The sequence below is a fragment of the Nerophis ophidion genome, linkage group LG06 (assembly GCF_033978795.1).
Source record: "Nerophis ophidion isolate RoL-2023_Sa linkage group LG06, RoL_Noph_v1.0, whole genome shotgun sequence".
Classification (NCBI taxonomy): domain Eukaryota; kingdom Metazoa; phylum Chordata; class Actinopteri; order Syngnathiformes; family Syngnathidae; genus Nerophis; species Nerophis ophidion.
In genome coordinates this window covers 56,453,154-56,597,332 of record NC_084616.1, presented here as the reverse complement: position 1 = coordinate 56,597,332, position 144,179 = coordinate 56,453,154, and the positions used below count along the sequence as shown (strand labels likewise).

Below are 144,179 nucleotides of genomic sequence, written 5' to 3'. Positions count from 1 at the left end.
CGGTGGCCGCGCCCAGGAATCATTTGGTGATTTAACCCCCTTTTCCAACCCTTGATGCTGAGTACCAAGGAGGGATGTAATGGGTCCCACTTTTATACTCTTTGGTATGACTCGGTATGGTCCGACCTGCCGATCTCAGGGCGGACACTCTAACCACAAGTCCACCGCCTGGCTTTGGTCCCGATTTTTGCGTGGAAAAAACATTGTCTAGAATCCGGCTGCCGCCTGGGGGGGCAACAGAAGCAGCGGTGAGAGTGGAAGAATCTGTAATGGGTCTTTCTGCCCCAGCCGGAAATAAGGCAGCCACATAGGTTCGTTGGGAGGCTAAAAAGAACTTAGTAGCTTCAGAAGCAAGTTCGCAGCAGTCCAAAATGGCCGTGTTGGCTAAAGCAGCCCGCACCTGAGAGGGCAGGAGTCTCAGGAAAAGCTGCAGGAAGAGGAATCCTGGTCTGTGCTCACTTAAGTGGTCTAGCAATTTGTCCATTAGTCCAGAGGGCTTGCAATCGCCAAGCCCCTGCAATGAAAAAAGGCAGCTCGCTCTTTCCGCGTCGGAAAGTTCGAATGTTTTTTAAGAAGTGAGCCTTCAACGTGAGACACTTGTTCCTCTCTGGTGGGTGCGTGAGGACGCTAACAACTCTGGTCGCCGTCGCGCTCCCGAGGGAGGAAACGACAGCAGCTTCAGAGAAACCGCATACGCCGTCCTGGTCGATAACATTCACTGAATCTGTACAATGAAGCGTGGGGTCACCAGTGTTGCGCTTGTAGCGGGAAAGCAACACAACTTGAAGTATCGTTGACACACAAAAACGTGTGCGTCGTTTATTCATCAAAGACGAGAGAGAATGACTACTAACGACTCAAAAATGGCGGTCACAACAAACCCCCACCTTTGGGAGAATCTCCTGACAGTCACTTAAAGGGGCCGCTCCGAAATAATCACTCTAAACTGAATATATCAGGGGTCGGCAACCTTTACCACTCAAAGACCCATTTTGACCTGTTTCACAAAATAAAGAAAACAATGGGAGCCACAAAACACTTTTGAAATTTAATATGAAATGATACTGCATTCAGAGTTTTTTTTCTGCTTTGTGTTATGTATAAAGCAGGGGTCACACCTTAATATGAAAATTAAACGCCTTAATATGAAAATTAAATGTGAGTTTTATATGAGTGACGCTTGACAGCAGCACACTTGCCAACACAGTTTTTCCGGGACACTTCCGAATTAGAGAGCAAATATTCTCTCAAGTATCTGCTGATTTTCACCCAATCAACAATAACAAGGGCATGTTATGATGACACTGTCCTTAGCGCCCTCTACAACCTTAACTAATGGCTTGCCAGCCCAGCCGCATGTTGAATGTGGTTTCTGTCCTCACATGGGAGTGACTGCAAGCCATACTTGTTCAACAGCCATACAGGTCACACTGAGGGTTATGATATAAACAACTTTAACACTGTTAATAATATGCGCCAAACTGTGAACCCACACCAAACAAGATTGAGAAACACATTTCGGGAGAACATCCGCACCATAACACAACATAAACATAACAGAACAAATACCCAGAATCCCTTTCAGGACACAATTTCCATGAGGAATTGTGTCCTTAAAGCAATAGCTACAAAATACAGTTTATATGTTGTAAGGGAGGTGATTATAATTGGTTAAGGGTGGGAGTGGGGGGCTCCTCACAATGTATGGAGACAGATAATTAGCTGCTAGCCGCTTGTTCATCCAGAGGGGATCGCCGTTTGTGATCAGCATTAAAAGACATTAATCGGCAACGTCCAAGAGGTGGTCGATCAATCAGCACATTCCAGATTTAAAAATCTTCCTACTGGTTAATCAACCTGGTGAGTTAACCTGACCTCAGCACGTTCAGTCAGCATCACACAAACCACAGCCAGCTTCCGCTGCAAGTAGCCACAAAACGCCCAAACATTTATCCATGACAATATGGAGAATCAATCAATCAATCAATATTTATTTATATAGCCCTAAATCACAAGTGCCTCAAAGGGCTGCACAAACCACAATGACATCATCGGTAGGGCACACATAAGGGCAGGGAAAAACTCACCCCAGTGAGACGTCGACAAGGATGACTATGATAAAACTTGGAGAGGACTACATATCCAACATGATATTGTGAAAGTCCAATCTATAGTGGATCTAACGTAACCATGAAAATACATTCCAAAGCAAGAGTCCTGTCCAAAGTGGAGCCAGCAGGAAACCATCCCAAGCGGAGGCGGATCAGCAGCGCAGAGATGTCCCCAACCGATACACAGGCAAGCGGTCCATCCTGGGTCCTGACTCTGGACGACCGGTCCATCCTGGGTCCCGACTTTGGACAGCCAGTACTTCATCTTTGGCCACTGGACCGGATCCTCTCCCCAAGGGAGGGAGGGCGACATAAGAGAAAAAGAAAAGAAACGGCAGATCAACTGGTCTAAAAAGGGGGTCTATTTAGCTGCCGTTGCTGCGTCTGACGTGTTTACTTTCATTCTGTCTAGTCCTGACTGGACAATCGAGAATTAACTTTGGTACACAGATATACATATCATTTGCTGTTAACTCTGAACTTTTCCGTTCTTTCACTCGAAGACATCCGTGTGTAACAAATTTCCCAGTTCCTATTGTCACACGATAGAGAAACAGCTCATTTAAGACAAATCTGCTCCCCAAGGTAAATCCATACATCAAACCATCCATTTTCTACCGCTTTGTCCCTTTCGGTTTCGTGGGGGGTGCTGGAGCCTAATTCAGCTGCGTTCGGGCGGAAGGCAGGGTACACCCTGGATAAGTCGCCACCTCATCGCAGGGCCAACACAAATAGACAGACTAAATTCACACTCACATTCACACACTAGGACCAATTTAGTGTTGCCAATCAACCTATCCAAGGGTGCATGTGTTTGGAGGTGGGAGGAAGCCTGAGTACCCGGAGGGAACCCACGCAGTCGCAGGTGTGATGTTCACCAGAACGTAAGGTATTTTATTTTGAAGCTAGACAGGACGTACGTGGTGTTGAGTTGTGACTCGACTAGTGATGTATGGCAGTTACGAGATGCCACTGATGCGTTGTTATTAAAGTTACGAGTTCAAGGAACAAACTCACATTATTTCAGCAGTCACCCTGATGCCAGAACATTACATTGACGACTAGGATGGGATCAGGCCTAAGTTTTGGCATTTCCTCTGCAGCAGAAGTGTTTCAAAATGCAATTCAAGAGTCCTTACAAGGACTACAAGGAGTCAAAAATCTCAGTGATGACATCATTGTGTTTGGCACAAACCAAACAGAACATTACAACGGGGAGAACATGCAAACTCCACACAGAAAGATCATGAGCCCGGGATTGAACTCAAAACCTTTGTATTGTGAGGAACAGGTAAATGCAGAAAAATATTATTACGTTATTTCATAAAACTACTTTAGCTGTTTGTAATACATACAATTGTAATATATTTCTAATGATATTTCTCATCTAAGAGTTAATTTTCTTTTTTAAAAGGTACATTAAATGTTAAGATTGCTTATTTTGGAGGGACAAGCATGAATTACATTTTTACCAATGGGCGTTACGTATATGTATTTCAGTTACAAGCTCGGTTTTATCACAAATTGAGTTTGTGAGTTGAAATACCACTATATATGTAAAACATTATGCGGGAAACTGATTTTATTACATACAATAATTCAGGTCTTTATCTGTGATTATGTATTTTGGTCAAGCTAGATTTTTTTTTTTAGTATAACCCCTCAGCAACGAAAAATGGATGTGATGGATGCATCTATTACTGAAAATATAAAATGTCCAAGATGCTACAAAAGGCTTGTCATTGTTTATGTGCGCAAAGCTTTCTTGAAAGGCTTTAAAAACGTATGAATATTAAAGCACTGTTTGTCATGCATGACTTTATTCAAACCTTCATCATTTGCATAAGACCGTCAACAACATGAAATGCAAGAAAATGTACAGTGGAGAAAAAAAAAAACCTTACTTGTGTGCTGGTAATATATTTCATTAATTTTATTTCGTATATATTTATTAATATGAAACGCAGGAGTAAAAGGAAGTAGAAATGACCTTGCCACGAGAAGTGGCCTTGCTGCTCAGAGAATCAATACCTGCTTGACTGCTTGAAGAAAAATCATTAATTCTGCTTGAAGCTATTTTTTTTTTTTTTTGGATTGAACATTCCGTAGATAGAAAGGGTGTAACAAACTAGGTAAGTCACAATTTAATACTATATGGTATGGAATAAGTAATAGGGCCAAAATACTCATGAAAACAAAATACAGTGCATGAGGAAAGTATTTACAGAGCTTCACTTTTTCCACATTTTGGTATGTTAGAGCAGTGGTTCTCAAATGGGGGTACACGTACCCCTGGGGGTAATTGAAGGTATGCCAAGGGGTACGTGAGATTTTTGAAAAATATTCTAAAAAATAGCAACAATTCAAAAATGCTTTATAAAAATATTTATTGAATAATACTTCAACAAAATATGAATGTAAGTTCATAAACTGTGAAAAGAAATGCAACATTGCAATATTCAGTGTTGACAGCTAGATTTTTTGTAGACATGTTCCATAAATATTGATTACGTTAGAATTAAGTTCATGACTCCAGATGGATCTCTATTACAATCCCCAAAGAGGGCACTTTAAGTTGATGATTATTTCTATGTGTAGAAATCTTTATTAGGGACCGATGTCCCCTTGGGACGGAGGACCCTATTGAATTTCTAAGGTTTTATTATTATTCTTTATTATTATTATTAAACCGCCGCCTCTTTGAGCTGTAAATTGACCCCCTTAACATGCTTCAAAACTCACCAAATTTAATAAACACATCAGGACTAGCCGAAATTGCGATAAAATAAAAATAATAAAAAAAATAAAACCTCAAAATTGCGCTCTAGCGCCGCCTAGGATGAAAACACAGACAAAACTGTCTCTAACTTTCAGTAGGAATGTTGTAGAAACATGAAACAAAAACCACTATGTAGGTTTCAGTTAGACCTATATTTCATCTACTGACCACTCCAACTAAAATCAACAGGAAGTTTGCCATTCCCACTTCAATACAAAAGCTGCATTCCTTTCACAATGCATTAGAGTCTCAAAATGGCGGCACCAAAGTGTCCTTATAAAATGCCCAAGCCACTTTATAACTGTTATTACTATGAGACTGATGTATAAGACATGTGTATACAACTTTTTCTCTGTGTAATAATCCATCCATCCATCTTCTACCGGGTCGCGGGGGCAGCAGCCAAAGCGGTGTCGTCCATCACTGCTTGCAGCTTTAATTTAAGGTTAAATCACTTGTTTATTTTTCAACAAGTTTTTAGTTATTTTCATATCTTTCTTTCCAAATAGTTCAAGAAAGACCACTACAAATGAGCAGTATATTTTACACAGTTATACAATTTAATAAATCAGAAACTGATGACATAGTGCTGTATTTTACTTCTTTACCTCTTTTCTTTTCAACCAAAAATGCTTTGCTCTGATTAGGGGGTACTTGAATTAAAAAAATGTTCACAGGGGGTACATCACTCAAAAAAGCTTGACAACCACTGTGTTAGAGCCTTACTCCAAAATGGAATACATTTATGTTTGTACTCACAGTTATACACACAGTACCCCATAATGACAAAGAGAAAATATATTTATTTAATTTTGTAAATGTATTATAACTGAAAAAAATCAGATCTACAAAACCCAAAACCAGTGAAGTTGGCATGTTGTGTAAATCATAAATAAAAACAGAATAGAATGATTTGCAAATCCTTTTTAACTTATGTTTAATTGAATAGACTCGAAAGACAAGATACTTAACGTTTGAACAGGTAAACTGTTATTTTTTGCAAACATTAGCTCATTTGGAATTTGATTCCTGCAACATGTTTCAAAAAATCTGGCACAAGTGGCAAAAAAGACTGAGAAAGTTGAGGAATGCTCATAATGCTTATTTGGGAAAAGGTGAACAGGCTAATTGGGAACAGGTGGGTGCCATGATTGGGTATAAAAGCAGCTTCCATGAAATTCTCAGTCATTGATAAACAAGGATGGGGCGAGGGTCACCACTTTGTGAACAAATGTGTGGGCAAATTGTCGAACAGTTTAAGAACAACATTTCTCAACCAGCTATTGCAAGGAATTTAGGGATTTCCCCATCCATGGTCGGTAATATCATCAAAAGGTTCAGATAATCTGGAGAAATCACTGCACGTAAGGCCGAAAACCAACATTGAATGCCCGTGACCTTCGATCCCTCAGGTGGTACTGCATCAAAAAGCGACATCAGTGTGTAAAGGATATCACCACATGGGCTCAAGAACACTTCAGAAAACCACTGTTAGTAACTATAGTTCGTTGCTACATCTGTAAGTTCAGCATAAACTGGTGATCACCTTGCCGCTATAAATAAGCCGTCTTAGTGCTTATAATAACAATTTAACTAATACTTAGTTAATATTTAAGTCATGAAATGTAAATAAAGTATTGCGGGTGCAAAATAGAGGACTTCCCAATGGCTCCGCTGTAAGCTGACTTTTATTTACGTTTATTTGAAAGTTAGAATGTATTTTTTTTTAATTCATCCGTCGTCATGCCTTTCATAATGACTGTGAACGCTAGGCAAAATTCCAAAAAAGTACAGTTTCTGTCAAAACAGTAATTTATCCTGTGCTAAGAAGTCTCCATTTGAGTATATACAGTATTATGGTGTTTATTCATCACACAGTCATGGACAGGTTTTTTTGACGTCAGAAAGAACTTATTTGTACAGAAAGACAATTCAAAGTGTATTGTTTAGGAAAATAATATTAAATTGTGTAAATATATGGAGGTGCCCAATGTAAAAGTGTAATCATACTTTTCAAACAGATATATTTCTCAGATAATTTAACTCACTTTTCTCAGATTTCATCAAATTTAGGTTTAAATTAAATGTTGACTCTATATAATTGATCTAAATGTTAAATCTACATCTAAATGTTGAATCTAATTGTTGTGTCTCAACCTACATCTTAAATATCAATCTGTTGTATCAAAATCTAAATGTTAAATCTAAACCTAAATGTTGAATATAAATGATAAATAAATGGGTTGTACTTGTATAGCGCTTTTCTACCTTCAAGGTACTCAAAGCGCTTTGACACTATTTCCACGTTTACCCATTCACACACACATTCAAACACTGATGGAGGGAGCTGCCATGCAAGGCGCTAACCAGCACCGATCAGGAGCAAGGGTGAAGTGTCTTGCTCAGGACACAACGGACGAGACGAGGTTGGTACTAGGTGGGAATTGAACCAGGGACCCTCGGGTTGCGCACGGCCACTCTTCCACTGCGCCACAAATCTAAATCTAAATGTTACATTTAAATCTAAATGTTGACTCTTGAATCTAAACCTACATTTTAAATATAAAAGTCAAATCTAAATGTTAAATTTCGACCTAAATATTAAATCTTAAATCTGAACCTAAATGGGAGGGTACGTTGCAGCACAAAGTCACCTGGTCAAACAACATGCAGGCAGACCTTCATCGCGTCCAGTTCCTCGTGGCAGCAGTCTATGATTCCCTCCCTAGAAAACCTCCACGTGTGGGGGAAGAGCGAGACACCCTCCTGCTCCCTTTGCTCCGGAAGAGGCTCCTTGGAGCCTCTCCTCAGCAGTTGCCCAAAGTCTCTGGCTGATGGTCGCTATTGCTGGCGCCATGACCAGGTACTCAAAGCAGTTGCTGAGAGCAAAGCCTCAGCCATCAGCATCAGAAAGCAACATCATGTTCCAAATAAGGCAATGTCGTTTATCAAAGCTCGACAATAACCTCGTGCACTTCCAATGACAACAGGTCTCCTTCACACAGCCCCTGATTGGCAGCTACACGTTGACCTGGGAAAACAACTGAGGTTCCCCCAGTACATTGTAACAACATCTTTACGGCCAGACATGATCATCATCTCAGAGGCTTCGAAACACCTCACCATGCTGGAACTAACAGTGCCTTGGGAGGAGCGGATTGAGGAAGCCAATGAAAGGAAACGTGCCAAGTACCAGTAACTGGTGGAGTAGTGCAGGGGTAGACGCTGCAGGACTTACTATGAGCTAATAGAAGTTGGCTGCCGTGGCTATGCGGTACGCTCACTCTGCAAAGTGCTTGGCCGATTGGGAGTCACAGAGGTGGCCAAAAGGAGGGCCGTTCAATCCGCAAGTGCAGCAGCAGAGAAAGCCATGAGGTGGTTGTGGCTGAAAAGGGCTGTTCCGTGGGTTACTACTGGGACACAAGCAAGGACTTGATCACCCCTGGGTCGCCTGGACGAGGGTGCCTGATGTTGCGAGACCCGAAACACCCGATGAATCCAGGATACATCACTGATGATCATACTTGCCGACCCTCCCGGATTTTCCGGTAGACTTGCAAAATTCAGCTCCTCTCCCGAAAACCTCCCGGGACAAATTTTCTCCCGAAAATCTCCGGAAATTCAGACGGAACTGGAGGCCACGCCCACTACAGCTCAATGAGAACCTGACTCAATGTTGTGACCCTCTTAAACAGGACAATATTGCCATCTACTGTACATAGAATAGAATGTCTGTTATGAAGCCCACAGTAAAGAGACGTGACTTCATCACTTCGCCTGCTTATTGACTCTAACCCAATATATTACACCGTCGACGAGCAAAATGAAGAAATACGCTTGCAAGTTCCAGAACGATTGGAAATAAGAATTTCAGTTTATCCAGGAGAGTTCAAAGGGGAAAGGGTATGTTGCCTGTAAATATTGTAGAACCGACTTCTCCATTGAACATTGTGAATGGATATACTCAGCCATGAACGGTCAGTCAGCAAAGCACAAAGCGTCCGCAGCGCAGCATCGTTCACAACCCAGTATTATGGCCCACCTCGCAAAATGGAGACCCGATGGTGTATCTTATGCTGAGACAAAGATGGCTATGCTGATAGCTGGAAGCTACATCCCGTTCTCATTTGCAGATGTCTACAACAAATCCGTGATGGATGTTCCCGGATTCGGAGATCGCTCGCCAATACGCCAACGGCAGAACAACGGTTACTCAAATAGTGAAAGGTAAGTGTTGTTGTTGGGTTTTTTTTGTAACCAGCAAGCACAGTACAGTTTGTAGAACAACTGTGTTTTTATTACTGTGTATTTGATGGGTGCCGTAGAATTCACTTAAAGGAGATTAAAGACAATGTGTCCCAGCTACAACTGGGTTATATTAACACAGATACGACTGTATATACGGCGGATACTGCCCTCCAAAATAGTTTCTCTCGTTTTGAAGAAATAACATTAGAGGAATTGTTACAACGTGTAAATGGAATAAAACAAACAACATGTTTACTTGACCCACTTCCTGGGAAACTTATCAAGGAGCTCTTTGTATTATTAGGTCCATCAGTGCTAATTATTATAAACTTATCACTTTCCTCTGGCACTGTTCCGCTAGCATTCAAAAAAGTGGTTATTCATCCTCTCCTTAAAAGACCTAACCTCGATCCTGACCTCATGGTAAACTACCGACTGGTGTCTCACCTTCCTTTTATTTCAAAAATCCTCGAAAAAAGTGTTGCAAAGCAGCTAAATGAACACTTAGCGTCTAACAATCTATGTGAAACATTTCAATACGGTTTCAGGGCAAATCACTCTACGGAGACTGCCCTCCCAAAAATGACTAATGATCTATTGCTAACGATGGATTCTGATGCGTCATTTATGTTGCTGCTCCCCGATCTTAGCGTTGCTTTCGATACCGTCGATCATAATATTTTATTAGAACGTATCAAAACACGAATTGGTATGTCAGACTTAGCCCTGTCTTGGTTTAACTCTTATCTTACTGATAGGATGCAGTGCGTCTCCCATAACAATGTGACCTTGGACTACGCTAAGGTAACGTGTGGAGTTCCCCAGGGTTCGGTCCTTGACCCTGCACTCTTCAGCATCTACATGCTGCCGCTAGGTGACATCATACGCAAATACGGTGTTAGCTTTCACTGTTATGCTGATGACACCCAACTCTACATGCCCCTAAAGCTGACCAACACGCCGGATTGTTATCAGGTGGAGGCGTGTCTTAATGAAATTAAACAATGGATGTCCGCTAACTTTTTGCAACTCAACGCCAAAAAAACGGAAATGCTGATTATCGGTCCTGCTAGACACCGACCTCTATTTAATAATACAACTGTAACATTTGACAACCAAATAAACAAACAAGGCGACTTGGTAAAGAATCGGGGTATTATCTTCGACCCAACTCTCTCCTTTGAGTCACACATTAAAAGTGTTACTAAAACGGCCTTCTTTCATCTCCGTAATATCGCAAAAATTCTGTCCACAAAAGACGCTGAGATCATTATCCATGCGTTTGTTACGTCTCGCCTTGATTACTGTAACGTATTATTTTCGGGTCTCCCCATGTCTAGCATTAAAAGATTACAGTTGGTACAAAATGCGGCTGCTAGACTTTTGACAAGAACAAGAAAGTTTGATCATATTACGCCTGTACTGGCTCACCTGCACTGGCTTCCTGTGCACTTAAGATGTGACTTTAAGGTTTTACTACTTACGTATAAAATACTACATGGTCTAGCTCCATCCTATCTTGCCAATTGTATTGTACCATATGTCCCGGCAAGAAATCTGCATTCAAAGGACTCCAGCTTATTAGTGATTCCCAAAGCCCAAAAAAAGTCTGCGGGCTATAGAACGTTTTGATTTCAAGCTCCAGTACTCTGGAATGCCCTCCCGGTAACAGTTTGAGATGCCACCTCAGTAGAAGCATTTAAGCCTCACCTTAAAACTCATTTGTATACTCTAGCCTTTAAATAGATTCCCTTTTTGGACCAGTTGATCTGCCGTTTTTTTTCTTTTTCTCCTATGTCCGACTCTCCCTAGTGCAGGGGGTCCGGTCCGATGGCCATGGATGTCTGGCTGTCCCGACTCTGGCTGCCCAGAGTCGGGACCCAGAATGGACCGCTTGCCTGTGTATCGGCTTAGGACATCTCTGCGCTGCTGATCCGCCTCTGCTTGGGATGGTTTCCTGTTGGCTCCGCTGTGGACGGGACTCTCGCTGCTGTGTTGGATCCACTTTGGACTGGACTCTAACGGCTGTGTTGGATCCACTATGGCTTTAACTTTCACAGTATCATGTTAGACCCGCTCGACATCCATTGCTTTCGTCCTCTCCAAGGTTCTCATAGTCATCATTGTCACCGACGTCCCACTGGGTGTGAGTTTTCCTTGCCCTTATGTGGGCCCACCGAGGATGTCGTAGTGGTTTGTGTTGTGGTTTGTGCAGCCCTTTGAGACATTATTGATTTAGGGCTATATAAGTAAACATTGATTGATTGATATATATATATATATATATATATATATATATATATATATACATATATATATATATATATATATATATATATATATATGAAATACTCGAGTTGGTGAATTATATGCCAGCCCTCTTCACCACGCCCCCCACCCAACCACGCCTCCGTCCCACCCCGACCACACCCCCCCCCCCACTCCTCCACCTCCCGAAATCTGAGGTCTCAAGGTTGGCAAGTATGCTGATGATGTGTCCCAGTGCATCCAGGAGATGTATCTTTCAAGTATTTCTTTACACGTCTTCCTTCATGTCAGTGCGTAAAACTGAACCCCACATCTGCGGTCCCTTCCAAGGTTTCTCGTTGTTCCCATTGGTTTGAGTTTTTTCTTACCATGATGTGAGATCTGAGCCGAGAATGTCGTTGTGGCTTGTACAGCCTTTGGAGACACCCGGGATTAAAGGCTACATAAGTAAACTTTGATTTATTGATTGATCGATTGATTGGGATTTAACATTTAGGTTTAGATTTAACATGTAGTGCTCACATATAGATTTAAAATGTAGATTTAAAGATTTAACATTCAGATGTACTAGTTAAAACCAACATTTAGTATAAACTTAAGTGTGATGAAAATGAGCTAAATGTGAGAAAGGGGAATTAAATCCGAGAAATATATCTGTGAGAAAATTGTGAGCAAGCTGGGTCCCTTCCCACAATGTACTTTGCCATTGTGTTTGCTTTAAGGACAATATGTGGAGGACGCAAATTCCAAGGTTGCCTTATAAAGATGCTTGACTGAATATTTCAAATAATCACTGGTTATATAAGAAGATTTAAGGAAGTGCATTTCTCATACTTTATGTAGGTAGCAGTAAACTATGTATTTACTTGCACACATAAATTCAACTTCTATTTTCCTGGAAGTGAAGGTCGACATGCATTCCCAGCACAGACACTGTGAAACGAAAAGTTTAAAAATTGGAAAAGATTATTTATGTGCAATGATATGAAGCTGTATTAATCTAAATCTCACACACAAAGACTGGTACTGCTTTATTCACATGCAAAAACATAGGCTCTGCAGCTTATAGTCACAGATAGGGGGCACTGACCCTGCCGACGACTCTGCATAGCAATCATGGATAAAACTGCTTCCTAATCAACATCACACATCTGCTACTCTATACTCTGTGGACTTAATACAGACGGAAGTGCACAATGGGGATTTGGAAGCTGGTTATCAAAAAAAGGATTCGTGACAAATGTTTTCAACCTTCAATTATTGGTGATCCCTGGTTGTGTATACAGCTTACCAGGGCTCATGTACTACTGATCATTTATGGTCTACAGTATATTTCTTATGTCTATCAACTTTTAATATGCAGTCATTATGGGATTTCACACACAGTACAGTGTAATTTAATGCATTCTAATTAGCAAACCAAAGGTTGTTAAACTGATCTACAAAAGCCAAAACCAGTGAAGTTGGCACGTTGTGTAAATCGTAAATAAAACAGAATACAATGATTTGCAAATCCTTTTCAACTCATATTAAATTGAATAGACTGCAAAGACAAGATACTTAACGTTGAACTGGTAAATTTTCGTATTTTTTGCTAATATTAGCTCATTTGGAATTTGATGCCTGCAACATGTTTCAAAAAAGCTGGCACAAGTGCCAAAAAACAATGAGAAAGTTGAGGAATGCTCATCAAACACTTATTTGAAACATCCCACAGATAAACCGACTAATTGGGAACAGGTGGGTGCCATGATTGGGTATAAATGCAGCTTCCATGAAATGCTCAGCCATTCACAAGCAAGGATGGGGTGAGGGTCAACACTTTGTGAACAAATTTGAGAGCAAATCGTCGAACAGTTTAAGAACAACATTTCTCAAAGAGATATTGCAAGGTATTTAGGGATTTCACCATCTACGGTCCGTGATATCATCAACAGGTTCAGAGAATCTGGAGAAATCACAGCACGCAAGTGATGATATTACGGACCTTTGATCCCGCAGGCATCAAAAACTGATATCAGTGTGTAGAGGATATTACCACATGGGCTCAGGAATACTTCAGAACACCACTGTCAGTAACTACAATTCGTTGCTACATCTCTAAGTGCAAGTTAAAACTCTGTTATGCAAAGCGAAAGCCATTTACAGTATCAACAACACCCTGAAACGCCACCGGCTTCGCTGGGCCCAAGATCATCCTAGATGGACTAATGCCAAGTGAAAAAGGGTTCTGTGGGATGCCTGTAGTCCAGACCTGTCTCCCATTGATAATGTTTGGCACACAATGAAGCGTAAAATACGACAACGGAGACCCCGGACTGTTGAACAACTTAAGCTGTACATCAAACAAGAATAGGAAATAATTCCACCTGAAAAACTAAAAAAAATGGTCTCTTCAGTTTCCAAACATTTACTGAGTGTTGTTAAAAGGAAAGGCCATGTAACACAATGGTAAAAATCCCGCTCTGCCAACATTTTTGCAATGTGTTGTTGACATTAAATTCTAAGTTAATGATTATTTGGGAAAAAAAATAAGTTTCTCAGTTCAAACAATAAATATCTTGTCTTTGCAGTGTATTCATTTGAACATAAGTTGGAAAGGATTTGCAAATCATTGTATTCTGTTTTTATTTACGATTTACACAACGTGCCACCTTCACTGGTTTTGGTTTCATTCCCTAAGAAGCGGACATGTTGCAAACATAATGATATTGCATACAATTTTCTTTAAACATTTTACCATTTCATTCTTCTTTTAAATGTCATATTTATTAATCCCATCTATTGAAGATTTTAAAGTATGCTGTGTAGGCCTATATTTGAATCAACACTTGACATTACCTCTTTCCATCCATCCATCTATCTTCTTCCGCTTATCCGAGGTCGGGTCGCGGGGGCAACAGCCTAAGCAGGGAAACCCAGACTTCCCTCTCCCAGGCCACTTCGTCTAGCTACTCCCGGGGGATCCCGAGGCGTTCCCAGGCCAGCCGGGAGACATAGTCTTCCCAACGTGTCCTGGGTCTTCCCCGTGGCCTCTTACCGGTTGGACGTGCCCTAAACACCTCCCTAGGGAGGCGTTCGGGTGGCATCCTGACCAGATAACCGAACCACCTCATCTGGCTCCTCTCGATGTGAAGGAGCAGCGGCTTTACTTTGAGTTCCTCCCGGATGGCAGAGCTTCTCACCCTATCTCTAAGGGGGACCCCCGCCACACGGCGGAGAAAACTAATTTCGGCCGGTTGTACCCGTGATCTTATCCTTTCGGTCATGACCCAAAGCTCATGACCATAGGTGAGGATGGGAACGTAGATCGACCGGTAAATTGAGAGTTTTGCCTTCCGGCTCAGCTCCTTCTTCACCACAACGGATCGGTACAAGGTCCGCATTACTGAAGACGCCACACCGATCCGCCTGTCGATCTCACGATCCACTCTTCCCCCACTCGTGAACAAGACTCCTAGGTACTTGAACTCCTCCACTTGGGGCAGGGTCTCCTCCCCTACCCGGAGATGGCATTCCACCCTTTTCCGGGTGAGAACCATGGACTCGGACTTGGAGGTGCTGATTCTCATTCCGGTCGCTTCACACTCGGCTGCGAACCGATCCAGTGAGAGCTGAAGATCCCGGTCAGATGAAGCCATTTGGACCACATCATCTGCAAAAAGCAGATATCTAATCCTGCGGTCACCAAACCGGAACCCCTCAACGCCTTGACTGCGCCTAGAAATTCTGTCCATAAAAGTTATGAACAGAATCGGTGACAAAGGACAGCCTTGGCGGAGTCCAACTCTCACTGGAAATGTGTTCGACTTACTTCCGGCAATGCGGACCAAGCTCTGGCACTGATCGTACAGGGAGCGGACCGCCACAATAAGACAGTCCGATACCCCATACTCTCTGAGCACTCCCCACAGGACTTCCCGAGGGACACGGTCGAATGCCTTCTCCAAGTCCACAAAGCACATGTAGACTGGTTGGGCAAACTCCCATGCACCCTCAAGAACCCTGCCGAGAGTATAGAGCTGGTCCACAGTTCCACGACCAGGACGAAAACCACACTGTTCCTCCTGAATCCGAGGTTCGACTATCCGGCGTAGCCTCCTCTCCAGTACACCTAAATAAACCTTACCGGGAAGGCTGAGGAGTGTGATCCCACGACAGTTGGAACACACCCTCCGGTCCCCCTTCTTAAAGAGAGGAACCACCACCCCGGTCTGCCAATCCAGAGGTACCGCCCCCGATGTCCACGCGATGCTGCAGAGTCTTGTCAACCAAGACAGCCCCACAGCATCCAGAGCCTTAAGGAACTCCGGGCGGACCTCATCCACCCCTGGGGCCTTGCCACCGAGGAGCTTTTTAACTACCTCAGCAACCTCAGCCCCAGAAATTGGAGAGTCCACCACAGATTCCCCAGGCACTGCTTCCTCATAGTAAGACGTGTTGGTGGGATTGAGGAGGTCTTCGAAGTATTCCTTCCACCTATCCACAACATCCGCAGTTGAGGTCAGCAGAACACCATCCGCACCATACACGGTGTTGATAGTGCACTGCTTCCCCTTCCTGAGGCGGCGGACAGTGGTCCAGAATCGCTTCGAAGCCGTCCATGTCCATGTCCATGTCCATGTCCTTCCATGTCCGAGTTTTTGCCTCCACGACCGCTGAAGCTGCACACCGCTTGGCCTGTCGGTACCTGTCCACTGCCTCCGTAGTCCTATGAGCCAAAAGGACCCGATAGGACTCCTTCTTCAGCTTGACGGCATCCCTCACAGCTGGTGTCCACCAAGTGGTTTTAGGATTTCCGCCCCGACAAGCACCAACAACCTTGTGGCCACAGCTCCGATCAGCCACCTCGACAATAGAGGTGCGGAACATGGTCCACTCGGACTCAATGTCTAGCACCTCCCTTGTGACATGTTCAAAGTTCTTCCGGAGGTGGGAATTGAAACTTTCTCTGACAAGAGACTCTGCCAGACGTTCCCAGCACAATGCGTTTGAACCTCCCAGGTCTGTCCGGCATCCTCCCCCACCATCGCAGCCAACTCACCACCAGGTGGTGATCAGTAGAAAGCTCCGCCCCTCTCTTTACCCAAGTGTCCAAAACATGAAACCGCAATTCCAATGACACAACTACAAAGTCGATCATGGAACTGCGGCCGAGGGTGTCCTGGTGCCAAGTGCACATATGGACACCCTTATGTTTGAACATGGCGTTTGTTATGGACAAACTGTGACGAGCACAAAAGTCCAATAACAGAACACCACTCGGGTTCAGATCTGGGCGGCCATTCTTCCCAATCACGCCTCTCCAGGTTTCACTGTCATTGCCAACGTGAGCGGTGAAGTCCCCCAGTAGGACAAGGGAATCACCTGGGGGAGCACTTTCCAGTACTCCCTCGAGTGTACCCAAAAAGGGTGGGTACTCTGAACTGCTGTTTGGTGCGTAACACAAACAACAGTCAGGACCCGTCCCCCCACCCGAAGGCGGAGGGAGGCTACCCTTTCGTCCACTGGGTTAAACTCCAACGTGCAGGCTTTGAGCCGGGGGGCAACAAGAATTGCCACCCCAGCCCGTCGCCTCTCACTGCCAGCAAAACAACAACAAAAATCTTCTAACAATATTCTGGGATCTTACTAATGTCACGTCCGGCTCACGTCCCCGACCATTAAATATGCATGGTGGTGGTGTTGCGTCAGTAATGATGTAATCTCACAAGAGAGTACGTGACGCGGGAAAAAACAGTCAAGGTGATAACAAAGCTGTCAAACAATTCTAGATCATTCAAATATCCGCCAAAATTAAATTAAGGCAAAAACAAGCAATTTTAAAATATAAAAATCTGGAGGCACTCGCAGACTTTAGTGAAAAGTGCTTCAATCGTCTTGTCATGGGAAAGCTCTTGAAGACGCCAACATCGAACAGGAGCCGCCCGGAAGACTCACCTGGCTATGTGTCACCGCTGGGTTCAAGCTTTGTGGATATCTTTGATTCCATCAACAAGTCCGTATGGCCACCTCGCACTTGTCGAGGTGCTCCCAAGCCTTCCGAGACACTTTGGACTTTGGACAACAGGTTGTTTCACTCGCCCAAGAGACCGCTGTTCTTCGTGAGTCCGTGAAATCGCTCATCGACGGAGTGGCACAACTCACCCTGTAAAACAAGACCATGAAAGAGACGATGCTGGACCTCCAGGCATACTTGCCAACCCTCCCGATTTTCTTGGGAGACTCCCGAATTTCAGTACCCCTCCCAAAAATCTCCCGGGGCAACCATTTTCCCGGATTTCTCCTGATTTCCACCCGGACAACTTTATTGCAGGCGTGCCTTCAAAGCACTGCCTTTAACATACTTGCCAACCTTGAGACTTCCGATTTCGGGAGGTGGGGGGTGGGGCGGAGGCGTGGTTGGGGGCATGGTCGGGGGCGTGGTTAAGAGGGGAGGAGTATATTTGCATCTACTATTCACCAACTCTAGTATTTCATATTTATTTCATATATATATATATATATATATATATATATATATATATGAAATACTTTCAGTGAATTCCAGCTATATCTATTTATTCTATTATATATATAAATAAAATAAATAGTTGAATTTCAGACGGCACCTATCAAATACACAGTAAAAAAACACAGTTGTTCTACTAACTGTACTGTGCTTGCTGGTTACAAAAAAAAAAAAACACTTATCTTTCACTATTTGAGTAACCTTTGTTCTGCCATTTGCGTACTGGCAAGACTCACTTACAGTCAGGTGCGCAACACCAAGTAAATCGTTCGCCAATCAAAAAGCAACCCCATGACGCTATAGCCAACATTCATCAGGAGATGGCAACAGACAACATAGAATCACTCTATTACAGACGGTGTCGCCATGGATGCAACTTCTTCTTTCTTCTGCTTCGTCTCCTTGTGTGTGTAGTTTTTTATTGAAATCCGTAGATGTTGTAACGTGATTGGGCAGGCAAGCTGTTTATATAGTGGGAAAGCGGACATGAAAACAGGCTGTCCCCACTCAGGTCCGCATGGAGGTGGAGAAGTGTGGCCTCCAGCTCCGCTGAATTTCGGGAGATTTTTGGGAGAAAATTTCTTCCGGGAGGTTTTCAGGAGAGGCGCTGATTTTCGGGAGTCTCCCGGAAAATCCGGGAGGGTTGGCAAGTATGGCCTTTAACCTCCTCTACAACCTGTCGTCACGTCTGCTTTTCCTCCATACAAACAGCGTTTCGCCCCAGTCACATAATATATGTGGCTTTAACAGACACACTCAAATTAACGCAAGGCACACTTAATGAACAGCCATACAGGTCACACTGAGGGTTGCCGTATAAACAACATTAACTGGTACATATGTGCCACACTGTGAACCCACACCAAACAAGAATGACAAACACATTTCGAGAGAACATCCGCACCGTAACACAACACAAACACAACAGAACAAATACCCAGAACTCCTTGCAGCACTGACTCTTTCGGGACGCTACAATATACACCCCCCCTGCTACCACCAAACCCTGCCGCCCCCATATCCCGAATTCGGAGGTCTCAAGGTTGGCAAGTCTGCCTAAAGGCAAGATGCATGAGGGACAATCTGGTATTCGCGGGCATACTGAAAAAGATGGAGGAAGATCCCAAGGAAATCGTGAAGTCCTTTATGGAACACTGGCTCAAGCTTCCAGCAGACACCATCAGGAGCCAAAAAGCCGGAGAACAGGAGGCCGATACCCACCGTCGCAAAATCGGAGCTTTTCAAGCAGAAGGAGCAGGTGAAGAGCCAAGGGATCCAACTTCCGAATTAACGACCATTTCCCCAAGGAGATCCTCGACAGGTGGCGCCATCTGGTCCCACTTCGTCAGAAGTTTATCGCCAAAGAGTGACATGCTGTCACTGTACCGCAATTCCCGAAGCCCCACCATGGTTCTATTATTAACATGTTGTATTGTTATTTTTTCATCATGCTTCATTCCTTTTTTATTTTTTATTTGTTTTCTCTCTCTCACAATGCGCCCGTGCGTCATGATAGCTCTCACGTGAACACCAACCGCTCTCTCGTTTTCATTAACTCTCGGTATGTTTATTGTTTTACTTTCTCGTTTTCCTTTGTATCTCACTTATTTCACTTCCTGTCGAATCCACCACTATGTCCTGTTTTCTTTTCTATTTATTTAATGTTGTCTGTTTTTCCCTTTTCATTTCGCCCCGTTATGTGGCCCCTTGTCGTCGTCAGCATTTAAATTACACAGACTCACAATTCTCTACTAATACATGCATAACAACCATACACATTTACTCACTCTGCACACATAATTTATACATGATAGGCTCACATTTACATACAGCTATGCATTACTAACACATAAAGTATAAACACACATCCACACACCTACAGTCTAGTTTAGTATGTCCACTATACAGTTTGTCACTTGGAATGTGCGTGGGGTCGGGTCCAGTGAAAAAAATATTACAATTCTTAATCATTTAAAGAACATGCAAGCAGTCATCGCTTTATTACAAGAGACTCACCTCTCCAAGTCCGATACATCAAAGGTACAACCACCACAATACCCACATACGTACTTAGCTAGAGACAACTCCAAACAGAGAGCCGTTCTCATTAGTTTAAAGGTAAACTTTACATTCAGTAACTCCATTACTGACATAGAAGGCAGATACATAATTCTTAATATTTCTGTTGGCGACCCTTCCTTTTTCCACACTATCTTCTCTTCACTCTCCACTCACTCAAACTTGTCCTTGATTCTAGGAGGTGACCTCAACTTGGTATTTATTCCAAATATAGATCAGTCCAGCATGACTGGGAGTCACCGTGAGTCTCAGTCAGTGGGAATACTTAAGCGACATATGAACGACTACGGTCTTTGTGATGCCTGGCGTTCTTATCACCTCACGCTTAAGAAATACACTTATTTCCCTCCAGTTCACCACTCATTCTCTCACATTGACTACTTTTTAACAAGTAGCTCAAATGTATCTAACATCTCAAACATTCATATCCACCATATCATCATCAGTGACTATGATCCTGTCTCACTCTCCCTCACTAACAAAACTATCACTGCACATACAAACAAATGGAGACGTAATACATCAATACCAGGGGACCCAGACTTTCTAAACTATTTTCAGAAAGAAAGGAAAGATTTTTTTATTTTTATTTTAACGACCAACCAGAATCTACAGGGTGCAAGAATGTGTGTCCGTAATAATGCATCCATCCATCCATTTTCTACCCCTTATTCCCTTTGGGGTCGCGGGGGGCGCTGGAGCCTATCTCAGCTACAATCGGGCGTAAGGCGGTGTACACCCTGGACAAGTCGCCACCTCATCGCAAGGTCAACACAGAGAGACAACATTCACACTCACAATCACAAACCAGGGACCATTTAGTGTTGCCAATCAACTTATCCCCAGGTGCATGTCTTTGGAAGTGGGAGGAAGCCGGAGTACCCGGAGGGAACCACGCATTCACGGGGAGAACATGCAAACTCCACACAGAAAGATCCCGAGCCCGGGATTGAACTCAGGACGACTCAGGACCTTCGTATTGTGACTTAACCCCTCTTTCACCGTGCTGCCCTCTGTAATAATGAAGTATTGTAAATGTGTGCATCAAGGTACCGATGTTAGTTATTGCTGTTTTTTTGTACAATTGCATGTTTTTTGAAAATGTACTCTTCTATAAATGATTAATGAACTTTTCTGTTGTTTTTTTTGTTATTTTTGCTGTGCTAAATAATCAAGGAGGATATGGACTTTGACAAGGAAATTTAAAGGATAAATCACCAAAAATAAATAACACAAAACACCAACTGCATAAACCAGTTTGGACGATCATTTAAAAACAACACATTTTTGCAACCTATATATTAGGGCTGGGCCATATATCGATAGACACGATATATCGCGGGTTTGTTTCTGTGTGATATAGAAAATGACTATATCGTGATATTCGAGTATACGTTCTCACACAGTTGCTTTTAGCTGCGGGCATTACACACAGGCTCTCCTCGCTCCTTCCTGTCTCTCCTTCTCACAGAGTGTAAGCACACCTTCTTACATATGTCACATACTGTCACATCATACGTCACATACGAATATGCCCTCGCCCAGTAGAGAGGTAGCAGACTGGGTAACGTTAGCTGTGATGCTAGCAGAGCCGTGTGAGTGGTAATAAGAGAGAAAGAAGGTGCGAATGAAGGAAGAAGTAATTTCCAAGGAAAACAGCAGGGGATCCATCGTCTGGCTGTGGTTTGGCTTCAAGTGGGAATATGTCAAACAGATAACCGTAATAAGTCAAGCATGCGGCACAAGCGTTGCTACAAAAAGTAGCGTTACTTCAAATATGTAGCATCACTTCAAAAGTCACTGGCTAGAGAATGAAGAGTGCTTATTTCGCATGTCAACATCTCTGTTCGGTGCCATACCAACAAAATGCCGAGGCAAACATTTTTACAACAATACTGTACGAAAAAAATAGAATTTAACAACGTCCGTAGTAACCTACCACATAGCGAAAGACGAACACTATTTGATTTCCTATTATGCAGCTCATTTTTATTGGACACTAAAAATGTCTATGACAATTTTGCACTTTCTGTTTTGGAAATGACATGAATGTGTGTGCCACTGCTTAATAACTGTTAAATAGATACACTTTTGGTCAATTGACTTAGTTGGGATCTCTTTCTCTGCATGAAAGTTTAAAAGTAGCATACAATAATGCAGTATGAACAAGAATGTTTTAATGTAGACACATAGAATCATCATAATGGTGTGATTATATGTATCAAGTGTTCTGAGATGCAACATTATTCGGTATTAAAGGGGAACATTATCACAATTTCAAAAGGGTTAAAAACAATAAAAAAATCACTTCCCAGTGGCTTGTTTTATTTTTAAAAGTTGTTTTCAAAATCCCGGAATATCCCTTAAAAAAAGCTTTAAAGTGCTTGATTTTCGCTATTTACGATGCGACTGTCCATTTCCCTGTGACGTCATACAGTGCTGCCAAAACAAACAAACAATGGCGGATACCGCAACAAGATATAGCAAAATTAGCTCGGATTCAGACTCGGATTTCAGCGGCTTAAGCGATTCAACAGATTACGCATGTATTGAAACAGATGGTTGGAGTATGGAGGCAGATAACGAAAACGAAATTGAAGAGGAGACTGAAGCTCTTGGGCGAATAGCTATTGACGCTATTCGGCCATAGCATGGGTGTACCTAATGAAGTGGCCCATAGCATGGCTGCCTTATTAGCATCGCCGGTAAAATGTGTGGACCAAACGATCAAGACTTTCGCATCTTGTGACACTGGAGCAACTTAAATCTGTCGATTGTGGGTATCTAGTTTCAAATGTACATACAGCTAGCCTAAATAGCATGTTAGCATCGATTAGCTGGCAGTCACGCCACGACCAAATATGTCTGATTAGCACATAAGTCAACAACATCAACAAAACTCACTTTTGTGATTTCGTTGACTTTATCGTTGCAAATGCATCTGCAGGTTATCCATACATCTATCTCTGTGCCATGTCTGTCGTAGCATCGCCGGTAAAATGTGCAGACACTGCGGCACAATCAATGGGGGTCTGGCGGAAGATTTATTTGCCAGTGGTGCAACTTTAATCCCTCCCTCTTAGTGTTGTTACACCATCCGACAACACACCGACGAGGCATGATGTCTCCAAGGTTCCAAAAAATAGTCGAAAAAACGGAAATTAACAGAGCTGAGACGCGGTGTTTGTAATGTGAAAATGAAAATGGCAACTGTATTACCTCGGTGACGTCACGTTCTGACGTCATCGCTACAAGACCGATAAACAGAAAGGCGTTTAATTTGCCAAAATTCACCCATTTAGAGTTCGGTAATCGGTTAAAAAAATACATGGTCTTTTTTCTGCAACATCAAGGTACATATTGCTGATAATGTTCCCCTTTAATAAGGGACCTTTATTTTGAAGGCGAGTTGCTCCTTCCTCTTGTTTCCAGTAGTCTGCGCGTGACAGTCTGACGCTCACTTGTTTACATATGAGACGTATTTACGTGTTTCAGCGCTCAAAGTTTGTTGTTTCTACCCGCGAAGTGCCTTGGAAACATTGTCTGTAAGTCTTGTGTCTGTTTTATGAGTAACATGAAGACGTTGTGTGTGTGTGTACAAGTAAAAATAGTACTGTGTGAAGATAGCTTGTTCTCATGTTTTAGCTTGTTGCTACTTAGCATGTAGCTGGTAGCTCACTCCTCTAAAGGAGGGTGCAATGTTTGTGTCTCTCCTCCTCAGTATATAATGTATATTATCCTGTGTTGTTTATAAGCATTCCATATGTAAATCTTATTCATGTGTGGCTTTGAGTGTTAGGACTATTTACATACGTTTATGAGCACTGTTTACATGCTATTGTATGGGCTGTGTGTGTATGTGTGAAAACATGTTATGCAACAATCATTTATGGACATGTTGTTACTTAGTAGTGTTTATTTGACATATATTTTGTGTCTCTTTATACAGTTTTACAAAAAACAAAAGAAAACGAAAACAAATCAATACAAGGAAAAGAGAAAACATAGAAAGAAATGACCAATTAGACAAGAAGAAAGGAAAAGTGCATTCTGTGTGAAATTCACTAAAGCTTCTTAAAGATTAACGGCCTGGTCTCTTTCTTCCATTTCCTTAGGATCTTCATGTTAACTATCTGTCAACTTGTTTACGCCACAGACACAGACACGTAGGACGGAATATGTTCATTCAAGGCCAAGGCAAAATATTGAGATATATATTGTGTAGTGCGATATGGCCTAAAAATATCCAGATAATAAAAAAAGGCTATATCGCCCAGCCCTACTATAAATTAATAAAATCATATGCTGAAACTGCAGTTGTGGGGATTCATTTCCTCTCCCTTCGTTGCAAATAATTATATGGGACGGCGTGGCGCAGTTGGGAGAATGGCCGTGTGCAACCTGAGGGTCCCTGGTTCAATTCTCACCTAGTACCAACCTTGTCACATCCGTTGTGTTCTGAGCAAGACACTTCACCCTTGCTCCTGATGGGTGCTGGTTAGCGCCTTGCATGGCAGCTCCCTCCATCAGTGTGTGAATGTGTGTGTGAATGGGTAAATGTGGAAGTAGTGTCAAAGCGCTTTGAGTACCTTGAAGGTAGAAAAGCGCTATACAAGTACAACCCATTTACCATATGATAATATTAATATGATGCTATGTCATTTGATACTCCACTCAATATATCCATCATTAAGTAACAATTAGGACTAAGAGCTTTAAAAGGCTTGTCAACACATGACAACCATCTCCCATGGCTGTCATCCGCAGGAAAATCAGACGGTCCAATAGTCCTTGTAAGGGCAAGGACAAGTGACGTAATCAGGAAGGTTGCCGAAAGCTAGAACGTGTCATGATCCGTCACCCAAGTCATGGCATAACTTGGGTTGGGTAGTTTTTCTGTTTTAGTCCGCTCCCTAGGTGCACCCTTTCCTTGTTTTCTGTTAGTTTCCATGGGCACTAATTCTCCTCACCTGTCTTAGTTTTGCAATTTAGTGTTCCCACCAGGTGTTTTGGTTAATCAAGCCCCTTTCTGGTTTCCTGTCACCCAGCAGTAGTTGCTGGGTCAATGTTTGCGATTGTTTTCTCCTCGCTTTTGAGATTCTTCTATACACTAGCATTCCTCGTTTTGCACCGTTGGTGACATTTTGGTTAGTTTTAGCGCCACGCTTGGTAGGTCGGTAGGTCTTTGTTGTCATTGCAACAAGATTGTTCATGTTGTTCAGTCAGTACAGATTGGTGTCGTATCGTACTCGGTTGTGCAATAAAAACTCTAAAGCAGGGGTCTCGGACACGTGTCCCGCGGGCAAATTGCGGCCCGCAGGACATTATTTTGTGGCCCCCACCTTCATATTATAGTTTAATGTTAGTACGGCCCGTGAGAGTTATAAGAATTGTGCTTGACAGCGTTGTGTTATTTGGGTTCAAAATGGCTCTTTCAACGTCCTGGGTTGCCTACCCCTGCATTAGTGGAACAGCGGCAAATGAGTGAAAGCGACAGAGACGTTGCCATGGTTTTCTTACGTGCCTGGCTGCAGTCACACGCAACACTTGTTTTTTTTTATTGTTTAATTTATATAGCCTCACACGATGAACACTACATATATTTCTATATGATGCCGGATAACACTCCGGAAGCAGTCTTTTTTTTGCGGTCGCTATGCCGGTATTTTCCCGGCTATTATCCGCCGACCCCCGTGTTGCTGTTGGGAGGAAAAGCGGAACGACACACATTGCGAAAATAACATTATTCACAGTGCGTCAGCTAAATACAAATATATTCCACAACCCCAAACATGTCTTTTTCAAAGCTTGTAGTGAAGTGAAAGGTTAGTAATGAGCAGAGACAATTACAAGAAAAGTGGGAGATGCAATATTTCTTTGTTGAGCACAGGGGCACCCCGACGTGTCTTATTTGCACAGAGAAAGTTGCGGTGCACAAGGGATACAATTTGGAACGTCATTATACAACTAGACATGCTGAGGAGTATGCAAAATTTTTTGAAAGAAATCTTTTCTTGCGGCCCAGCCGCGACAAGACTCTGTGTCCAGTGGCCCCTAGGTAAAGTGAGTTTGAGACACCTGCTCTAAAGCGACTCAGCTGCTGATGCAGAAAATATCTTACTTCTCGTTAATGCCGTAGCAGTGTCAGTGTCTCTGTGTTCGTACGTTAAAAAAACAGTTCCAGTTCCAGTTATGCATGTGTGTATGTGTGTGTATATATATATATATATATATATATATATATATATATATATATATATATATATGTCTTGATTGGATTATCCAGAGAATAGTGCTCGATACCGTGGTAGAGCGCAATATGTAGGTGTGGGAAAAAAATCACAAGACTACTTCATCTCTACAGATCTGTTTCATGAGGGGTTCCCTCAATCATCAGGAGATTTTAATGGAAGCATTCACATACAATGGTTTATATAGAGCACAGAGTGGGTGGGTACAGGCAGGCGTAGGGTGTGGTGATTGGCTCATGTGTTACCTAGGAGGTGTTTCCGTCTGTGGCGGCATGTTGAAATGATTTCACTGCGCTTGTTGAGGGATGATAGATCTGGATGGTATATAATAAACAGTTTCTCTTTTAAGCATAGGTTGCATCTTTTATTACCACTGTTGTAAGGTGTGCTGGATGCAAGAATTTGCCATGTTATTGAATATTCAACATTATTGTCTTTGAGGTTCCAAATGTGTTTGCTGAGTTCTGTAGAATTCTGCAAAGTCTGGTTTCTAAAGGAGGCGTTGTGATTATTCCATCTTGTTTTGAACGCTCCTTCGGTTAATCCTACGTATGTGTCGGATGTGTTAATGTCCTTGCGTGTTACCTTTGCTTGGTAAACGACTGATGTCTGTAAGCACCTTCCGTTGAGAGGGCAATCAGGTTTCTTGCGACAGTTACATTCATTATTGGTTTCAGAGTCGTTTGGTCTGGGGGTGGACTGCCCACCCTCTGTCTTCCTTTTGTTCTCTTTCTATCCCCTCCTGCTCCGGCCCGGCTGCACCAAATGATAATATAAATACATTTAATCAAGTCAAATTCAAATAAGGCAACAAGAGAAGTATCCTACACTTCTCTTTTGTAAAGTAAATCTGATAAGCCGATATTGGCATCTACATCAACTATATGATCTGCCTGAGAAGCTGGACAGGACAAAATAAATAAATAAATAAATAAAAAACAGTTCCTCAGTGGAATTGGGTTTCGGTTTATGGGAATTGATCAAGTCAACATTTAACATGACTCTTACGTTTATTGAAGACTCTTAAGGGCGATGTGGTGAGAGGTAGGATGGGAGGGACGCGCACAATAGAAGCCATCTATGTACTTTGTATATGTGTGTAGAATATATAGAAAGTACTTAGTCGAATAAAAATTTTATTACAAGTTTTCACAAGTTTATTCACAATACCATATAACATTTACAATAGTGGTGAATATCATCATTTAAAGATGTTGGGATCTGAAAGGGTCCCCCAAATAAGCTAGAAGAAGCTTTTGACAGGGGTCCAAAGGACAATGTATACATGGAAAGATCAAATATGGTAGCAAGCACAACAACAAAAAAACAAAAACAAAACAACACAACGCTATATAATAAACACAAGATAATAGTACTAAAACAAGCATACACATACTGTACATACATACATTCATTCAAGCATGCAAAACCCAACAGTAGTCTACCCCACATGAGGCATTAAAGATAGGTGGTTAATAGGTAGGTTTTCAGTTTCATTTTGAAGTTGGAGAATGGATACAGCATCTTGAGGCTCTCATTAAGCTGGTTCCAAATCTTTGGTCCCCTGCTTACGACACTGTGAGCGGTACAAGCCAGTAAACAATGTTTACCTGTTATCAGATCTAAGTTACGAGTGTTGTGGGCATGCTGGGGATGGTAGATAGGAACCAAGCTACAAAGCCTAAGATTCAGCCTGTAAATGACTAGATAGGTTAAACAAGCATTTTGATAAATATTGAACTCTGTCATTCTTAAGAGATGATATTTATGAAATAAATGACGAGTGGGTGCAATAAACTTGGAACATGACAGGGCCCATATGATTTTCTTTTGCATGGATTCTAATTTGTGAAGGTAAGTAGGGAAGGTGTTACACCAGATGATATTACAGTAGTTTAAATGTGGTTCAAATAGAGTTTTGTACAAGGTAAGTAGAGCATAAAGAGGAAGATAATGAAGTAGGTGAAAGAAAAGGCCAACATATTTGGATAATTTGTTTAACAGATGGCTAATGTGACATTTAAAATTGAGGTATTCGTCAATGTTGACCCCCAGGAATTTTGTGGAGTAGACTCTCTGTATTTCCTGCCCATTGATGTGGATATGGCAGTGCTCAGTATTTGTCCAGTTTTTATTAGAACGAAATAGAATAAAATGTGTTTTATTTACATTAAGTAAGAGCTTATTGCATTTGAACCAGGAATCCACTTTCATAAGCTCTGAATTGACAGTTTCTTGTAGATTGTGTAGGCTCCTGTGTGAGGTAAACAAATGTGTATCATCAGCAAAATTTATTTTATGAAAAGTTTCAGAGGAGTTTATGAAATCATTTATGTATAAGATAAAAAGGAGAGGCCCCAAGATGGATCCCTGGGGAACCCCATAATTTATGGTCATACGGGGTGAGTTGTGATCATTGACGAATACACATTGTTGCCTTCCGTAAAGGTAAGAACAGAACCAATCGAGAGGTACCCCTTTGACACCATAGTGATATAGCTTGTACAATAAGATCTGAAAGTCTATTGTGTCAAAGGCCTTTGATAGATCCAAAAAAATACCAATACTGCATTTTCCTTCTTCAATACAGTCATATTGGACTAAAGCCAAGACATTTTTGAAAATATTGAAATTACAAAAATGTACGCCTTAAACCAAATCATACTGAAACTAAAGCGCCACTTTATTAGATTGGCGACCCTATCAAATCCACATTTTTTTTTTTGTAGCTTTCAGGTCACGGAAAGAAAATCAGCGAGTGAATAATTTATGCAGTGTCCAAGAGACCCCTTCATACTTCAGAGTCTCTTATACCACAGCACCGTTCGCTGAGAAGGTTCCATATTAAAGTGCAGCTCCCTGCTGTGATGATAGAAGCGCCGTGGGATCATCTTCCTGGACAAGAATATTGCTCTGGACTATAGCGCAAAGTCAACCCATAATTTGCATGAAGCAGCCTCAGAAATGTTGCTCATTCTCTCAAATCATGTTTTCTCAGCTTGGGAAGACTGTGATACTGAGGATGTTTCAATTCAGAAGTGAAGACAAGAGAGCAGATCTTAGTGTTCGTATGTCCCGGAATAGCTCGTAAATGTCAATGCTGTTCGCCACCAATAATGTCAGGGTCCTATTATCTAATTACCCCCAAAACGTTAACCACTGGCCTGTAATCTGTGTTATTGATTGCCCTCTTTGCCACTAATGACTTCATGCCTCTTCCTGCTGTCGAGTGGTCAATTTACCCTCATCTCGTTTACTCAATATTCTACAGTTGGTGTCAGTTAAGACTTCCAAAGTTGGGTTAAAGACCTCAGAGGCAGAACCGTATTCTGCTTTTCTTTCTCATCACCCTTTGTTGAAACACTTGCGTTTTTTGTTAATTTACCAGCAAATTCCCACTGCAGTGCAAACAGAGCCAAATATTTACAGTCCCAATAATAGTAATGAAAAATATGAAAGAAAAAAACATCTGCAGGAGAAAAGTACCGTATTTTTCGGACTATAAGTCGCAGTTTTTTTCATAGTTTGACCGGGTGTGCGTCTTATACTTAGGAGCGACTTATGTGTGAAATTGTAACACATTACTGTAAAATATCAAATAACATTATTTAACTCATTCACGTAACAGACTATCGTATAAGATTTCATCAGATTTAGCAATTAGGAGTAACTGATTGTTTAGTAGACGTATAGCATGTTGTATATGTTATAGTTATTTGAATGACTCTCACCATAATATGTTACGTTAACATACCAGGCACCTTCGCAGTTGGTAATTTATTAACGTACACTTATTCAGTCTGTTATTCACTATTCTTTATTTACAAACCCTGTTTCCATATGAGTTGGGAAATTGTGTTAGATGTAAATCTAAACGGAATACAATGATTTGCAAATCCTTTTCAACCCATATTCAGTTGAATGCACTACAAAGACAAGATATTTGATGTTCAAACTTATAAACTTCATTTTTTTTTGCAAATAATAATTAACTTAGAATTTCATGGCTGCAACATGTGCCAAAGTAGTTGGGAAAGGGCATGTTCACCACTGTGTTACATCACCTTTTCTTTTAACAACATTCAATAAACGTTTTGGAACTGAGAAAACTAATTGTTGAAGCTTTGAAAGTGGAATTCTTTCCCATTCTTGTTTTATGTTTTATGTAGAGCTTCAGTCGTTCAACAGTCCGGGGTCTCCGCTGTCGTATTTTACGCTTCATAATGCCCTACACCAGGGGTCCCCATTACGTCGATCGCGATCGACTGGTCGATCTCGGAGGCTGTGTCAGTTGATCTCAAGCCAGGCATTAAAAAATAGACATAAAAATGAGCAATCATCAATCATACCAAGACTTCACTTTCGTCAGTTGTTTGACATTCTCGGCACCCGAGGATCTTGTGAGATGACGCTGGCTGCTGCGAGATCATATTTAAGAAAAAAATCACTAACAGGGCGGACGCAGAGAAACACATTTTATTTCTAGAGACTCCGTACCTACTGTCAAAACTCTAAAGACCGACTGCACAGTTCCTGTCTTCACCATAAAAGACCTGTTTCATCCTGCCTGTGCTAACAAAATAAGAGTCTCAGAAAGCTAGCGTGCACAAGCTAGCAAGCTACAGAGTTTGATGCCAATGTATTTCTCCCCCGCCCTCAGCGACCGCTTTCTCACTTGCTTGCCCACCCGCACAGTCACTGACGTCACTCACCTGCTGCCAGACATTAAAGGGCCACACACATATGCTACGCTCATAACAAAGTGTTTAAAAACGAGTATGCAAGTTGGACAAATGAGATGCCAAATCCAACCACTTTCATGTGGTATTGGACAGAAAGGAGGACTTTTTTTTTCCTCCATTTGAAAATGCGGACGTTATCAGCACCACTGTCTAATTCCAATCAATGCAAGTCATCAGAATCAAATACACCAACTTATATTCTTGTCTTCATGAAAGAAAGGAATCTATGTGTGTTAAACATGCTTGTATTATCATTAAACACCATTAACTTGTTAACAAGAATGTCTCTTTCATAAATAAATAAATATAAATTATAAATAGGAATGAGGTAGATATCCTCGACTTGGTCAATTGAATAGTAGCTCGCCTGCAGAAAAAGTGTGAGCGCCCCTGCCCTACACATTTTCAATGGGAGACATGTCTGGACTGCAGGCGGGCCAGGAAAATACCCGCACTCTTTTACTACAAAGCCACGCTGTTGTAACACGTGGCTTGGCATTGTTTTGCTGAAATAAGCAGGGGCGTGATACCGTTGCTTGGATGACAACATATGTTACTCCAAAACCTGAATGGACCATTCAGTCCTGTGCCTGTGCCTTCACAGATGTGTAAGTTACCCATGTCTTTGGCACTAATACACCCCCATACCATCACAGATGCTGCCTTTTGAACTTTGCCTATAACAATGTGGATGGTTATTTTCCTCTTTGTTCCGGAGGACACCACGTCCACAGTTTCCAAATATAATTTGAAATGTGGACTCGTCAGACCACAGAACACTTTTCCACTTTGCATCAGTCCATCTTAGATGAGCTTGGACCCAGTGAATCTGGCGGCGTTCCTGGGTGTTGTTGATAAATGGCTTTCGCTTTGCATGGTAGAGTTTTAACTTGCACTTACAGATGTAACGACCAACTGTAGTTACTGACAGTGGTTTTATGAAGTGTTCCTGAGCCCATGTGGTAATATCCTTTACACACTGTCAGTTTTTGATGCAGTTCCACCTGAGTGATCAAAGGTCCGTAATATCATAACTTACGTGCAGTGATTTCTCCAGATTCTCTGAACCTTTTGATGATTTTACGGTCCGCAGATGGTAAAATCCCTAAATTCCTTGCAATAGCTCGTTGGGAAATGTTGTTCTAAAACTGTTCGACAATTTGCTTACAAATTGGTGACCCTCGCCCCATCCTTGTTTGTGAACTACTTAACATTTCATGGAAGCTGCTTTTATACCCAATCATGGCACCCACCTGTTCCTAATTAGCCTGCACACCTGTGGGATATTCCATATAAGTGTTTGATGAGCATTCCTCAACTCTATCAGTATTTATTGCCACCTTTCCCAACTTCTTTGTCACGTGTTGCTGGCATCAAATTCTAAAGTTAATGATTATTTGCGAAAAAAAAATGTTTAGCAGTTTTAACATCAAATATGTTGTCTTTGTAGCATATTCAACTGAATATGAGTTGACAATGATTTGCAAATCATTGTATTCCGTTTATATTTACATCTAACGCAATTTACCAACTCATATGGAAATGGGGTTTGTATTTTAAATTGCCTTTTAAATGCCTATTCTTGGTGTTAGGTTTTATCAAATAAATGTCACCCAAATATGCGACTTATACTCCAGTGCGACTTATATATGTTTTTTTTCTTCTTCTTTATTATGCATTTTCGGCCGGTGCGACTTGTACTCCGGAACGACTTATACTCCGAAAAATATGGTCCAAGAGTTTTCGTACATCCTGTACAATAAACCGGCACCAAATTCTGGGCCCCCATAAACAAAAGGGGCCCCCCATACCACCCTAAACCCAACGTGAACACCCATAATATTTAACTTATATTAACAACTATGACATAGTTTTTTCTAACTTACACATTTAAATGACGGTAAAAAAAAAGTCTTCAAACTTTACAAAAGCCCAGGATCTCCCTGTGCTTGGGGCTCCGGTACAACATCACCACTTGCGCCTCCACTTCAACACCCCTGCCTTAAAATATCCTGTATTTTATGCATTTGAATTTGTAATAACAAATAAATTATCTCAAGTACAGCAGAGGTCAATGGTGACGCGTGTCTAGCGACAGGCTTTACAAAAGCACGAGTTGCTTGGAACTAGAGTCATTCAAATTCACATTTTTTTCCCATATGTGACATGCATCTGTTTTTTTTTTATGTTGGACCAGCTCGACATCCATTGCTTTCAGTCTCCCCTGAGGCGGGGGGCGTTGGCCACATATGCGGTCTTCTCCAAGGTTTCTCATAGTCACCGTCATCGACGTCCCACTGGGGTGAGTTTTTCCTTGCCCTTATGTGGGCTCTGTACCGAGGATGTCGTTGTGGTTTGTGCAGCCCTTGGGACACTTTTAATTTAGGGCTATATAAATAAACATTGCTTGACTGATTGATTGATATCAGTGTGAATAGTAGATTTCCAATTGTTTTCATACATTTTCCATGTATTTGGTGTGGCAGCAGTCTGAAAGCTCTGGTTGTGTTCAACTGAGCTGAACATCATTGAAAAGTGCCGCGTCCCAAATCTTTGCCTAAATAGACAGTCGCAAAAAGAAATGGCGGACAAGGGAGCAGAAAACAGTGCGAATCAAACTGCAAGAACTAAAATGATCCTGTTGTTAAATATCCTAGAAATTGCCACAAGTGTGCAAGCCCTGACAACTACACAAATCAAGGCCATGTTTACTTTCGCAAACACACTGCAGCACGTTTGAAGTCATAGTGTGTGCGCTCACCTAAGGGACCCATTCCGTGGCTTTGGAAAGTAAAGCAATGTGAAAAAAAAATGTGTTAATATATTTGTTTTTTAATTTCAAAAAAGCTTTGTGTGTTTTTTAAAAGATCTGTAAATGGACAACAAATAAAAATATTTTTAGATCATTCTTGTGCATTTGCACCGATGCTAATTATGTACATAGCCTCTGTTAAATAAACCAATAAATAAATATTAAATGACAACATTGTATAAATGTTAAATTAAAGACAATGTGTTCCAAATGAAATAAACCTGCTATATATCATGTTCCAATGTGGCCAAAGGCAGGCCTGTCAGATTCTAAACACCATATGTTGGCAGATATGGGAAAATGTGCAATGACAAAATGGAAAAAAAGAAGACATATAATCCACTCTGTCAGTCAGAGTCAGGATTGTAACAGGCAATACGTTGTGCTTTTTGAAAGAGAAGTACATCTATTTATAACGGCATGTGTGAAGACTAAAGCAACATGAATGGAGAATGGTATTTATAAAGGCACATAAAGTTGCCTTCATAAAAGGTTTAGACTGACCTGGATCTTATTTTTTTGTGATAGAGTGATTGGAGTACATACTTGTTGGTTACAAAAAAAAACATTCATGAAGTTTGGTTATTTTGTAAATTTATTATGGGTCGACTGAAAATGTGACCAAATCTACTGGGTCAAAAGTATACAAACAGCAATGTTAATATTTGCTTACATGTCCCTTTACAAGTTTTACTGCATGATGTCCCTTTAATGCTGGGATTAAATGCCTCACTTTTTCTCCTCCAGACGTATTGCTGGGTAGTGTGGCCAAAAAGCTCAATTTTTGTTTCATCTGACATCACGTGGACAAAGATGAGACCTCCTGGAGGAAAGTTCTGTGGTCAGATGAAACAAAAAGTGAGCTGTTCGGCCACAATAACGGGCAATATGTTTAGAGGAGAAAAGGTGAGGCCTTTAATCCCAGGAACACCATTGCTACCGTCAAGCTCGGTGGCGGTAGTATTATGTTCTGGGCCTGTTTTGCTGCCAATGGAACTGGTGCTTTACAGAGAGTAAATGGGACAATGAAAAATGAGGATTAACTCCAAATTCTTCAGGACAACCTAAAAATCATTGTAACGGACTTCCTACCGCCATCGTGTGGGTTGCATGGATCATCAACAGAGGACATCGCTTTGCACAGGTTTGACTCTTTATTTTTGCAAATAAAAGTTGCTCGCAGTCAGTCGGTCGCTCTTTCAGTGCCTCCTCCTCTGCTCGCGCCGGTCTCCTTTTCAGTCGCCCGTCTTCCTGTGCTCGTCTGGTCTTCCGTCTGGCTCTCCGTGGTTCTCGCTCGTCTGATCTTCCGTCTGGTTGTCTCCTCCTTCCCCCTTTTTATGCTGCAGCAGAAGATATAGCGATTGGGCGCAGGTGTGTTGTGTCCGCACCTGACGCTGATGGCTGTAATGTCGCTCCAGGCGTGCCCCGCCTCTCCGCCCTGCTGCATGCCCCGCCTCCTGGCCTCCATCTTGGTCAGGAAAATCATATTTCCTAGCCCGCTGTCGGCTCGTCGGCTCAGTCTCTTCACAATCATTAACCTGGAGGTTGGGTCTTGGGCGCAGTTGGGTGTTCCAACAGGACAATGACCCCAAACATACGCCAAAAGTGGTAAAGGAATGACTGAATCAGGCTAGAATTAAGGTTTTAGAATGGCCTTCCCAAAGTCCTGACTTAAACGTGTGGACAATACTGAAGAAACAAGTCCATGTCAGAAAACCAACAAATTTAGCTGAACTTATTATTGGAAACTCAAGACAGTCATGACATTTTGTTCTTTACAAGTGAATGTAAACTTTTGACCACGGCTGTATGTAATGTAGTACTGATGTACAGGATACGTGTGTAACAACTACTCTCTCGAATTATGAACTCAATGCTGTGTATAGTCTGCTATTCTTGTCTTGTGATGCAGCAGGGTCTTTTTGGGATCAAAAATCATTCCTCTGGCAAAACTGATCTGTTTTCACAAATTATACGACCAAGCTGGCACCATATAGGATTAGTCTGTTTTTGCAACAAAATACATTGTTTGGAGTTGTTTGTGTTTGTAGAAAAATCTGTACGAAATTATCAAAATTCCATTTTTGTAGTAAATTAGCATTTTTTAAATTGACAGTTTCTTTATGATTTGTAGAAACTATTCAAATGCATCCCACATCAACAGGATGGCTGTTTCATTAAAAGCTCGGCCAAAAATATTGATTTACTCCAAACTAGGAAAATGGATTGATCAGCTTTTGCATCTGAACTTGTCATATGTTTTGTTGTACGAACCTTTGTAATTTCAAACTGTGAGTGCACCAGAGGACTAGTGACAACTTGTGAGCGTGTCCGTGTCCGTTTTGTAATTTTGTAATATAAAGTTGATCCATGACACCCTTGTTTTGTTTGTTTGATATACAGTACTGTATAGTGGTTTATATTATATTTAAAATGTACAATTATGGACTTTTGTCGAGGCTAGAACCCATTATTCATGTTTAAATTGTTTCTTATGGAGAATCAAACTCTTTCTGTCTACGTAGCCTCATAAGAACCAATTCGTGAATCAAGGTTCCACTGTAATAAAACATACAATGCTGTGAATCCTTGTGTAATTGCCGTTGTAGATCTGTGACACAACAGATTTACAGATTTTTGGTCAAAAACTTTTGTTTTCACTCCAAAAATGTTTTTTTTTTTTTTTTTTTCAGATTTATAAGCTTCTTTTATATACTTTGTTACAACCTAGCAAACTTCTTGGGCGGTACCCGTGGGCTGAGGTCCTTGGCAAGCAACATCACTCGTTGTCCCGGCTGAAATGAAAGAACCGAGATGCGGCATCTGTTGGCGCTACTGCACATCCTTTCAGATGCTCTAACCCAGGGGTGCCCATTACGTCGATCGCGAGCTACCGGTCGACCGCGGGGGGTGTGTCAGTCGATCTCCAGCCAGGCTTTTAAAAAAGATAGACCTAAAAATTAGTGATCATCAATCTTCACCAAGACGTCACTTAAATGACATTCACGGTACCGGAGGGTCTTGTGAGATGACGCTGGCTGCTGCCAGTTCATTATTATGAAAAAATGACAGAGAGGAAGGCGAGAAACACTTTTTATTTCAACAGACTTTCGCGCCGTCCCTTCCGTCAAAACTCTAAAGGCTGACTGCACATTTCTTATCTTCACAATAAAAGCCCTGCTTCATGCTGCCTGCGCTAACTAAATACAGAGTCTCGGAAAACTGGCGTGCACAAGCGATCCCTCAGAAAGCTGGCGTGCACATCACTTGTGCACGCCAGCTTTCCGAGACTCTTATTTTGTTAGCGCAGGCAGCATGAAGCAGGGCTTTTATTGTGAAGATAGGAAATGTGTAGTCGGCCTTTAGAGTTTTGACGGAAGGGACGGCGCGAAAGTCTGTTGAAATAAAACGTGTTTCTCGTCTTCCTCTCTGTCATTTTTTCATAATAATGAACTGGCAGCAGCCAGCGTCATCTCACAAGACCCTCGGGTGCCGTGAATGTCAATCAAACAAGCTACGGAATTTGCCGCCAATGTTTTTCTTGTAAAGTGTATGGAAGCTGAATGAATTAGATGCCAAAACCCAACCACTTTCATGTGGTATTGTACAGAAAGGAAAAACTTTTTTTCTCCTCCATTTGAAAATGTGGGCGTTATCATCATTACTGTCTGATTCCAATCAATGCAAGTCATCAGAATCAGGTAATACACCAACTTATATTCTTCAATTCGTGAAAGAAAGACATCTATATGTGTTACACATGCTTGTATTATCATTAAACACATTTAACGTGTTTACAAAAATGTCTCTTTCATAAATAAATAAATATAAATGATATATATAAATGAGGTAGATCCCCTCGAGTTGGTCAATTGAAAAGTAGCTCGCCTGCAGAAAAAGTGTGGGCACCCCTGCTCTAACCAGTGCCACCCGGGCGGCTCTCCATACCCTCTGACACCTCTTGATGTGGGTTTTTGTGTTCCTGTTCCTGCTGGGGAACAATAGGGGGTTTATATTCTAACGAGCACTCGAAAGGAGACATACCTGTGGAGGAGCTCTTCATGGCATTGTACGAGTACTCCACCCACAGAATATACTTGCTCCAGGACGTGGGTTGTCGGTGTGCCACACACCAGAGCATGGTTTCCAAACTCTAGTGGACCCATTCGGCCTGCCCAATGCGTCAGTCCAGAGGAGCAAGGCAAAGAGGTAGTTTGTGGGCAAGGAAAGTGGTCGAGGGCTGCAGGGAAGCATCGACGTCCGTGTCCAAGCAGGGGTCGAGGATCGAGGGAGGCAGTCCAGAATCCAGAGGGAAGTCGAGATACACAACTCGATCACAGGGAACAGGAAGGACACTTTGGAGAACACAAAAGACATGAGACATGGGACAAAGAGGTAACAAGGAGAAAGCAAGTACGCGGGAGGGGAAGCCAGAGACGGGATGCTTACTGCAAAGAGAAACTAAGTTCCGGCGTAGGCTCCATGGGTCTGCTGGTCTTTATGCTGCTTGTTTTGAATAGTCTCAGCTGCGCTGATTGCTAATTGCCTGCAGCTTCGCCGTTGCGTGGGCGCAAAGTGCCCAGCACGAGCAGGGGCGTACCCTGGCGTTCTCCCAACAGAGGTGCTGGCAGCACAAGTTGCCGATAAAAGGCATTTTGTCTATCTTTTATAATCCTCACGTAAGACAACCCCACATTTTTTCTTTTTTGTAATGCATTCCAAATATTAAATACATGCGATCAAAGGTCCACTTACAATGGAAGCCGCTTTATTTTGTTTCAATCACTTCCCAACACCTCCATTAAGGTTTTACGTATATGATGTAAGTAGATATGTAATCTAATAATGGGCACATTTATAATAACATTTAATATTTACGCATTTTACTCATTTTAAACATTTGCGGCGCATTCATTAAAAAAATGCTTTTTACTGCTCACTGCAGACTTTATGGGAGGCAACAAACATAATAAAACATCAGTTAGTGTACAATGTCTGCTGTCATTAGGATGTTGACTGTTAAGATGTTGATACATTCCTGTTTGGATGAAAAAAGATTTGAAATCAACGTGAAGAAAAGGGGGGTGAAACCAGGCGTCTGTTAGTGTCATTTTTGCTATTGCTTGTCGAAATGCGTTCTCCCACTTCTGCCATCCATGAGAGAGACATTATTTTTGATCTCATTCCGAGGCTAGGGAAGCAGCTCACCAGCTCATAATGTCAACATAGCCATATAAGCTCGTTAGCTCTTTGTGATCAAGGCGCCGCTATAGTATTTTTGTATTAGAGCTTATAATAACAATATCAATAATACTGGGTTAAGATTCAAGTCATGAAATGTAAATGTCGTATTGTTGGTGCTTTTTGGATGGTTATTTAGATAGCTTTATGGGCGGAATAGAGCAGTGGTTCTCAAACTTTTTTCAGTGATGTAACCCCTGTGAACATGTTTTTAATTCAAGTACCCTCCAATCAGAGCAAAGCATTTTTGTTTGAAAAAAAGAGATAAAGATGTAAAATACAGCACTATGTCATCCGTTTCTGATTTATTAAAATGTATAACAGTGCAAAATATTGCTCATTTGTAGTGGTCTTTCTTGAACTATTTGGAAAAAAAAGATATAAGAATAACTAAAAACTTGTTGAGAAATAAACAAGTGATTCAATTATATATAAAGATTTCTATACATAGGAGTAATCATCAACTTAAAGTGCCCTCTTTGGGGATTGTAATAGAGATCCATCTGGATTCATGAACTTAATTCTAAAAATGTCTTCACAAAAAAAGGAATCTTTAACAACTAGTTTTATGAAACATGTCCACAAAAAAATCTAGCTGTCAACAATGCATATTGTATTGTTGCATTTATTTTTACAGTTTAAGAATTAACATTCATATTTTGTTGAAGTATTATTCAATAAATATATTTATAAAGGATTTTTTAATTGTTGCTATTTTTAGAATATTTAAAAAAAATCTGACCTACACCTTGGCATACCTTCAGTACCCCCAGGGGTACGCGTACCCCCATTTGAGGACCACTGGAATAGAGGACCTCCCATTGAGTACATTATACGCGGATTTTTATGTACATTTAGTTACGAGTTATACTGCATTTAAAAAAAATACATCTGTCTTCTTATCTCTCATAATGATTGTGAATGCTTGGCAAAATTCTAAAAAAAAAGTGCAGTTTCCCTTTATAGATATTTTAAAAAATAAATAAATAAATAAAACAGGTCAAAGAAGATTAAAAAGATTACAAATATTTTTTTTCTTCAGAAAAAAATGAAGGAGACGGAAGCAAGGTTGTAGCACTACAGTGACCATCTCTCACTTCATTTCTGGTTGTGTTTTCTTGTTTGACGTTTATTTCTTGTCAACGCTCTTATTTTTGTTGCACTTCCTGCGCATCTCCCTGAGCGCTCGTTTCCCTCACCTGTCCCCGATTGGTAGCCCGACACACCTGGATGCAGTTGCCAATCAGGCTGCTATTTATGCCTGCGTCGCCTGTTCTTCAGTGCTCCAGGGTTGATTATGTTTGAGAACCTTTGTATGCACGACTGCTTCTCCTCTGTTTGAGTACATTCAAATCCTCTTACCTGCGCAACGATCTCCTGTTTCCTGCCCTCTGGGGTCACAACTGCCACAGCCATGCGGGTTCCTGACAACTCCCCTGACAAGCTCAATCGATCATCTTTCCTTATGATTCAATAGTAGTGAAAAAATAATTTACCTTCCAGTTTTTTTTTTTACAACAGTCACTCTTTTGCCAATGTCTAAACATTGAAGACGTTCAATGTCAAGTTAGCTGCACTTAGGCGAGAGCTGTCTACTGGCGTTTTTTTTTATCAGTGGGTGACCTCAGCTAGTAGGCGATCGCCCACAAATAGCAGGAGTTTACTGTAAACTGAAGCAGCAAGGTGAAAGAAAACATTTTACCATGTTTGAAAAAAACAGTTGTGGAAACAACAAATAAGTAAACGTAATTCCTTGAATTGCCGCAGGGCAAATAGTTTGCGCCTGCCTTGAATTATTGCCGGGTCGAACTCGCTTCGCAAAAAAATTAGCGCATGCTTAGTATTACCGCCTGGTCAAACTCGTGACGTCACGAGTGACACTTCCCCTGTCATCATTTTCAAAATGGAGGAGGCTGATTTCAATACCGGTAATTTGAAATAGCATAAAGGGAAGAAGATTAAGAGATATTCAGTAGGATTTAAGGTCCAAACTTACATCACACTCAAATTTTTACTGCATGCCTTTGGTAAGTGCCGGAGTGAGAAGAGGTTTTAAAATAATTAGCGCATGCTTACTTTTACCGCATGCCTTTGGTAAGCGCAGGAGTGAGAAGCGGTTTTAAATTAATAAGCGCCCTGGCGGCAATTCAAGGAAATACGGTACTAGTGATGGGTCAAACGATATTGAAGAATGCATGTTCATGCTGAGTGTTCATTTTCTACTGCTTGTCCCTCTCGGGTAACGGGTGCGGCTGGAGCCTATCCCGGTTGCATTTGTGCAGAAGGCGGGGTACACCCTGGACAAATCACTACCTCATTGCAGGGCCAACACAGATAGACAGACAACATTCACACTCATATTAACACACTAGGGCCAATTTAGTGTTGCCAATCAATCTGCTTTAAGAAAAAAAAACACACGTGCAATACAGCTGCTGTATTATTTGACTGTGCAGTGGCAACCTTTTTTTATGAAGCTTTGCTTTCCACTCAAAGTGATTAATCGAATCGGAAGAGTAGCGTGTGGAACTTCACATTGTTTACTTGTTGGAAACAGAAAAAAGGAAATATTTCAAAGTTGTAGCGCCAAATGAGGTAAAAGTCCCTATTTTCCTGTTTACTAGTTGGCTCACTGAATAAAGTTTCTTAATTTCATATTCCTTTCTCCACAGATGTTTAATAAAAAATAAATAAAATCATATTTACTTAAATTTTCATTTGGATTTCAGGAATTAATTCAGGGAGCACAGTGGTCGAGGGGTTAGTGCGTCTGCCTCACAATACGAAGATCTTGAATAGTACTGGGTTCAATCCCGGGCTCTGGATCTTACAGTGTGGAGTTTGCATGTTCTCCCTGTGTCTGTGTGGGTTCCCTCTGGGTACTCCGGCTTCCTCCCACCTCCAAAGACATGCACCTGGGGATAGGTTGATTACCAACACTAAATTGGCCCTAGTGTGTGAATGCAAGTGTGAATGTTGTCTATCTGTGTTGGCGACTTGTCCAGGGTGTACACCGGCTTCCGCCCGATTGTAATTGAGAAAAGCACCAGCGCCCCCTGCGACCCCAAAGGGAATAAGCGGTAGAAAATGGATGGATGGGTGGCATACTTGCCATATTTGAGACCTCCGATTTCGGGAGGTGGGGTGTGGGGGGCGTATGTATACAAGTGTATACAAGTATGTATACACAAGTATGTATACACTATATGTATACACACATAGTCACTTGTATACCACGTATGTATACAAGTGACTACATATACATACGTATTGTATATGACTACATATACATACGAAGTGGCTACATATACATACGTATGTATACGTATGTATATGTAGTCACACATACACACAAGAGGGGTGGCGTATAATTCACCAACTCGAGTATTTCATATATATTTCATATATATGTATGAAATACTTGACTTTCAGTGAATTCTAGCTAGATTTATTTATTTTATTATATATATAAATAAAAGAAATAGATGAATTTCCGACGGCACCTATCAAATATACAGTAATAAAAACACAGTTGTTCTACTAACTGTACTGTGCTTGCTGGTTACTATAAAAACAACAACACTTACCTTTCACTATTTGAGTAACCTTTGTTCTGCCATTTGCATATTGGCGAGCGATCTCCGAATCTGGGAACATCCTTCACGGATTTGTTGTAGACATCTGCAAATGAGAACCGGATGTGGCTTCCAGCTATCAGCATAGCCATCTTTGTCTCAGCATAAGATACACCATCGGGTCTCCATTTTGCGAGGTGGGCCATAATACTGGGTTGTGAACGATGCTGCGCTGCGGACGCTTTGTGCTTTGCTGACCGTTAATGGCTAAATATCCGTTCGGCCGCCGCGTTCAATGGAGAAGTATGTTCTGCAAAATTTACAGGCAACATACCCCTTCCCCTTCGAACTCTCCTGGATGAACTGAAATTCTTGTTTCCAATCGTTCTGGAACTTGCAAGCGTATTTCTTCATTTTGCCCGTCGACGGTGTAATATATTGGGTTGGAGTCAATAACCAGGCGACGTGATGAAGTTACGTCTCTTTACTGTGGGCTTCAACACAAATGTAGAATATATTTACATTCTATTCTATGTACAGTAGATGGCAGTATTGTCCTGTTTAAGAGGGTCACAACATTGAGTCAGGTCTGACTGAATTTCGGGAGATTTTCAGGAGAAAGTTTGTCCCGGGAGGTTTTCGGGAGAGGCGCTGAATTTCGGGAGTCTCCCCGAAAATCCGGGAGGGTTGGCAAGTATGATGGATGGAACGAATTCAGTCACTTTTTGTGAACAATTAAGACTCAATATATTTTCACAGGAATAAGGATCATTTTCCATTTGGTCTCTGGGTTTTCTGAGAATGAGATATTTTTAAGTGTTCCTTCTTAATCCATAGTCATGTTTGAAGCAGCTAATATTTTCCCATGTGAACACTTTGGGTCTTTATCTTATTTCCGCTAGTAAACTCTTTGCTTCACCTTGAAGGCGCCGTACTGTCTGCTAGGAGTATAACATACTCACTTTCTGTGGAGAAGGCCTAATCTGTTTGGAACAACAGCTGTATTTCTTTCTGGGCGGGAGCGGCTGTTTTCGCTCTACATAAACTGACTCTTTCGGTTTGAATTTAGACCTCTTCTTGCTGATGCCATCGTCGCGCTGTAAGGGCTGGTCTCCTGAAGCTTTAGTAAAATTTGGCCAAGTACTATTCTGTCTCGGTGGTCCTTCTTATTCAGCATATATGTCATCCAAAATAACTTTGGATGGACCAGTGTGTTTACTCCCTGAGAGGAAGACTGGTCGCACGCAACAGTTTGTAACTCGATTGAATGCAATCAATATGCACCGGGTTTTTTTTTCAGGCTTTTGTAATTGCATTGAAATGTCATGGCTGCTGTATAACGTGCATGAGCATACCTATTGCATGTGGAGGTTTGTCTTATCTTAAATACGGAGTGATTTTCTTGTATGAGCATGTGACTTTTCCTTGGCCTTAATGTATGTAATGTTTCAAATCCTTTTTGAAAGTATACACCTCAGGAATAATACTACTGTTGCAGCAATATTTTGGGATCTTAATAAACATCCAATCAAACTAATATTCTTTTATACATTTATTTTTCAGGTCAAATTTAGTGACTTTTTTTAATCCAGCCGATGGTGCATGACCTATATGAAACACTGACAGAGCATCAGTACAGTGTCGATACAGGTAGTGAGTGTACTATGCACTCACTGAGGCGTCATTCACCCATTACTACTTGTTTGGTATACCTTGTTTTCGGAGGGCGATTTTTCTGTTTACAGAACACATCGCTGAGTTGCCTCTCCATGCTTGTCCTCTACAAGTCAAATTCATTGTATGTTCAACATATTTGGCCAATAAATCAGATTCTGGTTCTGCTAAGGAAGTATATCTTTCTGCAAACATGAAGGCTTCATAATCAACTGACATGCACATGCAAGTGGGGTGCCGCCATGTTGTCCGTATGACATCAGATACTCTCAATGGGCCGTCAAACAGATAGTCGGGCCGTTCCCTTTTTTAGAACCCTGATTCAATATTGTGTCAACTCACCACTTTTGTTTCCTTCACTTTGTGTGTGGAAGTGCATCCTAAAAAGTTCACTAGGTTCAGTAGGAATATGGGATTACTGCCCTAATTTGATTTGTTAAACAGATAAAACAGAAAGAGAGAAGAGAAAATGTTGTTAGCATTCTATTTAGTAAGCTAGACAGGGCATGAAGCAATATGCACCCTTAAATATTTTGTAGCATGAATCCCTGCAGTAATACTAGCAGCATTCGCTTCTTTATTTAGATTTATAATGCATATAAATGTATTTATTTAGGTCATTAAAAAGAATGAAGAGAATGTGAGTGATTTATTTATGTATTATACCCAAAAAATGAATTATTTCTCAAGATCTGAAATTGTATTTAATCTCACTTTTACGTAAACCAATTAACTATAAGGTCCACAATCGAATTTAGACATTTTTATGACTTTGTCCGGCTGAAATGAGACTTTTAATATATTTTTTCATATAATATCTTGATGCAAGAATGTAAGTGACTTAAAGAAGCATGAGAAATTGCTTCTAACTGCAAAATCGACATCAACTTAAAGGGGAACTGAGCTTTTTTTGGAATTTTCATTCACAATCATTATGAAAGTCATGATAATTAATGTTTTTTTTTTTTTTTTGCATTCTAATATTAAATAAATGTGATCAAAAGTCTGCCTACAATGGAGCCTATGAGAGCCGTTTAACTCTGCCGATAGAGCCACTAAAAAAACATCCCAACACCTCTATCAGGGTTTTACATATATGATGTAAGTATATATGTAACGTAGTAAAGAACACATTTATAATATTTAATATTCACTTATCATGATAAATTTAAGCATAGGATGGGCATTAATTTCAAAAACGCATCACAATGTTTTTTTTCCTTCATTGATTTCTGCTCACTGCAGACTTCATGAGAGTCAACAAACATAACAAAACATCACGTACTATACAAGCTCTGCTGTCATTAGGATGCCGACTGCTAGGATGTTCATATATTCCCATTTAAGTGAGAAATGTCTCATAATCCTTGCGAAGAAACAGGGTCAGTGGAGCACCAAGTGTCTTTTTGTGTCTTTCAACAGTTCAAGGTCCTAAATATGCTGTCAAAGTGTCCCAACTTGTCGAAATACCTACTCAGGCGTCTCATGTCCAGGTGAGATGCATGATTTATGATCTAGAATCAAATTACAGGGAGCAAGAAAGCAAAGAAGCAGCAGACCACTCGATGATGTACACAAAGGCACACCCGGAAGTGAACCCCCCGCCCCATCTCCCGATTTTGGAGGTCTCAAGATTGGCAAGTATGTCTCTCTCTATACATATATACACATATACATATTATATATATATATATATATATATATATATATATATATATATATATATATATATATATATATATTCACATTGTAGGAATTTTAAAGAATTTATTTGTAAATTATGGTGGAAAATAAGTATTTGGTCAATAACAAAAATTCAACTCAATACTTTGTAATATAATCTTTGTTGGCAATAACAGAGGTCAAACGATTACTATAGGTCTTTACCAGGTTTGCACACACAGTAGCTGGTACTTTGGCCCATTCCTCCATGCAGATCTTCTCAAGAGCATTGATGTTTTAGGGCTGTCGCCGAGCAACACAGACTTTCAACTCCCTCCACAGATTTTCTATGGGGTTGAGGTCTGGAGACTGGCTAGGCCACTCCAGGACTTTCAAATGCTTCTTACGGAGCCACTCCTTCGTTGCCCGGGCGGTGTGTTTGGGATCATTGTCATGCTGGAAGACCCAGCCACGTTTCATCTTCAAAGCTCTCACTGATGGAAGGAGGTTTTGGCTCAAAATCTCACAATACATGGCCCCATTCATTCTTTCCTTAACTCGGATGAGTCGTCCTGTCCCCTTAGCAGAAAAAAAGCCCCAAAGCATGATGTTTCCACCCCCATGCTTCAGAGTAGGTATGGTGTTCTTGGGATGCAACTCAGTATTTTTCTTCCTCAAAACACGACGAGTTGAGTTTATACCAAAAAGTTCTAATTTGGTTTCATCTGACCACATGACATTTTCCCAATCCTCAGCTGGACATGAACTGGCTTAAGCAGGGGGACATGTCTGGCACTGCAGGATTTGATTCCCTGTCAGTGTAGTGTGTTACTGATGGTAACCTTTGTTGCTTTGGTCCCAGCTCTCTGCAGGTCATTCACCAGGTCCCCCCGTGTGGTTCTGGGATTTTTGCTCACCGTTCTCATGATCATTTTGACCCCATGGAATGAGATCTTGCGTGGATTCCCAGATTGAGGGATATTATCAGTGGTCTTGTATGTCTTCCATTTTCTGATAATTGCTCCCACAGTTGATTTTTTCACACCAAGCTGCTTGCCTATTGTACATTCACTCTTCCCAGTCTGGTGCAGGTCTACAATTATTTTCCTGGTGTCCTTTGACAGCTCTTTGGTCTTGGCCATAGTGTAGTTTGGAGTCTGACTGTTTGAGGCTGTGGACAGGTGTCTTTTATACAGATAACGAGTTCAAACAGGTTCCATTAATACTGGTAACGAGTGGAGAACAGAAGAGCTTCTTAAAGAAGTAGTTACAGGTCTGTAAGAGCCAGAGATCTTCCTTGTTTGAAATGACCAAATACTTATTTTCCACCATAATTTACAAATAAATTCTTTAAAATTCCTACAATGTAAATTCCTGGATTTTTTTTCACATTCTGTCTCTCACCGTTGAAGTGTACCTATGATGAAAATTACAGACCTCTGTCATCATTTTAAGTGGGAGAACTTGCACAATCGGTGGCTGACTAAATACTTTTTTGCCCCACTGTATATGCATACTTACATCGGGTATATTTTTCAATTTGTCCCGCAGTCAGAGGTGTAACCGTGTCTTTGTGACAGAATGGAATAGTTGCATATTCTCTAAATATTTATCTCTAAGCTTGATGTGACATTTATACTTAACCCCCGCTACCCCAAAAGGGACAAGCGGTAGAAATTGATGGATGGATATAGATTTAACATTTATTTTAAAATGTGATAAAAATGACCTAAATGTGGCAAGTGTGTTAAATATGACAAACGTTTTACTGAATTTCTACATTCAGCACCCCATAACTATTATAGCAATAAATAATAAGGAATTCAAATAATGCTTTCACTGTTCATGGACCAATAATGTGGATTTAGACTCCCCCTTATGGTTGCACAATTGTATTACAAAACTGAAATTTTCCAACACTAACTTTGCTGTTTTTTTTATCACACTCATTGACATTCTTCTCCATTCCCATTATACAATAGATTGTTCGACATAAAGTCACATACAGTAACGTATTGGACTCCTTTAAATTATAATACCACTGTCGCTGTCATGTTTATGTTCCAGGTTGTTCTGTGGTTTGTTATTAATGCTCATTTAAGTACAGATACACACCTGTTTCTGGCCCTCCTTCTTTGGGTCCACATGGCCTTGCTGCCACATCCCACCTGTGACAGTTGCTTGTGTCTTAAAGGGGAACATTATCACCCAACCTATGCAAGCGTCAATATATACCTTGATGTTGCAGAAAAAAGACCATGTATTTTTTTAACTAATTTCCGAACTCTAAATGGGTGAATTTTGGCGAATTAAACGCCTTTCTGTTTATCGGTCTTGTAGCGATGACGTCAGAACGTGACGTCACCGAGGTAATACACCCGCCATTTTCATTTTCACATTACAAACACCGGGTCTCGGCTCTGTTATTTTCCTTTTTTTCTACTATTTTTTGGAACCTTGGAGACATCCTGCCTCGTCGGTGTGTTGTCGGAGGGTGTAACACTAACAGGGCAAAAAATAACTGGCAAAAAAGCTGCCGCTAGACCCCCATTGAATGTGCCAGAGTGTCTTCACATTTGACCGGCGATGCTAATGCAGAGATGTATGGATAACCTGCAGATGCATTTGCAACGATAAAGTCAACGAAATCACAGAGGTGAGTTTTGTTGATGTTGTTGACTTATGTGCTGATCAGACATATTTGGTCGCAGCATGACTGCCAGCTAATCGATGCTAACATGCTACACTAATCGATGCTAACATGCTATTTACGCTAGCTCTATGTACCTTTGAAACTAAATACCCACATTTAATGCGAAAAAAACACTTACCAATCGACGGATTTAAGTTGCTGCAGTGTCACAAGATGCGAAAGTCCTGATCGTTTGGTCCGCACATTTTACCGGCGATGCTAATAAGGCAGCCATGCTATGGGCCACTTCATTAGGTACACCCATGCTATGGCCGAATAGCTTCAATAGCTATTCGCTAAATAGCTTCAGTTTCCTCTTCAATTTTGTTTTCGCTATCTGCCTCCTTACTCCCACCATCTGTTTCAATACATGCGTAATCTGTCGAATCGCTTAAGCCGCTGAAATCAGAGTCTGAATCCGAGCTAATGTCGCAATATCTTGCTGTGGTATTCGCCATTGTTTGTATTGGCAGCACAGTATGACATCACAGGGAAATGGACAGTCGCATCGCAAATAGCGAAAATCAAGCACTTTAAAGCTTTTTTTAGGGATATTCCGGGAGATGTAAAATTTTGAAAAAAACTTCGAAAAATAAAACAAACCACTAGGAACTCGTTTTTATTGTTTTCAACCCTTTTGAAAATGTGATAATGTTCCCCTTTAACACGTACATTGTATGATATTGTTTATTCCATTAAATGTCACATGATAGTTGTTAACTAAACTTCACAGACTAGTTGGTAAACATTTTGGAACAGAAACCCAGCAGCATGATCCCATTTTACATGCTATTCACACACACAGTAAATGCATATATCCTGGAAAGCAGTCACCCATGAAGGGGTTCTCTGGTGCAATGTGTGAGATTGTACCCATCCATCATCTATAGCTCTTTCCCTTAGCAGACACCAAGGTTGGAACAAGTGTAGTTGGGCAGAGACAGACAATGGATTAAAGAGACAGTCAAACTGGATTTCGTAGTTCAGTAGTCAATAATGCGCCAAATGGAAACATTACAATTCTCCTTTTTATTGCAGGGATTTGGGTAATGTAACGGTGACAGCAATATGAAGCTAGTTTATACTCTGTGTTGAATGATCACTTTCTCAAAGCATTAAGATGAGATACATCTTCCCCAATCTCAAATATGAGCTCTAAAAACATTCATTGGTGCCAACCTCAATTAAAAATACACAGTAAAATAAATATCCAACAGCAAGGATTCCAGGTGCACTTCATTGTGTCGTGGTGGCCCACGGCCACATTAAACAGTCCATATGAGAGCCTGTTTTGTAAATTAAAGAAGCAAGCTTAAAGTTCCATGCTGAGATTTGATTTTTACAAAACAACTTTCACTAGTTTCTTATTCATTATAGTTACTAAAGAGCTGGTGAGAGCAACAGTCGCTTGATCATCATTTCTAATACAGTGTTTTATCCCCATTGATCAAGTCTAATAAATAAATGCTGTATGCAAAGCAAGAAATCCCTAGTAAGTAAAGATTCAAAGAATAAAAATATATTTGAGACACTATTTTATGTTATATAATAAATAAGATATAGTGCATACATGACAGTCATGGCCAAAACATTCGGCAGCAGCTCCAATTTTGTACTTCAATAATTTAGTTGCTTCAGTTTTGTGATTCCCTACCAAACTTGCTTGTTTTTTTCAGGCTATAACAGACACTAATATAATGTTTTTAAAAAAATACAGAAGCAGCTGAGTTATCGAAACACCAGATTTGAGGCACTTCCTAAGGTTTTGGCTCCAACTGTACCTAAAGTAAGACCACCCCACCCAAAGTCAGTGCAAAAAAGAAAAAAATGCCCTTGTATTTTTTGACAAGAAAACATTGTGTCCCTCAACAATGGTAAACATACAAAACTTCACATGTTTTTTCCAACATCAGTGACCTGGCTCATATTTTTAGGAAGCTGTAGACAGAATGGCATTCAAGTACAAAACATTCATTTCTGCCTTCAGTCTTTTGCTAGTGCAGTTTTGCTGAACATTCCAAGTGATGAAGCACATCCCAGCAGACTCTTCATCCACAAAGGATGGCAGGTGAAGATAAAAAAGTGTGTGTGACTTAACCCCTTCGTCTCAAATGCTGCACATATTCACAGTCAAGGTTGAAAGGTGTCAGCCTTTTTTTCACAGAAGTTCTGCTTCATCATCATCATCCTCCGAACCCGAGGGACCCTGCCGAACTTCTTCATACCATTTGTTGGTTAGAGTCTTCATTTGGATCCGTCCATGCATCAAGTCCTGCCAACGCAGTTATGGCACACAACATAAATTTCATCAAACAAACCACCATGTTTTTAGAATTAAAGTAAAGCAGTTCAATTGCTCGAAGACCTTTAAGAAGAAGACAAATCATGGACCCAGATTTCCCTCGCCCGGACATGGGTCACCGGGACCCCCTTCTGGAGCCAGGCCCGGATGTGGGGCACGATGGCGAGCGCCTGGTGGCTGGGCCTGTTCCCATGAGGGGGGGCTGAGCTAGTTCGCGAAGTGGAAAAGTTCCGGCTGGATATAGTCAGACTCACTTCGACGCACAGCAAAGGCTCTGGAACCACTTTTCTTGAGAGCGAATGGACTCTCTTCCACTCTGGCTTTGCCAGCAGTGAGAGGCGACTGGCTGGGGTAGCAATTCTTGTTTCCCCCCGGCTCAAAGCCTGCACGTTGGAGTTCAACACAGAGGACGAGAGGGTAGCCGCCCTCCGCCTTCGGGTGGGGGACGGGTCCTGACTGTTGTTTGTGCTTACGCACCAAGCAGCAGTTCAGAGTACCCACCCTTTTTGGGTACACTCGAGGGAGTACTGGGAAGTGCTCCCCCGGGTGATTCCCTTGTCCAACTGGGGGACGTCAACGCTCATGTTGGCAACGACAGTGAAACATGGAGAGGCATGATTGGGAAGAATGCCCGCCCGGATTTGAACCCGAGTGGTGTTTTGTTGTTAGACTTTTGTGCTCATCACAGATTGTCCATAACAAACACCATGTTCAAACATAAGGGTGTACTTGGCACCAGGACACCCTAGGCCGCAGTTCCATGATCGACTTTGTAGTTGTGTCATTGGATTTGCGGCCTCATGTTTTGGACACTCGGGTTAAGAGAGGGGCGGAGCTTTCTACCGATCACCACCTGGTGGTGAGTTGGCTGCGATGGTGGGGGATGATGCCGGACACACCTGGCAGGCCCAAACACAGTGTGAGGGTCTGCTGGGAACGTCTGGCAGAGTCTCCTGTGAGAGAGAGTTTCAATGCCACCTCCGGAAGAACTTTGAACATGTCCCGAGGGAGGTGCGGGATATTGAGTCCGGGTGGACCGCACCTCTATTGTCAAGGCAGCTGATTGGAGCTGTCGCCGCAAGGTAGTTGGCGCCTGTCGTGGCGGTACTACGAGAACCGGTTGGTGGACACCGGCGGTGAGGGATGCCGTCAAGCTGAAAAAAAGAGTCCTATGAGGTTCTTTTGACTCATAGGACTCTGGAGGAGGCAGACAGGTACCAACAAGCCAAACAGTGTGCGGCTTCAGCGGTTACGGAGGCAAAAACTCGGACATGGGAAGAGTTCGGGATATCCATGGTAAACGACTTCCGGACGTCTTCGAAGCGATTCTGGACCAACAACCGCCGCCTCAGGAAGGGGAAGCAGTGCACTGTCCACACCGTGTATGGTGCGGATGGTGTTCTGCTGATTTCGACTGCGGACGTTGTGGATCGGTGGAGGGAATACTTCGAAGACCTCCTCAATCCCACCAACACATCTTCCTATGAGGAACCGGTGCCTGGGGAATCTGTGGTGGGCTCTCCTATTTCTGGGGCTGAGGTTGCTGAGGTAGTTAAAAAGCTCCTCGGCGGAAAGGCCCCGGGGGTAGATGAGGTCCGCCCGGAGTTCCTTAAGACTCTGGATGCTGCGGGGCTGTCTTGGTTGACAAGACTCTGCAGCAATATGGAAAAGGGTGGAGTGCCATCTCCGGGTTGGGGGGGAGACCCTGCCCCAAGTGGAGGAGTTCAAGTACCTCGGAGTCTTGCTCACGAGTGAGGGAAGAGTGGATCGTGAGATCGACAGGCGGATCGGTGCGACATCTTCAGCAATGCGGACACTGTATCGATCCGTTGTGAGAAGAAGGAGCTGAGACGGAAGGCAAAGCTCTCTATTTACCGGTCGATCTACGTTCCCATCCTCACCTATGGTCATGAGCTTTGGGTTATGACCGAAAGGATAAGATCACGGGTACAAGCAGCCGAAATGAGTTTCCTCCGCCGGGTGGCGGGGCTCCCTTAGAGATAGGGTGAGAAGCTCTGCCATCCGGGAGGAGCTCAAAGTAAAGCCGCTGCTCCTCCACATCGAGAGGAGCCCGATGAGGTGGTTCGGCCATCTGGTCAGGATGCCACTTGAATGCCTCCCTCGGGAGGTGTTTCGGGCATGTCCGACCGGTAGGAGGCCACGGGTAAGACCCAGGACATGTTGGGAAGACTATGTCTCCCGGCTGCCCTGGGAACGCCTCGGGATTCCCCGGGAAGAGCTGGACGAAGTGGCTGGGGAGGGGAGCATCTGGGCTTCCTTGCTTTAGGCTGCTGCCCCCGTGACCGACCTCGGATAAGCGGAAGAAGATGGATGGATGGATGGATGGATGGATGGATGGACAGTTCAATTGTGTAAACGGTTTACTTGTCAGACAAAGAAGCTAAAACTAGAAAATACATTCATCCAACTGGGCGTTTCTGAATGTTCGACCAAAACGTTAAATCCAGGCAGTTGAAAGGAAAGCCATCTGTGCCACTCAGGACCTCACACGCTGCCTGCACCAATCATTCCAGCTGCTACCCTCTGACCACTGTTTAAACGTTCCATTTGCTCTTAAAAAATGTACAATTAATCCTACACCCATACTTTAAAAACTGAAATGACAAAAATATTCAGGGATCGTCAATGTTTTTCAGGCCAAGGACCCCCAAACTGATGCAAAAATAGAGCGGATTAATTAAAATAAACAAAAAAAATGTTTTGTCAATATCAATTAGGGTACAATGGTACGCAGAAGTGTACTTCTAACAATTTTATTGGCAAATGTTATACTATTTAAAGTCGTGGCGGAGAATGGGATGGGCACGCAAAATGTTTCTTTTTCCTGGGTGGGCGTAGGAGAAAACTAACTTTCTTCTTCTTGGGTGGGTGTAACAGAAAACTAGCTGCTGCTAACACGTTACTGGCGTCACTGGTTAAACGTGACAATTTTTTTTTTTTTTACTTGGCTGTAAGGAATTTATTTTAACTTAATCTCACTTCCTGTTTTACAAATTCATTTAAAATTTCTTCAAATGAGTTGAATTTCAATTTCAAATATAGATTTTTGCACAAGCCTCATGTAGACATTCTTTCTATAAGTTATAAATACAAAAAAAAACTGTATTCACACAATTTTTGAGAATGTAGGTGACAGACATACAAGAAATGTAGAATACTGTTGTTAAAAATCACATGCTGCTGCCCAAGTGTGGATGCAGAAATGTCAGCAAAAGACTCTATATAAAAACCTCTTGCAATTGTGTGGCTATTTATTTTGTAAAGTGAATTTTTTTGACTGAATGGTCTGGTTTGAAAAATCTATCATACGAACATAAGCAAAGAGTAATTGGCTCAAAGAACTGCTAGCAAAGTGATGAAGGAGCCTCCTGGGTGACGGGGGATTTCTGTCCCTCTCGCCATCTCTTACCTCTTGGGTGAGCCTCCGGGTGAAGAAAGGATTTAGGTACTTTGCATCAAGCCACATGAAGCCCTTCAGATCCTGTCTCTGGTATATGTGAGCCTCATATTCCTCCTCAGTCAGTTCTGATAGATGCTCCGACTCAACAGTATTTCCCTAGGCCGGGGGAGAGAGAAGAAGGTCAGGGGGAGCAGATAGAGCGAAATGAAAGAGGAATGGCCGACTAACTAGGAAGAGGGAAAACTGGAAGAGGGAAAACTGACAGAGGGAAGGAAGATGAGCCGTAGAAGAACATTTAAATAGGTGAACATGTTGATATTACACAGTCTCAAAAAAGCTTGCTTCCAAGGGGTTTCTAGTGGTAGAGACAAACAAGGTTAATTGATCTTGTAGATAGATTTCTCAGATCATTCATATTTCAAAAACAACATTAGCAAATATTGCTCACAGAATAACAGTTAAATGACTAGGATTAGTTAGTATATTAAGAAAGTTTGGTGTTTATTTCATTTTCTCTAGTTTCAAAGTGAGGGTGCCTAATGAGTGGTTCATGCTGTGCTAATCTTGTGGCTTTCACACAAACCATCTCCAAGCCTTTGATTGTTTTTTCCCTCTGAAGTGAAATGTACAACTCATATGGTAGAAGATGAAAGGGATGGCACAGCTTGCATCAATGTGACCTCTTACTGTGTATATGTCTTACCATTTTCTGAGTCTTGCTGAGATTAATGTCCTTCTTGTTCTTCCTCCGTGTCTGGCTATCCTCAATGTCCATGATACGGATGAGGGGCATGGTCCCACCCCCAAGGAGGAGGATCGTAAAGAGTACAATGATAATGGTGGTGGTGCCAATTAGTTGTCGCTTCTCAATGGGCTCCAGGCCAAGATGCAGGCTCAATGCGTATGGAATTGCGCCTCTCAAACCTCAGAGGAAAGAATAAAATCAGTAAAATTACAATACTCAGAGCGTATTATTATTATCAGAATAGAAAATAATACCTATAACTTGAAATTTTAAGCAACTCAGTGACATATAACCCTAGTAGGTATAGCCATACATTTTATTTTATTTTATTTTAAAGGCTTTAAATTCTCATTACATCAGAGACATATACCTTCGGTGATAGGACATATGGGGTTGAACATACACAAGAGAAATTAAGTAAGTAACACAAACATGAGCCTATGTGACAATTTACCCAAGCTATTTCAAGTGTATGATATGATCAGTCAAAAATAATGTGTTGTTTTGTCACAAAACAACAATCACTTGAGATTTAAAGAGCATTGAATGTGATATTTTGTACTTTCTGACTTACATTTTTTTTTTTTTTACAATGTTTGATACTTGTGTTAAACAATGCCAAAGTGTAACAATTTAAGTTAATGCAGTTTGGCGTGAGCTTGAACGCAGTTTTGGATGCCATTGTTCACAGGGTTTTCAGTGTATTTTGACGTGTCATTGAGACATTAAGTCAAGCGCTCAGCCTGATGGAAGAGAAGCTCCTCCTTTTCTGCTTCAGGATATAAAGAAACACAGAAAAAAAGTAAGATCGAGTACTATTTTAGTGTAATCGTGAAATGTGCAAAAATAACACCGAAGTGTGACATGCAGTTGGATAAATGCTGCTAAACAGCTGGTTTTATGCACTCTAAATCAATTGGAGAGTGTGCAGGTGTACCTAATGTCGCGATCGGGTGAATCTATATAACGTTAATTGGGGGAAAACAAGCAGTGACGACTTTATCATATATATTTATACATACAGTTTACATTTATAAATTATGATTCATTTGGAGAGGGTGCGGCATGGTTTCATTTGCAATTTAACTGTGGAGCAAAATGTACACTAAAGCATATCCAATAAATATCATCTAGACCAGTGGTTCTCAACCTTTTTTCAGTGAACATTTTTTTAAATCAAGTACCCCCTTAAAGCAAAGCATTTTTGGTTGAAAAAAAGAGATAAATACGTAAAATACAGCACTATGTCATCAGTTTCTGATTTATTAAATTGTATAACAGTGGAAAATATTGCTCATTTGTAGTGGTCTTTCTTGAACTATTTGGAAAAAAAAGATATAAAAATAAATAAAAACTTTTTGAAAAATAAACAAGTGATTCAATTATAAATAAATATTTCTACACATAGAAGTAATTATCAATTTAAAGTGCCCTCTTTGGGGATTGTAATAGAGATCCATCTTAATTCTAAACATTTCTTTACAAAAAAAGAAATCTTTAACATCAATATTTATGGAACATGTCCACGAAAAATCTAGCTGTCAACTCTGAATATTGCATTGTTGCATTTCTTTTCACAGTTCATATTTTGTGGAAGTATTATTCAATAAATATATTTATAAAAGATTTTTGAATTGTTGCTATTTTAGAATATTTAAAAAAAATCTCACGTACCCCTTGGCATACCTTCAAGTACCCCCAGGGGTACGCGTACCCCCATTTGAGAACCACTGATCTAGAACACAAGGAAGTGTTTCAAATGTGGAATAGAATCATCATAAGTCCCCTTTACCTTGAGCTACAATATCTCTTACACCAGTTGTTGGATGTCATTAAAACATTATGATTGTAGCTTTGATATAAGACAGAGCTTCAAAAATGTTTATAAAAACAATTATGGAAAGTGACTTCAATTGAAGGACAATGCTTTCTACCCGTTAATGGCAAACGACAACTCACCAGCAGATCAACAAGTTTGCATGTGACCTCAAATGCATGGGATCAAAAGAAGTCATGCAAAATACAGTACCAAAAAGAGGAGTATAGATGAAATGTTATCCCTTAAGAGTTCAAGGGCTGAATGTGATTAACATCTGACAGGACTAAGAATCAGTCTAATTGTGAGACTTTTCTATCGAAACATGTCTTCCCATTATCCTCGGACAAAAAACGTTGACCGTATCAACTCACCACTGAACCACATGATGAACATCATCTTCGGTGTGATCTTGTGGTCACGGCAAAAGTTAAGTAGGAATGACAGAGGAAAGATGTTTACGGCTCGGCCCAGAAGAACCAGGACCTATGGAAAGATAAACAGCAGTCACGCTCACGTTGATGGAGGAAAAAAACTAAGTAAAAACTACTGTGATTAATGTCAATAAAACAAAAAGTACTTACAATGCACCAGATGACAAATGATATTTCAAATTTGTGAGGAAAGCTGAAGATGGATAGTCCGAGAAAGGCAAACACACACGTCTCTGGAGGCAGAAGTAAAACTTTGTCATTAGCAATATTGTCGTAGATATTGCATTGCAGACAAGAGATAAGAATCCACTGACCACACATAAAGGCAACACTGCGCAGAGTCTGTTGCATGAGGATTTGGGTCACTGGAGACAGGTTGTGATGGGTGTAATGAGACATCACAATACCAGCAAACAGGATGGACATGATTCCTGTGGGTGGAAAATGGTGCAGTTCAGCCTCAGATATTGTAATCATCCCCCCACCCCCAAAAAATAATATCAGTCATACTTTAAGTGTGTAATGTACCTACCAGACAGTTTAATACCCTCTGCCAGGCCATAGGGGAGGTAAGCAAAAATTATCATCATGCCAAACTCCAGCGATGGAGTGTTCCTCAGGTCAAAGTGTTTTAGAAACTGATGTGCACGTTAGGGAAAAAGATTGCATGACATAGATGTGACAATAGCAGACAAACAGAACCACCCAACTATCTGGATACGAGAGCAGAGATGAGTCCTGTGAGGGTTCCCAACGCAGCAGATCCAAAGAACATTTGGAGAAAATAACTTACTGCTTGCAAGAATGTCTCCCAACCTGTTACCATGTTGGTTTCTGAGCGGGAAAAGAAGCCCTCTGCTGTGCTGAAAGTAGCAGAAAGATTGTATTTACTTTTTTGAATGCGGACCAAGATTAGTAATACCTTCAACTGACTCTAGATGGCAGGCACACACCAAAATTCAACTGTACAAAATTCAACTCACAAAGCTGTGAGTTTGGTTTACTGTGCCCATCAAAATCATGGTTACAAATGTATATCATGTCAAGCTTTTAATGATTTATGGTGAGTAACCATTTGAAATATTTTAGTCCGAATATATCTGGTTACTGTTTGTAACCCAACATTGGAGCTTCAAGTGTCAGATTGTGCACAACATTAACTGCAACCTTTATTATTGTGCAGGTATATACCAGGGTCTCTGCAGGTTTTAACATGTCAAATTGAAGACTTAAGACCATTTCACATCCATACGGACAAATATACAATGACAAAGAAAAATCAGAGGTCCAGAATGAATGTATTAATTAATTCACTGCTCCTTTACATTGGAAAACAAAATGGTTAAACTAACTAAATACACCAGGAGCTACTCTAGTGTAAACGAATTGAAAAAAATATTAGCAAACAATTTTCAGATTTGCCATAGAAGTGTTTTCTTGCAAAAGGTGTAGTGTGCTTCATGTCAAGTGTTTTCAAGTAACATCAACATCAGCAACGGTAGAGGAAAGGCACAGTCGGCATCCCTGCTAAAGCTAAACGGTTGACTTTTGGTAATGTTTTTTTCAGCTGTCAGTGTTGAGCAAACCGATAAAATCATCTACAGTACTACTGTATCTGCACAAAGTTGTTGAAAACAGTGTGTGCAGACATAACAATGATAAAATTGATAATTCCAAGATGGCGGCGCCCGGACGGGCTGCAACATTGCGGAGCTCCTGCTAAAGATGGAACATTTGGCAGAAATACCGGACAATTCTACAAACTTTATGGCTGGCTCACATCGTGGTCACTCCGTGATCACGTACGACCGCCAGACACTTCTGGATGTGGACATATCGGGCCGTTTTGGACTGATAGACGCGTGCGTGCTAAACATGCTAACTAGCATGGGAATACGTCGGCGGCTACATCCAGCGGCCTGTGAAGCAGAGGAGTCTAGTAGCAGCGGGGGCCGTCTACGGAGCAGACGCCAGCGGTGTGATCGGAAACGCGGATGTCGAGCTGGGCTAAAAACAAAGCAGAAGGCTAATCGCCACAGAACACCACTTCCCTCCATCCCGAAGACGGATTTAAATGGAAAATGCGAGACTACTGGTCTGGGTAAGGAGTCAGTTAAATTAGAACACGTTTTTTCTGCTTTGAGTGTTTCAGAGTTGGACATGTGTTTTACCGAGGTGGCTAACTATGCGTGCAGTTTATCAAAGCAACAAACAAACAATTGGAAAATCCCCGTTACTGAGGTGGCTAACTATGATGCGCGCAGTTTATCAAAGCAACAATCAAACAATCGGAAAATTCCTGTTGTATCAATTCCTAGATATGGTCGTAACTATACTAAATGCACTGGGCATAATAAACACAAGATTATTAATATTGCTACTACGGATAATTTGATCAAAAATTCCCTGAAACAGCCCACTACCTATAATATAGGTTTTTTAAACATAAGATCATTGTCTCCCAAAACGTTGTTAGTTAATGATATTATCAGAGACAACAATCTTAACGTCATCGGTCTCAGCGAAACCTGGCTTAAACCAAACGACTTTTTTGCGCTAAACGAGGCATGTCCTCCTAACTTTACACATGCGCATATTGCCCGTCCGCTTAAAAGGGGTGGGGGGGTCGCACTAATATACAACGAAAACTTTAACCTTAGTCCTAACATATATAATAAATATAAATCGTTTGAGGTGCTTACTATGAGGTCTGTCACACCGCTGCCTCTACACCTGGCTGTTATCTACCGCCCCCCAGGGCCCTATTCGGACTTTATCAATGAATTCTCAGAGTTCGTTGCTGATCTAGTGACACACGCCGATAATATAATCATAATGGGGGACTTTAATATCCATATGAATACCCCATCGGACCCACCGTGCGTAGCGCTCCAGACTGTAATTGATAGCTGTGGTCTCACACAAATAATAAATGAACCCACGCATCGCAACGGTAATACGATAGACCTAGTGCTTGTCAGGGGTATCACCGTTTCCAAAGTTACGATACTCCCGTATACTAAAGTATTGTCCGATCATTACCTTATAAAATTCGAGGTTCAGACGCATGTTCGTCAAACTAATAATAATAATAACTGCTATAGCAGCCGCAACATTAATACAGCCACAACGACAACTCTTGCTGACCTACTGCCCTCGGTAATGGCACCATTCCCAAAGTATGTGGGCTCTATTGATAACCTCACTAACAACTTTAACGACGCCCTGCGCGAAACCATTGATAACATAGCACCGCTAAAGTTAAAAAAGGCTCCAAAAAAGCGCACCCCGTGGTTTACAGAAGAAACTAGAGCTCAGAAATTATTATGTAGAAAGCTGGAAGCAAATGGCGCACGACTAAACTTGAGGTGCACCATCAAGCATGGAGTGATGGTTTAATAACTTATAAATGCATGCTTACCTTAGCTAAAGCTAAATATTACTCAAATCTCATCCACTGTAATCGTAATAAAAACGATTCTAAATTTTTGTTTAGTACGGTAGCATCGCTAACCCAACAAGGGACCCCTTCCAGTAGCTCAACCCACTCAGCTGATGACTTTATGCAATTCTTTAGTAAGAAAATTGAAGTCATTAGAAAGGAGATTAAAGACAATGCGTCCCAGCTACAACGGGGTTCTATTAACACTGATACGATGGTATATACGGCGGATACTGCCCTCCAAAATAGTTTCTCTCGTTTTGAGGAAATAACATTAGAGGAATTGTTACAACGTGTAAATGGAATAAAACAGACAACATGTTTACTTGACCCTCTTCCTGGGAAACTGATCAAGGAGCTCTTTGTATTATTAGGTCCATCAGTGCTAAATATTATAAACTTATCACTCTCCTCGGGCACTGTTCCCCTAGCATTCAAAAAAGCGGTTATTCATCCTCTTCTTAAAAATCCTAACCTCGATCCTGACCTCATGGTAAACTACCGACCGGTGTCTCACCTTCCCTTTATTTCAAAAATCCTTGAAAAAATTGTTGCGGAGCAGTTAAATGAACACTTAGCGTCTAACAATCTATGTGAAACCTTTCAATCCGGTTTCAGGGCAAATCACTCCACGGAGACAGCCCTCGCAAAAATGACTAATGATCTATTGCTAACGATGGATTCTGATGCGTCATCTATGTTGCTGCTCCTCGATCTTAGCGCTGCTTTCGATACCGTCGATCATAATATTTTATTAGAACGTATCAAAACACGAATTGGTATGTCAGACTTAGCCCTTTCTTGGTTTAACTCTTATCTTACTGATAGGATGCAGTGTGTCTCCCATAACAATGTGACCTCGGACTACGTTAAGGTAACGTGTGGAGTTCCCCAGGGTTCGGTCCTTGGCCCTGCACTCTTCAGCATCTACATGCTGCCGCTAGGTGACATCATACGCAAATACGGTATTAGCTTTCACTGTTATGCTGATGACACCCAACTCTACATGCCCCTAAAGCTGACCAACACGCCGGATTGTAGTCAGCTGGAGGCGTGTCTTAATGAAATTAAACAATGGATGTCCGCTAACTTTTTGCAACTCAACGCCAAAAAAACGGAAATGCTGATTATCGGTCCTGCTAGACACCGAACTCTATTTAATAATACAACTCTAACATTTGACAACCAAACAATTAAACAAGGCGACACGGTAAAGATTCTGGGTATTATCTTCGACCCAACCCTCTCCTTTGAGGCACACATTAAAAGCGTTACTAAAACGGCCTTCTTTCATCTCCGTAATATCGCTAAAATTCGCTCCATTCTGTCCACTAAAGACACTGAGATCATTATCCATGCGTTTGTTACGTCTCGCCTCGACTACTGTAACGTATTATTTTCGGGTCTCCCCATGTCTAGCATTAAAAGATTACAGTTGGTACAAAATGCGGCTGCTAGACTTTTGACAAGAACAAGAAAGTTTGATCACATTACGCCTGTACTGGCTCACCTGCACTGGCTTCCTGTGCACTTAAGATGTGACTTTAAGGTTTTACTACTTACGTATAAAATACTACACGTTCTAGCTCCATCCTATCTTGCCGATTGTATTGCACCATATGTCCCGGCAAGAAATCTGCGTTCAAAGGACTCCGGCTTGTTAGTGTTTCCCAAAGCCCACAAAAAGTCTGCGGGCTATAGAGCGTTTTCCGTTCGGGCTCCAGTACTCTGGAACGCCCTCCCGGTAACAGTTCGAGATGCCACCTCAGTAGAAGCATTTAAGTCTCACCTTAAAACTCCTTTGTATACTCTAGCCTTTAAATAGACTCCCCTTTTAGACCAGTTGATCTGCCGTTTCTTTTCTTTTTCTTCTATGTCCCACTCTCCCTTGTGGAGGGGGTCCGGTCCGATCCGGTGGCCATGTACTGCTTGCCTGTGTATCGGCTGGGGACATCTCTGCGCTGCTGATCAGCCTCCGCTTGGGATGGTTTCCTGCTGGCTCCGCTGTGAACGGGACTCTCGCTGCTGTGTTGGATCCGCTTTGGACTGGACTCTCGCGACTGTGTTGGATCCATTGTGGATTGAACTTTCACAGTATCATGTTAGACCCGCTCGACATCCATTGCTTTCCTCCTCTCTAAGGTTCTCATAGTCATCCCACTGGGTCATTATTGTCACCGATGTCCCACTGGGTGTGAGTTTTCCTTGCCCCTATGTGGGCCTACCGAGGATGTCGTGGTGGTTTGTGCAGCCCTTTGAGACACTAGTGATTTAGGGCTATATAAGTAAACATTGATTGATTGATTGATAGTCATTGTCTGAAAAGAAGGTAAGCCATTATACAAGCCTCAAACAGGATTTGGATGTGAATAATGTGGATAATATTCAAATGTGCTCAGCTCAGTTTGTATCTGGTGTGTTTGGATAGATTGCTAATACACAAAGATGTGTTTTTTTTAAGCATGACAAGATGACATTCACAAATCTCCATTGCTTTCCTCACCCCACAATAAGATGAGTGTAAATACTAAATAGGTATCGGCTTTTAATGTTGGTTGCTATATAAACTTGGAGAAAAGATTAGGCATAAAAAGCTGACCTAAAATTTTTGGAACAAATAATATAAGATATATTTTTATAGTTTTACTGCCGAGTACACTACTACTACTACCACAGATAAACTAGCGCGTATTGACTGTAATATAATAGTATGATTTTACTCCTTAACACCTCATATTGATCTCCTTGGACAATTGCCGCCACTTAACCCCCATAACACTCCTTTTTGGGGATGGGGGTTTATCTTTGTAAAGTTGTGCAAGTCTCCGTGCTGTCTAAGCATCTTTTGACACGGACTTATCCCGGATTTTTGACTTTTACATTATCATTCCATCCATCCATTTTCTTTTACATTATCATTCCATTCACTTTCACCGCCATGTTTACAAACGCTTCCCTCCTCAATGGGTGCACATCTGGGTATGAAACACGTTATACATTTCCATCCACCGTGTTCAACAATGCATTAAATTGATCGTTCAGGAGACATAAATCGTTTAACATTTACTTACTCATTTTGTGCAAGTAATTTGGCTTTGATGTGGGCTTTTGTTAGGTTTTCTCCGCTGCTATGCTAACTAAGCTGTCAACACACAGCTGTGCACGCACAGCAATAGCTGGTGATGTTCGATAAATTCTGACCGGGCAGCACAGTTAGTTCCGTTGTGTAGTTACGTTATAGCAGGGGTCACCAACGCGGTGCCCACGGGCACCAGGTAGCCCGCAGGGACCAGATGAGTAGCCGGCTGGCCTGTTCTAAAAATAGCTCAAATAGCAGCACTTACCAGTGAGCTGCCTCTATTTTTAAAAATACATTTATTTACGGTGGGAGAGGGGTTAGTGCGTCTGCCTCACAATACGAAGGTCCTGCAGTCCTGGGTTCAAATCCAGGCTCGGGATCTTTCTGTGTGGAGTTTGTATGTTCTCCCCGTGAATGCGTGGGTTCCCTCCGGGTACTCCGGCTTCCTCCCACCTCCAAAGACATGCACCTGGGGATAGGTTGATTGGCAACACTAAATTGGCCCTAGTGTGTGAATGTGAGTGTGAATGTTGTCTGTCTATCTGTGTTGGCCCTGCGATGAGGTGGCGACTTGTCCAGGGTGTACTCCGCCTTCCGCCCGATTGTAGCTGAGATAGGCGCCAGCGCCCCCCGCAACCCCAAAAGGGAATAAGCGGTAGAAAATGGATGGATGGATGGATGGATGGATGGCATTTATTTACTAGCAATCTGGTCTCGCTTTGCTCGACATTTTTAATTCTAAGAGAGACAAAACTCCAATAGAATTTGAAAATCCAACAAAATATTTTAAAGACTTGGTCTTCACTTGTTTAAATAAATGCATTCATTGTTTTACTTTGATTCTGACAACTTTCAGAAAGACAATTTTAGAGAAAAAATATAACCTTAAAAATGATTTTAGGACTTTTAAACTCATATACCTTTTTTCCTTTTAAATTACTTCCTCTTCTTTCCTGACAATTTAAATCAATGATAAAGTAAATTTATTTTTTTCATGGTAAAGAATAATAAATGAATTTCAATTTAGTTCTTCATTTTAGCTTCTGTTTTTTCGACGAAGAATATTTGTGAAATATTTCTTCAAACTTATGATTAAAATAAAATAAAAATATTCTGGAAAATCCAGAAAATCTGTAGAATCAAATTTAAATCTTATTTTAAAGTCTTTTGAATTTATTTTAAAATTTTTGTTCTGGAAAATCTAGAATAAATAATGATTTGTCTTTGTTAGAAATATAGCTTGGTCCAATTTTTTATATATTTTAACAAAGTGCAGATCGGATTTCAACCCATTTAAAACATGTCATCAAAATTTTAAAAATTTATCTTAATCAGGAAAAATTACCAAAGATGTTCCATAAGTTATTTTTTTTACTTTTTCAAAAAGATTCGAATTAGCTAGTTTTTCTGTTCTTTTTTTTCGGTTGATTTTGAATTTTAAAGAGTCGAAATTGAAGATAAACTATGTTTCAAAATGTTCTTTTACTTTTTTGTGTGTTTCTCCTCTTTTAAACCGTTCAATTAAGTGTTTTTTTCATCATTTATTCCCTACAAAAACCTTCCGTAAAAGGAAAAAAAGAATGTACGACGGAAGGATAGACAGAAATACCCTTTTTATATATATATATATATATATAGAGAGAGAGAGAGAGAGAGAGAGAGAGAGAGAGAGAGAGAGAGAGACAGATAGAGAGAGAGAGAGATGTATTTATTTATGGTAAATTGAGCAAATTGGCTATTTCTGGCAATTTATTTAAGTGTGAATCAAACTGGTAGCCCTTCGCATTAATCACTACCCAAGAAGTAGCTCTTGGTTTCAAAAAGGTTGGTGACCCCTGCGTTATAGCGTCCTCAAAAGTCGAAACGTATCAAAGCAAGACTGATGTTTATGCATGTTTTAAAATGTCAAATAATTGCAATTAGAAGTTATAACTTCTAATTGTGACACATTGAGGCAAAGTTTCTAAACTTTGTAAAACATTTCTGCAGGGAATAGTTGAAACTTTAGCTTTGAATGGCTTTAATTTGATGTGTCTGTACATGCACAGGAGGTCTTCAAAGTTTCTTAACTTTGTAAAACACTTCTGCAGGGACCAGTTGAAATGTTGGCTTTGAATGGCTTTAATTTGTTGTGTCTGTGAATTCACTGGAGATCTTCAATTACGAAAGGATTACAAAAACGATGCAATGTCTGCCGTGCAGTGTTTAAAAAAGGTGAGCAGGGCCATATATGACTCCAAACACCACCTTTCAGCCATTACATTGTTCATTTTCTGTGTGCATGTGCATATCCTGAAGGTTTGAACGGGCAAATGGTCGAACAAGAGGAGCCTCTAAGCGTCTACAGTAGCTAACTGTGACATAGAACAGCTTTACTGCTTAAAATACTTTGGAAAGTTAGCGCCTTCTAAGCATCCACGTAAAAGTTGCTAACAGGCACTTGAACTCCAGGAACGTGATGTTTCGTAGACATTATTATGAACAACAGACTGTTTCTTAAAAAATAAAAATAAAAATTAAGTATTAATGACAAAAAATGTACTCAACCAGCAGAGTGCCACATTCAGCTGTACGTGACTGAAAAGATAAGTATTGAGTTTCTGTTATACAAGTCTATCAAGATTTTTTGTGATCATGTGTGGAGGTGTGTATGGAACAGGCAGAAATTATTGTCCTCATTAGTTGCTGCTAGTTAGATATTCCTATTGCCAAAATAGCTTTTATTCCTGGAGTTAATATATGGATAATGAATTAACACTATTGCCTTTGTTTATAGAAAACCCATACAGCCGTGTTGATACTGTGGATTTTAGTTTTGTTTCTCTCTTTATGTCAGTGCATGGGCAGTACCCATCACTTCACCTGAGCCCTTTTTAGTGTCTTATATTCACAGTTCCTTTGTGACAACTGTGTCAACATCAAGAAGAGCAAAAAGTGTGCCAGTATTTGCCTTACAAAGTAAAAAAAAACAAAAAACTACCACTTTCAAAGAAATATATTCTTACTTTGTAAGGACGATGGAAACTGCGTCGTTTAGGATGCTCTCACCAAACACCAACATGTTTAAGACAGGATCCACATTGAGGGCATTAAAGATGGCTATTGTGGCAACAGGGTCCACAGCTGAGATGAGTGAGCCAAAGGCAAAACTTCAGCAGAGGAAAAGCAAGTTTAGGAAGATATACTGTAATCTATGTATAACAATGATATATAGAAATATTTACTGTAATATTATTATTGTAAGAAGACAATACTCACCTATCTGTCATGGTCATCTTGTAGATCACATCTGCCTGTATTGAAAAAAAAAAAGAAATAGCAAAAAATACTAAATCATAATCATCTACACCAGGGCTTGTCAAAAGTTTTGGGACCAGGGACCACTTACAGCAGAGGACCCCCTTATAATCTTCTTGCAGATTAAAAACATATACGAAAAATACAAACCCCGTTTTTGTATGAGTTGGGAAATTGTGTGAGATGTAAATATATCGGAAAACAATGATTTGTAAATCCTTTTCAACCCATACTCAGTTGAATATGCTACAAAGACAACATATTTGATGTTAAAACTGATAAACACTTTTTTTTTTTTTTAAATAATCATTAACTTTAGAATTTGATGCCAGCAACACGTGAGAAAGAAGTTGGGAAAGGTGGCAATAGATACTGATAAAGTTGAGGAATTCTCATCAAACACCTATTTGGAACATCCCACAGGTGTGCAGGCTAATTGGGAACAGGTGGGTGCCGTAATTGGGTATAAAAGCAGCTTTCGTGAAATGCTCAGTCATTCACAAACAAGGATTGGAAAATGGTCACTACTTTGTGAACAAATGCGTGAGCAAATTGTCAAACAATTTAAGAACAACATTTCTCAACGGGCTATTGCAAGAAATTTAGGAATTTCACCATCTACGGTCCGTAATACCATCAAAAGGTTCAGAGAATCTGGAAAAATCACTGCACGTAAGCGATGATATAACGGACCTTCGTTCCCTCAGGCGGTACTGCATCAGAAAGAGACAACAGTGTGTAAAGGATATCACCACATGGGCTCAGGAACACTTCATAAAGCCACTGTCAGTAACTACAGTTGGTCGCTACATCTGTAAGTGCAAGTTAAAACTCTACTCTGCAAAGCCAAAGCCATTTATCAACAACATCCAGAAACGCCGCCGGCTTCCTTGGGCCCGAGATCAGCTAAGATGGACTGTGGTTTGACGAGTCCACATTTCAAATTGAGGAAAAGAGGAAAAAAACCATCAGACCTGTTCTAGGTGCAAAGTATAAAAGCCAGCATCTGTGATGGTATGGGTGTGCATTAGTGCCCAAGGCATGGGTAACTTACGCATCTGTGAAGGCAACATTAATGCTGAAAGGTACATACAGGAGTTGGAGCAATATATGTTGCCATCCAAGCAATGTTATCATGGACGCCCTTGCTTATTTCAGCAAGACAATGCCAATTCCCGTGTTACAACAGCATGGCTTCATAGTAAAAGAGTGCGGGTACTAGACTGGCCAGCCTGTAGTCTAGACCTGTCTCCCATTGAAAATGTGTGGCGCATTATGAAGCCTAAAATACCATAACGGAGACCCTGGACTTCCGAACAACCTAAACTGTACATAAAATAAGAATGGGAAAAAAAATTCCACCTGAAAAGCTTCAAAAATGTGTCTCCTTAGTTCCCAAAGGTTTATTGAGTGTTGTCAAAAGAAAAGGTGATGAAACACAGTGGTGAACATGCCCTTTCCCAACTACTTTGGCACGTGTTGCAGCCATGAAATTCTAAGTTAATTATTATTTGTAAAAAAAAAATAAAGTTTATGAGTTTAAACATCAAATATCTTGTTTTTGTAGTGCATTCAACTGAATATGGGTTGAAAATGATTTGCAAATCATTGTATTCCGTTTATATTTACATTTAACACAATTTCCCAACTCATGTGGAAACGGGGTTTGTAAAAATTCCGCCATTTGTATTAGATGCCATTGAAATCATTTATATACAAAACTTTTCCGTGACTGAGTATAAGTCTCCGTTTAAGCTGTGTACACGCTGGGGAATTTTGGAACTTTTCACCTTGGCCAGCGTTTGCAAAAGTTTGCATTTTTATAAACTAAAGTATGCGTTTGCGTGTGGACAAAAGGCCTTAACGCAGAAAAAAATATGCATCTATTAAGTATCCGTGGTCGTGGGGACATGGCCTAAGTCAGGGGTTTTAAACTACTGCTCATGGGCCAAGTGCGGCATGGGGGCGTGTTCATTTTGGCCCACAAGCTGTCATGAGTTTATTAATAAGGAATCTAGGCCGCGGGGTGACTCCACCTGAATTTGAAATATCTGACAGTGTAATTGCTACAATTTTGCCACCATCTTGCAAATGCTTTTCAACATATTTTCAATTGAATTGACTGCAAAGACAAGATATTTAATGTTCGAACGGAGAAACTTAATTTTCTTTGGCAAATAATCATTAACTTAAGAATATAATGGCGGCAACACACTGCAAAATAGTTAGCACAGGGGCATTTTTACCACTGTGTTTCATGGCATTTCCTTTTAACAACACTCAGTAATTGTTTGGGAACTGAGGAGACCAGTTTTTGAAGCTTTTCAGGTTGAATTCTTTCCCATTCTTACTTGGTGTACAGCTTAAAATGTTCAACAGTCCGTGGTCTCTTTTGTTTTATTTTACGCTTCATAATGTGCCACACATTTTCAATGGGAGACAGGTCTGGACTACATGCAGGCCAGTCTAGTACCAGCACTCTTTTACTATGAAGCTATGTTGTTGTAACACGTGGCTTGGCATTGTCTTGCTGAAATAAGCAGGGGGCATCCAAAATAACATTGCCTGAATGGCAACAAATGTTGCTCCAAAACCTGTAAGTACAGTACATTCAGCATTAATGGTGCCTTGACAGATGTGTAAGTTACCCATGCCTTAGGCACTAATACACCCACATACCATCACAGATGCTGGCTTTTTAACTTTGCGCCTATAACAGTCTTGACAGTTCTTTTCCTCTTTGTTCCGAAGGAGACAACGTCCACAGTTTCCAAAAACAATTTGAATGGTGGACTCGTCAGACCACAGAACGCTTTTTCCCTTTGCATCAATCCATCGCAGATGAGCTCGGGTCTAGCGAAGCCGGCTGCGTTTCTGGGTGTTGTTGATACTGTAAATGGCTTTTGCTGTGCATAGTAGACTTTTAACTTGCACTTACAGATGTAGCGACAAACTGTAGTTACTGATAGTGGGTTTCTAAAGTGTTCCTGAGCCCATGTGGTGATATCTTTTACACACTGATGGTTTTTGATGCAGTACCGCCTGAGGGATCAAATGTCAAGGGTATTGCCGCTTACGTGCAGTGATTTCTCCAGATTCTCTGAACAGTTTGATGATATTACGGACCGTAGATAGTGATATCCCTAAATTCCTTACAATAGCTCGTTGAGAAATGCTGTTCTTAAACTGTTCGACAATTTGCTCACATATTTGTTCATGAAGTGGTGAACCTCGCCCCATCCTTGTTTGTGAATGATTGAGCATTTCATGGAAGCTGCTTTTATACCCAGTCATGGCACCCACCTGTTCCCAATTAGTCTGTTTACCTATGGGATGTTCCAAATATGTTTTTGATGAGCATTCCTTAACTTTATCAGTATTTATTGCCACCATTCCCAACTTCTTTGTCACGTGTTGCTGGCATCAAATTCTAAAGTTAATGATTATTTGCATGGGATGTTCCAAATAAGTTTTTGATGAGCATCTCTCAACTTTCTCAGTCATGTTGAAGGAATCAAATTCCTAATGAGCTAATATATGCAAAAAATACCAACGTTTACCAGTTCGAATGTTAAGTATCATGTCTTTACAGTCTTTTCAATTGAATATAGGTTGAGAAGGATTTTAAAATCATTGTATTGTGTTTTTATTTACGATTTACACAATGTGCCAACTTCGATGGTTTGTTTTTTTTACATATTGGTCATTTTAAAATCAGGCCGCCTGCTGAAAAGGTGTGGGCTGGTGTACACAGCACATCATTTTTATATATGACTCAATCCAAACAACCTTTACCACTCATGGCGCAAATAAACTAAAGTCAACACACATGATCACATAACACAATTTGCTCACTGAGCTTTGTGGATATATAAAAAATGTCACAACACATAATTCAAAATGACTCCCATTTAAATAATCTGCAATGCATTATGAGAAACATGCAAAACACTCTCTCCACACCAATCCCTGTTTGGCACATTTAAGCTGCTTGATAGTTCTGATTGATTACAAAACTTTAAAGATGTCGTCGAGGAAGTAAACAAGGTCGGAGTCGAACTTTCATATACAGTCTTAAAAATATAGTCTTGATAACCGAATATATTAATTATTTATCAGGAGCAATAGAGCATTGCCAGAAGTGGAACCGGACAATGTTAATGAGGCATGAAGCGATGTCAACAATCTCCAGGAAGAGATTATCAATGATGTACCAAAAAGATGTAGAAATTTACAAGAACAGATTAAGATGTCTAAGATCTTCAAGAACAGATGATCAGAGAAAGAAAACAATATTGTGTCGATATGATAGAAATGTGATATGATAGAAAATAGACAGTTCGGAAAAGAAATTAAGATTCTCAGTGAAGGCAACACAGCATTAAGACGGGAGATGGATAACCTGAAAGAGGAGAATACAAAATTGTACAAACAGTTGAATGCCAACCAGCAAGACAACATTATTTGAAACAACAGCAGTGTTGTGGAGAACATAAAAAAGGAGATAGCAGCAGTGCACCAAGAGTTGCATGCCATGCAAAAAGATAACACTGATGTGGAGAAATTCAGGGAAGAGATGGCAGCATTGAGTTAAGAGCTCAATACCAGACAACAAGATATTACCAATCTGGGGAATAATAATGCTAGGAAACCATCAAAGGGGAAATGGATCAGTTTACATGACAGAATGACATCATAATGGCTGGGCTGCACATAAATTCTTGATCCTATGCAAGAGCAGTTGACAACAGAACAGAACCAGACAAAATGGACGCTGCTTCAACAGAGCCAGAAAAAGTGGTCAACTTTCTGCAATCAAAGGGAATTGATGTTGATATTAACACCATTGATGAATGCATTTCACTGAATAGAAGAGAACACAACGGCAGTAATTGTGAAGTCTGCCAACAGAAAATCTAAAACGGCATTGTTAAAACAGGGAAAGAAGCTGAAGGGTACAACTACATATATGAACAAACGCACTAAACGCAATGCAGATATTGCCAAGAAAGCACACGACTTGAGGAAACAGGAGAAAATTCAGGGAACTTGGAGCGCCGACTACAACATCTACATCAAACTGAATGGAGGTCCAAAGGCAAAAGATAACTAGTTGTCAAAGACATCAAGGATCTGGACAGATATTGAAGCTCCTAGATCAACCACAAAAATAACAACAATAATGGAGTCTGACAGACAACAAACAGGCATTAATCTACAAAACTACAACGCTCCAAGGGATTACCGAACAAGATTAACTGTAAATCAGGTTCACATTTATTTACACTTATAGACCTTCATAGAGCAACACAAAATATTGCTGAACAGGAATATATGGAATTGAAAACCTTCTGCAGTATGGATCACAATAGTTTGGAATTAGATAATGACATATTTCCTGATACGATTTTTTTCTTTCATATCAGGAATAACTGTTCTTATAATACAGACAAACAATATAATGACAGGGTTATATATTATTCATTTCAACAGTAAAAGTTTGTATGCAAACCACAACAACGTGAAACATTTTTTGGAACTATTCAAGGAACCCTTGAAAGTGATCGCTATCTCAGAAACATGAAGTAAATTATATCAACAGAGCCAACACAAATGGAGGGAGAGGTACTTTGTCTTTGATGTCATTAACTATTGATAATATCTTAGAATTTCTAATAATTGAAATACGTTTTGAAAAAGCAGAAAAAGATTAATCATCTGCATATATAGATCACCTAAGGCAAACATTGATACGTTTTAAAACTGGATTAAGGCAACTTTACTAAAATCAGTCACAAAAGAACTATGTGGGGACTTCAACATTGATCCTAATATATATATATATATACACACACATGTGTGTGTATATAATTTGCAAAACAACTGAAGACACATAACACATGTTGGTCTTCAGTCATTGTTCTCAATAAAACCATAACGCTGTGGTCTGTGGTTCCATTTTCTTTCTTTTTTTTTTGTCCTGTCCAGCTTCTCAGGCAAACCATATTGTTGATGTAGATGCCCATTTTGGCTGCACAAATTTATTTTACAAAAGAGAAGTGTGGGATACTTCTCTTGTTGCCTTATTTGTATTTGACTTCATTAAATGTATTTATATTATCATTTGTATTTATATAATCATTTCCGATAGAAAGAGATAGAAAGAGAAAAAGGGAGGACAGAGAGATAAAAACAACAATAGCAAACACAACAATAACAACAACGACAACAACAGAACAACATCAGCAAATACAATATGTTCACATTTGATAGTAAAAGTGATAGCAAATGAAACAGTTACTGATGTAAATAACACAGAAATGACAATGAACATTATTATACTACAAATGGAGCAATACAAATACCTACAGAAATAGCACTATTGATAATGAATAAAAATAATTTACCTCTATGATCAACAATACAATTGTTCAAATGCAGCACTACATAAATGTAATGATAACTTCAAATACAAAAGTAAGCAGAAAAATGGAGGGAAAAAAATGAAGCCAACTATATTATCCCTGTAGTTTCATTTTCTAAACTTAACTGGTTTGGTCTTTGGATCCCTTTATGTGGAGGAACTTAAAAACACTACGTGTCTTTTTGTGCTGTTTAAATCAATGAGAAAACACGTCATACTTCAAGACACAGCATTGCGTGTCTTTTAACAAAACCAGAGCCTGAGCAAATGTTACCTGTCCAAGGAAGTAGATTCCTCCTCCAACTATGAAGGCGGAGATAGCTGTGCCAATCACAGCAAACAGGGTGATGGAGCCAATATTTTGGAAGAAGTTACCCTAAATGTACACAAGAACATATTTTAAGTATTCATGATATGATCGTTATGGTAAACCATTGTTATAATAGTTACATCATATAAAAATCAAGCAAAGCACATACAGTATTTTAATTCAGTAGGTTTTTATCAAAACGTGTCAACATTATTTTGTTGGTATTTGGATCAACAATTCTGAACCACTGTGGAATATTACAATAATAAACAACCAAGTTACTGATTTAAATCTGTTATTGCATACAACAGAGTTTCTTAAACATTTGTTACAATACTGTAATGACTGTAAACAGCATAACTGATATTTGAAGGGTTAATGTACTTTCATGCTAAGCAAACTTGATGCATCTTGTGCAGACATAAAGGTAACAAAAACAAAACTGGCAATGAAAAACAGTTAAACATTACAGTACGAACTGAAATTGGATACTTTTTTTCTCCAAACACTTTAAAGGCCTACTGAAACCCACTACTACCGACCACGCAGTCTGATAGTTTATATATCATTGATGAAATATTAACATTGCAACACATGCCAATACGGCCTTTATAGTTTACTAAATTGCAATTTAAAATTTCCCGCGAAGTGTCGTGTTAAAAACATCGCGGTATGATGACGCGTGCGTTTGACTTCTCGGGTTGTAGCGGACATTATTTTCCAGCCCGATCCAAGCTACAGGTAGTCTGCTTTAATCGCATAATTACACAGTATTCTGGACATCTGTGTTGCTGAATCTTTTGCAATTTGTTCAATTAATAATGGAGAAGTCAAAGTAGAAAGATGGAGGTGGGAAGCTTTAGCCTTTAGCCACACAAACACAGCCGGTGTTTCCTTGTTTAAAATTCCCGGAGGTGAAGCTTTATTATGGATCAGAGCGGTCAAGCGAACATGTATCCCGACTACATGTCAACCGGCAGTTTTCGGTGAGAAAATTGTGGTATAAAGTCGCCTCTTACCGGAGATCAGCTGCGTGACTTCCCTCACAGACTCTGGCGTCAAGACACCCGTGGCCACACCCCTCCGACTTCAGGTTCTATTTAATCTCACTAAAACACTTGCAACACAATAGCAGATAAGGGTTTTTCCAGAATTATCCTAGTAAATGTGTCTAAAAATATTTGAATCGCTCTCACTTGCCCTCGCCTGTTTTTTTTAAACTTTTTTTTCCTTTTTCTTCTAGGCCTTCACTATCAATATCCTCATCCACAAATCTTTCATCCTCGCTCAAATTAATGGGGAAATTGTCGCTTTCTCGGTCCGAATTGCTCTTACTGCTGGTGGGTCACATTGTAAACAATATGAGGATGTGAGGAGCCCTAAAACCAGTGGCGTCACGCGCACATTGTCTGCGACTTCCGGCAAAGGCAAGGCGTTTTTATTAGCGACCAAAAGTTGCAAACTTTATCGTGGATGTTCTCTACTAAATCCTTTCAGCAAAAATATGGCAATATCGCGAAATGATCAAGTATGACACATAGAATGGACCTGCTATCTGCGTTTGAATAAGAAAATCTCGTTTCAGTAGTCCTTTAAGGCTGAGTTGAAAAGTCTATATTCTGCTGTACCTTATGTAACGAGTATCCAGATTCAAAGATGATTGGTGGCAGGAGCAAAAGAAAGAACATATTGGGTCGGAACATTTCCTCCTCCTTTAAAAACAAAAAAGCAGTAATTAAAGAAATTAGTAATACTTCAAAAGTCAGACATTCACAAAATATATTTACAGCTTCCCAAAAGCCAATTACCTTGACTGCAACTTTAGAGAAATCCAACATGCTAATTTGTTTGATATAACAGGAGGGTAAAAATATAACACATACAAATACTTTATTGAACTGTTTTACTTTGCATATTTGTTCTCATACTGCACAAATTGGGTTTCATCCAAATAGTGATCTTGATGCTAATCAGCACAGAAATTGAAACACAGGGCATTCAAACACACACAGGAATAAAAAAAGCCAAGCTTTAACTGCAAGTAGTTGAACCTTATCTGACAAGGCATGTTGGCATCGAGATGACTGGCTAATGCACACGTATATGCACGCACAATCACACAAACACACACACGCACAAATGAACACACACACATACATATACGCACACACCGGTGACAGCCTGCCAGCTAATTCAAGCATGCATTCTTACAGATCTACAAACATATTCAAACACACATGCTATAGCAAACACGTTAATTCTTTTCTCAGTATAATCTACATGCACGCACACAGTCTGAGTTTAGCTTTCTGAGTATTTCAGTAATGTAATGAAATCATCGTTGCTTCTCAAATAAATGGGGCAGCCTCCTAGGTCAGGCGTAGGCATCATGTGCCCGTGCATTGCTCTCTGCTTGCCAGTGAGTCTGAGCATTATGCTCCGTTTGCTACATGTGCTGTATGTGCACACACACTGACAATGCACATGCATCATGTATTCATGTATTATACTCACTATAAATTTAAATAGAAGCTATTATTGCACTTGGTGCATGTTATACTCAAAACACAGAGGGCATTATAAGAATAAGAAGGAAAAATATATTTTTGGGTGGTGGCTGATGCAACATTTCTATCAGTTCTCTCTCATAATGGTTCAAGAGAGCCAGTCCATATTTATTCCATCTACCCAACAATGTCTCTCTTTGTGTTCTCTGCAGTCTTGACAGCTTGGAAAAGCTTCTCTGCTCCAATGACCCCACAAGCAGATGGACTTGAACACAGTCTACAGTCATCAGCCCCTAGCACAGTACACCCATGGAGAACAAGGATGGAAAAGTGACCTCTTGTGGTGAATTAGGGCCAGTAGCTGTATTTGTTTAGATTTTTTTATTTACCAGGTATTCGCAATAAGAACACATGTTGCAAGGTTATAAGTATGTCTTAGTTGTTTGTTGGTTAGTGGTGAAAGTAGTGATTTTCTAGATAGCGGTGTGGGTATTGGTTGCAGTAAAAATAAAAAAATAAAAAACATTCAAAGTTTGTAATCAATTTTACTAATTTATTGTTACTTGCAGGACGACCTCAATGGAAAGTATTACTACTATGTAAGACAGAAATATTTAGAACTGTCGAGCTAGAGGGGAGTTATGTGCTAAATAATGATTACAGCATTTGTAGCTACAAAAATTGAACTAAATATATTTAAAAGGGAATTAACTTAAAATATTGCAAATATTAACAGTAACAATAATTACAGTGTGTGTCGGACCTAAGAAGAACTAAAAAGTGGGACACATTTGAAGAAAAAATTAAAAAGAAAACAATAAAATAGAACAGAAAAGGATCAGTGGAGGCAACACCCATTTTAGCAAAACATGATTCGATAATCTTTAGTCTTTTTCATATATTTTGCCAATTTAATAATTCATTCAGGACTTAAAACACCAAAACAGTGTGTCGACACATTGCTGTTAAAACTAGGTCAGGCATAGAGTAGGGATCACATACGGCGGACGTCCTGTCCTGTATGGTAGGAGTTTGTGGCTCTTCTTTAGCATACTTCTGACTAAAACAGTAGAAAAGGCAGTAATGAATGCTTTAAAGGTTGCTGTGCTACCTCAACCTAAATCTCTACTGGAACTTTGCTCTTCAGGGAAAGTGAAAGGTCAAACATGAATATTAACATCTGAGCCACATGGCATTTGATGCATGCACAGCAGTTTGGCAGCCTTAATGCTCCCTGTGTGCATGTGTAATACAAGTTTAAAAACATATGGGGGGATTTGTAGGGGTGGAAATGTCATAATCTAATTTGCATAATTTCCCATGTAATCGTGTCAACAGGCCAAACAAATGCTTATATATATATATATATATTTAGTAAGACTGTCCAAATTAATGCGTTACGGTAACACATGTACATACATAATAACCCCAATAAATATTGCATTAATCATGTATAAACGCAGATTAATCAAGCAATTCACTGGTAGGATTGGCAGCTCTTTAGATCTCGTATTGAGAGTTTACATAAACAGATTTCAAATACAAAAGGCAAACTTGAAATGAACTCAGTACCTTTTTGTATCTGCTCCTTGTAAATGGGATTATGAGAGAATAAGACACACCTAGCCAGGGAACAGCGGAGTAGGTAATAGTCCCGATACTTTTGGGACCTTAAAACGTGGGAGGCACTTTAAAATTAAAGCTGAAAGTCTGCAGTTAAAACACATCTTGTTTTATTTCAAGCCCAAAAAGTTTAGATTTGTGACAGTCCTAATATTTATGGATTTGCCTCTAACTGCACACTAAATTATGTTTAGGAATGTGTTCAATACATTATCTGTTGGTGTATATCAGCACCTTATTTGTATTGTTGAAGATGTACACTTCAAAATATACTGTTCCCAGGTTTTGAGCTAATAACATGCATTCATGTAAAACATCTTAAAAATGTTCACAGTCAAATTAAAAAATATTTTGGTGTTTTTTTTTTTCAATTTAACTTAATTTATGGAAGTAAGTAGTCGACTCTGATTAATCAAATTTTAAAATAAATTGATTATTCTGGTGAAAATAATTGTTGTAAATTCCGGACTAATAGCTACTCGTTTTTTTTCCGTAGGCTTTGAACCCTGCAGTTTATAAACTGTGCGGCTAATCAGAATCAGAATCAGAAACACTTTAATAATCCCGAGGGGAAATTAAGATTTATGGATTTTTCTTTGCTGACGGCTGGCTATAATGTATATAGTTTAAAATAAAACAAACACATTGAATCTATGTGTGTGCTACAGAGCCATCTTTTGGGCGAGTTGGCTTGTTGCAGTTGCTGCATTGCCCTTCCGTTTAGACTGTGCTATGAACCTACCGTAAGTACAGTTGCTGTTTCGTCTTCAAGCCGTCCATAACGTTTTTACTCGTATTCTTAATTTAGAACTCCAAGCAAAGTTTGGAAGTTTTACAGTATAGGTAAGACATTTTTTACTTACGAAACTATCCAATGTGTGATGTCTGTAGGAATATTTTTATGCATATTTGTACGTGCTATGGTAAAATGAATAAGCTAGCATTAGATACTATGCCAACACGTTTATGAGTGTCTTTGTTAGAATTATTAACTAACAATGGCATTCTTTTTGGATTGTTTAATTTTTGTAAATTCACCAAAATGTCACTGTTTACTACTTATTGGCTGATTGGTGGGCTGATTGGTGAGCTGATTGGTGAGCTCGATTTTGTTTTTGTGCAAATGAGTAATTTCACAACGTACCTATCTGCAGCTTATAGTCCAGTGCCATATTTTTTTTCTTCTAAAATTTAGTGGGTGCAGCTTATATCCCGGTGCTCACTTTAGTCCGGTAATCATTTTGTGATGTTATTAGTTAATAACATCAACATTTTAGAGTTTTCTTATGATGAGGGGGTCATGAAGCTCACAAGATTAAAATGTAGCAATATTTATTGTTTGTTTAGTGAAAATATGTCTCGCTGGTAGAACACTTTGTTTTTTTTACCTACAGTCAGAAGCATAACCGTCTGAGTGACAGTGATTGGAACCACATATTAACAAACCAGAGCGCTAGCAAACAAAGCGAGCCTTTGTGTTCCCCGCGTCAGAGACACAAATCGCCCGGACTTCTTCATTTGAGTTTGAAAGCCACCGTTTGGTTGTTTGTATTTGTTTATTTGAAGGAAAATGTGCAGGTAAATTAAGAAGATGGCTGCAACAGATTTAGCACCATGCTAATTTCCATCTGTAGTCCTTTTATGGTGCATTTAACATCCACAAATAAAATTACACAGGATTAAAAATACACAACAAACGAGAATTTACATAATGTTAAGCAATTTAAAACACTAGTACAATACATAAAGGTTATGTGAGTTACAAATCAGTGGGCGGTCAAGTTACAGTATTTTAGCAGCTTCATTTAAAGTGCAGAAGTATATAAAGTGCAGCCGTTTTTATCAAAGTCCACAAACCACAGCATAGAGTGCAGTAACCATCAGATGGTACCCATCAGCATATCATTCAATGGCCATACACCTCATTGGTACTGTATACGTAAACAAGATTGTGATGTTACAAGATAAGACTGTTACTCTGGTGGTCATCAGACTGCTCCCTCTTGGTATTTCTCATCTGATGGTCAACTTCCTGCCTGGTATTGTTAGTGTGAGCAGGACTGATGGTCTATAAGCCAGTCTTTGACTGCCTGTGAGAAATTGAAAACTTGAGTTGTTCTTTAGATTCTCTGGGGTCCCATTCCATTATTTGATTGTTTGGTAGGAAAATGTTTATTGAGAGAAGGCAGACATTTTTGGGGGGAACATTAGTCACCCCTAGATACAAACCTTAACACTGATTATTAATTGCGAGCATAGCTGTACGTATATTTTTAAGGGAGGAGGAGCTGCATCATTTAGGATCTTATGTACCAGGTAGATATTGGAGTACCTCATCACATTTTCAAAGCTAAGTTTACTGTATTTTTCAAGTATGTTGCAAACGTGGTATCGCCGAGGCTTTTTTATCAAGGATTTTTAGTGCTTGGTTATGTAATGATCTGAGATAATTTAAAACAGTCTGTTTGGCTTGAGACCGTGATGACATACAGTACAAGATATGTGATATGATCATTGCATTGAAAAATGATTTAGCTGCTTCCAATGATAAAAAGCTCCTAATGGTTTAGCTTGGTTGGTAGAGTGGCCGTGCCAGCAACTTGAGGGTTGCAGGTTCGATTCCCGCTTCCGCCTTCCTAGTCACTGCCGTTGTGTCCTTGGGCAAGACACTTTACCCACCTACTTCCAGTGCCACCCACACTGGTTTGAATGTATCTTAGATATTGGGTTTCACTATGTAAAGCGCTTTGAGTCACTAGAGAAAAAGTGCTATATAAATATTGTAGGAGCCTAAATGCTGTTTAAATTAATTTACATTTTATGGAAGGTGCTTTATGTTTATTCAGTCAAAATGAGACTATTTACTTTATTTGCATGATAAGAAAATTGATATATTGAATGCTTAGAGTAATTATATAAAGCTCACTTTAATTGTAATTATTACATTTGTCAAAATTATTTGATGACGTAACTGTTTTAAGTGCATATATGGCTGAAGGATCTGTGTGGTAAGGGGGTTTTTTGGACGCAAGGTGTCATGGGTAATTGCTGTCAGGTGCGGTGGAATCGAGCCACACAGTTTTTTGACCTCACTCATACTTATTCTCATTCATACTTTTTCTAACTAGTACTGCAACAAATTCTCTTTATTTTGTCATTCATTTGTTCCCACATTGTGACTGTTTTATGTTTTGAATTATTAAGATCACAAGTAAACCATACAAACGAAGAAGAACGTCTGGAGTTTTGTTTTGTTGCTGCCGCAGCAAGCGGAGTGAATGTGATAGTAGAGGAGCGTCAAGCTTAAGGCTACTTTAGGAATCTACAAATATAATTCACAATTCACAAGTTGGCAATGTTATATTTCAGAACATGACATACCTTTTTAACAAGATTTTTTAAATTCAGTGTAGGATCCAGCATCACGCTTAGGTATTTAACTTCCTCAGCATTACTGATCATCATCTATGTTCTCCCAAACATAGATGTTTGGGAGAACACTTTGATTTGGTTTGTTTGAAAAACTCACTGTGACAGTTTTATCTGTGTTCAGCAGGACTTGTTCAGTCACTTTGTTGCTTTGGTCTGTCTCGGATAACTGAGCTGCAACCAGATTTGCATCAGAACCGTGAGTAAAGAAGACTTTGTCGACAGCATACATTAAGATCTCCACATCCTCACAAACGGATGGTAGGTCAATAATGTACAAACAGAAGAACAGTTGCCCCAGAATGGACCCTTGAGGTACTCCTGTGGTACAGGAGCTGAGCGGCAAAGTTTTGTCATTTATTCTTACGCACTGGGAGCAATCTGCGAGGTAAGATTGAAGCCACCTTATAGTATTTGTGGAGAGACAGAAATTCTGTAATTTTGTCAGATGCACTGAGTGATTAACTGTGCCAAATGCCTGACGTAGATCCAGGAAAACGGCCCAAACAACCCGTCCCTTGTCCAGGCTGGACTTGATCACCTCGAGGAAGTAACAGCATGATGTGTCGGCAGTGTTTGGATCTGAAGCCAAACTGCATGGGATGTAACATATTTCCATTATCAAAGTTCTCAATCAGCTGTTAGGCAACAATTTTTTCAATAATCTTAGAAACAGTAGGAAGTATACTGATTGTTCTATAGTTCTTTAAGTCCTTTTTGTTTCCTGATTTGAAAATGGGTGTTATAATTGCAGTTTTGAAGGAGGATGGGAATACACATTCTTTTAATGACTGGTTAATTGTGTAAATTATTGGTCTTGCAAAAACCTGTTGGTATTTTTTTAGTAAAAGTGGATCATGTATGTACCCATGAGTCTTTAGCTTTTGAGTTTGAGAGTGAGGACATCATTTTATTCACCTTCCCTTCACTCACACATTTCATATTCATCAGAGTGAGTTGTAGTCCTCCTTTAAGACCACAGGCCATAGTCTCAGCAGAGTGAGCAGAAGATGTTGATGTAGTGTTCGAGGGTTTACTCAGTTCCAAGATTTAGGTTACAAAGGAGTTGTTTGTTGAACAAGTTAGCGACCACTAGGCTATAATTTACAGTGGCTTGTTTACCAGGTATGTGTGTTCCTTTGTTGCAGGAGTTTATGTCAAGTTCAATGGGTCAATTTTCTAGTCCGCTCTCTCCCAGATAGATTGTCAATGCACTTCCATATTATCTAACTATTCCCTTTAGCCTGTTTTATTATTCTTAGAAAAAGTCTATGCTTTAGCTTTTTCTGAGCTGTCATGTAACTTTGTTTCTAAGGTTTTTGAAGATTAACCGATCGGTACTGCAACATATGTAAGTGAAAGAAAAGCTAAACTGTCAATCATGGACGACAACATGCAAAAGAAAAGCACTCTGGACACACTGGATCTCTTCCCCCAGCAGCAAAATGTCACTGCAGTAGCCCAGATATAAGACAATATAGTCGAATTAATGATACACTGACAGCTACAACGTCACATTCGAGATGCAAAGAACCTCATGAAGTCCTTCACAAACACATATTTAATTATAACTACTTTTATAATTATTAATTAATACATCTGTGGAAACAAGTTCAACAGTTAAAAGCTCAATGTGTAGGTCTTACATGCAAAGTTGTAAAATACTTTTAAGTGCATCTGCAGTGTTTTGTGACCCAGCCAAAAAAACCTCCACAATCCCTGGGCTTGTGGAGGTGCCTTGCATGTGCACTGTATGGTTCCCATAATACTTATCCTTTCGTGATAAAATGTATTTAATTTCAAATTAAATGTATGATGTAAAAAACACTTCCTGTTTTTCTCTTTAAATGGATACCAAGTCGAAATTTGGATATTGCTGCCTAACAGATAGTACCCAATCTAATCTTTTCATGAGTCGTTTTCTTCTTACTGCGACTTCATTGTGAGGCGAATGCCTCGCTGTTGTGTTGCATGCTGCGTGATTTGAGTAATTCTCTTGTGAGACTGAATGGTTTCATTATTTGGGGAGTTAGGCTCACATCTGGCCCACTACCCGCCTGTAGCAGGGCTGCATGTGACGTCACATCCGTTTTACTTCTTTGTGGCTTAATTGACACAATGGTCTAGCAGCTTGAGTTTAGCATTAAAACAAGTGAGAGTGAGTGTAGCGTTAGAGCAGAAAATGCCATATTGCTGTTCTGTTCTTGGGTGTTCTAGTCGTTCAAATAGAGAGACAGGAAAGAACTTTCATAAAGGGGTTCATAAAGATAATAAAGTCAGGGGAAAAAACTAAAGTTTGTCAAAGGAAATGGCTCTTAAAAATATCACTCATCTTGTGGAATACAATCGCGTTTATTCTCTACTATATTAGTAGTGTTTGATAGCAGAACTCAACGTTAAGTAAGGACAAAAGATTGCTTAAGTTTGTGTTCTTTTATGGTTGCTATGCCTAAATATAACTACAAAGACCTGGTTGAGCAAATAAACTAATGGCAGATTAAGTCCTTGTAATAAATATTGTGATTGTTGGTCCAATCTACTGTATTTTCTTTCTCAATTTTCATAACAGAAATTAAAAGCTTAGTTGTTGTTGTACAGGAAAGCCAAGTGCTTTATTTGACACGGATGACCACATTATAGCGCCCTTGGTGGTATTAGCATCCAAAAAATATCCTTAATAGTAGTAATAAAAAAGGATGAATAAATCTTTCGTAGCCTCAACAGCATATCTTATCTTGATAGTGCTAGCAAAGATTCATGCTGAACAGCAGGGACATATACAGCTAAATAATGAGACAAAATTCATTCTTCACACCGTACAAACTGCAATTATGGATTGTAGATGAGACTAAATTTGTAGCAGGAAATCAACTGCAAACAAACTTATCGTTTTTCTCACTAGCGTGGATCACGATCACAGCAGCAAGAAACTCGTTATGTCATTCAAATACGTTACTTATCGATGCATGATAAGTCTGACTTTGTCTTTCATGGATTTATGCTTGTTTTGTGGACCCCTCCAGATGTAAATACATGCATGATAAGTCTGACTTTGTCTTTCATGGATTTATGCTTGTTTTGTGGACCCCTCCAGATGTAAATACATGATGTGCCCTTAAACTTTTTTTATTGGTTGTGCAAATCAACTTATGTCAGATTAAGTCCTTGTAATAAATGTTGTGATTGTTGGTCCAATCAAATGTATTTTCTTTCTCAATTTTCGTAAGAGAAATTAAAAGCTTAGTTGTTGTTGTTGTGCAGGAAAGCCAAGTGCTTTATTTGACACGGATGACCACATTATAGTGCCCTTGGTGGTATGTGTTAGCATCCAAAAAATATCCTTAATAGTAGTAATAAAAAAGGATGAATAAATCTCTCGTAGCCTCAACAGCATATCTTATGTTGATAGTGCTAGCAAAGATTCATGCTGAACAACAGGGACACGTACAACTAAATGATGAGACAAAATACAAACTTCACACCATAAAAACTGGCAAATATGAATTGTAGATGAGACTAAATCAACTGCAAACAAACTTATCTTTTTTCTCATTAGCGTGGATCACGATCGCAGTAGCACAGAACTCGTTATGTCATTCAAATACGTTAGTTATCCATGCATGATAAATCTGACTTTGTCTTTCACGGATTCATGCTTATTTTGTGGACCTCTCCAGATGTAAATACATAATGTGCCCTCAAACTTTTGTTCTCCAAGCACCGTGAGTGTCAAGTGAAGTGAGGTAGCAGCAACGTCTTGGCAAAAATAAAAGGTTTAAATCATTTTTTTTTTTTTATGTTTTTCTGAAAGAGTGTAAAAATCCATTCCATCCTATTTAAAATATTTTTTTCATGATCGCTTTTATATTTGCCTCTAAACTTTTCAAAATACGCCTAAATCTGCACTGATTCAGGTAAATACACCTTCGCCAAATGGGAATCTAGCCCATCGCCTGAAAATACCCAGACATGCCTCTAGGTCACATGATTGCAACCAAGCTATTGAAAGCCCCTGCTATAGAGTGTTACTTTTTAATTTTTTAGAACTCAACTCAAGACGAATGAAAGGGAATTAAAAAAACATCCTAGTATTTAATATGCTGGACAGTAGGGAAACAACTTCTGATGAAGAAATTTATATGAATGGGCATAGGAAGTAGCTTGGTGGTGAAAGACAAAGGAAAAGCCTCTAATGTCAGGATGTGGCTGTCTCTGGGGTTTGTACACCCTTCCTCATTTGCTTAGCGATGCTGAAGGCTTGATAGATTAGTAAAGTGGGCCAGAACTGGAAACATGCTTGCTGGGGAAGAGAACGCTTTCTTTGAGGGTAGCTAAAAGTATAAAGCTGTATCCAGTTTGAACCCACTTTTTAAAAAAGACAAATAAAGAAATAGTAGAAGGGAAGTATATTTCCTCCATTTACTATTGTCATGAAACTTTTTTAAAAGACCAAGGAGTATAAGGAATTGATTTTGACATAGTAAACTGCTGGCTGTGTTACTCAGTGATTACGTAGGTTAGATTTCACAGTGCATTTTGATCTTTGGGGCTCTCTCAAAACCCAATAGTTCAGAGATAAATAATGGAAATGCATCATGGGTTGCATTCTCTATAATTTCCAAGAGCAAACAAATATGGGTATGCAAGAAGCTTTGCAGCATATTATAAGCGCAGCATAATTACTGTATAATACGTACTATGCTGTGGAGCAACAGTACTGTAAATGATAAAGCTCCTGCTGATACAATCCTGTCAGATTGAAGAAATTCACAAAGACACAGGTTCTAAATAGGGTTGGGTCTCGCGTAACTGGGGTTATCACCCTGAGGCCCCCAAGGTAAAAGAAAAAAACACAAAAAAACAAAAACAATGGCCGCCTGTGTGTATGGAACATTGACCCAACCTGCCCCCCGTGTTTCTCTCTCTTCCCTCTCTTGTTCATTCATTCTTTTCCTCAGGGGCAGAGTACAAGGAATGTTAATTAAAGACTGCAAGCACCAGAAAAAAATGGGGAATGTGGGGCAAAAGGGGACAGCCAGTGAAAACCAGAATGGGCAGGTAACAGAAGCACAGATGAGAGATTATTCATGAAAAACAGAAGGAAAGACAAGGCAGAGAGTCAAAAATAAAGGTAAACGGGAAAAAACAAAATACAAAGCAAAGGGAGAAGAGATGACAGTTGGGGTTAATTTGATGTGGATGACGTACTTAGAGGAATAGCTCGACAGGGTGGATTATAAGGTACAGTAAAAACCTAATATTTAATGCTTTCAATAAAACCACAAGTTGATGGTATCCAATTCACATTTATATTAAAAATAAAATCACATATGATTACCGTCAAACCAAAACACCAATAATTGACAATATCAATTGTGACTAGTGTTGCAGAGACAGAGACACATCTGAAATTAGATGATGGTTCAAACTTTACCTTCCAGTTGGCCAATTCCTGGAACTCAATGATCTTAATGAATCCTCCCATTAGAATTCCTAAGAAAACAAAAGAGGTAAAAGATAAATTACCAACATCTAGATATTGTGCTAAATGAAGACAAATCTGAATGTGGTTAAAACTAATGGATAGCTGGTCAATTTTGTTTCTGAATATATTATATACAAACCCCGTTTCCATACGATTTGGGAAATTGTGTTAGATGTAAATATAAACGGAATACAATGATTTGCAAATCATTTTCAACCCATATTCAGTTGAATATGCTACAAAGACAACATATTTGATGTTCAAACTGATAAACATTTTTTTTTTGCAAATAATCATTAACTTTAGAATTTGATGCCAGCAACACGTGACAAAGAAGTTGGGAAAAGTGGCAATAAATACTGAAAAAAATTAGGAATGCTGATCAAACACTTATTTGGAACATCCCACAGGTGTGCAGGCTAATTGGGAACAGGTGGGTGCCATGACTGGGTATAAAAACAGCTTCCCAAAAAATGCTCAGTCTTTCACAAGAAAGGATGGGGGGAGGTACACCTCTTTGTCCACAACTGCGTGAGCAAATAGTCAAACAGTTTAAGGACAACGTTTCTCAAAGCGCAATTGCAAGAAATTTAGAGATTTCAACATCTATGGTCCATAATATCGTCAAAAGGTTCAGAGAATCTGCAGAAATCACTCCACGTAAGCGGCATGGCCGGAAACCAACATTGAATGACCGTGACCTTCGATCCCTCAGACGGCTCTGTATCAGAAACCGACATCAATATCTAAAGGATATCACCACATGGGCTAAGGAACACTTCAGAAAACCACTGTCACTAAATACAGTTCGTCGCTACATCTGTAAGTGCAAGTTAAAGCTCTACTATGCAAAGCGAAAGCCGTTTATCAAAAACATCCAGAAACACTGCCGTCTTCTCGGGGCCCGAGATCATCTAAGATGGACTGATGCACAGTGGAAAAGTGTTCTGTGGTCTGACAAATCCACATTTCAAATTGTTTTTGAAAATATTTGACATTGTGTCATCTGGACCAAAGGGGAAGCAAACCATCTAGACTGTTATTGATGCAAAGTTCAAAAGCCAGCATCTATGATGGTATGGGGGTGCATGAGTGCCCAGGGTAACTTACACATCTGAGAAGGCATCATAATGCTGAAAGGTACATACAGGTTTTGGAACAACATATGCTGCCATCTAAGCGCCGTCTTTTTCACGGACGCCCCTGCTTATTTTAGCAAGACAATGCCAAGCCACATTTAGCACGTGTTACAACAGCGTGGCTTAGTAATAAAAGACTGCGGGTTCGTTCCTGGCCCACCTGCATTTCAGACCTGTCTCTCATCGAAAATGTGTGGCGCATTATGAAGCGTAGAATACGACAGCAGAGACCCTGGACTGTTTAACGACTGAAGCTCTACATAAAACAAGAATGGGAAAGAATGCCACTTTCAAAGCTTCAACAATTAGTTTCCTCAGTTCCCAAACGTTTGTTAAAAGAAAATGTGATATAACACAGTGGTGAACATGCCCTTTCCCAACTACTTTGGCACGTGTTGCAGCCATGAAATTCTAAGTTAATTATTATTTGCTAAAAAAAAAAAGTTTATGAGTTTGAACACCAAATATCTAGTTTTTGTAGTGCATTCAATTGAATAAGGTTGAAAAGGATTTGCAAATCATTGTATTACGTTTATATTTACATCTAACACAATTTCCCAACTCATATGGAAACGGGGTTTGTACAACAATGTGTGCTTTTGTTGTATTTAGGCCTTAAACGGTTCTCGTGGGCTTCAACGCTTATTATCTAATTTAGCAGAAACCTATTCACTAAAAGAAGAAACAGAAAGATGTCTAAAGGGCACAGGAAGAACAAGATAAGAGAGAAAATACAAGTGTAAACATCAAAGTATTATCAGTGTTACATAAATCTAGGCAGGTGCAATGGAGTTTGTCGGTGAAAAAGAAGATAGATGGATGAGAGATGAGATAAGAAAAGCAGAGTCTCTCTTTGTAAGGACATTGTTATCTCTATTTAGCAAAGTCCTGCTCCAAAGACTGTAACATCTCATTGCAGTCAGTTGGCAGGAGATAGAAGAGGAAGGACTCTGGAGTCAAGACAAATGACTGTCGCCCACAGCTTCTTTATGCTTAAGTGTAGTCCTATCTGCAGCAACTGATGGCTTCTTAATCAGGTTGTAGCTTTCCTCTCTTCTCTTTGTGTGGGCACTCAATAACGCAAAATGATAATTGGAGGAAAAGGACTATACCGGGGGTCCCCATACAGCCAAACAATCTGGTCCATGAGACGTCCCAAATTGGATTTTTTTTTTTTTTTTAATCTCTCCTGTCCAGCCATTTCAATTTATATTGTTGATCTAGATGCCCAAATCTGCTGTACAGATTTAGTTTACAGAAAATAAGTGTGGGTAACTTCTCTTGTTGCTTTATTTGTATTTCAATGTATTAAATGTTTGGCTATATTTAGTGTTTGGCGCAGCCGGTCCAGAGTAGGACAGGAAAAAACGAAAAGAAAAAGAACACAAGACAAAAAAATTATTATAAAATAAAATAAAAAATAAAAACATATATAAATATATATGTATACAGGGCTGTCTCAGAAATATTGCAAGCCTTTTATTATTTTAATATTGCAGACTATGGCATACAGTTTAAGAAAACTCAAAAATCCTATCTCAAAAAATTTGAATATTTTCTCAGACCAAGTAAAAAAAAAAAGATTTATAAGAGCAAAACAAAATCAAACATTTGAAAATGTCAATTAATGCACTCAGTACTTGGTTGGGAATCCTTTTGCACAGATTACTGCATCAATACGGCATGGCATGGAGGCATTCGGCCAGTGGCATTGCTGAGGTGTTATGGAAGCCCAGGATGCTTCAATAGCGGTCTTTAACTCATCTGCATTATCGGGCCTGGTGTCTTTCAGCTTCTTCTTCACAATAACCCACATATTCTCTATGAGGTTCAGGTCAGGGGAGTTGGCAGGCCAATGAAGGACAGTAATGCCATGGTCAGTACACCAGTTACTGGTGGTTTTTGGCACTGTGGACAGGTGCCAGATTAAAATATTAGGCACTGACAGGGTGCAGTGCGTCTCCCATAACAGTGTGGAGTTCCCCAGGGTTCGGTCCTTGGCCCTGCACTCTTCAGCATCTACATGCTGCCGCTGGGTGACGTCATACGCAAATACGGTGTTAGCTTTCACTGTTATGCTGATGACACCCAACTCTACATGCCCCTAAAGCTGACCAACACGCCGGATTGTAGTCAGCTGGGGGCGTGTCTTAATGAAATTAAATAATGGATGTCCGCTAACTTTTTGCAACTTAACGCCAAAAAAACGGAAATGCTGATTATCGGTACTGCCTGACACCGACCTCTATTTAATAATACAACTTTAACTTTTGACAACCAAACAATTAAACAAGGCGACTCGGTAAAGAATCTGGGTATTATATTCGACCCAACTCTCTCCTTTGAGTCACACATTAAATTAATCTCCGTAATATCGCTAAGATTCGCTCCATTTTGTCCACTAAAGACGCTTAGATCATTATCCATGTGTTTGTTACGTCTCGTCTCGATTACTGTAACGTATAATTTTCGGGTCCCCCCATGTCTAGCATTAAACGATCGCAGTTGGTACAAAATGCGGCTGCTAGACTTTTGACAAGAACAAGAAAGTTTGATCATATTACGCCTATATTGGCTCACCTACACTGGCTTCCTGTGACTTCAAGGTTTTACTACTTACGTATAAAATACTACATGGTCTAGCTCCATCCTATCTTGCCGATTGTATTCTACCACATATCCGGGCAAGAAATCTGCGTTCAAAGGAATCCGGCTTATTAGTGATTCCTAAAGCCCAAAAAAAGTCTGCGGGCTATAGAGCGTTTTCCGTTCGGGCTCCAGTACTCTGGAATGCCCTCCCCGTAACAGTTCGAGATGCTACCTCAGTAGAAGGAATTAAATCTCACCTTAAAACTTATTTGTAAACTCTAGCCTTTAAATAGACCTCCTTTTTAGACCAGTTGATTTGCCGCTTCTTTTCTTTTTCTCCTCTGTGGAGGAGGTCCGGTCCGATGGCCATGGATGAACTACTGGCTGTCCAGAGTCGGGACCCAGGATTGACCGCTCGTCGGGACCCAGGATGGACCGCTCGCCTGTGTATCGGTTGGGGATATATCTACGCTGCTGATCCGACTCCGCTTGGGATGGTTTCTTGTGGACGGGACTCTCGCTGATGTCTTGGATCGGCTTTGAACTGAACTCTCGCGGCTGTGTAGGATCCACTACGGATTGAACTTTTACAGTATCATGTTAGACCCGCTTGACATCCATTGCTTTCGGTCCCCACATTTGTGGTCCTCTCTAAGGTTCTCATAGTCATCATTGTCACCGATGTGCCACTGGGTGTGAGTTTTCCTTGCCCTTATGTGGGTTCTTCCGAGGATGTCGTAGTGGTTTATGCAGTCCTTTGAGACTTTTGTGATTTAGGGCTATATAAATAAACATTGATTGATGATTGATTGACATTAGACATATTTTTCTTATTGTTAGTTTTTCATTAAATAAAATAATGAACATACTAGACAACTCGTCTTTTATTATTAAGTAAGCAAACAAAGGCACAACTCGTCTTTTATTATTAAGTAAGCAAACAAAGGCTCCTAATTTAGCTGCTGATGTGTGCTATAACATATTGTTTCTCATTTCTCATTCTATTATTTTGTCAAAATTATTAAGGACAAGTAGTAGAAAATTAATTATTAATCTACTTGTTCATTGACTGTTAATATCTACTTACTTGATTTTTTAACATGTTGTATCTACACTATTGTTAAAATTTAATAAAAATCATTCTTCTCTTGTTTGATACTTTATATCAGTTTTGGATGGTACCACAAATTTGGGTATCAATCCGATACCAAGTAGTAACAGGATCATATATTGGTCATATTCAAAGTCCTCATGTGTCCAGGGACATATTTCCTGAGTTTTTAAACATAATATAAATGTTTTTTAAAATGAAAGAAGATGTTGTGATGCCAGAAAATGTCGACGTAATCATAGTAGTATCGACTAAATACACTTCTGTACTTGGTATCATTACAGTGGAAGCCACCCATGGCGTTTGTATACATTTTGACACCGGGGAGCTACGGTGTGTAGTGAAGCATGTTAAGCTATTCATTGTCCTGCACGGATGATACTTGTAAGAAGCTTACTTTATTTGACGCCCTGGAGACAAGGATTAGTGATTTAGAAGTAGCTAAAACACTGGGGGCTGGATGTTAGCCGCTAGATTGCTAGCCATGTCTTAAAGCCATGTCTTAAAGCACCTCTTACGGTAAGGCGTTTAAGCATCACAACTTCACCTTAATCGTTAGTTTTTAAGCCAAAATGCGTCCGTTTCTCCCTTTTCTGTCTACACACTGTGTCTGCTTACAAGTACTCCGTGATTGTGCACTGCGGAACATGCTCGTCTGCTCGTAAACCACGATGTGACGACGATGCGGGCGCAAAGGGGTGGTGGCGGACCGCTACTTTTCAGAGGCGGTATAGTATCGAATATGATTCATTAGTGACGCGGTACTACATTAATACCGGTATACCATACAACCCTACCATCTACATGGAAATACCATCCAGGACAGCCATTTTACTCACCAAGTGACACAACAGCAACACTCTCTGGAAGAAAATGCAGCTTGAACTTGATAAGTAGATGAACCAATATGATACAGATACCTGGGGCACAGGGGAGAGCAATGGATGAATAAATATGGATAACCATGTCACAAACTCACAAAAAAATATCAACCACTTCATATGATGTTAGGCTGCAGGATAAAAATTATTTAGGCCAAATCATATTTCCTCATATATGCAGACTGTATCAAATAAATCTTAGTATGCAATCTTGATATTATCCATAGGCCTGTTCAGAAGATATTTGCAAGTTTGCTATTGGGCCTGTCAACATATCTAGTGTCTATCTAGTGTCTGGTTGATTATATGTGTCCAAAGACTCAAAAAGGAACCATAGTTAATTAAACAAAAACAGAGGTGAACTGCCTCAAGGGAACTTTTGTGTGACTAAAAATACACTTTAAAGCCACATATTTTGTAATAATACACATCTAGTCGGAAATACATTTTGTTTACCTTTCATCATCACTAATTTTATTACATTTTATTAAAGAGGCAGTATTTAACAAGTGCGTGCACATTAGCTTTGTGTGTTGTTAGCTAATGATAGAGATTTGAATAGCTAATGTAAGCTATCATTGTTTGTATATTTTATAATAACAACAACATGACTTGATTGTTAGTTGCTTCCCATTGACTGCTTTTGTCTGTGTACACGGGACATGGTGAATGACAGGCCTGACACCAAAAACATTCCTTGGGCCAACATGTTTTTCTTAGTTCAATATAATTATTAATTGTGAAAAATATAAACATAAAAATATATATGTTCTGTTAAACCACTAATGGTAACATAAGCTAACCGTGGTGTTTTTGTTATATTTTTGGTTTGAAAAATATTGTGAGCAAGTTGCAAACAGCCCCTTTAACTTAATATTTATCCAGAGCCTGGCTGGTCAATTAAACCTAGCTTGAATGAAAAAGCGAACCTACCAATAACCAGCAGACTAAAAAATATGGTCAACCCACTGGACTGCTCTTCTTCTTGGGCCTTGACCCCAGTTTGCTCGGGCAGAATGGCCTTCGGATTTGGGGGTTCTGGTGTTGTTGGTTTGGTTGTTGATGTTGTGGTGTGGATGGAATCATTTGTGTGGTTCTCTGTGTCATTAGTCTTGCTACAGGCAGGGAAATCAGGCCAGTTTACATCAAAGAGAGGACAAAAGAGAAGACATACGGTATGATAAATAATTAGTGTTGTACAAATACAATGAAACATCCATCCATCCATCCATTCATCCATCCATTTTCTATCGATTGTCCTTTTCGGGGTCACAGGGGATACATGTTTTGTTATAATTAAAAATAATATGTTAACATCTTTAAAACATGAAAAAATAGCTGTTGCCTTAAAGTTTTGAATATTTTTATAAATTGCACTACAACAGGGGTCCCCAAAATTTTTACCTCGGAGGCCGCATTGGGGTAAAACATTTTGGACCGGGGCTGGGGTGTATCTGTAATAAATATATATATATATATATATATATATATATATATATATATATATATATATATATATATATATATATATATATATATATATATATATGGGGACGGCGTGGCGCAGTGGAATAGTGGACGTGCGCAACCCGAGGGTCCCTGGTTCAATCCCCACCTAGTACCAACCTCGTCACGTCCGTTGTGTCCTGAGCAAGACACTTCACCCTTGCTCCTGATGAGTGCCGGTTAGCGCCTTGCATGGCAGCTCCCTCCATCAGTGTGTGAATGTGTGTGTGAATGGGTAAATGTGGAAGTAGTGTCAAAGCGCTTTGAGTACCTTAAAGGTAGAAAAGCGCTATACAAGTACAACCCATTTATCATTTATTTTATATATATATATATTTTTTTTTTTTTTTACTTGGGACTTGGTATTATCTTTGACCCAAACTCTCTCATTTGAGTCACACATTAAAGGTCTACTGAAATTAGATTTTCTTATTTGAACGGGGATAGCAGGTCCATTCTATGTGTCATACTTGATCATTTCGCGATATTGCCATATTTTTGCTGAAAGGATTTAGTAGAGAACATCCACAATAAAGTTTGCAACTATTGGTGTTAAGAGAAAAGACTTGCCTCTACCGGAAGTTGCAGACGATGACGTCGCAAGTGTGGGGGCTCCTCAGATATTCACATTGTTTTTAAAAAGCAACCCCATAACGCTATAGCCAACATTCACCAGAAGATGGCAACAGACAACATAGAATCACTCTATTACAGACGGTGTCGCCATGGCTGTAACTTCCTCGTTCTTCTGCTTCGTCTCCTTGTGTGTGCAGTTTTGTATTAAAATTCCGTAGATGTTGTAACGTGATTGGGTAGGCAAGCTGTTTATATAACAGGAAAGCGGACGTGAAAACAGGCTGTCCCCACTCATGTCCGCATGGAGCTGGAGGGGGCGTAAATTTCGGGAGATTTCCGAGAGAAAATTTCTTCTGGGAGGTTTTTGGAAGAGGCGCTGAATTTCGGGACTCTCCCGGAAAATCCGGGAGGGTTGGCAAGTATGGTTTGGGGACCCCTACACTACAGTATATTTTCGTCACCATGTATCACATTAGCTTACATCATGACAATTTTTAACAATAAAGTTTAGCATCTATTACTACAGACAATTGTTGTTTCGACAACTCATTAAAACAACGTGGCTTCATGGTGGAAGAGAGGTTAGTGCGTCTGCCTCACAATACGAAGGTCCTGCAGTCCTGGGTTCAATCCAAGGCTCTGGATATTTTTGTGTGGAGTTTGCATGTTCTCCCCGTGAATGCGTGGGTTCCCTCCGGGTACTCCGGCTTCCTCCCACCTCCAAAGACATGTACCTGGGGATAGGTTGATTGGCAACACTAAATGGTCCCTAGTGTGTGAATGTGAGTGCGAATGTTGTCTGTCTGTCTGTGTTGGCCCTGCGATGAAGTAGCGACTTGTCCAGGATGTACACCGCCTTCCGCCCGATTGTAGCTGAGATAGGCGCCAGCGCCCCCCCGCGACCCCAAAAGGGAATAAGCGGTAGAAAATGGATGGATGGATTAAAACAACGTCACTTGAAGCAAGTCAATAGCCTTAAAATTAGTTGACATGATGTTTATCACACACACACTATATAGCAGTGGTTCTTAACCAGGGTTCGATCGAACCCTAGGGGTTCGGTGAGTCGGCCCCAGGGGTTTGGCGGAGATCAAAACACACCCGACTCATCGTGTAAATACAAACTTCTCCCTATCGGCGTATTACGGATACGGCAACAGCCGACTGATTTGCAGGTGTGTAATATGTTGTGAGTTTATGCACTGTGTTGGTTTTGTTGTTTGAACAAGCTGATGTTCATGCACGGTTCATTTTGTGCACCAGCGAAAAAAAAAACATGGTAACACTTTAGTATGGGGAACATTTTCACCATTAATATAGGTGCTTATTAACATGCAAATTAGAAACATATTGGCTCTTCACTAGTTAAGTTCTTATTAATGCCTTATTCGGCATGGCCTTATTATAACCCTAACCCTCTAACCCTGACCCTAACTAAATAACTCTAAATTAAGTCTTTATCACTTAGAATATGTTCCTCTAGTGTCCAAATAACTCTAAATTAAGTCTTTGTTACTTAGAACAGTGGTTCTCAAATGGGGATACTTGAAGGCATGCCAAGGGCTACGTGGAATTTTTTTTTTAAATATTCTAAAAACAGCAACAATTAAAAAATCCTGTATACATATATTTATTGAATAATGCTTCAACCATATATGAATGGAAGTTCATAAACTGTGAAAAAAATACAAAAATGCAATATTCAGTGTTGACAGCCAGATGTTTTGTGGACATGTTCCATAAATATTGATGTTAAAGATTATTTTTTGGGGGAAGAAATGTTTAGAATGAATTTCATGAATCCAGATGGATCTCTATTAAGATCCCCAAAGAGGGCACTTTAAGTTGATGATTACTTCTATGTGTTGAAATCTTTATTTATAATTGAATCGCTTGTTTATTTTTCAACAAGTTTTTAGTTATTGTTGTATCTTTTTTTCCAAATAGTTGAAGAAAGACCACTACAAATGAGCAATATTTCGCACTGTTATACAATTTAAAAAAACAGAAACTGATGACATAGTGCTGTATTTTACTTCATTATCTGTTTTTTTTTCAACTACAAATGCTTTTCTCTGATTAGGGGGTACGTGAAATAAAAAAAATGTTCACAGGGGGTACATCACTGAGAAAAGGTTGAGAACCACTGACTTAGAATATGTTCCCCATACTAAAGTGTTACCAAAAACATATAACTTTGTCTTGAATTTGAAAAAACCAAACATTTTATTTTTCACTAAAGAAGGGTTCGGTGAATGCACAAATGAAACTGGTGGGGTTCGGTACCTCCAACAAGGTTTAAGAACCACTGCTATATAGCCAATCTTCTCCACAAAGCACAGACTCCAAAACAATGAGTGGCAAACCTGACAAGCGGCCCATCGTGGTGCAGCTCTGGTAAGTCGTGTGCATCTTGGGAGTCATGTTTGATTATTTGAAGATGATTTTCAGTATGCGTGTAATCACTGTGTTTCACGTCCACTCCGTCGTTAGCTCTCTCCTTCACCTCTAATGTCAAGGCATCTTTCTTCTCCGTTCGTACGGATACCGAGGTGTAAATACACAACAAAAAACACAAAAATAATACGTGGCGTCTTGCAGTTGTCATTATTACAAAGTGTGCTCGCTTCAAACACAAACTCGTAAATGTGTTGTCTTACGAGGTAGTTCACTGAGCCATGTATGTTTACACGTCACGCTGGCATTTCCTGGTTACCCTTTCGATGGAAGTTGTAGTTTTGATGATTTACACGCACACACATGGGAAAAAACGATGGCGTTTTGTGGGATTTTGTCAGTTGAAATACACATTTGAATCATTCTCGTTGAGGATAAAGTGCAATATTACCTATTTAGCTTGAAAAATATGTACATTTTGGTAACAAGTTTGTCATTAAGACACTCAATTTCCCACAAGCCACTGCAACGCAGTCGGCTGTCAACTGACGTGCCGCTATTGTAATAGACTGGTGTACACGCTTGAGAATACGAGATTTTTGTCCCGAATCAGATTTTAGGGTTTAGGGTTTTGACGAATCAGGGTTTAGGCCGGCTAGTTCCACCATGGACTCAATTGTGATTTTGGATCTAGATATTTAAACAGCATTATAAAATGTTTACTAATAATATCGGACTGGGGATATTATCGGCCGATAAATGATTTTTAAAAAGTAATATCAGAATTTATCGGTATCGGTTTCAAAATTATTGGTATCAGTTTCAAAAAGTAAAATTTCCATCCATCCATCCATTCTCTACCGCTTATTCCCTCTTGGGGTCACGGGGGGCGCTGGCGCTTATCTCAGCTACAATCGGGCAGAAGGCGGCGTACACCCTGGACAAGTCGCCACCTCACCATAAAAATTATTTTTGGATTTTTAAACACATAACTTTTTACCTTTTAAATTTCTTAATTTTCTTTCCTGACAACTCAAATATTTTATTTATTATTGTAAATAATAATAAATACATTTTAATTGAATTCTTCATTGTAGCTTCTGTTTTTTCGACGAAGAATTTTTGTTAAATATTTCTTCAAACTTATTATGATTAAAATTTAAAAAAATGATTCTGGCAAATGTAGAAAATCTGTAGGATCAAATTTGAATTTTATTTCAAAGTTTTGAATTTCTTTTAACATTTTTGTTCTGGAAAATCTAGAAAAAATAATGATTTGTCTTTGTTAGAAATATAGCTTGGTCCAATTTGTCATATATTCTAACAAAGTGCAGATTGGATTTTAACCTATTCAAAACATCCATCCATCTATCCATTTTCTACCGCTTATTCCCTTTAGGGTCACAGGGGGCGCTGGTGCTTATCTCAGCTACAATCGGGCGGAAGGCGGGGTACACCCTGGACATCGCAGGGCCAACACAGATAGACAGACAACATTCACACTCACATTCACACACTAGGGCCAATTTAGTGTTGCCAATCAACCAGTAATTACATCAAATATAAACTATGTTTGCACTGCCACATAATTTGCCTATTGTGGGACTAATAACGTCTGCCCTGGGGCTGTTGCTCTGTCCGTCCTAAAACAGTGTTGGGTTACTAGGCTAAATTGCAGAGCTGGGGGGGTTTTAATCCACACTGAGTCTGGGGTGTCGATTGTTAAAATTGAGTCACACTTTTCTAGCAGATATATTTCTCAGACTTAACTCACTTTTCTTAGATTTAGCCAATTTTGATCACATTAAAGTTTAAATTAAATGTTGACTCTCAATCCATCCATTTTCTACCGCTTGTCACTCTCGGGGTCGCAGGGGAGGCAGGGTACACCCTGGACAAGTCACCACCTCATTGCAGAGCCAACACAAATATATATTTTATCCATCCATCCATTACCTACCGCTTATTATGTTTTAATAATAAAACTTCCAAAAAGGGTCATTAGAATAATAGACAAAGCCTGCTACTATTAACATCCATCCATCCATCCATTTTCTACCGCTTATTCCCTTTCGGGGTCGCGGGGGGCGCTGGCGCCTATCTCAGCTACAATCGGGCGGAAGGCGGCGTACACCCTGGACAAGTCGCCACCTCATCACAGAGATATTTTATCTAAATGTTAAATTTAATCCTAAATCTTAAATATAAATCTATATGGTATATCTAATATTAAATTTAAACCTATATGTTGAAGTTAAACCTAAAGGTTAAATCTAAACCTTAATATTAAATCTAAATCTGAGGGCTAAATGTTCAACTTGATCGGAATGTTAAATGTGAGCGCTACATGTTGAATTGAAACCTACATTTTAAATCTAAACATAAATCCAAGCCCTAAATGTTAAATCTAAATCTAAATGTTGAATATACATACATCCATCTTCTTCTGCTTATCCGAGGTCGGGTCGCGGGGGCAGCAGCCTAAGCAGAGAAGCCCAGACTTCCCTTTTCCCAGCCACTTCGTCCAACTCCTCCCAGGGGATCCCGAGGCGTTCCCAAGCCAGCCGGGAGACATAGTCTTCCCAACGTGTCATTGGTCTTCCCCGTGGCCTCCTACCGGTTGGACCTGCCCGAAACGTCTCCCTAGGGATGTGCTCGGGTGGCATCCTGACCAGATGCCCGAACCACCTCATCTGGCTCCTCTCGATGCGGAGGAGCAGCGGCTTTACTTTGACCTCCTCCCGAAAGACAGAGTTTCTCACCCCATCTCTAAGGGAGAGAGCCCTGTCACGCGGCGGAGGAAGTTCATTTTGGCCACTTGTACCCGTGATCTTGTCTTTTCAGTCATAGCCCAAAGCTCATGACAATAAGTCAAGTTGGGAACGTAGATTGGCCGGTAAATTGAGAGCTTTGCCTTCCGGTTCAGCTCCTTCTTCACCACAATGCATCGGTACAGCGTCCGTATTACTAAATACGCCGCACTGGTCCGCCTATTGACCTCTTGATCCACTTTTCCCTCACTCGTGAACAAGACTCCGAGGTACTTGAACTCCTCTACTTGGGATCTCCTCCCTAACCCGGAGATGGTGCTCCACCTTTTTCCGGGCGAGAACCATGGACTCGGAGTTGGAGGTGCTGATTCTCATCCCATGTAGTAGTAACAACAAAACATCGAAAGGAGTATTGGCCAGATTACATGCAGATATAAATACAGATGGTTCTAAATTGGCCCTAGTGTGTGAATGTGAGTGTGAATGTTGTCTATCTGTGTTGGCCCTGCGATGAGTTGGCGACTTGTCCAGGGTGTACACCGCCTTCCGCCCAATTGTAGCTGAGATAGGCACCAGCGCCTCCGGTGGTCCCAAAGGGAATAAGCAGTAGAGAATGGATGGATGGGGTTCTAATGGAAGGGCAGCAATTGGGCCGAGTATCCCAGAGTTGTAAATAGAGCATGGCAAAAGGGTTTCAAACAAACTATCAGATGTAATTTGATGTTTTTTTTTCTTGGACGTTTGGGTGGGTGGAGGTGGTTGATGCACAAAAGGTAGTTATATGCTCTGATTCAGCAGCAGTATTGATGACATTGAAGGGTGGGAAGAGTGAGGCAAGGAATGATTTAATCAGTGAAGCAATGATAATGCTGAGAAGAATGCAGGGATTGGGGTGCACTGTTGGGCAAATGTGCGAATACAGGGAACCAGGAGGCTGATAACACAGCAAAAAGAGTATTACACAAATGAAATAGGAATACTAGTACAGTATGAACGGGTGAATACGACAAGAAACCGATAAAATGTGGCAAAAGGAGTGTGGGAAAGGGGGAGTCTGGGAAGGTTTCTTTTTCATTACAACCCAACATAAAACACACACACCAAGTGTGATGGACTCAAAACTGAAGCTTGGGGCACTGTTCATTAAATCAGAATCCGAATCAGAATAGTTTTTTCAGAATCAGAATAGATTTTATTGGCATTGTTTGAGAACGGGTTCAGAAACTAGGAATTTTTCTTGGTGTCATCGTGCAACATAAAACATATAACACAGATTAGGTAATAAAATGAGCTGTAACTGAGCGATCAAGAACAGTAAAAGTTTAAGTACCAATGATTGTCACTGAAAAATTAGGTGTGGTGAAATTAACCTCTGCATTTGACCCATCCCCTTGTTCACCCCCTGGCAGGCGGGGAGAGCAGTGAGCAGCAGCAGTGACCCCGCCCAGTGATCAACCCTTGATGCTGAGGGCCAAGCAGGGAGGTAATGGGTCCCGTTTTATATAGTCTTTGGTATGACTTGGCCGGGGTTTGAACTCACGACCTGGGCGTGGACGAGGCACCGAGCAGTGTGGGTGGGGAGCGTTTCCATTGAGTGTTTCCAAAGCCTGAACTGTGGGTGTCAGGGACAGATGCAGAAAGAAATGTTTACAACAAAGTTCTACAGCTTAGTGATGTATCAGATTGTAGTTTTTTTTTTTTTTTTTTTACCCTTGGTGATCATATTTTGCTATGTTTGTATATATGGGGACGGCGTGGCGCAGTGGTGGAGTGGCAAGCGCAACCCAAAGGTCCATGGTTCAATCCCCACCTAGTACCAACCTCGTCACGTCTGTTATGTCCTGAGCAAGACACTTCACCCTTGCTCCTGATGGGTGCTGGTTAGCGCCTTGCATGGCAGCTCCCTCCATCAGTGTGTGAATGTGTGTGTGAATGGGTAAATGTGGAAGTAGTGTCAAAGCGCTTTGAGTACCTTGAATGTATAAAAGCGCTATACAAGTACAACCCATTTATGATTTATCATTTATATCGATCAATGTTTATTTATATAGCCCTAAATCACAAGTGTCTCAAAGGGCTGCACAAGCCACAACAACATTTGCAGTACAGAGCCCACATAAGGGCAAGGAAAAACTCACCCCAGTGGGACGTCCGTGATAATGACTATGAGAAACCTTGGAGAGGACTACATATGTGGGCAACCCCCTCCCCCTCTAGGGGAGACCGAAAGCAATGGATGTCGAGCGGGTCTAACATGATATTGTGAAAGTCCAGTCTATAGTGGATCCAACTCAACAGTGAGAGTCCAGTCCATAGTGGATCCAATATAATAGCGAAAGTCCCGTCCATAGTGGAGCCAGCAGGACACCATCCCAAGCGGAGACGGGTCAGCAGCGCAGAGATGTCCCCAACCGGATGAAGAGGGGGTGTGACGTTCAAATGTTGTCAATATTCAGTGTTTTATCGTTCACAGTTAAGACTTATTACCACAATTTTCTCACCGAAACCTGCCGGTTGACATGTGGTCGGGAACCATGTTTGCTTGACTGTTCTGTTCCATAGTAAAGCTTCACCTTCGGGAATTTAAACAAGGAAACACCGGCTGTGTTTGTGTTGCTAAAGGCAGCTGCAATACACCGCTTCCCACCTACATCTTTCTCCTTTGACTTCTCCATCATTAATTGAACAAATTGCAAAAGATTCAGCCACACAGATGTCCAGAATACTGAGTAATTATGCGATTAAAGTAGACGATTTTTAGCCGTGATCCGAGCTGGAAGAACATGCCCGCTACAACTGGTGACGTCACGCGCACGCGTCATCATACGCGTCATCGTTCCGCGATGGGTGTGGTGACCGCCAGTGTCTCCGGCGGGAGGAGGTAGGAGGGTCCGCAGCTGCAGGAGGACGCAAGCTCCGCTCATGTCTACGGTAAGAGCCGACTTATTTCCACAATTTTCTCACTGAAACCTGCCGTATGACATGTGGTGTGGTGACCGCTAGTGTCTCCGGTGGGAGGATGTAAGAGGGTCCGCAGCTGCAGGAGGACGCAAGCTCCGCTCATGTCTACGGTAAGAGCCAACTTATTACCACAATTTTCTCACCGAAACCTGCCGGTTGACATGTGGTCGGGAACCATGTTTGCTTGACCGTTCTGTTCCATAGTAAAGCTTCACCTTCGGGAATGTAAACAAGGAAACACCGGCTGTGTTTGTGTTGCTAAAGGCAGCTGCAATACACCGCTTCCCACCTACATCTTTCTTCTTTGACTTCTCAATTATTAATTGAACAAATTTCAAAAGATTCAGCCACACAGATGTCCAGAATACTGTGTAATTATGCGATCAAAGCAGACGACTTGTAGCCGTGATCCATGCTGGAAGAACATGCCCGCTACAGCTGGTGACGTCACGTGCACGCGTCATCGTTCCGCGACGGGTGTGGTGACCGCCAGTGTCTCCGGTGGGAGGAGGTAAGAGAGTCCGCAGCTGCAGGAGGACGCAAGTTCCGCTCATGTCTACAGTAAGAGCCGACTTATTACCCAAATTTTCTCACCCAAACCTGCCGGTTGACACGTGGTCGGGAACCATGTTCGCTTGACCGTTCTGTTCCATAGTAAAGCTTCACCTTCGGGAATGTAAACAAGGAAACACCGGCTGTGTTTGTGTTGCTAAAGGCAGCTGCAATACACCGCTTCCCACCTACATCTTTCTCCTTTGACTTCTCCGTTATTAATTGAACAAATTGCAAAAGATTCACCAACACAGATGTCCAGAATACTGTGTAATTATGCGATTAAAGCAGACGACTTTTAGCTGTGATCGGTGCTGGAAGAACATACCCGCTACAACCGGTTATGTCACGCGCACGCATCATCATACGCGTCATCGTTCCGCGACGTTTTCAACAGGATACTTTGCGTGAAATTTAAAATTGCAATTTAGTAAACTAAAAAGGCCGTATTGGCATGTGTTGCAATGTTAATATTTCATCATTGATATATAAACTATCGGACTCCGTGGTGGGTAGTAGTGGGTTTCAGTAGGCCTTTAAAGGCCTACTGAAATGAGATTTTCTTATTTAAACGGGGATAGCAGGTCCATTCTATGTGTCATACTTGATCATTTCGCGATATTGCCATATTTTTGCTGAAAGGATTTAGTAGAGAACATCGACGATAAAGTTCGCAACTTTTGGTCGCTAATAAAAAAGCTGTGACGTTACGGGTTGTGGAGCTCCTCACATCCTTACATTGTTTACAATCATAGCCACCAGCAGCGAGAGCGATTCGGACTGAGAAAGCGATGATTTCCCCATTAATTTGAGCGAGAATGAAAGATTTGTGGATGAAGATAGTGAGAGTGAAGAACTAGAAAAAAAAAGGCGAGGGCCGTGGGAGCGATTCAGATGTTATTAGACACATTTACTAGGATATTTCTGGAAAATCCCTTATCTGCTTATTGTGTTACTAGTGTTTTTGTGAGATTATATGCTACCTGAAATTCAGAGGGGCGTGGCCACGGGTGTGGTGACCGCCAGTGTCTCCGGTGGGAGGAGGTAAGAGGGTCCGCAGCTGCAGGAGGACGCAAGCTCCGCTCATGTCTACGGTAAGAGCCGACTTATTACCACAAATTTCTCTCCGAAACCTGCCGGTTGACATGTGGTCGGGAACCATGTTCGCTTGACCGTTCTGTTCCATAGTAAAGCTTCACCTTCGGGAATGTAAACAAGGAAACACCGGCTGTGTTTGTGTTGCTAAAGGCAGCTGCAATACACCGCTTCCCACCTACATCTTTCTTCTTTGACGTCTCCATTATTAATTGAACAAATTGCAAAAGATTCAGCAACACAGATGTCCAGATTACTATGTAATTATGCGATTAAAGCAGACGACTTTTAACCGTGATCGGTGCTGGAAGAACATGCCCGCTACAACCGGTGACGTCACGCGCACGCGTCATCATACGCGTCATCGTTCCGCGACGTTTTCAACGGGATACCTCGCGGGAAATTTAAATTTGCAATTTAGTAAACTAAACCGGCTGTATTGGCATGTGTTGCAATGTTAATATTTCATCATTGCTATATAAACTATCAGACTGCGTGGTGGGTAGTAGTGGGTTTCAGTAGGCCTTTAAGAACCACTGATCCAAACAGATCTGAGGTGCTGAAGAAATCCGAAAGACAACCAGTGGAGGGCAGCAACACGCCGAAGACGTGTCTTGTCTGCTGGAATTCAAAGGGAGGAAGAAGAAGAAGAAGAACATAGGGAGGTACTAAACAAACCTGCCACCAAGTGGAAAGGAAAAGTAGGGTTGTTACTATAAATGGAACGAACATATTACAAATGTAACATATTGGAAGCGTTGTTGTGGTATGTGGAAACGTGTGCTGAAGGCTCGAAGTCCTCACGCAGGAGCCCATATTGGACCCTGTATCGGCGTGTGATCGGCAGTAAACCGTCGAGGGGGGGGACTGCCGCTTTGACGACTCGGCTCTTTACCACCGCCGCCAGTTGAGAGGGGAATCAAACGTGCACCCCCGCCCCTTCTCTATGTGGAAGTAGGAGAACGCCAAAGGCACGTTGCAGTGTTGCTCGGCGTCTACGCCCACTTCGAGGTGCTGCTGCTGCTGCTGCTGCTCATTTTCCTTCTGGAATAAGGCTCATCGCACCAGGCAGGGAAGCGGCAGGGCAGCCAGGCAGGGGAGGGCGAGACCGGGACGAGGCGAGTGCCATCAGCGACATACAGCTCGTCAGACAAATGATGGTGCCTTGCTGAGGGAAAAAAACTAACAAAAAAAAACATCCAGGCCGGGTTTCTTCGCTCTCTCGCTATCTAAGCCTGCTGTTAATTTTTGGGGGTGTCTTTTTTTTTTTTTTTTAAGGGATTTTACCCACCATTCAAGCTACTAGCAAGACTGGGATTTGTATCACTTGACTGATTTATCGGAGCTCCAACCTGCAGAGGAAATCGGAGGTAGCTCTCGTCGCCGCCTGGTGCCTCGACGCTGCCGCAGAGCGACACCCCCACAACGGCTCGGATCGTTAAAGCCCACCACTGCACCTGGACAACATTGGAGCCGCCGTGTTGTCCGCAGCTAAATAACGCAAACGTGCCACGGTGTGCTATTTGCCTGTATGATGCCGACGCATTTGCGTTTCCGGAGAAGGTCATACCTTGGGCTTTTATTCCTTTTCTCGCTTTCAACATCGGCGCTCTATTTCATCTACTCCGCTCCTGGAATCGGTAAGTCAAATACATTAGTGTTGTTATTAGGAATATTATTATCACAGCTTGATTTGGTCATGTGTGACAAGCCATTGGGAGTGGAGACATGCCCCCGGACTGTAATAAGCCTTCATCACCTCCCTGTCTAAATGATGGTTATATCCCATTAGGTGCCGCGTCCAAACCCCACAATAATAATGATAATGATGTACATCTCTGTGATTGTAATAATACAACTACAGATTGTGGCTACTGTAAGCCCGCCTATCTACAGATAGGCCTCACCAGTATGAATGCATTTTTGGCTTTGATTGTGAGGCCTGCCAGCACGGTGGACCAGGGGTTAGTGCATGTGCCTCACAATACAGGTTCGATCCTCTGGATCAGGCCTGGGCAGTTATTTTGACCCGTGAAGCCACTTTAGAGAAAAAAATGTGTCTGGGGGCCGGTGTATTTATTTTTAGGGACACTTATACCAAACTTTACAATAATGTCTGATTGAATGCGAAAAACATTATGACAGACCGCCTTAAAGGCCTACTGAAATGAGTTTTCTTATTTAAACAGGGATAGCAGGTCCATTCCATGTGTCATACTTGATCATTTCGTGATATTGCCATGTTTTTGCTGAACGGATTTAATAGAGAACATCCACGATAAAGTTTGCAACTTTCGGTGCTAAGAGAAAAGTCCTGCCTCTACCGGAGGTTGCAGACGATGACGACACCCGTGTGATGGCTCCTCACATATTCACATTGTTTTTAATGGGAGCCTCCAACAAAAAGTGCTATTCGGACCGAAAAAAACGACAATTTCCCCATTAATTTGAGCGAGGATGAAAGATTCATGTTTGAGGATACTGATAGCGACTGACTCGAAAAAAAACTCGATTGCACTGGGACGGATTCCGATGTTTTTAGACACATTTACTAGGTTAATTCTGGGAAATCCCTTATCTTTCTATTGTGTTGCTAGTGTTTTAGTGCGTTAAATAGTACCTGATAGTCAGAAGGGTGTCTCCACGGGTATCTTGACGCGCAGTGTCTCAGGGGAGTCGACGGCAGCTATGGACGGCACAAGCTCAGCTTTTCTCCGGTAAGAACTGACTTTTTAACCACAATTTTCTCACCGAAACCTGCTGGTTGACATGTGGTCAGGATCCATGTTGGCTTGACCGCGCTCTGATCCATAGGAAAGTTTCATCTCCAGGAATTTTAAACAGGAATCACAGTGTGTTTGTGTGGCTAAAGCTTCCCAACTCCATCTTTCTACTGTGACTTCTCCAATATTAATTGAACAAATTGCAAAAGATTCAGCAACACAGATGACCAAAATACTGTATAATTATGCCGTTAAAGCAGATGACTTTTAGCAGTGTGTGTGCGCAGATCTCATACTTCCTAAAAACCCGTGACGTCCTGCGCACACGTCATCATTACACGACGTTTCGAAGACGAAACTCCCGGGAAATTTAAAATTGCGATTTAGTAAACTAAATTGGCATGTGTTGCAATGTTAATATTTCATCATTGATATATAAACTATCAGACTGCATGGTGGGTAGTAGTGGGTTTCAGTAGGCCTTTAAAAAAACGTAATGGGATTTAAATTTTCTCTATGAACGATAAATCAAATCAACTTTATTTATAAAGCACATTTAAGATATACTACAGGGGTAGCCAAAGTGCTGTACAATGGGCAGGTTAAAAGATAATACGAGAACCGAACAAACAACACAACACACACAGAACATGATAACAAATAAATAAATAAATAAAACATAAAAATAGGTTCACAGCAGGTGTATAATGGGGCGCCATTGCAGGATGAATATCACTCAGTGTTAAAAGCCAAGGAATAAAAGTATGTTTTTAAGAGAGATTTAAAAACAGGAAGATAGGAGGCTTGTCTAACACTCAGAGGTAGGTCGTTCCCAGAGCTTGGGAGCAGCAACGGCGAAAGCTCTGTCACCTCTAAGCCTCAGCCTTGTGTCGGGGACCGTTAGTAGCAGCTGATCGGCTGATCTTAGGGATCGGGTGGGGCAGTAAGTCTGATGGTCGGAGAGGTTTTTTAAACATTTAAAAACAAATAGAAGGAGTTTAAAATTGATTCGATAACGCACAGGGGGTCTGCGGGTCTGTGTTAGCAGACGAGCAGCAGAGTTATGCACAAGCCGCAGGCGGGCGAGGGAGGCCTGGCTGATGCCTGCATACAGGGCAGAGGTTGATTGGCAACACTAAATTGGCCCTAGTGTGTGAATGTGCGTGTGAATGTTGTCCGTCTATCTGTGTTGGCCCTGCGATGATGTGGCAACTTGTCCAGTGTGTACGCCGCCTTCCGCCGGATTGTAGCTGAGATAGGCACCAGCGCCCCCCGCAACCCCAAAGGGAATTAGCGGTAGGAAAAATGGATGGATGGATGCGAAAAACATTATGACAGACCGCCTTAAAAAACGTAATGGGATTTAAATTTTTTCTATGAACGATAAAACAGGGATAGGTTTATTAGCAACGCTAAATTGGCCCTAGTGTGTGAATGTGAGTGTGAATGTTGTCTATCTGTGTTGGCCCTGCGATGAGCTGGCGACTTGTCCAGCGTGTACGCCGCCTTCCACTTGATTGTAGCTGAGATAGGCACCAGCGCCACCCGCGACCCCAAAGGGAATTAGCGGTAGAAATGGATGGATGGGTGGATGGATGGATAAAACACAGATTATTGACAAAATATGAATTTCACACCCCCTTTCGATCAACATATCTTACAATCAAGTCAAATGCAACAAAAATGAAAGAAACAGTGAAATATGAACATATAGGGTACAAAATAAAGCCACCTACAATCTGATAAATCTGATATATCACTAAGCTTTAGAACTTTGTTGTGAAAAGCTCCTTCCTTCAGTGGAAACTCTTCCCGCCCACACTGCTTGGTGCCTCGTCTGAGCTGCTCTGACGTAGATTACCATAGTAACTGGTGTATCATCCATAAGCGCAGATTCCAACCATTGAAATACTTTGTATAGTTGAAGACTTACGGTCATTAGAAAACATCACTGTACATCATAATGGCAGCTACACTTTCCATTTTAAAGATCTAAAAAAATTGTTTGGGAATGTCCGGCGAGCCAGATTGAAAAGCTTAACGGGCCGCATGTGGCCCCCGGGTCGAAATTTGCCCTGGTCTGCTCTGGATCTTTCTGTGTGGAGTTTGCATGTTTTTCCCGTGACTCTGTGGGTTCCCTCCAGGTATCCCAGGTTCCTACCACCTCCAAAAACACACAGCTATTGATTGGCAACTCTAAATTGGCCAGGCCTAGTGTGTGAATGTGGGTGTGAATGTTGTCTTTCTATCTGTGTTGGGCCTGCGATGAAATGACGACTTGTCCAGGGTGTACCCCGCCTTCCGCCCGAATGCAGCTGAGATAGGCTCCAGCACCCCCCGCGACCTCTAAAGGGACAAGCGGTAGAATATGGATGGATGGATGGATGCGAGGCCTGCTGAATTAGTCATTTTTCACCATGGGCTGATATCACCCTGATGCAGTGCTTATTGGTGTATAAAAAGGTTAATCCGTGAGTCACAGGCTCATTGGCCTAAATCACATTTCTCATGTCCATCTCAACACAGAGATGCCTGGAAGTCACAATTATTCCTTTCTGCTCGTATGGATCGTCCCCTGCCTTTTCTGTTTATGTGTGTGCACGAGCACCTGTGTCATCCATGTCCCTTTAAGCAGTTGGGTCTCATCCTTTGCTTGTGTGAGGCCTTTTAACTTAGGGCGTGGTCCTTCCCATCACACATGTGAAGGGCCCATCACTTTTGCGCTTTTGATGATTATCCAAGTTGCTCCCAAACCCAAGTCACTTTACTGCAGATGAATGGATAGATGCATATCACACACTTTGCAAAGCATTGACTTTCACCTGGCTCTGCCCTTGACTGTTCTGTATAACCACTAATCCAACATATTTTCAGAAAGTAGCGGTGGAGGAAACACTGGGGAAAAAAACCCAACATGCTAGTAGTGCCTTTCCCATTTACTGCTGGAGTCAGCATTTGTTGGATATCCTGTTGTGCTGGCTGAGCAGGCACAGGCTCGCTAAGGTCGAGCTACTTTTAGATGTATCAAATAAACTTAAAACATTTTACCTCAGTTTACATTTTTAAACACAAAATGTAAAGCTACCCCTGTTGGGGCAGGGAGTGATAGGCTACAATAGACTTATTTATAAAAATGACAATTGATTAGTTCTCGTGTTGTAACTGCTGTGGACTTCCTAATTAATAATGTCATCAAATGTCATATGGGAGACACATTAGTGACAGGTATAGCCTGTACAAGTCCCATATAAATGACCAAATCCATCATTTTGGTTGTTCAGTGCAATTCTGTATTGGCCATGTGGAGAACTGGGGTTAGTGCAGAAACCGGACAAAGACCAGCAGCAACCGTCGATTAATTATACATGGTAACCAGGAGCAATGCTGCTTCTCCATCTGTTACTAAAAGCAACTTTAGTTTTTTTACACCCAGGGTGTCTGATAATGATCCAACAGGAAAATTAGCTGGGGTTTGAAGGGAATTATATAATGCTGTGAGTGTATACATGCACGCATATACATACATATTATTATGTGTGTATATATATCTATATATAGGGTATTCCATACATTTTCCAAGATACCTGTGGTGGTGGGGGCGTGGTTATGGGTGTGGCAGGGGGGTGTTCAATATGACATCATTTTATTTGCTCTGATGCATATATTCTCTTTAAAAAGGCAAAATAAAGGTATACATAGATTAAAAACATATGATATTATGGTATTAACATACAAAACCCCAAAACAGTGTTGTTGGCACGGTGTGTAAATTGTAAATAAAAACAGAATACAATTATATTTGCAAATCCTTTTCAACCTATATTCAATTGAATACGCTGAAAAGACAAGATACTTAACGTTTGAACTGGTTAATGTTTTTATTTTTTGCAAATATTAGCTCATTTGGAATTTGATGTCTTCAACATGTTTCAAAAAAGCTGGAACAGGTGGCAAAAAACCCCAGAAAAAGTTGAGGAATGCTCATCAAATACCTTTTTGAAACATCCCACAGGTGACCAGGCAAATTGGGAAAAGGTTGGTGCCATGATTAGGTATAAAAGCAGCTTCCATGAAATGCTCAGTCATTTACAAATAAGGATGTGGTGAGGGTCACCACTTTGTGAACAAATGCGTCAGCAAATTGTCAAATAGTATAAAAAACATTTCTCAACAAACTATTGCAAGCAATTTAATGATTTCACCATCTAAGATCTGTAATATCATCCAAAGGTTCAGAGAATCAGGGGTAATCACAGCATGTAACATTGAATGCCTGTGACCTTCGATCCCTCAGACGGTACTGCATCAAAAACCAACATCAGTCTGTAACTGATATCACCACACGGGCTCGGGAACACTTCAGAAAACCATTGTCCGTAACTACAGTTTGTCACTACATCTGTAAGTGCAAGTTAAAACTCTACTATACAAAGCGAAAGCCATTCGTCAACAACACCCGGAAATGCTGCCGGCTTTGCTGGGCCCAATTTCTTCTAAGATGGACTGATGCAAAGTGGAAAAATGTTCTCTGGTCTGACATGTCCACATTTCAAATTGTTTTTGGAAACTGTGGACGTCGTGTCCTCCGGACTAAAAAGATGAATATAACCATCCGGACCGTTATCGGCGCGAAATTCAAAATCCAGCATCCGTGACGGTGTGGGGGTGTATTCGTGCCATTAACGCTGAAAGGTAAATACATGTTTTGGACCAACATACTGTATGTTGCTATCCAAGCAACGCCATTTTCATGGTCGACCCTGCTTATTTCAGCAAGACCATGTCAAGCCACATTCTGCACGTGTTATAACAGTGTGGCTTCGAAGTAAAAGAGTGCGGGTACTAGAGTGACCTGGCTGTAGTCCTGACCTGTCTCCCATTTGAAATGTGTGGCACATTGTGAAGCGTAAAATACGACAACGGAGACCCTGGACTGTTGAACAACTTAAGCTGTACGGCAACCAAGAATAGGAAGTAATTCCACCTGAAAAGCTTAAAAAATTGTTCTCCTCAGTTCCCAAACGTTTACTGACTGTTGTTAAAAGGAAAGGCCATGTAACACAGTGGTAAAAATGCCCCTGTGCTAACAAATTCTAAGTTAATGATTATTTGTAAAAAAAAAAAATGTACGTTTTTCAGTTTGAACATTAATTATCTTGTCTTTGCAGTCTATTCAATTGAATATAAGTTGAAAAGGATTTGCAAATCATTGTATTCTGTTTTTAATTACGACCTACAAAACGGCCAACTTCACAGGTTTTGGGTTATGTATATTTGTTCTTGTTTAGAATCGTTTTTCCAATTGTTGCTGCTAAATGTACAATATACTTTGCTGAAAATCCTTTTTTCTTGGGATTTCTCAAATACTTTTAGCTGCTCTTTGTTAAATTTAAAAACAAATCTAGCATTTACTTCTGGTGTTATTGACGACTGTATTTGTGTTTAGAGACTCTTTACTTCTGTTGCCCCATTTCTGCGATAACAAGTCACCAGCAGAGAACCTGACATAACACTTGCTTTAAAAGCAGCCAGTGTTATCTTAAATTTTGAAGATACCGTACACGCGGTTATATTTCGGATGCTTTGCATTGCAGACATTCTGCCTGCAATGCAGGCAATATTGTAGTTATGGCTTACTTCATGACAACATTCGGTTTTGGCAACGCTGGGCCGGTCTTTTTTGGGGGGCTAAATCTTCGGTGCAACACTAGACAATAGTGCGCAATAGTAATCTATCTATATTTATATATATATTCATACTGTAACTTTCTTCTGGAGTTAATGTGTATGTTGGTGTGTTATGATGTTAATTTTTCTCATGGTCTGTGAACACACCGTGTCGGTGGAGAATGAGGAAGTGTCGCGAGTCTGGAGTAAAACACGGAAACAGTTGTGTGTGCACGGGGAAATACTTGATGGAATTGGGCCAGTTGTTTGGCTTAAACTGGCAATACAAGCTTAAACAAGTGTCAGACTTTGTGTTTCTTCTTTTGGACGCTACGATACATTATATTACTTTATTGGCTAATATGGTAAATGTGTTGTACTTATATAGCGCTTTTCTACCCCTTTTTAAGGAGCCCAAAGCGCTTTGATAGTATTTCCACATTCGCCCTTTCACACACACATTCACACACTGACGCCGGGAGCTGGCATGTAAGGCGCTCACCAGGACCCATCAGGTGCAAGGGTGAAGTGTCTTGCCCAAGGACACAGCGGACGTGACTAGGATGGTAGAAGGTGGGGATTGAAACAGTAACCCTCAGATTTCGGGCTTCATGGTGGCAGAGGGGTTAGTGCGTCTGCCTCACAATACGAAGGTCCTGCAGTCCTGGGTTCAAATCCAGGCTCGGGATCTTTCTGTGTGGAGTTTGCATGTTCTCCCCGTGAATGCGTGGGTTCCCTCCGGGTACTCCGGCTTCCTCCCACCTCCAAAAACATGAATGTTGTTGTCTGTCTATCTGTGTTGGCCCTGCGATGAGATGGCGACTTGTCCAGGGTGTACCCCGCCTTCCGCCCGATTGTAGCTGAGATAGGCGCCAGCGCCCCCCGCGACCCCAAAAGGGAATAAGCGGTAGAAAATGGATGGATGGACCCTCAGATTTCTGGCCCAGCCACTCTACCAACTTTGCCACGCCGTGGCACATCAAATACATTAAGGGAAAACCCTTGTATATGTGTGTGGGTCAATTTTAGGGGAAACACATATTTTTTCCACGAATTAGATGCACTTGACTATTAGCCACATATTCTGTAAATGTTTATTTATGCTAAAATGTTTCCAAAAGGTGCATGTAACACGCCAGTAAAATGTCTGATAAAACAAAACAGACGTCATCTAGCTCTCCAATCAGCTAAACAGACTCCATACGTCCACAGTGACGTTTTGGTAAGTTTATTGAGGAATTTGTGAACCTGAAACAATACAAAAATAATGCCCTGGTAAATCAATGATACTAACACACACACACAAACACTCTTAAATGTGTTAGCATTTTCGCTAATGTTATCAACACTAGCATAATTACATTTCGATAGAACACCAAATATGCATGGAAACACTCCTACAGACGTCACAAGTTGGATGGTTTAGTAGGTATAAACAGTCTTAGTTACATTGTAAAACTTGCAAATGTTGCTTGGAGTAATTAATGAAGAATCCATACGAGCCAAAATGCTATTGACGGCTGGAAGACTGAACAGCACTCTACTTCCGGTTTGAAAGCACTTAATGTAAGGACACTGCAGCACCTACAGTGAGCAAACTCGTCCAAAAGATTTACCTGGATGTAATTTGACAATTGGTGCCTTAAGTGCCTTAAAATTACTCCTGGTTCCTTAAGTAAGTGATAGGGCGTCAATACAATAACATCTTCTATATTTTTTTGGCAATAGATTCTCTCAAATTTTGCTCAACCGAAAAATCAATGTTGATTCATTATGGCTTAGCATGATATGAAAAAAATGGACTGACATGTATCTTGGAAAGTAATTGCTAAGTCAGCAATGGTTAAAAGATAAGCAAGAATGCAATAAGGATTGGGGGAGGGTTGCAGCTGAGAATGAAGCTCCACTTCCTTGTGTTTTGTACACAGGGGAGTTCATTTAGCAAACCTGAGCAGTGCTTCCTTCCTATGCTGGGTGACTTCAGTGGAGAATGTCCCACTTTCCCAGTTCAGTTCAGTTGTCGCTCCCCTTCTATACTCCTGTCTTTTCCCATCCGTCTGCCATCACACACATGCACACATTGGCATCCCTGCCTCCCTGTGTTGCTCCAGAGCGTGGATGCTGACTGATGCAGGCCACAGCTGGGCCCGATTTGCAGTTTATTTAATTTAAAAGATGAGAATCCCATTGGTGCAAAACCAGGGAAGACACAGGTTCTATTTATAAGGTTGAACACAGATGCGCGTACACCCACCTCCACACCCAGGGAGAGCAGAGGAGACAAGCCAGGTGGTTCTCTTTTGTCCCAGGAGAGCAGGCTCATTCTCCCGTCTGAATGGGAGTGTGTGGGTGTAATACATCCATCTGAATATGCGGCTATGTACATGCTGTTGCAGATATCTTACCAGAGGCATGGACATGGATACCTGAAATATATTATTACCCCTATAAATAATTTACAGCATTGATACTACGACTCCCAGCATGCACTGGTATGATAAACATGTCTCTGCACCTAATGTTGACATCTACAGACCTGCGCCTGTGTCAACCCACTGTTTCATGACATCAGCGTGGCCGCCATCTTGCGGCAGTGCTGATCGGCGTGTCAACCAGTACAATGCTGAATCCCAATTCTCCTCTTTTATCCTCCTCCCTTCGTCTTACCCCAAGCCCTCGCCATTTGAAGCAGAGGGCCTGGATGCAGTGATGGGAAAACACGCCCTAAGAAATGAGACACCATTTGTTTCCCGCTACTTTATCAACCCAAGCCGCTTAAGAACGATGACAAACACAGCAAACATACACAGCAACTTACTACACTAACACTTTGATCTACTACGTTATATTAGTTATAAGACATATAAGCTATAAAGAGCGAACGTCACAGGACAGTACTTAGAAGATACAATATGTGAAATGTTTTTTTTTCCATATTATACAAAAACTGCTTCAAAAAATTTAAACAACTTTTTAAACATCGCTAATTTGAATTTTGAATGTATATTAGCTTTCTAATCATTCATGATATGTAGTAAAACTTAGTGAAGTCAGTTTGCCGCTAGTCTGATATCATAGTTTACTAGCTGCAGCCACTTTAGCTCACTCATTTGACAAGAGATCTTAGAAAAAAAAATCAAAACATGACAATGTTTAAGTGGAGTAGCGTAATATTAAATACCTGATAAGATACTAGTTTATTTAGTATAAAAATATTTTTTTACAATTATTTTTTACATGTATGTGCTTTTGACTCAGCCTTCTTCTTGTAACACTTGGTTGCAAGTGTGGCCAGAACCACACTTCGTTTTGAGGGCTATACACCTCTCGACACTTTAACCTGGTGTATACTCTTGCGTCAAGTAACTTGTGTAGGCGACACTGTCTCGACCCTTCCCCCGTCTGCGTAGCCTTGCATAGTCAGCTTTTGCAAAGGGGGTCCCTGACCTCAATAATGCAGATATATACCTGAAATGCACACATTATTGTATGAAATAAAGCAGTGATTAAAAATTTGCATGAAAATGGATATTGTGTACTTAATATTTATTGGTGCGCTCTAAAAATATTTATAGAATGTGACATTTTTCTTATCGTGTTGTTGCGTTTAATAGAAAGTCACAAAGTGCGAGTCTGACACTCTTTTTAACTTTTATTGCCAAATATTTTTTTTTTCCTGAAGGAACTCTCCATAAAGATCTATCTATCTATCTATCTATCTATCTATCTATCTATCTATCTATCTATCTATCTATCTATCTATCTATCTATCTATCTATCTATCTATCAGCAACACATTACCATACACATTAACACCAGCATGTCGTTAAAACAGTTAACAGTTGTGTTTATTTACAAATACATGATAGCTTTCTCTTGTCCTGTGTCCCGAACGGCCAAATAGCGTTGCAAATAATAATGGCGTCCTCGACTTGTTCGGAAGTTGCACAGTCCACCTTCACAAAGGTATTTTCCTCTGATTTATAAGTAAAACATCCATTAATGGTAAACTGATGTTACTTAAGGATTAGTTCCAGTGTAGACAAAGATGTCGATTGATGTGGTTGTTGAAACTATTTACAAAAAGGTACATATCTACTCAACAAAAGCTGCGGTTGCTCCTTCAGTTGACACTGCTCCTTAGTGTTTTGGAAGTGAATTACAAGTCTGGCACGCCACTCCTCGTGTGTGTGTGTGGCAATCATTGGCACTTTAAATTTAACCACCCCACACGGAATAACTATAAATCAAACAAGACGTCGTCAGAGGGACGCAAGCTACGTGACATGAGAGTATATTCCAGCCTTTGGCTTACCTTACCTTAAACGTTCAAGTGCATTGGAACACAATCGTTCGACATGAACGCACAAAACCGAGAGGGAAATGCTAAGACAAGGGGTAAGGGGGAAAATTGGAATTTATTCAACCTGAAAGTTAACATGACAGTGACATTTTTATAAATAGATAGCACTAATTTCCACATTTATGTGGCTGTCAAAAATGGTTGTATTTATAGATCTATAGTTATTAAACTATCATACTTAACACCAGCAAGAGGCACTACAGCATACAGTCTCCTTTTGGAGAAGTTGCACGATGTAATCCATGAAAAATATATGAATAACTAATAATTTCAACCATATTTTTCGGCGCACTTTAAATCATTTCATTTTCTCAAAAATCAACAATGCGCCTAATATGCAGAATAATTCTGGTTGTGCTTACTGACCTCAAAGCTATTTTATTTTGGATCATGGTGTAATAAGTGTGACCAGTAGATGGCAGTCACACCTAAGAGATACGTGTAGACTGCAAGATGACCCCGGTAAACAACATCATAACTTTTTTTTTTCTTTTTTTTGTCATGAAAAAGGGAGTTTTTTGTCATGAAAAAGGGAGTTTTTAGGAGTTGGTGCACTAATTGTAAGTAGATCTTGTGTTTTTATGTTGATTTAAAAAAAAAAAAAAAAAATATATATATATATATATATATTCTGTTGCCCGGTACCAAGCGAGCTGCGGCCCGGCATCGGGCCGTGGCCCTGTGGTATGTATATATATATATAATATGACCTCTTTTAATGCGCCTTATAATCCGGTGTGCCTTTTGTATGAAAATAGACCTGACCATCGGCAGTGGGCCCTATAATCCGGTGCACCCTTTGGTCCAAACTATAGTAAATAAGTACATTACATGTACATCAGTGCTTGATACGGAATCCAGCGTAGTTGAGTTTAGTCTTTATTAGAAGGGACAATGCACAGAGACAATAAGCTCAAAAACCGATATGTTCTTCACCAGGCTACAGCTAAACAGCTAGTTTCTATGTACAGTCCCTGGTTACAGGAATACAAAATACAATAGCATGCGATCAAATCACAACAATAGAAATATACAATAGCATGTGATCAAATTAATAACAGTCAGAAAATTCCCTCTTGCCACTCTGCTCCGCAACTCTAGCAGGTGCCTGTCTTTTTCAGTGTTTTGGGTGGACATTCACCACTTTCACCAGCTCTGAGATAGCTTTTCGTTTAAGCTTAAGATTTGACTTCTCGGTTTTTGAAAAGTATTTTGTCATCTTTTTCTTTGGCCCAATACTGTTGCTGGGAAATGATGTCGTAGCAACATTATCTGTTAGACTAGCCATAGGTAGAGCTTCATGATTAAAGCCAAAATATCAATCTCAATCAGGGTTTCGCCTCGACTCAATACCTCAATGTTTTACTCGTCAATGGACGAAGTATGTAACGATCATTTGTATCATGATAATTTGCGATAAAATTCTAGACAATTGGTAATACTGTCAAATGTTTAATTACAGAAAAAAACATAACTTATGTATGCATTTAGGCAACACAAAGTCAGCCGCATGCACACTAGCGTCGTTTGGCATAAATAATCATGGCAAACCTACTACTCTGACTTTGCTCTGGAGATTTCCCTTTGGAGTAAACGGAGCGAAGTGCTTGGTTTAACGTAATTTTGCCCTCGCTTCCCTGTGTGCGTTTAAGAGCACACTGCTGTTAGATGGCGACAGGTGTGGACAATATTGGAAGCAGACCCAATTGTCCCCACACTAAAAGTATACAGCGAAGGAGAAACACTTTTTGATGTTGGTTTTATTTTCTCAATACAGCGTCCATCACCTGCTGTGACTGACAGTTAATGAGGTGAGGAAACATGCAGCAGGGGATGTGTCAGGAACGTTGTCACAACTTGTTTATAAAGTCTTCAGTTTGTTGACTGGGATGCCCACTCGTCCTTTATTTAAATTCAAACTGTGTAAGTGTTCAAATAACATCAGTACTCGCTAAAATGTTTTGTCATCTGATTGAATTGAGCGCAGGCTATGAAAATTGTGTATTCGATGTGAGAGGTGTCACTCCTGTTTTTTTTGTTGGCCAAACTGTTGTACTGAAGCACAAGGAAGCTTTGTTTTATTTTGATATCCAAAAGTAAACGCAACGTTTTTTTCATGTCACAAAGGTATTACTTCAAAAACCATGCATGTGATAGAGCATTTTGTTAATGTTTTATGTTGTATAGTTAATTCCTATACGACATACTTCTGCTCAAAACCTTAATGGATCCCTCCCGATACAACTCAATAGGCTATATATATTAGGGCTGGGCGATATTGGCTCTTATATCTCAATATTTTTATGCCATTTTGCGATATATGATATATATCTCGATATTTTGCCTTAGCCTTGAATTAACACTTGATGCATGTAATCACAGCAGTATGATGTGTCTACATTAAAACATTTTTCTTCATACCGCATTGATATAGGCTCATTTTAAACTTTCATGCAGAGAGGGAAATCACAACTAAGTCAATTTACCAAAACTGTATTTATTAAATACTCTTCAGTCTGTTGCGCGTGACTTTTTAAATGAAAGAACAAATAAGTAGTGCTGCTACTTTTTGTAGCAACTCTTCTGCTGCATACTTTGCTTATTGCTGTTGTCTGCTGAATATCTTCCCGCTTGAAGCCAAACCACCGCCAGATGATGGACCCCCTGCTGTTGTTTTTGGGCATTGATTGTCCTTCCTCCATTTGTGATCAGTTTCGCACCTTCTCTCTCTTGTAATTTCACTTGCAGCAAGTGATGCGTCGATGAGGCGTCATGAAATGTTTCGACACATTGCAAAACTGTATTGATACTGTGTCGATACTGTGTCACTAAATACTGACATCTGCTGGACATTAAAAACCTATGGAACGACTCAACTGACACTGATTTTATGACCAAGTATATACAATAATATAAACCAAGTCGTTGTATTTCATTTTAATAAAATATATTTGTATCTTTTTTAGATAAAGTCAATAAATAATGTGAACACGTATCATAACATGGAAATGTAAGAGAAAGTGTTGTGAATGAGGATGCTTGTGTACTGGGATTTTTTGTTTTTTTTCTTTACACATTTTTATTAAAAAAAACAGTATTTCCAACGTATTACATTTTAGACGATTTCTCTTCTTGATTATTATTTCACGGCGGAAATCTTTATTTTTGCCTGAGGCTGCTCCATGATCTCCGACGACGATAAATTACAAATGATCATCGACAGAAGTGGGGCGATTCTGTTGGCAGCAGCATCTTGTTGACAGATGCGCTTCCTTAGAAACACAGTTTGGTGCGCAGGCGTTCGCGTATCGGTCATGTGACCAAAACAGCTCATGATCGGTCACGTGACTTTCTAAAAGTGGTACACGCACCGACACAGAATTGTGACGTTTAATATCATTATCCCTTTGTGTAATTTCTTCTTGGGGCTACAATGTATTATATTATTTTAAGTTAGTTTTCAAGTAAAGACAACCCCTTATTTTCAACCGAATCCAATCCCCTTTTTTTATGTAGTACATTTAAACAACAAGAATGTTTCCAATATGCTGTACAGCCATGTTAAAAACGAAATTAAAAGCAATATTATGCGCCACCAATGACTGAATAAGAACAAAAAATAAATAAATATAAAACCAATATAAAAAAATATAAAATAAATATGATTACAAAAAATTTTAAAGGGTAAAATCAATTAAAACAGTAAAATAGAAATCAAACTGTATAAATAACACAGAGGACCACACAACTCACAGTGTTAAAAGCCAAAGAATAAAAGTGAGTCTTAAGACGAGACTTAAAACACTCAACTGTGGAAGCAGTTTGAACATGGAGGGGGGCAGAGTGTTCCAGAGCTTAGGGCCGACCACAGAGAAGGCCCTGTCTCCCCTGGTTTTAAGTCTCGTCTTGGGCACCACAAGCTGGAGCTGGCTCTCCGACCTCAGAGCGCGCACAGGATTGTAAATTTGGATGAGGTCCGAGATATACTGAGGTGCCAGTCCATGTAAAGATTTAAAAACAAACAGCAATGTTTTAAAATCAATTCTAAAATGAACAGGGAGCCAGTGCAAACTCTGACGAATTGGGGTTATATGCTGGCGTTTCCTGGCCCCTGTTAAAAGTTGTGCTGACGCGTTCTGGACTAACTGCAACCGGGAGAGAGCTTTTTGGCTAATGCCAACGCAAAGTGCATTGCAGTAGTCCAGGCGACTTGAAATAAAAGCATGCACGACTTGTTCAAAAAGGTTAAAAGATAAAAACGGTTTTACCTTTACCAAAAGACGAAGATGATAAAAACACGATTTTAAATGCCATTGAGTTGTTTGTCAAGTTTAAAATCGCTGTCTATTGTGACGCCAAGGCTGGTGACTTTGGGACGCACATAATTTTGCAATGGTGTGGGGATCAAGATAATGCCGTGGCGGTCCGCCACATTATATTACATTAGGAGGAAACCCTGCCGATTATTTGTTGTCTATATTTAAGTCAGGATTACTTTTTGTAATGTAAAACATTTGTATTTCACTTTCTTTTTTAAACAAATAGGACACTTTCTTTTTTAAACAAACAGGAACAAGTTTTACATATAAAAGTAGAAGTTAACATTTAAATATTCAAATGTAAATATTCATATGTAATAGAATAAAATTTACAATAGACAAATGAACAACTAGAAATCAATATGCCGTTGCAGAGTCCAATCATAACGTGCAAAAAATTTAAAATATAAGACTAATATGAGGTGGGGACTTGTCCAGGGTGTACGTCACCTTCCACCCAAATGCAGCTGAGATGAGCTCCAGCGACCCCCTACGACCTGGGAAAAGACAAGCGGTAGAAAATGGATGGATGGAATGCCTGAAAGGTACACACAACAAGGAGCAGTTTACTGCTCAAAGAATTCATAGGACACGTGTTTGGCCAAATAAAACATTGTTGCTTATTTTATTCCGGCACATCTTTGACTAGTTTTACACTGCAGGACAAAGTAGCCCAAATTAGATTTTTTTTTTTAAATCAGATTTTTTCCAGCTGATTGTTTACACTGCAAATAAAATGTGATTTTTATCAGACTCCAATGTAAACGCACACAGGCCCTAATGTGGCCTTAACGTCACTTGCAAGCGCACTTCTATAAAGTAAAAACAAAGGAATTTGACCGGGAGAAAGTCACTACTACTACAAAATAAAATAAAAGCCGCAACACCTTTAAAATGGGTATTTTTTTTGCTTGAAATTTAATGCAATTAATATAATGTATGAATAATATATATAGGAGGATTGTAATCTTTTTATGGCTATTAAGTCTTCAGGGATCACTCGAAACGAGTATGATTGTCCTTCTGTTAGTGGGCTTGCCTTCAGGAGAACGCCTGTCCGTGAAGTCTTTTAAAGTGGGGAAACTGATGCACAGACAGCCACCACACCATGCTTGGCAAAGAGAAGGCCAGGGTCCAATGGCATGGAGATCAAGACAATTGGGGCCCATCTTTGCTGCAGCTTTCCTCCGCCTTTGTGACCGTTGTGGAGCTTCTATGCAACCATCATCCACCCGGTCCGCCGTTTAGGTCTTTTTTAACGAGGGAGACGCGCAGACTCCAACATCACTTCTTCGTTGTGGGGAGCTGCGTCCGGTGGCAAGGGAAACCCAGCACGACCGGCACCTCCTTCAGAGCTGCAGGAGGCTGCCGGAGCTCCGGTCTGTCGGAGGACCGCCTATGGTGCGCCTACCAGCACTTTCTTTTCTCTCAGGGTGTTCTCCCCTAGGCGTTTGTCTTCCCAGACTAACCCACAAGGCAGCGGGGCAGTAGTTGGGTGATGCCAGGGCGTGTCCACAATGTGCGCATCACACCTCTCAGGACCACTGCAGCTCCGATATCCCCTGCCACGTTTGCCTTTGGCAACGGGGCCCTAGTTACCGTGTGTGGCCACGTGGAGGCCTGACAGGAGTCTTGGTGAAGGAGAGGCTGTTTACTGGCAGGAAAAGACTGAGGCACAATGCTGGTTCTCCGTTCACCACAAGGGCTAGCCAGTGGCAGTGTCTGAAAGCGGGAGGTTAGCAAGCAGATGGCAAGTAGACTTGCAACCTTCCCTCTAACTACTGCACGAGATGCATCACAACACCCTGTAGGCTGGGCCCACACACACACACTGCTGGCTGTTAAGTAGAGGAGAAACGGACATCAGTGTGGATCTACAGGAGCTTTTTTTCCCCAACTCACATCCAAGCAAATGCGCCACAGCGTCGCTTTCTGTCTTTCAACAATCGCTCTTTCTTCAGAATAAAAATATATAGTCGTACATTACATAAAGCCTATTTTTTGCGCACTATTGACAAGTGATGCACCAATAATTTAGTCGTCTTGAATAAAAAACGCAACCGAATGTTGTGATGAATTATCCATTTCCGCTGGTGTCTGCGTCTTTACCTGTGTACATGAGCGACGTAGCTTGCCCACCGCTGACGAAAAAGTCACATTCACATCGCATTGTGTTTAGACTGCAGTCAAATTTGATGTCCGAATCTGATGTCAAAGATCAGATTTGAAGAACTTTGGAGTGTGTAGACTGGCAAAAAAATAAGATCTGTGTTACTTGAGGGCAAAAAAGTTAGATATGGTGTGCAGTGTAAACGGGGCCTTTGAGAGGTGGATGGAAACGGGGTCCCTTGCTACACGAACTGTACTTTGGGAAACCCTGATTCGGTGGCTGTTCTTTGGGCTGTTAAGTGCGCCTGGCGGCCTGCTCTGTGAGCAACCATACATTTTTATTTGTCGTGAGCTTCACGTCGTGGGTTAAGGAAAAAGGGGAGTATTGTTAATGCTTATATATTTTACCGCAACTTGATTTGTTTGGATGTGCACTCAATGCAACACGGCAATTTGGGGATAAATGTTGTGGTGTGTCTTGGTTTATCGGCACGGTAGTATTACTGGGTTTAGGAGAACAAGCGGGTTGGTGACAAGAGAACACTGAGGCATGCGGCCATATACCGGGTTAAAATGCGTGCCTGTTGGTCACTCTGTGGGAGGGGAAGGCACCGATGTATGTTGGTTGGCGAACAGATGTTTTAGCTTCAGACCCCCAAAAGCTGCAGCCTTTTCCGTGTCACTCTGCTCCTGATGCCTCACTCACTGTTAAAGTGCAGCTGAACTTTTTTTTTAGGAATTTTGCCTGTCGTTCACAATCATTATGAGAGATTGCATTGTAATTTGTAACAGTAGTTTGTTGTTGGCTTGCAATGCTGCTAATGGGAGCAAGCCATTTTGCCTCTAAATCACTCTAAAAATTCATCCAAAAACCGGCAACGATAGACATTTACGTTCCGTAATCGGTATAACAACCAAGCTGTAGTGACATTGTTATTGTAAGAGCATACACAGAGGAACTGTTTTTCTAGCATAGTAACACATCACCTTGCTCACAGAGACACTTACACTGCTATAGCCTTAAGATAGAGGAAGGATAGATTCTGCATCAGCAGCTGAATCTCTTTTGAGTTGGTAATGCACAATACAATGCAATAGGACACCAATCTGTACTTGCTGAAAAACATGAACAAACATATTACAGTATCTGTAAAGCAGGGGTCTCAAACATGCGGCCCGCGGGCCAATTGCGGTATTTTGCGGCCTGGACTTTGATATGACAATTTAATGTTGGTGCAGCCCGCAATTTTAATATGAACAGCGCTTGACAGCGTCATACTTGTCATCGTTCCCAACCTTTCTGGAAGTCCCCTGACTTTTAAGGCATCCATTTCTACGAATTCTTTGCCAATTTTTCTCATACAACATTATTCAGGGGATGCCATAATGTCACTGTCAATAGCGCCTTCTACATCCTATACAGACAGTGTGCAAGCCTAATAGTATGTTGCATCTAGCTGTGCAGTACACACAGGTGCTATAGCAAGACATATTTGATCAACAGCTACACAGGTCACACTGAAGGTGGCCGTAAAAAAACTTTTTGACACTGTTCCAAATATGTGCCAGACTGTGAACCCACACCAAAAAAGAATGACAAACACATTTCAGGAGAACATCCGCACTGTAATACAACATAAACACAACAGAACTAATACCCAGAATCCCATGCAGCCCTAACTCTTCCGGGCTACAATATACACACCCCCGCTACCACCAACCCCCCACACCCCAACCCTCCCTACTTGCATCGGTTTAGGTGGTGTATACAATAGCCCGGGAGAGTTAGGGCTGCAAGGTGTTGTGGGTATTTGTTCTCTCGTGTTTAAGTTATTTTAGGGTGCGGATGTTCTCCCAAAACATGTTTGCAATTCTTGTTTGGTGTGGGTTCAAAGTGTGGCCATATATGTAACAGTGTTAAAGTTGTTTATACAGCCACCCTCAGTGTGACCTGTATGGCTGTTGAATCAGTACGTCTTGCAGCCACTACCGTTGTTCTGTACAGGTCTCACATAATGTGATCGGAGTACGTGAAGGTATGCCAATGGACAAATGAGATTTATTAAACATACTCTAAAAAAATAGCAGCAGTTCATATATACCCAATACATATATTTATAAACACTTCAACAACATATGAATATAGGTTCATAAACTGTGAAAATATATGCAACAATGCAATATTCAGAATTGACAGCTATATTTTTTGTGGACATGTTCCATAAATATTGATGTTAAAGATTAATTTTTTTGTGAAGAAATGTTAAGAATTAAGTTCATTAATCCAGATGGATCTCTATTAAAATCCCCAAAGTTGGCACTTTAAATTGATGATTACTTCTATGTGTAGAAATCTTTATTTATAATTGAATTATTTGTTTATTTTTCAACAAGTTTTTTTAGTTACTTTTATATCTTTTCTTCCAAATAGTTCAAGAAAGACCACTACAAATGAGCAATATTTTCCACTGTTATACAATTTAATAAATCCAAAACCGATGACATAGTGCTGTATTTTACTTCTTTATCTCTTTTTTTCCTACCAAAAATGCTTTGCTCTGATTAAGGGGTACTTGAATTAAAATAATGTTCACAGGGGGTACATCACTGAAAAAAGGTTGAGAACCACTGTTGTAGAGGACGTTAAAGGCAGTGCAGTCACGGCAGCCCTAAATAATGTCGGTGGGGTGAAAACTGGGACAAATTTGGGAAAATGGTTGCACCGGTAGATTGTCGGGAGGTGCACTGAAATTCAGGAGGCTCCCGGGAAAATCGTGAGGGTTGGCAACTATGTTGCTAGGGCGGGAAAGTATTCCATAGAAGGTGAATTTATTAAAAAGTGCATGTTAGATTTTTTAAGAAATATTTTCTTGCGGCCCAGCCTCACCCAGTTTCTGAATCCAGTGGGTCCCTAGATAAATTGAGTTTGAGATCCCTGCTGTAAAGTATCAGCCCACATTTCATATGTTTTTAATACACAGCTATCTCAACAGTTTATGTGGTTCTACTAACAAGCATGGTGGCTTAATTCTTAAACTGAATTTAACCTTTAGTAGGACTTCACACACAATAGTCAATATTTACAAAACTGAAAAGTACAGAAGTTTCATGACTAACACAAAAACCATTGGTAAGTTTTCTTTAATTTTTACATAATTTATATGTAGGAAATGCCTTCCAAAGCATACTAGAAATTTAAAAAAAATTATTCAACTTCTGAGGGCATCAAACTAAAAAGACCTCCTTTGAACCCAGGCTGTTATTTTTCAATTCCTTTTTAACAAGGTTAGTGAGTAAAGTGTACTTTTGTTGTTATTTCCACATATTTTACACAATATGGTAACGCTAGCGAGCAGTACTGTAGAGAAGGTGGAAGGAATTTTTGGTCCAGTACATCCATCCATCCTTTTCCTACCGCTTGTCCTATTCGGGGTCGCGGGGGACTCTGGAGCCTATCTCAGCTGCATTCAGGCAGAAGGTGGCGTACACCCTGGACAAGTCGCCACCTTCGTGTATCTGTGGTCCAGTACATCTTTTGCTTTATTCATTATTGATATTTATTGACACCTTATGTTGTATGTTTTTATGAGATTTGTTGTACTTTTTTATATGACATTTGTAGTTCATTTCATCATCCAGTATGACACCCAAAATGTGGTTTATTTTACCCTGTCAATGTCTACTCCTTATTTATTTGTATTTGTGTTTGACTTTCTCTTTTACTGTTACCAAATACCATTATTTTTGTTTAACTGCAATTCAATTCATATATAGTCTTTTTTATCAAACCATCTCTTTATTTGTTCATATGATCTGTTACTATTTGTGTTAGCTTCTGTGTGTTCTCTCCTGAACAAAACAGTTGTGTCGTCTGCAAATAATATAAACTTTTGAGTCCCTTAATTTTTACAAATGTAATATGTATTGAGATTGAAGAAAGTTGGTTCCAGTATTGATCCCTGTGGTATGCCACAAGACATAATTAGAGTTGTAGATGTGTGTTTGCCTAGCGTCATAAATGGTTTACTATTGGTAAAGTAACTTCTTACCCAGCTTACGACCGGCCTGCTGTTGCCGTACAATTCTAATTGGTTAATATAAAATATTATGATTGTACACTGTTTACAATATATTGCCATTATAATCTATTGCATGATTTAGACAAATGGCATCGATGTTGAGATGTTGGCTTTGTATCCATAATGGTTCTCTGCAAATGTTTCACTTTTATTTATGATAATGTTCAATCTGTTGTTAGTTTTTCAATAATTTTAGAAAGTTGTGGAAGTAAGGAAACATGTATTTAGTTTGTAAACTAGTGTTTGCTCCAGTTTTATTAATCGGTACAACTTTTGCTATTGTCATTTTGTTTGAGAATTTGCCTCACGGTGGAAGAGGGGTTCGTGCGTCTGCCTCACAATACGAAGGTCCTGAGTAGTCAGGGTTCAATCCCGGGCTCGGGATCTTTCTGTGTGGAGTTTGCATGTCCTCCCCGTGAATGCGTGGCTTCCCTCCGCGTACTCCGGCTTCCTCCCACCTCCAAAGACATGCACCTGGGAAAAGGTTGATTAGCAACATTAAATTGACCCCAGTGTGTGAATGTTGTCTGTCTATCTGTGTTGGACCTGCGATGAGGTGGCGACTTGTCCATGGTATACCCCGCCTTCCGCCCGAATGCATCTGAGGTAGGCTCCCGCAACCCCAAAAGGGACAAGCGGTAGGATGTTGTAAACGTTTTCCATTTCCATATGTTCCTTTTCAGCAATTTTTTGTGCTTATTTCATACAATCCATTAGTGTCTATAAATGTGCACCTAAACCCAGATCTTCTTGTTCAATAGTCCCTTGTAATATAGTAATGTTAAATGTGGATTTTTGTTTTCCATCAGACTCCATTATCGTTGTCGATCTTGTCAAAGCGCTGTGAACTTTCAAATGGGTCCAAATCTTTTGATGTTTTTGACAACAAGTACTCTTGCTTCTAGACCTCCATTCAGCTTGATATATATTTCTCTACACAAACTCCTTCTCTGTTACCTGCCAACGCTGTTCTGTTTTAATGCGATTGTGGATTTTCTTCTGGCAAACTTCACGAGGATGAGGAGAGGTGGCGTTATTTCTTCCATTCAGTGGGATGCATCAGTTTCCTTTTGATTTGCAAAAACTTCATCACTTGTTGCTCTGCTAAGGCAACATCCATTTATTTCATCTGGTTCTCCTGTCTTAACTGCTCTAGCATAGGATCTGGTAATAATACAGTGCCCTGTCACGAATGTATCATTCATTAGTTTTTCTTGATTCATATAGGCTCCAGCACCCCCCAGCCACTCCATAAGGGACAAGCGGTAGAAAATGGATGGATGGATTATATTTTTCTCTTGTTATGGAACCTTTATTTCTTGAAGAATAGATATATTTTCCTCAAATAACCTTTTTCTCTTGTCACATTTCTTTTTGTTCCTTTAGGTGATTGGTCACATTATAATTGAGATCACAAAGCCCCTTTTCAAGCTGTTATTCTTGGTTGGCAGGCTTTCTATGTTTGCTTGTGGGCATGCCACACCGCTTTGGGATCTGGTCTTTGACTTGTCATCTCTGATTTTAGACTTCCCACATCTGATCTTAGACTTGCCACATCTGTTTCATGGTTGATTTCAGATTGTTTATTTTATGTAAGACCCTTTGTATAATTTCTGCAAAAAGTAATGAAGGTTCCGGGCTTTGCTAAGTAGCTTAGGTCTCGCCAAAGCTGCTGGCTGACGCCGATTGCCTCTTGGCTCGGGATGTATACAGTTCGGATTTTATCGATACCAATATTGATATTCCTTATCAAAACCGGTATTCATCGGTACCCTTATCCGCACTACATGTAATTTGTCTAAATAAAGATGTGATAAAATATATGTTTATTCACATCGTAGATTGTGCACCAGCAACATCATGATACAACATCTCACAGCAGGGAAGTCTTTAATCGTCTTTTTTGGGTTTTGAATTAACTATCTGTGCAGCTATGTCATCTTCTTATAAAAGACACACATATCCATCACTGTGTTTCTATTTATTACAGTTATTCAATATATCCATCCAGGCATTTTTTAATGCTTGACCCTATAATAACATTTAAAATAACATTAATAAAATAATACATAATAAAGTAAAAATAATACTAATGTATGGTATTTATGTTCATTCACAGGCCCATATCATGATATCAAATACAAACCCCGTTTCCATATGAGTTGGGAAATTGTGTTAGATGTAAATATAAATGGAATACAATGATTTGCAAATCATTGTCAACTCATATTCAGTTGAATATGCTACAAAATAACATATTTGATGTTTAAACTGATAAACTTTTTTTTTTTGTTGTTGCAAATAATCATTAACTTTAGAATTTGATGCCAGCCACACGTGACAAAGAAGTTGGGAAAGGTGGCAATAAATACTGATAAAGTTGAGAAATGCTCATCAAACACTTTTTTGGAACATCCCACAGGTGTGCAGGCTAATTGGGAACAGTTGGGTGCCATGATTGGGTATAAAAGCAGCTTCAATGAAATGATAAGGATGGGGCAAACAAGGACGGGGCGAGGGTCACCAATTTGTAAGCAAATTGTCGAACAGTTTTAGAACAACATTTCTCAAGGAGTTATTGCAAGGAATTTAGGGATTTTACCATCTACGGTCCGTAAAATCATCAAAAGGTTCAGAAAATCTATGCACCTTTGATCTTTCAGGCAGTACTGCATCAAAAACCGACACCAGTGTGTAAAGGATATCACCAGATGGGCTCAGGAAAACTTCATAAAACCAGTGTCAGTAACTACAGTTGGTCGCTACAACATCTGTAAGTGCAAGTTAAAGCTCTACTATGCAAAGCAAAACCCATTTATCAACAACACCAAGGAACGCCGCTCGCTTCGCTGGGCCCGAGTTCGTCTAAGATGGACTGATGCAAAGTGGAAAAGTGTTCTGTGGTCTGAACAGTCCACATTTCAAATTATGTTTGGAAACTGTAGACGTGGTGTCCTCCGGAACAAAGAGGAAAATAACCATCCAGATTGTTATAGGCGCGAAGTTTGAAAAGCCAGCATCTGTGATGGTATGGGTGTGTATTAGTGCCCAAGGCATGGGTAACTTACACATCTGTGAAGGTACCATTTATGCTGAATGGTCCATACAGCTTTTGGAGTAACATATGTTGCCATTTAAGCGCCGTTATTGTGGACGCCCCTGCTTATTCCAGCAAAACAATGCCAAGCCACGTGTAGTAAAAGAGTGCAGGTACTTTCCTTGACCGCCTGCAGTCCAGACCGGTCTCCCATCCAAAATATGTGGTGCATCATGAAGCGTAAAATATGACAGCGGAGACCCTTAACTGTTGAACGACTAAAGCTCCACATAAAACAAGAATGAGAAATAATTCCACTTTCAAAGCTTCAACAATTAGTTTCCTCAGTTCCCAAACATTTATTGAGTGTTGTTAAAAGAAAAGGTTATGTAACACAGTGGTGAACAAGCCCTTTCCCAAATACTTTGGCGCGTGTTGCAGCCATGAAATTCTAAGTTAATTATTATTTGCAAAAAAAAAAATAACGTTTATGAGTTTGAACATCAAATATCTTGTCTTTGTAGTGCATTCAATTGAATATGGGTTAAAAAGGATTTGCAAATCATTGTATTCCGTTTATATTTACATCTAACACAATTTCCCAACTCATTTGGAAACAGAGTTTTTTATATAATATAAACCATGCACTCAATTAGTATGTTAGGTGGCATGGACGGCGTGGCGGTGGGGTAGTGGGTAGAACGGCTGTGCCAGCAAGGGTTCCAAGACTTGGCCATCCAAGTCATTGCCGTTGTGTCCTTGGGCAAGACAATTCACCCTTGCTCCCAGGCGAATGCATGATAGGTGGTGGTCGGTGGTGCAAATTGGCAGCCACGCTTCCGTCAGTCTACCTCAGGGCAGCTGTGGTTACAAATGTAGCTTACCACCACCTTTTGAATGTGAAGTGAATGAATAATGGGTTCTCACTTCTCTATGAGCGCTTTGAATATCTAGTTGACAGAAAATTGCTGTATGAATCTAATGCATTATGTTGCTCACAGACTTATTTGAGTGACGGACCGGACACCAGTGTTGACAGCCACCAACGTATATGTGTTTGTGTTGTGTGTGTATTATATAAATAAAAAGAAACAGTGATTATTTAAAAATGTTTTTGTTTTGGAGTGGAATAAAATTGGCCTGGGGATTAGGTCGGGTTGATAAAGCGCTCCGTAATGGTGTTTGTGAGTCAAGGGACATTCATTTCAAACTGACATGAACTCTTATTAGCGTGCGTGACTTTGGGGACTATGATGAAGTATTGTTGGTAAAGAACTCTTGTGTGGTGTTGCTTCCTTGTTTGTGATTTTGCCAATCTGATTATCATTTACCCGTGCGTAGTACTGCCACTTAAACTGAATGTGATGACCTGTTATAGTCACGTCGGTCAGATAGATACAAAAATAAAAAAACAGATAGCTGAATCATTAGTCTAGAATCTTAACCGTATCTTGGACTGACCGTAACCAATACTAAAAAATACTGGTACATCGTATACATCCCTACTCTTGTAAGTTGAGGCACTTTTCAATTACATAAATATTATAAATTAAATTCTTTGTCCCGATCCAAGCTCAACTGGCGTTGTCAACCTCTCAACTGACACCACTCCATGTGGTCAGAAACACTTTGAAACTCTCCCAAAGTTCTGTAGCTTGATCTGTCCGTATGGCTTTCGGTTGCTAGGCAAACGCTTTGAAATGCAGTGGGGCCGCTAGCCTTTTTCAATGTACTTTTTTCAGTGAATTTGTGCGTCTCACCGGACCATGAGCAGTTCAAAGATGTCAGCAAGCTTCACTTTAGCTGTGCTCACAATTAGTGGTCAGGAAAACTTAAAAATGATAAAAAATCCCTGTTAGCAAAAGCGAAGCTTTATCCTTTGCGTCTTTCCCTGTTGACAAAGTGGTTGGACAATTCCTGTCCAAATCAGATTTTTATATCAAATACAATATTTTTATGTTAAAGTAGCAATGATTGTCACACACACACTTGGTGTGGCGAAATTTGTCCTCTGCATTTGACCCATCTCCTTATTCACCCCCTGTGAGGTGAGGGGAGCAATGGGCAGCAGCGGTGCCGCGCCCGGGAATCATTTGTGGTGATATAACCCCCAATTCCAACCCTTGATGCTGAGTGCCAAGCAGGGAAGTAATGGGTCCAATTTTTATAGTCTTTGGTATGACTCGGCCGGGGTTTGAACTCCCGACCTACCGATCTCAGGGCGGACAGTCTAATCACTAGGCCACTGAATAGGTGGCCCAGCATTCACATTACCAAAAAAAAAGTGACGTCTAATTTGAACACAATCTGACAGTCACATATGCTGCAGTGTCTACGGAAGTAAACATTGCTCCAATTCTATTAGGTCTCAATCCTGGCACTTTTGGCAATTTCATGGATTTTATGCAATCAAAGTTGCTGTTTTTTTAACATAATTACTGCGCAAAAAAGATCAACAAGAAAGAGGACAGGATTTTTATCTTCCGTTTTTTGTGCGACGTTTGTTTCGCCATCTACTCTGAAGAGAGTGTGGAAGAGCAGTCGGAGACAGGTTGAACATATATGTGTGATCCTACAACATATTTTGCCTGTTTTCTGCTCATTTGACCTCTCTTTATTTTGCAGTCTGTTTTGGCGAATGATTATGATGCTTATCCCTTTTTGACGTATTGGTCAGATGAACATGACCTGATTGTTCAAACTGCAGACAGATGCATATAGTTTATATCCACATACTAAAAAGGCCTGGGTCGGATTTAAAAAAATCTGAATTGGACTGTTCACATTGACATGAAAAAATCTGATACAGGTCACATATGAGCAAAAAAAAATCTGAATTGACCTGCGACCTGTGAACAAGGCCTTAGCCGGATTTAGGGCTATATAAATAAACATTGATTGATTGATTGATTGGGCATTATCGCTGAAATCTTGACAAATGACTGCTGTATGCTGTAAGATAGAGGACAGCTTGACTTATGATCTGGCCAATACTTGAGCCACATAGTGTATCAGTCTACGGTTGCCAGTATCACATATTCATAAACAATGTTCAGTTTGTTAAATCAAAGCATTTTTTTTTGAAACAAGTGTTAGTGGTTATTTTAATAAACCTGGTATCACTTGAGTTATGTATGAGGACGACACAGTGGTGAAGAACACATTTTTTAAATGTGTACTTCATTTGTGTCCCTTTATTATTCTGTAAATGGTTTGCTACATGTGTTATTTTCAGAGGTAGTCACTGCCATTGTAGTGGTTCACATGGTTGGCTTTTATGCAGCCATTGTGGTTTTGAGTCCTGCTCCGTGACTGTATGTGAACATTTTAGTAGGGATGGTTGTTTCTAAATGGGCCTACTGCCCAATGACTGACTGACAACCTGTCAGACTGTAGTTTGACTTTTCCCACAGTCAGCTAGAATAGTCTCTGGACATCCTGAACAGGATAAGCAATACCAAATGGATGGGTAGAGTTAAAGCTCCTAATTTGTATTGTTTTTGTATCCTCAAATTAAGAAGTAAGGCAGCCTTCAAAGATCAAAAGGAATGAAAGCACACTAAATAAAACGCATCGGTACTAGGGTTGTGCCAATACTAATAATTTAATACCGGTACCAAAATGTATTTTGATACTTTTCAGAATAAAGGGAACTGCAAAAAATGCCAATATTGGCTTTATTTTAACATAAAATCTTAAACTACATTTAACACTCACAGTAAAAGAACAATTTTTACAAGATTAAGATATGAATTAAAAGGCATTAAAATGGCATCGACCCTGAATGGAACGTGTTTCCTCTGTTCCTTGACTACAGTCTGCACTGGACCGAACAGCAGGACAGGTGTAATAACTACATTATTACCTGTCATTTTTATATTTCCTTGTGCAGATCTGAATGCCTATTATTTAAATGTTTACCTAAGTTTGAAGCAAAGGTGGTAATACTAATTGCCACAAAAGCAACTGTTGTGAGAGTAGCGTACGTCTGTGTGCTTTTAAGAATGGCAGTATGTGGGGTGAGTGTTGTGAGTAAGTGAGTGGGCAAGTAAGGAGAAGTAGCGCTAGCATGAGCAGGAGCGTTAATAGCATGGTGGATGTCCGGTTTTGCCATATGGAAATTATAAATAAAGTGACCAAGTTGTAGCTCATCGACGGCCTTGTCATTCCGGCATAAGAGCGGAGCCTTGCGGACCCATTGTGAAGTGAAGGGTGTTACCCCCGACAATACATCGGTCCTGGAGGGAACGTCTCCCCTGCTCTCCTCTACCACGGTCTGGGAGCAGACAAGCAGGAAAGGGGGTGAAACAGTACTTGCAACGCCGTACCTCCGTGTTTGAAGCGTCACCTTTATTGTTAGTTTTGAAGCCCAAGTACTTCCAAATTGTGCTTCACACACCCTCTTTATTAACCAGTAGAACTGTAGTTTTTGACCCTTTTTCCTCTCCCAAGATGTTATTACTTGTATGCACTTCGTGTGTGCGTTTTGACACACTCAACATAATGCGCTTTCTCTGTAGTGACCGTCGCAAAGCGGCACTCAGATGAAAGAACGGTTTAGGTACTTTTCAAAGGCAGTATAGTATCGATTTCAATTGAGTAGTACCGCGATACTTTATTAGTACCGGTATACCGTACAACCCTAGTCTGTACTTTCTCTGTTATAGGTTGTGTGTTGCTGTCTTACACAGTTATCATGGACGCTAGTGATAATCATTGTGCAAATAATGATTACAATAATGGGTTTGGTACTTTATTTTAATAACTAAATGGTCCTTAAACAATTGTATTATATAAGTCTTGGATCCTTCAATTTAAACTATCATTTGAATATTTAATGTGGTTTTGAAGTTGTTGAACATTGCCATGAAATTAAATGTAATATTTTAGAAGTAAAACATCTGTATTTTTTTTAACTTGTTTTACCTGAATTATTCAGGTGAAATACATTATGTTTCATGAAAAAACGATTACATGTTTTTTTCCGACCTTCCTGTTCAGCCTCACCTAACTTCACATTCTAGAACTATCCCTGTATTATAAACAGCACACACATGATTTATTTCCGGGCGTGGTCTGTCAACAGCCAGTACAAAGTCTGCTAAGCTGAATATAAACGTGTGTTTCAGGTTGGTCAATAGTGACGGACTTGGGGATATGATTGTAAAAACATACAGTATAGTGGTGTCACAAGGGAATTCTACATAACATGCTTGGTTTGGCATTTTACTTCCTCTAGCTAACGCTCAACTGTTGAGAACACTACAACTTAACCTGACAGGTTTTTCTTGAAAAGCAAAAAATTATTTTAACTGACGTACTTTGCAATGTGTTAACCTTGAAACCTATACGTTTATAGACATACTGTGTGCATTACCTGATCTATTTGATACCTTGTTTTTGAAGCGTATCAGGTTCAACCCCAAAAAATTTTTCTTATGCTCTTTTAACATTTGTATAACCTAGATTTACAGGTGTTATACTTCCATCAAGTGCAGTGTTATCTTGCTCTAGTTTTCTAGCTTAGGGGAATTTCCTAGCTCCCATGTACTTAATAGTGATTTGTTCCTTGTGATTACTCAGCTGACAGTAATGCCTTATCATACATAAACCAATCGTTCTTTGTGAAAACCCCTAACAGATTTATAAACTTAAATTATGTTTGTCTGGTAAAATTTGTTGTACTGTAAGTTATTTATATGGTGATATCAGCATGCACTCTGGTAATAAGAATAGGCCTGGGCCAATAAAAAAATTGCTGGGCGATATATGGACCTACATATTATTGCTGATAAGCAATAGTATTGCTATTATTTTTTGACACCGAATTAACCACTGATGCAATGATAATGCAGAATAATGATGCATGAGTATCCTTTCAATTGCAATAATCTTGGATTTCTTGTGTATTTTAACATTGTAATTGGAATGTAAACCTATAAATCTATAGGTTAAATAAAATAAACAAATAATATCAATAAAATGTACTTTGTCTTTTTTTTGCACTTGAATGAAAATTGCAACCAAAATAAATAAAACATGTTAAGGAGGGTAACCTCTAATAAAAACATCCAAAACAATAAATACAATGGCTAAATAAACTATTAACATGCAAAGTTACACTTCCGTTTTGAACATGTAGGCACTATGCAGATGTACAGTTGCACACAACTTAACTGACAATCAAGTTAAGGCCTTTTTAAACAAAAGTGTAGACTAAAAATATAAACATGACAAAAGTGTTTTTGAAACTGTGCCACTAGTGGTACATGGACTCAATCTTGTGGTAGGCCAAATAATCACTTGATTAAAGTACAGTGTTTTATGTTCCTATATTTAGACACAGTGCTACTGTGCAAAACTGTATGTGATGTTACAGTGGCCAAAAAATTTATATATTTGTTAAATAACAACTCTGCCTTGAATATTTGGGCATACTATCATACTTTATTTCAATGTTGGTCAATATGGTGGTACTTGGAGAACCAAGTTTTTTCTGAGGTGGCAAAAGTTTGAGAACCACTGCACTTCAATATAAGCAGATGTGTTAACAGGTCATATGCAAAAAAATCTTCAGTCTGGCAGATTTCGACTGGGGAAAGGCCAACAGAACAAATGTCTGTAAAACATTTGCAGCACTTTTAGCAATGTTAATTTTTCAGCAGTATTAAACGGCAGCATGTCTTTATCAATGTATTTAACCCTTACTTTCAGTGAGCGCACACTATTTTGACTGTGTGCAATAGGGCTGGGAGATATATCGAATATACTCGATATATCGCGGGTTTGTCTCGGTGCGATATAGAAAATGACTATATCGTGATATTCGAGTATAGGTTTTCACATGCGTTTTCGAATTTTGTCTGTCCTTCTCACAGAGAGATAAAACAAGCGCACCTTCTTACATACGTCACATTGTGTCGTGTGTGCAACGTTAGACAGGTAGTGACATGGGTAACATTAGCTGTGGTGCTAATGGTGCGGTGCGGGTGGTAATACGAGAGAAAGAATGTGCAAATCTGGTAACAAATGGAGGAAGAATCAATTCCCCCAAAAAAACAGCACAGGGTCCATCGTCTGGCGGTGGTTTGGCTTCAGGCGGGAATATTTGAACAATTATGCCACAAAAGCGTTGCTACAAAAAGTAGCAGCACTGCTAATGTAACATCATTTGAAAAGTGAATTGAATTAAATTCAAAGTCACCCACTAGAGAATGAAGAGTGTTTGAAACTCTGCATGTCAACAACTCCGTTCGGTGCCGCACCAACAAAATGCCGAAGCAACTATTTCCATATCAACACCGTATGAAAAAAAAAAAAATCAACAACAGAAGGAGATAAGGTCCGCGGGAACTTACCACATAGTGAAGGACATACACTATTGGATTTCCTATTGTGCAGCTAAATTTTATTTGACACTTATTGAAATATCTTGTGAGACATCATGCACTTAAGTGCACTTTATTTGTTTTTAACTATTGTAGTGGTGTTCTGTACAAAAAGTGCATTTTAATTTCGTGTTGTTTTGATATTTCATGTTAGTGGCATCATGCACAAAAGTGCACTAATAACTTGTTTTAAAATGTGTCTGACAATCTTGCACTTTCTGTTTTGAAAATACATGAATGTTTGTGCCACTGCTTAATAACTGTTCAATAAATACAGTTTTGGTAAATTAACTTGGTTGTGATTTCCCTCTCTAAATAAGCATATATTAATGACATATGAACAAGAATGTTTTAATTTAAACACATAAAATCATCATACATTCAAGGCTAAGGCAAAATATCGAGATATATATTGTCTATCGTGACATAGCCTAAAGATATCGAGATATTAATAAAAGGCCATATTGCCTAGCCCTAGTGTGCGGTAGCATTTGGTTTTGTGATCGTATTGTCCATGTTCGCTACCAGTGATGAGCAAGCTACTTGGAAAATGTTGTAAGGCAAGCAACAAGTTACTCTTGAATAAATGTAGCTAAGCTACAAGGGAAGCTATCCCCGGACAATTTCTACACTTGTAGCTACACTACAAGCTATACAGCAAAAGTAGCTTGTTACATCAAAGCTACATTTAACGGCTTTGATATCTATGGGCCAAAATGTATAATATCAATGTTAATGGAACGGAGAGTGCACAAATGGACCCAATAAGGGTGCATTACTCTTAACTGTCATTTAGCAGGTGACACTTCACCCCCTACTGGATGTATTTATTTTAGTTCGCCTGTTCTTTGGTCCACCCCCAGGTTTTTATTTTCTCTACCTACAGTAAAAAAAAAAACAGCATCTATCTATATCTTGACAAAAACATTGACTTGTGTGTTTTGAGAACAGTTGGTAATGGTTATGTGCAGTAAAACTTTTCATGAAATCGATTCACCTTAATGCAGTGCTTCTCAAATGTTTTATTACTCAACGCCTTGGAGAAGAAAATATTTTGCACCCTCCCCCTTTCTCCACCATGACTATAAACAGTATAATTTGTCTATAATTGTTATAATTATACCTTTGCATAACATTGTAAGCTTATCAACATTAAGTGAAAGCAACACATTGGTCTTTCCTCGTTTCCCACCATAGTTACAGTAAAGCTAAGTGCTACATGCCTTTCATCATATTCTGGTACGACGAAATATAAATATGTATGTATATATTTATGTATGCATGTGTATATATATATATATATATTTATATATATATATATATATATATATGTGTGTGTGTGTATGTATGTATATGTATATATATATATGTGTATATATATATATATGTGTATATATATATATATATATATATATGTATATATATATATATATATACATGTGTATATATATACGTGTGTGTGTGTGTGTATATATATATATATATGTATATATATGGGTTTACTGCACGTCATCTTCATCACTAAAGGAAAAGTTAATCTGCGGGAGAGAATCCCTCGGCCAAGTATGTTTCTTTATGAGATGTCAGCTTGAAGCGACTCCGTCATCATCATATGAAATGAGTGCGTGACTGTTATCATTTTGCTTACTAGTTTCCATGACCCATTTTATTTTGCCTCTGATTGGCCGAAATGTTTAGCCCAAACCTTAGCCAGTTGTGACTCATCGTACAAACGCCAACCAATCATCATGCATTTTCTCAGTATGTATGGATGTTCTCATTCATCCAGGTCATTGTATTTCCTTGGCCTGGATTTGCAGTCCATTTTCTCTTACTAGCTTGTAGCTTTCATGTAAGCTACTTAGCTTCATGTTTCTAAAAGTGTCAGGCTTGGACAAAGGATTGAACTCAGATGCAGAGAAGGGATACTTTTTTAGGCTTTTATTTTGACAGATCTTTCACCTCCAGAGTCAGAGTAATACAATATTTATAATGATAAAAACTGTCAGCAAGAAAGGGAACAACCGAGAATCACTCCTAACAGGAGGAAAACACAAAATTAAAGACAAACTATAATTTATGCCGTATATGCTGTAAAAGTTCTTAACTCAAAACGCTCCAACTGGAGGAAGAAAACAATGACTATGAACATTTCTACACTTACTCTTGATTTAATAATGGTTAGCAAAAAATCACTCTAAATTTTGAGGACAGAATGACTAGTAGGAAAAAATTATTACTCACCACTTCGGTTGAAAAAACTAAATAGCAAAATTCACTCTACTGAGGAGGAGGAAAGTCAAACTCAAAATAGAAACAAGGGAATTCAGGATCCAGGGATATAAACGTGGGACAAGGAAAGGCATGGACATGAGCGCAAAACAGGCACAAAAACTCGAGACAAGCTGGCACAGAACAAGGGGAGGCGTGGGCTTATATGACGCATGAGGGTAATGGGAAACAGGTGGAAACAATCAGCGGTCAGGGATGACGTCAGACTAATGACACAAGAGGAAGGGCAAGTGATCTGAAACAAGATGACTTGACTTACTTTTCATAAAAAAAACATCTAATACACAAGACAAAAGAAACCAAGACAAAACATCCCTCACCGTGGTGTGACAAAAAGTAGCTAAGCTACAGGAAAATCAACTTGGTAAAAATGTAGCTAAGCTACTGGAACATGTAGATAAGTAGCTTAGCTACTTGTAGTTTTTTACTGCTCATCACTGTTTGCTACCACATGTGTTGGTCACGGGCTAACTTGTTGCACTGCGTGATGCTAGCGGGCCATTCACACCGCCTTTCCGCACAAAGAGTCAAACACTTAATTAAGGACAAGATGCTTTAACCTCGTTCTTTTTATTCTACCATGTCGCAAACGAGCGCAGCTGCTGAAACCAATGAAAACCTTGAATACGCTTGGAGCATGCACATGGCAATTTATCGACACAGGAAACCTTAGCGACTTAATTTAAATTTATAGTTGGTTAATTGACTTGTCCAATAACTGCACAGGACTAAGTAAAAATGAACATAATAATGCAGTTTATGCTACAGGGGAAAACAAATTCTTATTAGAGCAGTAAAATACTGATAATTTATTGTTCAGGACTCACTCTCCTTGTCTCTGACCTTGAGGGATTTAGTCATGGACATACTTAGCAGAGAGAGCATGTTGTAAATTATGCCGTGTCATCACCGCTCTCTTACGAGTCCAAACTGTTGGAATATTTGCACTCATCTTGGTGTGTTTCATCTAAACATACAGATATTTATTGTGTTTGTGTACACAGATCAATGTGTTGTTGTGCGTGTGTACAATTGTTCAGTCTTTGTCAGTTTATGCAGCTATTTCCTGCAAAGTGATATTTCCCATCCCAGCTCAAAATATTTGAATCCTAATTTGGGTAAAAACTGTCTCTCGAGGTGGATAGGTACTAAAAGAGGGAACCAGCTAGTACAGATCATACAGATATGTTTGACACTGTGCAGTCTGAGTTTTGCAATCCAAGGAAATGAAGCAAGTCTAGATATATTTAGCAGTGGTATAGATTGTGGTAAGGATCCGGTTTTGATGCTTTAGAGCAGTGTTTTTCAACCTTTTTTGAGCCAAGGCACATTATTTGTGTTAAAAAAAATCCGGAGGCACACCACCAGCAGAAATCATTAGAAAACAAAACTCAGTTGACTGTAAAAAGTTGTTGCAATTGTTGGGTATGACTTTAAACCATAACATATAGCTCTTGTCTCAAAGTAGGTGTACTGTCATCACCTGTCACATCATGCCATGACTTATTTTGAGTTGTTTGTTGTTTTCCTGTTTTTGTAGTGTTTTAGATTTCGTCTTGCACTCCTGTTTTGGTGGTTTTTTTCTCTTTTTTTGGTATTTTCCTGTAGTATTTTCATGTCTTCCTTTGAGCGATATTTCTCTTCATCTTCATCTGCTTTGTTTTAGCAATCAAAAATATTTCTTTTTTTTTTATAATTCTTTGGACCTTGTTGATTGTCATGTCATGTTCAGATGCACATTGTCGACGCCGTCTTTGCTCCACAGAAAGCCTTTGTTGTCGTTCAGCATTCTGTTTTTGTTTACTTTGTAGCCAGTTCAGTTTTTGTTTCGTTCTGCATAGCTTTCCTTCCCTAAGCTTCAATGCCATATCTTCGGGGCACTCACCTTTTGTTTATTTTTGGTTTAAGCATTTGATACCTTTTTACCTACACGCTGCCTCCAGCTGTTTCCGACATTTACAAAGCAGTTAGCTACCGGCTGCCACCTACTGATATGGAAGAGTATTACCCGGTTACTCTGCCGAGCTCTTGACAGCACAAACACTTAACAATAACACATAATTTGCAGACTAAAATTACGGGTTTGCAAAAATATTTTTAACCCAAATAGGTGAAATTAGATAATCTCCACACAGTTGGCAACACTAAATTGGCCTTAGTGTGTGAATGTGAGTGTGAATGTTGTCTGTCTATCTGTGTTGGCCCTGCGATGAGGTGGCGACTTGTCCAGGGTGTACACCGCCTTCCGGCTGATTGTAGCTGAGATAGTCACCAGCGTCCCCCGCCACCCCAAAGAGAATAAGCGGTAGGAAATGGATGGATGGATGGATAGATAATCTCCTACAGTACACCAGACTGTATCTCACGGCACACTAGTGTCTTGCGGCACTGTTGTTGAAAAACACTGCTTTAGAGTAACCCTGCCTTGGTTGATGACCGTTAATGATTAACATTCTATATGAGCGTCAAACCCTTTGCTCGGTTGTAACTTTGCGGATATTGATATTGAAGCTATGTTGTTTGATTGATGAATGAGTAACACTTGTTTTGAGTGTTGTCACCATTGCTAAGGATATAAACCCCATATCATTGCCAGCTTTTACCCTGACCTTTTGTGCCCGAAATAAAGTTGCTGTTCTTGCCAAGTTTATAGGCATCATTAGTTTTATTGCTACTGATTATTGGTAACCAAAGGAATTGGGTTGGTTTGACTGAGAGATATTTGCTTTGAGTTATTAGTAGACTATTTTGTTTGCACTGCAGTAGTGAGTTTTTGCATTAGGAGTTTTATACACACTGCCATGTTTGAGCCAATGTTGTTTTTGACAGCCATTTTACATTTAGTCTTAGTCTTTTGGACTAAAATGCTTATTAGTTTTAGTCACGTTTTAGTCACTTTTATATTTGATAGTTTTAGTCCAGTTTTAGTCGACGAAAAGTCAAAAAGGTTTTAGTCTAGTTTTAGTCCAAAAAAAAAGAATAAAAAGTATAATATAAGTATATAAGTATAGTCTTTTAACAAATTAATTTAGGTCAGTAAGTATTAGAGATTGCTGTTGGGCAGTGTCACACAGCAGATCTATAAGTTCAAACCATTGTAAGCTTGCAGATCTGCTATTTTCACAAATGATAACAATAAAGGAATGGTTTTAGACATATAAGGTTTCCACCCAACAGCAAATGTCTGATCCAAGGATTGTGTATTACACACAGATAAAGTGGTAACAGGGTAATCAAAGTTCATTACTCCAAAAAAGCCAAAAAACAAAAACATTCTACTTCAGCAATTGTGGCTTTATTTCTCAGAATTTGTTAAAGTACAATGAACGTAAACATGCCCAAAATATGAGTGATGGATGAGGAACACATGCTCAACTTGGCCCTGTCTGCCAGTGCAATTACAACAGATATCATACAACCCCACTCTCTTTAGTTTGTGCAAACCATGTAATAAAAATAATCAATTAATTCCTAAGGTACAGTGAAGTAGGTTGTAAGTTATACCAGAGAGTTATACTGTACATACTTGAAAGTATGAAACAAACATGTTCTTAAGTTTTTGGAACAAAATAGACCACCCTGTAAATACTGTAAACACTAGTGAATTCAATAAATAAAACAACAGCAGTGTTTAATATGAATTAGAGGAGGGCTTGTCTCATAAC

The 144,179-nt window shown here is 40.2% G+C and overlaps 2 protein-coding genes and 1 long non-coding RNA gene across 5 annotated transcripts in view; 2 read left to right on the top strand and 1 right to left on the bottom strand.

Moving 5' to 3' along the window:
* The first annotated feature begins 23,444 nt into the window (after positions 1 to 23,444).
* On the top strand, positions 23,445 to 76,919 carry LOC133555000 (uncharacterized). Its single transcript, XR_009807255.1, has 4 exons — positions 23,445 to 23,541; positions 33,187 to 33,291; positions 45,823 to 45,932; positions 76,635 to 76,919. It is a non-coding gene; the product is annotated as an uncharacterized LOC133555000 (long non-coding RNA).
* slc9a8 (solute carrier family 9 member 8) lies at positions 49,656 to 97,480 on the bottom strand. Of its 3 annotated transcripts, none has more exons than XM_061904382.1 (16): positions 97,128 to 97,480; positions 93,613 to 93,794; positions 92,638 to 92,718; positions 86,909 to 86,967; positions 75,544 to 75,627; positions 73,880 to 73,981; positions 67,143 to 67,177; positions 66,890 to 67,033; positions 58,085 to 58,226; positions 57,896 to 58,001; positions 57,678 to 57,794; positions 57,514 to 57,596; positions 57,304 to 57,415; positions 55,072 to 55,292; positions 54,378 to 54,524; positions 49,656 to 50,917 (listed from the first exon to the last, which is right to left on the bottom strand). In XM_061904382.1, the coding sequence occupies exons 1-16, from the start codon at positions 97,367 to 97,369 to the stop codon at positions 50,804 to 50,806; spliced, it is 1,971 nt and encodes a 656-aa protein (XP_061760366.1). In that variant the 5' UTR covers positions 97,370 to 97,480; the 3' UTR covers positions 49,656 to 50,803. The 3 variants fall into 3 exon arrangements, with proteins under 3 accessions (XP_061760366.1, XP_061760367.1, XP_061760368.1); XM_061904383.1 differs by having other exon boundaries at positions 93,649 to 93,794; XM_061904384.1 differs by lacking the exon at positions 93,613 to 93,794 and having other exon boundaries at positions 97,128 to 97,333.
* A 7,712-nt stretch (positions 97,481 to 105,192) lies between these two features.
* b4galt5 (UDP-Gal:betaGlcNAc beta 1,4- galactosyltransferase, polypeptide 5) overlaps positions 105,193 to 144,179 on the top strand; it is a 95,722-nt gene continuing 56,735 nt past the window's right edge. The window contains exon 1 of the mRNA XM_061904379.1: positions 105,193 to 106,177. Within this exon, the coding sequence (XP_061760363.1) occupies positions 106,069 to 106,177 (109 nt within the window). The 5' untranslated portion in view covers positions 105,193 to 106,068. The remainder of the gene's footprint in view (positions 106,178 to 144,179) is intronic.

Excerpts from the sequence above, each read along its gene's own strand:
- slc9a8 (XM_061904382.1), bottom strand. The coding sequence starts at position 97,369 with ATGACAACTGCAAGACGCCACGTATTATTTTTGTGTTTTTTGTTGTGT. Across the intron at positions 67,034-67,142 it reads AAGATGACCATGACAGATAG|TTTTGCCTTTGGCTCACTCA; the intron begins GTGAGTATTGTC and ends CCTCTGCTGAAG. Across the intron at positions 57,416-57,513 it reads CATTTGTCATCTGGTGCATT|GTCCTGGTTCTTCTGGGCCG; the intron begins GTAAGTACTTTT and ends ATCTTTCCATAG.